This window comes from Myotis daubentonii, chromosome 1 (assembly GCF_963259705.1).
Source record: "Myotis daubentonii chromosome 1, mMyoDau2.1, whole genome shotgun sequence".
In the NCBI taxonomy this organism is placed as follows: domain Eukaryota; kingdom Metazoa; phylum Chordata; class Mammalia; order Chiroptera; family Vespertilionidae; genus Myotis; species Myotis daubentonii.
This window is the reverse complement of record NC_081840.1, coordinates 109,896,855-110,018,106: the sequence shown is the minus strand read 5'-3', so window position 1 is coordinate 110,018,106 and position 121,252 is coordinate 109,896,855. Positions and strand designations below refer to the sequence as shown.

Here is a 121,252-nt window from a genome sequence, read left to right as displayed (position 1 = left end):
AGAGCCCTCAGTGGCTGGGTTGGCAGAGGGGCCAGTCCACTCCACTATTCTGGGAATCAGACTGATAAAAACTCCAGGTTTCCAGCCAACCCCACTGGTCTCCATACAAGGATCTCTGACCAACCAAGGCCAGAGCTATATTTGGGCCACTCGTGGAGGAGTAGTTCTGGGTCGGGGAAAATACATCCATTTGATCCCCGGATAGCGAAACATCACCAACCCCACCCACCTAAAGCCCTGACAGAAGCAGAAGCTTGAGCGGTTAAGATTAACAGCTGGCAGACAGGCAAAGTAGTCAGATTGGTTCCACCTGCTTGCAACCAAGGCCTGTGGACACAGACACAGCAGAGGAGCGGTAGATCGCCAAAGACAGTGCCTGACAGTGGTTAGCACCTAAATACCTAACAGGGAGCCCAGAAATAACCCAAGCCATTATGCTCAATTAATATTTGACAAAGAAGGCAAGCACATACAATAGTCAAGACAGTCTCTTCAATAAATGGTGTTGGGAAAATTGGACAGATACATGCAAAAAACGAAACTAAATTACCAACTTACACCATACACAAAAATAAACTCAAAATGGATAAAAGACTTAAACGAAAGATGGGAAACCATAAATATCTTAGAAGGATCCATAGGCGGCAAAATATCAGACATATGTTGTAACAATATCTTTACCGATACAGCTCCTAGGACAGTGATGGCGAACCTATGACATGCGTGTCAGAGGTGACACGTGAACTCATTTTTTGGGGTTGATTTTTCTTTGTTAAATGGCATTTAAATATATAAAATAAATATCAAAAATATAAATCTTTGTTTTACTATGGTTGCAAATATCAAAAAATTTCTATATGTGACACGGCACCAGAGTTAAGTTAGGGTTTTTCAAAATGCCGACACGCTGAGCTCAAAAGGTTTGCCATCACTGTCCTAGGACAATGGAAACTAAGGAGAAAATAAACAAATGGGACTACATCAAAATAAAAAGCTTCTGCACAGCAAAGGAAACCATCAATAAAACAACAAAAAAGCCCTGCATGGGAGAACATATTTGTTAATGTTAATTCGATAAGGGTTTAATCTCCAAAATGTATAGGTAATTCATAAAACTTAACAAAAGGAAGATAAACAATCCATTCAAAAAATGGGCAAAGGACCTAAATAGACACTTTCAAAAGAGTACATACAGAAGGCCAAGAGACATATGAAAACATGCTCAAAGTCACTAATCATCTGAGAAATGCAAATCAAAATGACAATGAGATACCATCTCACACCTGTCAGAATGGCTATCATCAACAAATCAACAAACGACAAATGCTGGAGAGGATGTGGAGAAAAAGGAACCCTCCTTCACTGCTGGTGGGAATGCAGACTGATGCAGCCACTGTGGAAAATAGTATGGAGGTTCCTCAAAAAATTAAAAATGGAGCTCCCATTTGACCAGGTAATCCCACTTCTAGAAATATATCCCAAGAAATCAGAAACACCAATCAGAAAGAATATATGCACCTCTATGTTCATGGTAGTACAATTTACAATTGCTAAGGTTTGAAAACAGCCTAAGTGCCCATCAGCAGGTGAATGGATTAAAAAACTGTGGTACATCTACACAATGGAATACTATGCTGCTGTAAAAAAGAAGGAATTCTTACCATTTGCAGCAACATGGATGGACCTGGAGAGTATTATCCTAAGAAAAATAAGCCAGTTGAAGAAAGATAAATATGATATGATCTCATTCATTTGTGGAATATAATGAACAATATAAACTGATGAACAAAAATAGATCCAGGAACACAGAAGCATTGACAGACTGTCAATCCTCAAAGGGAAGACAGGGAAGGGTGGTGGGGGTGGGGGTAAGAGATCAACCAAAGGACTGTATCCATGCATATGAGTATGACCAATGGACACAGACAATAGGGGGTGGGGGCATGTGGTGGGGGATAAAAGTGTTCAGGGAGAGTTCAATGGGAGAAAAAGGAGACATATGTAAAACTTTCAACAATAAAGAATTCTTTAAAAAAGAAAAAAAGAAGATAATATCAAGGAAGTGAAGACCTGGCTTGTTAAACTCAGTGGTTAGAGCATCCACCTGCAGACCAAAGGGTCATGGGTTCAATTCCTGGTCAAGGGCATGTCCCTTAGTTACAGGTTCCCCAGCCCAGGTAGGGATGTGTGTGGGGGGCAGCCAATCGATGTTTCTCTCTATCTCTCTTTCCCTTCCTCTTTCCTCCTTTCCACTCTCTCTAGAAATCAATGGAAAAAATATCCTCGGGTGAGAATTAAAAAAAAAAGAAAGTCAAAAGACAACCCACAAAATGAGGAAAATATTTGCAAATTATATGTCTGATAAGGGAGTAGTATCCAGAATGTGCACGAGAGGTTCAAGACAGAAAGGTAAATGAGGTATATATGACTTCCTGAGCTAAGGAGTGAGGTCAGGAGCCCGAGGCTTCAGAGGGAAGGAAGGTCATATGCAGGACAATAAGAAGAGCAGACGTTCAATAATTAGATGTTTTCCATGTATTATAGATAGATCATTAAAAAGTATTTCTGGTGATAACTCTTATTATGGGCAAGGCCTCCATTTTAAATTCCTTAAGGGAGAGATAAGTTTCTTCTGAGCCTGCAGGGCCTTGCTTGCCTTCAGTTCAAAATAATTCATGTGCCAAATAGCCCAACTTGGAGAGGCACGTTCTGAACCCCTTCACCAATCAAAACCATAATCAGATAGCACTTGACACTCACAATTCAGTGTTACTATAATAAAAAAGGCACTAACAAATGTTGGTAAGGATGCAGAGAAATTGAAATCCTCATACATTGCTGGTAAAAATGTAAAATGTTGCTGCTGCATTTGAAAACTGCCTGACAGTTTCTCAAAGGTTAAACATAGTTACCATATGACTGAGAATTCCCCTAGATATATATTTAAGAGAATTGAAAATATATATAAACACAAAAACTAATACATAAATGTTGATAACAGTATTACTTACAATAGCCAAAAAAGTAGAAAAAAACACACAAATAATCATCAACTGATGAATGGATAAACAAAATGTGATATATGCATATAATAGAATTTTATTTAGCAATTAGAAGAATGAAATATTAATATAACTACAACATGGATGAACCTTGAAAACATTATGCTAAATGAGAAAAGCCAGTCACAGAGGACTGCATATTGTATGATTCCATTTATATGAATAGGGAAAACTATATAGAAAAAAAAGTGAAATAGTGAGTAGGAATAGGAGGAGTGTCATTGGAAGGATATAAGGAGTAATTACTAATAGATAGGGGTTTTTTTTGGGGGGGGGGGGCGGGGGAAGGGTTAATGAAATGTCCTAAAACTGATTGTGATGATAATTGCACAACTCTGTGAATATACTTCAAATCTTTGAACTATACATTTTAAATGGGTACATTTTATGGTGTGTGAATTATATCTCAATAAAGCTGTTATATATTTTAAAAAGACTTATTTTCATGGAGGAACATGTATACAAATGTTCACACTAGCTTTATTTGTAATAGCCCAAGCCTGAAAACTACCCAGATATCTTCCAAGAGCGAATGGTTAAACAAACTGTGGTCCATCCATACCATAGAACACTACTCAGCAATTAAAAGGAATGAACTATGGGTATGAGCCACAGCTTGGACTACTTTCCAGGGAATTATGCTGAATGGAAAAGCCATCCTTAAAAGGATACATCCTGCATTATTTCATTTATGGAAGAAGAGCACAGATGAGTGGTTGTCAGGGGTTAGGAACAGGAGGGGAAGGTGTGGCTATAAAGGGGTGACAGGAGGAATCTCATGGTGATGGTACACAGCCTCTTGATTGTTTTGCTGGTTACTCCAGAATGCCCATGTGACAGGTAGGGACACACACACACACACACACACACACACTCACACGAGTGCACACATAACTGTTGAAATCTGAATAAACTCTGTGGAGTGTGCCAATGTCAGTGTCTTTGTTTTGATACCGTGTTGTGGTTATATGAGATGTTGAAGGAACATGGCTGGGGAGGGGTACACGGGACTTCTCTGTGCATTTATTTGCAACTGCCTGTGAATCTATAATAAAAATAGAAAAGTTAAAATATGTGTTACTAGAATCCAACGCCTTCTAATCACTTGCCCTGGTACCACCCTGGTCTGTCACTCTCACCTCTTATCTGAATTATTGCAATGGCCTCTTAATGGGTCTCCATGCTTTTACATACAGTCTATTCTCAATAGAGCAGCTTTTAGGCAGTTCTTGTCATCTGTGGAAATAAAGACCAGCCAAATGAGAAAAGCAAAGGCTATTTATTCAGAGCTGGCTCCAGCAAGGGAGGCAGCCTTGTCACTTTATGTTGGCAGAGACTTCGAGGAGGCAGAGAAGTGGGAAAGCTTTTCAGTGGAAAAAACAAGGCTGGTGACCTGGAGACGCTGTCGCTGGGCTCATTAGAAGCAGGGCAAGCTTTGTGATTGGTTCGGGGGCATGTTTGGCTTTTTCTGGCTGGTTCTAAGTTGGAAACGGGGACAAAGGTTAGGGAAACTGTCAGTTCTGAATCAAATCCTGACCAGTTGGGAATGATTGTTACAAAAGTCACAGTTTAGCTTTCTGGATTGTCACCAGAGATAGCTGTCTGACTCCAACAGGCAGCTTCCTGGGCTGGTTATTGTATGAGAGGCTTGTTTCCTGGGCAAGTTGTTGCAGTTTGGGGTCAGAGTTCTACTTTTATACATGGTCTGGCCATTGGCCATTTGTGTATTCAGTCTCTCCCATTCCTCTGCTAGAACTCTCCAGTGGCGTCCCATCAATGGCTTACAGGGCCCTACATGAACTGGCCCCATCTTCACATACTACCATCATTTCCTCCCACTCTCCCCCCTCTCCACTCCAGCCACATTGGCCTCTTTGCTGTTCTAGAACATGCCAGGCTCTCTCCCAAGGTATTAATGGCCTTCTAACACACTGCACAATTTTCTTATTTTAATGCTTATTGTTTAAGTATACCAGTAACTCCCAACTAGAATGTAAATTCTTCAAGGATGGGAGTCTTGGTTGATTTGTTCACTACGACCCCAGCACCTAGAACATTGCCTTGTTTAGCCCAGTACAATTTTTGAATGAATAAATGAATGAATATGTATGTGTGTGTTCAGATAGAACATCTACTAAATTTTTATTAGATACTTGGAGTTTACTGGGCACTGTGCTAAGTGCTTTCATATATTATCCTATTTTTATTCTTCATAGCTCTACTATGGGTAGGTATTATCAGAGCCACTTATTTTCCAGATAAGATAATCCAAAGGGACACATTGCCCAGAGCCCTAGAGCTTCTCAGGGATTTACATAAATGTTTAAAATTGAAAAAATTCTGGCTCCAAAATACAAATACTTCAGAATAACCCAAGCTAATTAATGTTTGATCAGATATCTACAAAATGTCATCAGTTGTTAATTTATGCCACTAATTCTGGTCAACTTCTTTAATTATTAAATTAGTTTTCATAAAAATTTCATTATGTTTTGAAATAATTTTTAGATTGGAGTTTTTTAAAATTCTGCAAGTACTTAAAAATGCAAGTGAATGCTGGGGTGCTGAGAACTTACAGATAATTGTGCTGTAAATGAGTTACTTTTAGCCAAATAATTTCCAAGGCAAGCTTACCAAAAACATCATGTCATATCATTTTACAGTAATATGTTACATTTAATGTAGCAAGCCTGTGTGTTTTAATAATTGATTTGGGGAAGAACCTCCAAAAGTAATAGCATCATCCTAGGAAAGTCTTAAAATGTCCTTTGATATAATTAGCCCCATTTTACAGACTTAACTCCATGAGCTGAAGTTTCTGGGTCACACTAGTCAAACTTCCCCAACATCTTCTAGCTAAACCCTCCCACCATCCTCCTCCCCAATGCTTTCCCTAACCCCACGTCACCACCAAGTTCAGCCTGGGCCTGGGCACACATAGGTGTGTGTGTGTGTGTGTGTGTGTGTGTGTGTGTGTGTGTGTATGTGTTTGAGAGAGAGAGAGAGAGAGAGAGAGAGAGAGAGAGAGAGAGAGAGAGAGAATGTATATGGGAATGGTCAGGCAAGGTAACATTTCCAAGGCCTGGGCCTCAGGCTTCGTTCCTCTCTCCCCTTTCTCTCCACTGCCCCTACCCATCCTCCCAGATCCTTGAAAGCTACATCCGGAACGAGAAAACTAGCTATCCTCAAAATTGCCACAAGATGGTGCCACGAGCTCACAACCAGGCCTCTGTAGGTCCCCCTTCAGGGAGAAAAGATTCAGACCAGGAAGCTGAGGCGCCCCAGAGACCCTCCTCTAGTGACTTCAGCCCCTCCAGGGTGACCAACAGGGCTGTGTGCACCACTGAGGCAGACACAGCGGTTTGGCTCCTGCTCCCTCTCTCTGTCCCCGTCTCTCTGTTGTTTTGTCTGTCCATGTTCACCCTTCAGTCTCCTTCTGTCTCTTCCTATCCCCACCTCTCTTTCCCTGTCTCTCTCTCTCTCTACCTCATCTTCCTCAAAAAACCTTATACTCCCTTGTATTTAACAAGTTAATTTTAAGAACCAGTTGCTGATGTCTATTATATGGCAGACACTGCCAGGCTCTGGAAGGTCAATGAATGCAAGTTGGAGTCCTAGTCCAGGGAGCTAGCTCCCAGCAGAAGACTGTGATGGGCAAGGCCCTTTTATCTTCTGCCTCCTCCCTGTCTCTTTGCTTCCTCTCACTTTCCTCTCTCTCTCCTGGCTGAGTGGCAGAGACTCTAGAGCAGCCGTGGGCAAACTACGGCCCGTGGGCCAGATCTGGCCCGTTTGAAATGAATAAAACTAAAAAAAAAAAAAAAAAGACCGTACCCTTTTATGTAATGATGTTTAATTTGAATTTATATTAGTTCACACAAACACTCCATCCATGCTTTTGTTCCAGCCCTCCGGTCCAGTTTAAGAACCCATTGTGGCCCTCGAGTCAAAAAGTTTGCCCACCCCTGCTCTAGAGCAACAGGAATGGCGACTGTCTGCCCTAATCCCACCCCCATAGAGTGGAGCCAGGCTTGGCAGAGCAGCAGGAAGCCCCCGGATCTTGAGAACCTCTGGGAAGGTTGTCTCTGGGCCTGCAGGCCTGGGTCTTCCCACCTGTGAAATGAGATAGGTGGGTCAATCATTTGCTCCCTTCCAGCTTGGGACCCTGAGGTTCTCCAGAACTACCCCCACCCAGCCTTGGCTTTGCAGGCTCATCCCAGCTTCTTGCCAACATTGAAGCACTGGCCTCACTTAAAAACTCACTGTCCTGGCTGGTCAGCTGGGCTCCACTTGGCTTAGGATGGGAATCTAGAATCATTCACCAGAAAGAGACAGAAATGTTCTCCCAGCCTCTAATACACAAACTAATTTCCCAGAAGTCCCACCTCCTTATCACTCTCAGTTCATGGTTTTTGATTTAGAGGCCTCACTGAGGGGTTAACAGGGAGGCCTATGTGAGTGACCCAGTGACTAAAATTTTATTGTCAGCACTTCTTTCCCTTGACTGTTACAGTTAATTACCTTCCCAGAACCACCCACCCTGCCCCACTCTATGTGCTAGGGCAGTGATGTCGAACCTTTTGAGCTCAGCGTGTCAGCATTTTGAAAAACCCTAACTTAACTCTGGTGCCGTGTCACATATAGAAATTTTTTGATATTTGCAACCATAGTAAAACAAAGACTTATATTTTTGATATTTATTTTATATATTTAAATGCCACTTAACAAAGAAAAATCAACCAAAAAAATGATTTCTCGTGTCACCTCTGACACGCATGTCATAGGTTCGCCATCACTGTGCTAGGCTGTGTATGAGGGTGGGTGTATGTTTAGCCCATCCTTATTCCCTTCCTTCTTTCTGCTGTCTGTCTCTCTCTCTCTCTCTCTCTCTCTCTCTCTCTCTCTCCTCATTTAAATTCCAAATGGGTCAAAAATTTATTTGTAAAAAATAAAATTATAAGAATACTTGGAATTACTTTATGGATCTCAAAATGGTTTTTTACTTTATTCAAGATCTAAGAGCCATAAAAAAAGTACTTATTAACTCAAATACATTTTTTAAATTTCATGGGATAATATCATAAGCAAAGTCTAAATACAAACAACAAATTGGGTTTTAAGGCAGAACCTTACAACTCACATCAAAAACAGCTCATCTTGATTCAAAGAATTTAGGAGAACCAAGATGGCGGCATAGGTTAACGCCGGAGTTTGCTGCTTTGAACAACTACTTCAAAAGTGAAACCAAAAAACGGAAGGGACATCACCCAGAACCACAGGAATGCTGGCTGAGTGGAAGTCCTACAACTAGGAGGAAAGAGAAACGCATACGGACACTCAGAGGAGGCGCAGTGCTGAAGTCAAATTCTGAGGTGCGGAGTGCGAGGAGCAGGCTGGCGGCGGAGGGCGCGGTTGTTGTTTTCAATCGGGAGGGAGTCGCAGACTCTGAGCACCAGATCCGGGCGAGTCTTTAGGGACCCAGACTCAAACGGGAGAAGCGGGACTGTCTGGCTTTGGTCAGAGCGAGTGCAGCTTTCTCTCCGAGCTTTGCAGCGGGTGCTGGGACTCAGAGAGGCAGAGCCCCTTGGGAGAGGACTGAGAGCCGCCATAACTGCTCTCTCCGGCCCACCCTGTTGATCCTGTGCGACCCGCCCCGCCCAAGCCCTGCACAGAGGCATTTGCCGGATAGCCTCAGGCAAAGGCTAGATTAGCACCTCCCTAGAGGACAGAAGTTCTCTCACTGCTGACACAGCTGATTCTCATAGCCACTTGGCCTGGAGGTCAAACCCTCCCTGGAATTAGCTACAACAATCAAGATTTATCTATAAGACTGCGAACAAAGACCACTAGGGGGTGCACCAAGGAAGCATAACAAAATGCAGAGACAAAGAAACAGGACAAAATTGTCAATGGAAGAAATAGAGTTCAGAACCACACTTTTAAGGTCTCTCAAGAACTGTTTAGAAGCTGCCGATAAACTTAATGAGATCTACACGAAAACTAATAAGACCCTTGATCTTATATTGGGGAACCAACTAGAAATTAAGCACACACGGACTGAAATAACGAATATTATACAGACGCCCGACAGCAGACCAGAGGAGCGCAAGAATCAAGTCAATGATTTGAAATGCGAGGAAGCAAAAAACATCCAACCGGAAAAGCAAAATGAAAAAAGAATCCAAAAATGCGAGGACAGTGTAAGGAGCCTCTGGGACAGCTTCAAGCGTACCAACATCAGAATTATAGGGGTGCCAGAAGATGAGAGAGAGCAAGATATTGAAAACCTATTTGAAGAAATAATGACAGAAAACTTCCCCCACCTGGTGAAAGAAATGGACTTACAGGTCCAAGAAGCGCGGAGAACCCCAAACAAAAGGAATCCAAAGAGGACCACACCTAGACACATCATAATTAAAATGCCAAGAGCAAAAGATAAAGAGAGAATCTTAAAAACAGCAAGAGAAAGAAACTCAGTTACCTACAAGGGAATACCCATACGACTGTCAGCTGATTTCTCAACAGAAACTTTGCAGGCCAGAAGGGAGTGGCAAGAAATATTCAAAGTGATGAATACCAAGAACCTACAACCAAGATTACTTTATCCAGCAAAGCTATCATTCAGAATTGAAGGTCAGATAAAGAGCTTCACAGATAAGGAAAAGCTAAAGGAGTTCATCACCACCAAACCAGGATTATATGAAATGCTGAAAGGTATCCTTTAAGAAGAGGAAGAGGAAGAAAAAGGTAAAGATACAAATTATGAACAACAAATACGCATCTATCAACAAGTGAATCTAAGAATCAAGTGAATAAATAATCTGATGAACAGAATGAACTGTTGATTATAATAGAATCAGGGACATAGAAAGGGAATGGACTGACTATTCTTGGGGGGGCAAGGGGTGTGGGAGATGTGGGAAGAGACTGGACAAAAATCGTGCACCTATGGATGAGGACAGTGGGTGGGGAGTGAGGGCGGAGGGTGGGGCGGGAACTGGGAGGAGGGGAGTTATGGGGGGGAAAAAAAAGGAACAAATGTAATAATCTGAACAATAAAGATTTAATTAAAAAAAAAACAAAAAAACAAAAACAAACAAACAAACAAAAAAAAACAGCTCATCTTCTGTGTATTTAAAGAGCTCCCAGATATAAAAACAAAAATAGAACCAACCAATGCTAGAAGAATGGTTGAAGTCAATGAAATGACAGTTCATAGAAAAGGAAACACAATGACTCTTAAACATATTACAAATGTCCAACTTCGCTCAAAATAAGAGAAAGAATAATTGAAAGGTTGCAAGGTAATTCAATGAGGAAAAGATATCTTTTCAACAAAAAAGTGCTGGATAATTGGATATCTACATGGGGGGGGGACCTCTATCTTTTATCTCATACCATACACAAAAAGTAACTCAAAATTACCTAATAGCTGAATCTATAAACTTTTAGAAGAAAACATAGGAGAAAATCTTCAAGACCGTAGAATGAGCAAAGACTTCCAAGACAGGACATAAAACTTCTAACCATCAAAATATTATAGATTGAACTTCATCAAAATTAAAAACTGCTGTTTTTCAAGTTAAAGCATCAAGAACAAAGGCAAGCTGAGAGAAAATATTCCAAATATACACATCTGCTAAAAGACTTGTAGTCAGAGAGTATACTAAGAACTCTTAAAACTAGTACTCATACTATACCAATAAAATAATCCAACTTTTAAGTGGAAAAAATATCTGGACACTTCACAAGACATGTGCCCAATAAGCACACAGGAATGAGGCTCAAGGTTGGCACCACCACTGTGGAATTGGTTTGGCACTTTCTTGACCCAGAAATTCTCCTCCTAAGTATTTACTCAAATGAAACCATATGTCCATCAAATAACACACTATGTTGGCATGGCTATGAGAAAAACACACTCTCAATCACTGATGAGGAGAGTTTAAATTTAAATAAACTCCAAAGAGGGTGTTTGGGCATTTATCTTACCTAATAATCCTACCTAATAATAGACAAACATGTAAATTGACCATACTTCCACTATGCTCACCAGCCAATCAGGAGAGTATGCAAATTAACCCAACAAAGATGGCGGTTAATTTGCATACATAGGCGCAAAGTGGAGAGGAGTGAAGACTGAAGGAGACTGAAGGCTCTGGCCAGAGCGAAGGCCTGGGTCCCAGGTGCCGGAGGAAAACCCGTGCCGGCAGCCAGGTGAAGGGAAGGCCTACTGCATGAATCTCTTCATGCAACAGGCCTCTAGTTAAATTATAAATGCTTTGACCTAGCAATTTCCTGCCTAGGATTTTATGCTACTGATAAACACAGTTTAAGTGGCATATTTAAAAGTTATTACTGCAACATTGTTTGAAATAGCAAAACTCAAAACATAATCTAAATGCAAGATAGGTTAAATAGTGATACATTTATACAATGAAATCATATATAACTACAAAACCAGATGGGGACCATCTATTTGCTAATATGGGATAAACCTCAAGGTTTTACATCTTGTGTAAAAAAAAAACACAGAGGATACATATTTGGATTTTCTTATATATACATTTTAAAAAAAACTTCTGGAAGAATAACCAAGAAACTAATACAAGAGTGCCTGTTAGGAGGAAGATGTAGGAAACATGGATGGAGTCAGGAGTATGAAGGACAATTTCATGGTATGCCTTTTTAATCTTTTAAACCAGGGGTCCTCAAACTTTTTAAACAGGGGGCCAGTTCACTGTCCCTCAGACCGTTGGAGGGCCGGACCATAGTTAAAAAAAAAACTATGAACAAATTCCTATGCACACTGCACATATCTTAATTTGAAGTAAAAAAACAAAACTTCAAAAAAAAGGCTCTCCTAACTTCAAAAAAAAAAAAAAAATAGACCTCCTAACTTCAAAAAAAAAAAATAAACCCTAACTTGTTCTTACCTCGGTCCTCAGGCAGGAGCAGGCTCTGCACAGGCAAGCTCCTGACTCGTCCTATCACACCCAAGACTGAGAGGAGAAGTGGAGAGACAGAAGGAGGGGAGTTGGAGAGTGCGGCGCACATTCCACACATGCGCACTGCGGGCCAGGACGAGTCGGCTGCTAAGCAACAGGCAGCAGTGGCAAAAACACCCGGCGGGCCGGATAAATGTTTTCGGCTGGCCGCATGTGGCCCACGGGCTGTAGTTTGAGGACCCCTGTTTTAAACATTTTGATCCATGTGACTGTACTAGCTATTCAAAATTTAAATATTTAAAAAGTAACATCAAAATAATATATTATATATTAACATGTAAACACAGCATAGCTATTGTAATATATAGGCAGTGTCTGGTCCATCAGAGGGACAGTCTTGGCACACAGTAACAGTTATTGTTTTTATTCCCACTCATACTTCAGGTTCAAGTCCCCTAAGTCGGAGGTGCCCAGTTGCTTCTCCTGTCCATGCCCTCATAGGGGCTTTCCCTTCTGCCCAATGTTTTCCCCCACTTCTCCTCTCCTCACCCACGTAGCAGCAAGTCTCAGGCAACACCTCTTCAAGAACCCTTCTCTGATTGACATCTCCTCCCTCCCACACCCTGACCATTAGGAACCCCTCATTCTCCCGTGGGGACTGCAAGGTCTGCTCAGTCCTCTGAAAGTCAGGGACTCTGAACCGGACGGCTGGCCTCACCAGAGTAGCAAACAGTTCCAAGATGGGGGATACTGGCTGGCAGAGGGCTTGCTCCTCACCACACAGGCAACTGCAACTTTCAGTTTCCCCTAAACGTTATGTTGGTCCTCCCCCGCCCACAGCCTGAGGAGTTTCTGTTTCCTTTAAGTGTTCACAGGAAAGTGCCTGGGCTGCCCCTTGTAACACTTGGTGAGTCACCTGTAGCCATGGAGGGAACAGAGGCAGATCTCTCACACATGAAGCTCATGGTTCCACCAGGAGGGCAGGCACTTTTGCAAGGAACTGACTCAGACCGTGGGGAAGGGGCACAATGAGCACCCCAAAGTGAAGGGGAAGCCCAAGTGAGAGGGAGGAGGACAATGCCCCATTAGGCCTCAGAGAGGTGAGAGTGTGGCTGGCTGGGATGAGTGGTAAGGCTTTTGAATAGACAGCCTGGCCCTCTAGGGCAGGGCAGGGCTGCGCAGGGCCAGCAGGCTGAGGCTCTGGCCCTCGGGGGAGGGGCTCTGGAGCCTGGACCGGACCCGGCGAGTGTGCAGTCTGTGCCAGGAGGACATACAAGAGGAGGGACAAAGCCTGACGCCAAGGAAGCTGGAGAGGGTCCTGAGGGAGGCCTGGTGCCACAGGCTGTTCCTCGAGGGGAGGGCTCAGAGTTCTCTGGGGGTTTCCTCACAAGCCTCTTCAGGAAGTGAGAGTCATCTCTCTATCTTCCATTCTTTCTTTTCTTTTTCTTTCTTTCTTCTTCTTTTTCTTTTTAGATTCATTTCTGAGGAATGGAGAAGTCAAAGGGCCCCCGTTTGGGGCTGGAACACTGAAGCAGAAAGCCAGGCCACCCAAGTGTAACAGGAGGGGAAGCTGAGAGCAGCCCTGAAACCTCTCCTGAATGTGGTAACTCCACCCTGTTTTGGGACCAGCTCTGACACACACATACCCCCTCTTCCCTGGCACACGCATACCCCCTCTTTCCTGGCACACCTCCTGACTCCAAGAGGAACAGAGTGCCCACTCCTGCCCCAGGGCTTTGAGATCCCTCAGCAGAAAGGAGATCTGTGGGTGATTTAGAGCATCATGAGGGCTTGTGTCAGCCTTCAGGGCTCTGGTCCCTGGCTGCAGACACTAGGGACATCGGGGACCATCCATCCCCAAACCCCACTGCTCTCCAGTGCATGGCAAACACATTTGTTTGAGTTTTCGAACCTCTGCTAAGAACCACAGGAAGGGTAGGGCTCCCCTTCATGCTGCCCTAGGCCCCAGCCTGGCCCATCAGGCATGCAAGATAGAGCTGTTGGACAAGTCAGAGAGTCAGAGTCATGAGGTCTCACACCCTGGCCGGAGAAGCAGGACCCACTCTTTCTCACCTCACCCCACTGGCCTGGATCAGAATTGTAATCTGGAAGTTGGGACCTGCCTGATCCCCAGATCCCTCCAGCAGTGACCTCTCCTTGGTGGCCACCTCCTCCTCCATCCCCCAACCTCTCTGATCCCCCCCCCACCCTGCCCCAAACACACATACACACACACTCTGGAGCTGGGAGCCTGAGCCACATGCTTTGCTCCCTCATACTGGGACCAAATCAGCTGCTGCCAGGCTGTTTCTGTGGGCCCTGCCTCTCCAGTCAGCCAGCCAGCACCGCAGAGCAGGCCTGGCTCTCCTGTCATGGTGCTGTGTACCGATCTCAGGGTGGTTACTCAGCAGGGGATTGTGATGAGCAAAGGCTTGTCCAGAGAGCCACTGTAGGTCAGAAGGGCCCTGACTCAGCCTCGCCCTGCCGCCAGTGTCTCTCAGCCTCCATTCATTGGCAACTGACTGGGCCTGAACCTTCTCAGGGCCTCAGTAATCTGAGGTGTAGCACCCATGCCTCTTCCTCCAAGATGCCCTTCTGGCTTGGTGCCAGGCTTAGGCTGGGCTGTGGATGGTCAGCCAAGGCTGCTACCTCAGGGCCCTAAGAACAGCCTCCAGTTTCATGGCCATTGCTAGGTTGCCCTTCAGCTTGAGTAGGGGGATAGACATGCAATGGGGAAAAGACGATTAGCATGTCCCACTGGGTGGAGTAGAAAGTAGTGATTAAGCATTCAGGTTCTATTACCCTGGGTTCAAATCCTATTGGCTATGTAATTGCTCAGAGCCTCAGTTTCCAAACTGGGGAATGGGAATGATGATACAACCTAAATGATAGGCACACAGTGAGAAGTAGGTGAGCTAATGAGCAAAAAGTGCTCAGCACAAAGCCTGGCACACAGTAGGCCTACAGCATGTGCAGGGCTCTTGGTACAGGAAGCTTGGCTATGTGAGTTGTCCTGCTGATGAGCACAGGGGAGGGAGACAGAGGTCTGGATAATCTTCGTCTGCAAATGGTGTCTGAGCCCCTGATTGCTGTGGGTTCACTCTAAACTGCTGACAGGAGCAGGGGTCATCTAAAACAGGCCTGGGGCCCAGCCAGCAGGGCTCAGTGGATGAGTGTCTACCAGGAGTTCACGTTCGATTCCTGGTCAGGGCACATGCCTGGATTGTGGACTCAATCCCCAGAGTGGGGTGTGAAGGAGGCAGTGGATCAATGATTCTCTCTCATCATTGATGTTTCTATTTCTTTCTCCCTCTCTCTTCCTCTCTGAAATCAATAAAAATACACTTTTAAAAAAAGATAAAAATGGACCCGGGGTGGAGGGCAGGGGCTACAAGCAATCTTGGTGGCAAGGAGGGGGCAGGGAGGGCAGTTGCACCTATAGTTAGGTCCAGGGAGTAGATGCTCTGGGTGTCACTGGGAAGGACCACACTGAACTGGTAGCAGGCCCGAACTTGGCTGACCAGGTGGGGCTGCAGAGTAGTCAGCAGTCCCTCGGCCAGGCTGCTTCAAGCTGGGCCTAGCACCAACGTGAGGGGCAGGCAACTCAACTTTGCTCACCATCTCCAAGATGTCTGGTGGGGTAGTCCACAAGGTTGGGAAAGTGGCAGAGAGGGGAGGTCAATTTGCTGCCAAGGTCAGGATCACTGTGGCCTCCATACCTTCGCAATAGTTCCCTCTTACACCCACTTCAGGTCTGTGTTCAACTCACTACTCAGCTAAGAAGTCACTCTTAAGTTTTCATCCTTAACTCCCAAACCCTATTTCTAAGCTATTCCAGTCTGAATGTAAATCTCTTTTCTACCATGGCCTCCACGCACTTAGAGACACTTAGGCTCTTCCCACTGCCTTAGTTCTAGTCAGCTCCAGAATCGGAGTGGCCTGAAAAGACAGGCAGAGAATGGACTGCATAAAGGTGCTTGCTTAAGGGAACAAGTAGCAAAGCTCAGCCTGTGCTGGACACCAAGCTGAGTGCCCTGCTGAGCCCCCACCCTTTGCAGGAGGCTCCTTACCTGGCCCCGGGGGCAGGGTACCTCCTGCCAGTGAGTAAGCGCCCCTCCCCAGGAAATGGAGAGCCAGCTGCTGGAGGGGACTGTCCAGCTGGGCCCAGCCGGACTGTCCTGTGGTGGCCGTAGCACAGCCTCCACTGCCAGCTCCACGTGGTCCACCTCAAGCCCCTGGGCTCTCCAGTTGGAGGACAGTGTGGGGATAAATGGAACTCATTCAGCACACCGTCCTGGAGCACCTTCTTTAGGCAGGCTCACGAGACACCCCCTTGACAAGTTTCTGCTTGGGAACATGGGCACAGGACCATACAATCCAGCTGTGTGCTACTGGCAGTAAGCAGCCAGGAGAGGACCAGGGAGGACATGGGGCAGTGAATTATACAGGTGAAGGGCAGAATGTGCACAAGCTCAGACAGGAGAGGCTGGAACATTCTGGAATTGCGAATTCCCTTTAGTTAAACACTCAAGTGTGGGCTGGGAGGCTGGAGACAGCTGAGGGGATCAGAGGTAGCTGTTCCTGCTCACCTGGATTTATTCTGAGGCACAAGGAGCCCCAGAGAGGCATTTAGCAGGGCGTTGACAGAGCAGACTTGCTTGTTGGAAAGATTCCCTTGGCTGCCATGTGGACGCTGGGTTGGAGGGGGCTGAGGGTGAAGGCACAGAGACCAAAGTAGGATGTGGTTTCAAATTGCCAACAGAAATGATGTGGATCTGGTATCAGGCAGACAGGTGGCTGTGGAGCCAAAATATATCCAAGAAGGAGCACAATTCTGTAAACTATATGAAGCTACAGCAAGATACTAGATAAAGAGAACTACTGGGCTAGTCAGCTGCCCAGATGTGTGATGACAGAGAAAGCAGTGAGGAGGAGTCAGGTTTGTGGGAAGCCACGGCTTGCCAATACTGTCATGAGCGTGCACAAAGGAACGCAGGAGGCCGATGGACCTTGAGAGTTAGCAGGGCTGACGCTAGGCACCGACTGTTCGTGTTGAGATTGCGGTGGCTCGAAGCAATCTCCTGACCTGATAGCCTCCAGGTAAATGTTTACTGGACCTTACTGTTCTTCACTGATCTTTGAGACTGTCTGTCTGCTACTTGTTTGCCGTGCTTTACTGAGGGCAAGATGTGTATCTAAAACTGAATAAAAAGCAGACGGGACCCAGTCTCGGTGTGTCTCTTCAAGAAAGAGGGTCCACCTGCCCCCAATGCCTTCTAAATTCATGTTTTATTGTATAGCATTTTCATTTGTGTGTCACCCCTCCTTCAGATCCTGAACCTCGTCACAAAGGTCGCAGCAAGGTCTCTGGTGTGGATCATGAGTGTGGGTATTCGTCTAGAAGGGCACACAGCAGGCGACGCAGAATTGGGAGTAGGTAGGGGAGGGATGATAACTTTTTTTAATACATTAAGCTTTAATGTGTATGGCACAGCCAGCTGCCCAATAGGCAGTTGGATAAATGGGTCCAGGGTGCAGGAGAGAGTAGGACTAGCACAGAGTGGTGTAAATAGTGTCCAGAGGTAGCAAGGGCCCCAGGTAAATGAGCCTTTCCCAGGAGGTCATAGGAAAAAAACAAAACATTGACAGAAACCTGGAAACTGAAGGGCAGGAGTAACAAGGGTGACCAGGAAGAAAAAAGGAAGCTGGGGTGCAGAGTAATGGAAGCCCAGGGAAGCAGATGACTGATCTAGAGTAAAAGAAGGATGGGTGCACAGAGTCAACATCTGACACCGGGTGAAGCAGAAGAAGGACTGAAAAGTGCCCTCTGCATTAGCAAGTGGGAGTTCACTGTGATGACTGTCTTAGGAGCCTATGGGAAGCCAAGACTAAGAATGGGAGGAAAGGAAGGAAAGGAGAGAGAGGCAGAAAGGCAAGATCAATAACTACTAACAAAATCAAATCAGTAATAAAAATAAACAAAATAAAATAAAAAACTCCTAACAAACAAAAGTCCAGGACTGGATGGCTTCATAGGTGAATTTTACCAAACATTCAAAGAAGAATTAACGCCTCTCCTTCTCAAACTATGCCAAAAGAAGGTTCCCAAACTCATTTTATGAGGCCAGCATTACCCTAATACCAAAGCCAAAGACCGAACAAAAAAGTTATAGACCAATACCCTGATGAAAATAGAAATAGAAAATCCTTAATAAAATATTAACAAATCAAATTCAGCAATATATTAAAAAGATTGTATACCATGATCAAGTGGGATTTATTCCTGGGAACCAAAACTGGTTCAATATCTGCAAATCAATTAACATGATACACCACATAAATAAAATGAAGGATAAAAATCATATGATATTAATAAATGTAGAAAAAGTACATGACAACATCCATTTATGATAAAAGACCTCAGCAAAAGGGGAATCGAGGAAACATCTCAGTATAATAAAGGCCATATCTAACAAACTCACAGCTAACATCATACTCTTTAGGGAAAAGCTAAAAGCATTCTCTAATAAGACTATCACCACTTTTATTCAATACTAGAGGCCCAGTGCATGATATTCGTGTACTGGGGAGGAGGGGGTTCCCTCAGCCCAGCCTGCACCCTCTTGCAGTCTGAGACCTCTGTGGGGCAAGTGGGCCTAAGCCAGCAGTTGGACATCCCCCGAGGGGTCCTCAGTGCTATCACAGAGGCAGGAGAGGCTCCCGCCACTGCTGCTGCGCTCACCAGCTGTGAGCCTGGCTTCTGGCTGAGTGGTGCTCCCCCTGTGGGAGTGCACTGACCACCTGGGGGCAGCTTCTTTGTTGAGTATCTGCCCTCTGGTGGCCAGTGCACGTCATAGTGACTGGTCATTCTGCCGTTTGGTCGATTTGCATATTAGCCTTTTATTATATAGGACTAAGGGCCCAATACATGAATTTGTGCACCTTGAAAGAAACTGTGGGCTGCGAGGCTGCAGCAGACACAGGGGCGGGTCTCAGCCCACCTCCATGCCCCCACCTGGTCCCTCCCGCTGTGGCCCCCTGGTCCCCTGTCTGCCAGCAGCCCTGCTCCTGCCACCACCACTGACAGCATTGAGCAATCGGAGCCACCAGCAGGTGCAAGTGGCGGCTCTGGTGCTGGCAGTGGGTACGAGCAGGGCCTGTGCCCTCTGCAGGTGTGAGTGCCAGGTGGGACCGTGGCACGTGGGAGCAAAGAATTTTCAGTAACCACTAGAGGCTCACCCTAATGACAGTGACCCGCACCCTGCCTTGGTCTGGCGTCCCCACTCACCTGCTCCACCATTCCACCACGGTTGACACCTGCCATGTTCCGCGCTCTGCCGCCTGCTGCCAATACCCGCCATGTTCCGTGCGTGCCCCCTGGTGGTCAGCACACGTCATAACAACCGGTTGTGCAGTTGTTCGGCTGTTCTGCCGTTCGGTCAATTTGCATATTAGGGATATCTAGCTAGCTAGCTATCTATACATCTATATATATATATATATATATATATATATATATATATATATGGTATTGGAAGTCAACACAACAATCAGACAAGAAGGAAGGGAGGAAGGAAGGAAGGAAGGAAGGAAGGAAGGAAGGAAGGAAGGAAAGGAAGGAAGGGAGGGAGAGCATCCAAATTGGAAAGGAAGAAGTAAAACTGTCATTATTTGCAGATGATAAGATGTAACAAAAAACACAGGTTCCACCCAAAAGCCAAACTTGTGAGACAGGCCAAACTTGGTGCAAAAGGAAAGAGGTTTTATCCAGGTGCTAGAGAACCTGGGAGGGTGGTGGACTCCAGTCTCAAAGACCATCTCTTCCTGCTCAAGCCCAGAGTTCTTACAGGGATAGGGAGGGGAGGGCTTTTTTCTATCCAATTATCTTGCTAGCTTTCAGCACTAGGGCCCTGTTCATTCATCTTTCTAGCTTTTTGGCAGCTTGGTAATTTTCAGTAAGAACCTCCCCCAGAGCCACCATAGCCAATGGGGGAGATTCTTGGTGCTCCCTGACTGTCTATGTAGTGGGGAGAGTGCTGCAGGATCCACCACCAGGAAGCCTAGAGATGCTATAGCTCTCAGTCTGCCGGAAGCCGGTCCATCCTTGCTGCTTGACACAGTCGCTGCAGGAAAGAAACATCTGCACAGGATATGTTTCAAGGGACCTGGCGTATATAGCATACTGTTCTTAATATGTTTGCTCCCCTTAGCGCTGTGTGTTTTAACCAAGGTCACCTCTCCGAGAAAGGTTGTTTCCCCAGGTAGGGATTTTTCCCTGAAGTCAGGGAGGGGATAAAACTCCTTAACTAAGTGCCAGGCGGGTAGTTAATCACTTTAACTACAAACAATCACGCTTAAGCTACATAATCTTTACTCCCTGGAATGGAGATAAGAAACGCCCTAACCTTTGCAATAGCAATTGACAGGATTAAAATCAACTGGTATAAATACGGATGTAACAAGACAATAAACACCAGAACTTTGCTGGAGATCCAGACCAGAACTTAGCTGGAGATTCTGGCTAGAGATCCTGGCTAGGCTGCTGATCAACTGAACGCTGTCTCTGTGTCATTCCTTCTTCGCCGACTCCGTCCACACCTTTGGGGACCCCTGGACCTGCTGGGGTTGGACCCCAGCATCAGTCCACCTCCCTATCGGTTGGAGTCTACAGGGCACCCCTGGATTTCCATGGCAGTGTCCTTTACACAGCCCTGGCCTAGCCCGTCTCTCTGAAGTGGCCAGCCAGGCTCTGCTTGATGGCTGCCTACCATAACAATGGTACTACATAGGAAACCTATATAAGATTCCCCCTCCTCCCGCCCCCAAAAAAACCTATTAGAATAAGTGAATTCAGTAAAGTCGCAGGGTACAAAACTGATATTCAGGCATTGGTTACATTTTAATACACCAATAATAAACTATCAAAAAGAGAAATTAAGAAAATCCTAGCCTTAACTGGTTTAGCTTAGTGGATAGAGCATTGGCCTGTGGACTGAAGGGTTCCGGGTTCGATTCCAGCCAAGGACACATGCCTGAGTTGTGGGCTCAATCTCCAGTGGGGGGCATGCAGGAGGCAGCCTATAAGTGATTCTCTCTCGCCATTGATGTTCCTATCTCTCTCTTCCTCTCTGAAAATCAATAAAAATATATTTAAAAAAGAAAATCTCATTTACAATTGCATCAGAAAGAATAAAATACCTAGGAATAAATTTAACCAAGGAAGGTAAAAGACCTGTACTTGGAGTACTATGACATTGAAAAAAGAAACTGAATAAGATATAAATAAATGGAAGCATATACTGTGCTCATGGATAGGAAGAATTAACATGGTTAAAATGTCTATACTACCCCAAATAATCTAGAGATTAAATGCAATTCTTATCAAAATACCAAAGGCATGTTTCACATAATTAGAAGAAAACAAAAAGATAACCTATTGAATGGGAGAAGATAATTGCCAGTGATACATCCAATAAGGGGTTAATACCCAAAATACATAAGAAACTCATACATACAACTTGACACCAAACACACACACACACACACACACACACACACACACACACAAAACAATCCAATTAAAAAATGGGCAGAGGACCTGAATAGATAATTTCTCCAAAGAAGACACAAATATATGAAACGATGGTCAAAGTCACTAATAAAGAAATGCAAATTAAAACCACAATAAGATATCACCTGTCAAAATGGCTATTATCAATAAATCAACAAACAAGTTGATGAGGATGTTCAGAAAAGGGAACCCTGTGCACTGCTGCTGGGTATGCAGATTGGTGCACCTGTTACCTAACTCAAGGAGTTCACCACTTGGGGGGCATTGATTATCCTTAGTTTTATTTACTTACAGCAAGTAAAGGAGACAGGAGAGTCACATCCAAAGCTCTATCTCCCCGATTGGAGGCTTAGCCATTGATTATATATACTACTAGTGGCCTGGTACACGGATTCGTGCACATTGAAAGAAAATTAATTAGAAGAAATATTGTAATATCACTATTTACCCTTTGTCTATAATAGAAGTGTCAGAGATGAAAGAAAATTAGTAAAATGTACTAGTATATGAAAATAATGTATAAACTGATCAATAAATAAACAATAACAACATGATATAACAACAAAGGCATGATATAAAAACAAAAAATTATATTAAAATAAAAACAACAGTGATAAAAACAATGACTGGTAAATTGATTAAACTTATTCTAATATCTCCCTGTATACCACATTAAGAGTAAAAACACTTTCAGAGTGCTTGACTAATTTCCCTTGTGATGAAGTATTTACTAGTACAGCTTTAACTTAAACGTCACACGCTCTTTGAACTAGAGAGAAAGCAACATATAGCTGACCATGTCTGAAAATGTGTTCAGGTAGGAATACTCCTACGATGTCTAGAGTTTGTCCTTGTGATTTATTAATTCATTGCAAATGTTGGCATCATGGGAAACTATCTTTGGGAGGCCAGTGTCAGACAGGGACAAATCCTTGGAATCAGAACAACCTCTCTTTCCGCAGATCCTGTTAATACTTCAGCTTTCATTATGTTAGGTTGCAATCTTTTGATAATAAATCTAGTACCATTACAAAGACTGCATTTATTATTAATATTTCTCAGTAACATTATGATTGCACCTACTTTCAATTTTAATTTATGACATGGCATTCCTGAAGGAGTAATACTATTAAGAAATTCACTGGGGCCGAAACCGGTTTGGCTCAGTGGATAGAGCGTCGGCCTGCGGACTGAGGGGTCCCGGGTTCGATTCCGGTCAAGGGCATGTGCCTGGGTTGCGGGCATATCCCCAGTGGGAGATGTGCAGGAGGCAGCTGATCGATGTTTCTCTCTCATCGATGTTTCTAACTCTCTATCTCTCTCCCTTCCTCTCTGTAAAAAAATCAATAAAATATATTTAAAAAAAAAAAAAAAAGAAATTCACTGGGGAAATTTTCCTTTTCGGCATCATCAATTGAATCGATGGAATCATCACTCAAATAGGTGTGAAAATCTCCATCCAGTGTATCCAAAATTTCTTCATTTAATTTATGAACATGCTCATTTCTGGGACAAAGAATCCCGTGTTTAGATATGTTTTTAATAGTATCTATAGATTTACTAGTCCCCAAGGTAGCTTCAATAATAGATCCATTACAAATCATTTCAACAAAAACAGCCAAATTCACAATTGACAATGACAGATGGAAATATACTCATGCAATTGGCACCAGCGAGAGCTTTATATGTATCGCGCATGCGCGAGTCAACATTTATTTCTAAATTGCCAGTGTGTGTCATATGTACCGGCCAGTCGGTTGGTCAGTTGGACGGTCGGCCACTTAGCCTTTTATATAGATAGATTTGGTTAATTAAATGTTGATTTCTTGTTTGCAGTTGGCTACACTTAATACGGTAGGGTTCTTGTCAAGCACATTCTGTGTACAGCTGCTTCTGCAAAATATTGTGCTACATTTTAACACTTAGCAAGAACAGCATTTACTAAGAACACCCAGACCTTGAGACCCTTGTCCTATATAACATAGCCACTATGTAAAACAGTATGGAGATTCCTCAAAAAACTAAAAATAGAACTACTCTATAACCCAGCAATCCCAGTTCTGGGTGTCTGAAGAAATCCAACATACTAATTCAAACTGTTATATACATATCTATGTTCATCGCAGCATTATTTACAATAGCTATAGTATGGAAGTAACTTAAGTGTCCATTAATAGGCAAATAGACAATGAAGTGCTACATACATACTCATAGTCCCACCCATACCACTGGCTCTTCAAAGGTTGTCACACTCTTCATGCATAGGGTAGACTGATGCCTAAAGGGATCTGCTGCTTTGCTCAGTGTCCCGCGGGCAAAGGGAGGCCCAGGTGCCAGCCACTGAATTCTGCCCTGTGAAGAGCTGCCTACCAAGAGCTGGTTGCTGATCTTGAGCTTTTCCATCTGGATTGCCTGCAGAGGCCTCTTGAGCAGGGCCTTGGTCATGGCATTCTGGGCTATGGCTGTGTTCAGGTCCTTCACAGTCATCACTGACAATACTGGAGCCCTAAACTGGACATTGGCCCCCACAGACAGCACGCCCCATTCTTAGACTGGGGGCAGGGGACATGAAAGAAGAGACTTTCAAGGGGCTGAAGCTGCAGGGAGATCAGGCCCACTGAGACCACCCAGCTTGATCCACCTACCTGGTCACTAGAGCCTCATGGACAAAATGGTGTCCTCAAGTATATGGGGTTAGGTATTTGGAGCAAGAATGGGCTCCCAGCCTCTAGCCTCGATTTTCTGCTCTCCTCCCTACTCCCCTCCTCCTACCTCTGATGGCTCCTCATAGGCCAAGTTACTGGCACCCAGGATACACTCTGCACAGCCTCCATTCTCTCTGTCCAGGAGAGCCAAGAAGCCCCTCACCTTGCAGGGAGGGACACTGAAAGCTCGTGTCCTCAGATCCACCCTCTGAAAGAAGTCAATGAAGGCAGGAGGAAAACCATGCCAGGCTCTTGAGGGGTACGGATCCAGCCCAATAGAAACACGATCATCTGATCATAGGTGGGCACAGTCTGCTCACAATGGCAAAGGAAGGGTTGAGTGTGGTAAGCCCAGATTGGCATTGATGTCTGCCCAGGGCCCTCCCTCATCTCTCTCCCCCTTGCCCTGGGCAATGTCAGGTATCCTTAAACTGTGTTTACATGAGAAAACCAAGGCTCTGAGGGGTTAAGTGACTTGCTCAAAAATCACAGTCCCCAACTGAAATAGGCAAGATCTGAATGCAGCTCTGAATGACTCCAGAAGCCATGCTCTCCACTACCACACTGTATTAACTTGATCCTCAGAGAAACTTTTCTTTTCTGTGGTCTGAAGCTAGATGTGACTCAAACCAGAAAACTGTCTGTCCTTGAATTAGTTAGGATCAAATTCTGGGCTGCTCCACCAGCAACCCTAAGCAAAGGGCTTTGCCAACTTCAGGTGCTGGAGTCCTCAAAGTAAATATATCCACATTGAGAAATGAAGGCCCAGAGAGGCAAAGTGACTTGCCCAAGGTCACAGTATTTGTTCCAATGGCAGTTTTAGGACTTTCTAAGGACTTCCTTCCAGACTACACCAAACTCAAAGTCTTTCTAGAAAAGTTGGCCATGGCCTAGGGCTGCACAAAGAGCCAGGCCTGCTTGGCTTCCACTTCACTGTGGCTTTCAGGTGTGATCCTCAACTATAGTTCATCCCTTTCCCATCTGCAGATACGCCCTGTGGAAACAAGGCCTAAATTCCTTTCACTTGTTATCTCTGGGGCCAATTTTAGTGTTTTCCAGTTCCGATTTAGCCTAATCCAAAGGCAGGAAGGTTTGGCAAAGATATCAGTATGCACCTTAACACTATTGTCCAGAACCCAGGACTTGGGAGTTTGGTTCCTGTATGACTTTGGACAAATATGAGCCTCAGTTTCCTCAACTGAAAGATGTGTCCTGGCCCAGCCCATTTCACAGAAGTGATAATATACTTAAGGGAAGGAGACAGAGGACAAAAAGTTCATCCATCAATGCTCAGTATGACCCAACCACCCTGGGGCTCTCCAGGGCAAACCAGCCAGAAATGGGGAAGGTGACCAGCAGCAGCAAAAACCCCAGGAAACTGATGAGACTGTGGCAGAGGCAGGAAGACCAGGTGTGGGATACATCTGAGGCAAGAGCACAAAGGCAGTCAAGGAACACCAATTGGCTGGCCGGACAGCTGCAGGCACAGTGAACATGGTCAAGTGTACCTTTTGCCCACCTCCCTTCCTTCTCAGAGCTCTGTCTGCCTCCTTGCCTAATACTCCCATATCTTTGGATAGGTCCTAATTAAGGATTGTTCCCTCTTCCCACACATCAAAACTAATCTCTCCCAAGTCCAGCCTTCACAAGGCTTTCTCTGCTGGACAATGGTCATTGGATCGGAGAAGCAAAACCATGTGATGCCCTCCTTATTGGGCTGAGCAGGAATCAATCTTCTTGTCTAATTTATATTAACTTGGTACAGAGCCAGGAGTGGATGGAATCTGAAAACACAGGTTGGGTGGAACTGAATGCTGCTGGCATAACCCATCCCTCCTCTATCATAAGCCCCAAACGTGTGCTTTCAAGGAGTCCTTTTGCCTAAAGGGATAAGGCATTAACGGCTCACCAATCAATAAGAGCCATAGGTGAGGACTAAGATGTTCTTTCCTAGCTCACAATTCTTTACCCCCTAAGGGCCGTCAAATACATGCTTTAGTTGAAGAGCTTCAGGTGGGAGGTGGGGAGAGAGGAACTTGGAAATGAGGCTCACTTCATGGCCCCTGCAGAAAAGGAACCCTTGGATGGGGCAGCTGTCATTACAGGAAGGTTAGGGAGGGACCAAATCCTTCAGTGTTTGGTTGTCAGGCTGAGGAATGTGAGATCTGAAATGTGGGATTCAAGGCTTTGGAGCAAGACAGGGCCAGAGTTGACACACAGGCAGCTGAGGGCCTTTTTTGGCCTGTGTCCCTCCACCAGGAAACAGAGAGGTGCTCAAGCTCAGGGAATCTAGAGGTGCGAGGGGGCAGAGGGGATTCTGCCACTTCTTGGCAGCCAAGTGCCCTTGGCGAGCAGATGATCTTCTATGCCTAGACCTTGGTTTCTTTCTCGTCAAAATGGGAACTTGAAACCTCAGCCGAGGCCTAACGGGCTGAGCCAAGGAGGAGTGAGGTGTATGGGGCGGACGGAGGGAGGCTCCTTGGAAGATGAGAACTGAAGGCTGCAGCCCCGAAGCCCCAGAAGGGTGGATCGGCGCCAGCATCCCAGCGTCCGGTACAGGCCCCTCTCCACATAGGGTTTCCCCTCGCTCCCTCCTCTTTGGGAGCGACTACGCCAGACCAGCCGACTTCTGACAGGCACAGAGCTCGGGCCTGGGGATGCCGGCCGGGTCCCCCGGGTCCCTCTGCGCTGGACGGCCACTCACCAGCCCCCGGCCCCAGCCACCCCGCTCCCGGAACAAGCGGCCCTCTGGGAGCCCAGGAAGCCGAAGTCCGACTGCGGGAACGAGTCCACGTCCCCCAAGGGCAGCGCCGGGTACCCACACCTGAGGAGCAGGGTTCTAAACAGCCAGTGCCGGAAGTGATCTGCCGGCCTCCGCCCCGCCCCTCCCGGCTTCTCGGGAGTCGCACATCGCCACCTGCGCTAGGAGGACCGAACTGCGGACGCGGGGCAGGGAGGAAAGGTGGTCCTTGCCTCCTCCTGCTTGCTACCCCTCGGCTTTGGAAAAGGATCAGGAGGGACGTTGGCTTTGAAAGGGATTTTTCAGGAGCCGAATCTTATTCAGAATCAAGGAAATTGTACCATTCCCTCTCCAAACTCAAATACTGGGGTGTGTATGCCGGGAAGGGAGTGGAGGCTTATCTGGAATTAACGTTTCTCCAGGGCATAATCAGCAAATTACTCCACTTTGTGTACCCACAGCCCAACAGGCAGGATCTGGCACAGAGTGGATCTCAGTACTTATTTGTTGACTAGCTCACTGTGGTTAAAGTGGAGCGGGAGAGCCTGAACTTTGGCACAAGAACAGAAAAATTTCATGTGCGGACCTCAGGAAGGAGTTAGCACACAGTTATGATGGGGCAGACCCTCCAAAGCATCTAGCAGTGAGATTCTCAGTCCTTAGGTCCAGAAAGAGCATATCTCTTGATCCAGTTACCCAGAGGTAACTTGTCTCTTCATGGTTTGAGAAAACCCAAATGCAAATGGGGAGTTTATTCTGAGAAGCATTAACTTCTAATAGGGCATTGAGGCAAGCTGTCTTCCAAAATGAACAGAGATTAATAAAATTTTCCTTGTCACAGCCACATGCTAGTTGCCTCCTTATGCCCCTCAGCCCCTCGGCAATAGCCCAGTTCCAGGTCCCTTCTGCGGATAGCTGCTCACCATCTTCGGTTTTTCCTAGTTTGATGGCCTGATTCTAAAACCCTAGGGGCACTGATGGGGTTGGAAGGTAGGGCAGGCTCCTGAAGCCTCTCCCACTTCCCTTCCATACATGCCTTCAGACTATAAGCCTTTACAAGAGCAAAGCCCTGTCACCACCCCTCCTAGCCTGTTCCAAGATGGAACCGCATAGAATGGGTACACAGTGGTTGGGATGGTTTGACGTTTAGAGCCAAGGGTACTGGCTCAGGGAGGCTACCTGGAGCTGTACTTTCTCCCCTCACCAACTGGGGGTCTGGCACACTTCTCTGCTGGCCAAAAGCTAGCTTGCTCTGTCTCCTCACTCTTCATACCCTGTCACCAGCTTCCCCCATCCCCCACTGCCTAAAATTTACCAGCCTTTCCAACTGTGAGCCAAGGCATCATCCTGTTCTCCTCATCTGCACTCAGTGCCCTCCCAGTGTCTCTGACTCAAGTCCCCCCTGCATCCCACAGCCACTATCCTAGATCAGGCCACCTGCCCCTAGGTTGTCAGAGTGACTTTCCTACCATGCACAGTGAATCACATTGTTTCTAGGTCCCAAACTGACTCTACAGTTCACAAAACTGACCCATCTCCTTATCTATGATCTTGCCCCAGTCCTTCCTGGGCTGACACTGCTCATGGGTCCCCTCTTAAATCCTGTTTCAAACCTTCATGCCTTTGCAGGCACTATTCTCTCTGTTTAAAGTGTCTTCCCAATATTTGAGTCCCTGGTAAATTCCCACTGTTCCAAGTCCCAGCTGAGGAACCTCCTTTCCAGCCAGTCTCAGTGCTGTGTGAAAATCTTTTTGGAGCCTGTCCTTCCACTAGATCTGGGATTCTTCCAAAGCAAGGGCCACGTCACTCATCTCTATGCCCCAGGCTCCCAGCTGGGGGCTGGCACAAAGCTGTGCCATGTGAGCTGATGAATGGCCCAAAGCCCAGGGCGGGGCTGCCCCCCTCGTGTCAGCTCAGACACTTGGCTGTTACCCCAGGCCAGCTGTGCTCTACTGTCCTCCCTCTCCCTCCAACCCGCCATGGGCGTGTCTTCCAAACCCACAGTTTGGCCTCTCCGCTCCTAGAACCGCCCCCAGTTACTGTTTCACTTCCTTTCCAGTGACTCGCCCAGAACCGGCTCCTCCCCTTTCGGATAGCTCCGGAAATTCAGTGCTCTCGCGCGTGAGTCTCATCAAGCTTCTCCCGCCCCCAAGATCAAAACTGAGAATCGAAACTGCACTGGGTTCCATGCAGCCGGAGCCTGCGCCCGCCAGATCTTCGGGGACCCAACAGGACTCCGCACTGCCCGACGTGTCCACCATGCCTCCCCCGGAGTCTCCCTCCGAAAGCCAGCAGCCCAGCCCGGACCACAGCCCCGCAGAGGTACTACTGGGTTCGGGGAGATGGGGTTTAGGCTTCGTGAATTTGCTGTGATGGGAGGAGAGGTGAGAAGGGAGAGGGAACTTGGTCAAGTACACAGAAGGAAAAGACCAGACCCTCTTGGCTCGAGTAGGAGTAGAGGAGAGGAGAGATGAAAAAAGATCACCAGGAGGAGTTAAGGGAGCCTCTCTGGGCTGCTGTTCTCTACTGAATGAACAGCGGCACCTCGGACCGGACTCTCCTACCCGCGCTGGCGATATGCCTCTTTGCCCCCGCTCTGAGGAGGCCCCAGAGTAATAGCCCAATTGCCCGCGCCTGGAGCATGCCTCTTGCGGGTGGTGGAGTGTGTGTGTGTGTGTGTGTGTGTGTGTGTGTGTGTGTGGCGGCGGGGGGGGGGGGCGGGGGGGTATGGCGGAAAGCGCTCACATTGGGGAAAACAAAACCTAAGTACCAGTTCCCAATGGGAGAGGTGAATCAGTTAAGGCCTCGCAGCTCTTGTGGTTTCTTCTCCAGGAAGTTTTCTAGATACTTCTCCTGGAACACCTTGCCCGCCCAACCCCCTTTCCCAAGGCAGGTTTTCTACCTGGAAATTTTCCCTTAGTCTTCTCCTGAACAAACCCCCAGCCTCCCACCCCCAAAAGGAGCTTCTTAGATCACTTGCTCTATGTTCTTCCAGGCCCTTTTAAAAGCACAAATAACACCAGTTGTAGTAATTTGTATTATTTGCATAAGTACAACTAGGAATAATATTGCTTAATATTACTAGTTAACTCTTTGAGCATTTATCATGTGCTATGCACTGTATTAAGTACTTTTTTTGCATTTTTAAAAATCGTGGTAAAATATACACAAGATTTGCCATTTTAGCCTTTTCTAAGTATACTATTTAGTAGCATTAAGTACATTCACAATGTTGTGTAACCCTCAAGACCTATTTCCAGAACTTTTTCATCACCCAAACAAACTCTGTACCCTTTAACCAATAGCTCTTTATTCTCCCCTTCCTCCAGCCCCTGGTAATCTCTAATCTACTTTGTCTCCGAGAATTTGCCTGCTCTAGATATTTCATATAAGTGGAATCATACATTTGTCCTATGTCTGGCTTAGTTCACTTAGCATAATGTCCTTCCTTAAATGGGAAGGCTGAATAATATTTCGTTGTATGTACTCCATTTTGTTTATCCTTTAATGGACACTTGGGTTGTTTCCACCTTTGGCTGTTGGGAATAGTGTGCTCCTGAGAATGTGGGTAAATATGTATCTGTGGGGGTCAGTGGTTTCAGTTCTTTTGGATATAAATCTAGGAGTGGAATTGCCAAATCATGTGGTAGTTCCTCAAAAAGGTAGTTTACCTTTATGAGGAACCATCAAACTTTATAGAAGGTTGATACTTAATGTATCTCTTCTAAACTGAGTTCAGTGATAGTAGGGATAGAGGTATCCTATTTATCCTTGTATCTCAGGACCTGGTACTGTGTCTGATGGGAAGTAGATGCTCAATATATTGTGGAATTAGAGTGGGAAGGCCTGAGTAGATGGGAAATTGAAATACTGGTAAGCCTGGGTTTTCATCATCCAGTGACTGCCTGGAATGAAATATGAAGTCCCATTCCAGCCTCCAGCCATGGGGGCAGGTGACCTATGATGGTGGTGGGTGGTGACTTCTGGGACTTAAGGTCTCATCCCTCTCCTCTGGTCCCCCAGCAAACTACGGAGGAGGAGTTCCAGTTCCTGCGCTGCCAGGGCTGTCAGGCAGAAGCCAAGTGCCCTAAGCTGCTGCTTTGCCTGCACACACTGTGTTCAGGATGCCTGCAGGCCCCGGACATGCAGTGCCCTATCTGCCAGGCGTCCCTTCCTCCTGGCGCTGATGGACCCGTCCTCGATAACATCTTCTTTGAGAGTCTGCAGCGGCGCCTGTCAGTGTACCAGCAGATTGTGGATGCGCAGGCCGTTTGCACCCGCTGCAAAGAGCCGGCAGACTTCTGGTGTTTCGAGTGCGAGCAACTCCTCTGCGCCAGCTGCTTCGAGGCGCATCAGTGGTTCCTCAAGCACGAGGCCCGGCCCTTGGCGGAGCTCCGCGGCCAGGCGGTGTGCCAGTTTCTGGACGCCACGCGCAAGTCCAACAACATCTTCTGCGCCAACTCCAACCACCGCAACCCTACACTGACTAGGTGAGCCGGTGGGTGGGTGGCACATCCAAGAGCCAGGTAGCTGATGAATGGGGAGCAGGGATCTGGAGTCACAAAGCTGAGAATGTGGGACAAGGAGCTTCTTGTAACTCCAGGTGTGGTCCACAAGCAAGTAGCATCAGTAGCGATGATCATAATTTACCAATATGCTATGCTACGCTAGTGGATCGTAATAGTTTCCTCCTGTAGTAAATAATACTGCAGAATCATCTTCGCACCCTATTCCGTAATTCCTCTAGAATAAATTTTTAGAGATGCCATTGCTGGGTTAAGGGGCATGAAAATTTTACATTTTGATACATGCTACCAAACTGCCTTTTAGAAAGTGAAATTTTCCAGAAGCGCTGCCATGGGGTCTCTGTATAGCTGGATTCTAAGATGAGAGAGATGCAGGCAGTTTCTGTCTGAAAAGTCAAAACCTAACCACCGCACTATCTGGGAATGTATGTATGGAAAAAATCAATTCCAGTTATCATTATTTTCATTAAACAGCATAAGATTTCAATTATTTTTAAAAATAAATAATACTATTTATATGGTTCAAAAATTACAAACAAAACTGATGTAGAGAGTGCTAAGTCTCTGTTTCTCTTTATAATCTGCCTAATTCCCACCACTTCATCCTCCTCCCATCCAGGTAATCATGGTCACTAGTTTGAATGTTTCCAGAGTTTCTTTGTGAATATATACACAGAAGTTATATAGTCTTTTGAGATCTTATTTATACCCCTTTTGGCCAAAAGAGTAGCATACCTATGTGAACTTTGGGACACCCTCCCCCAATAAATTTCTTGTGTATTGTGTGCTTGTTCTTGGGGATGTAATTTTAAAGTGAAGAATAGGGGACCCTCTGAGAACTGCATTCCTGCTGAGCTGGCTGTGGCTCACTAGGAGGCTTACCACCTGCACTTCCCACTGCCTCTCTTCCCAACCCCTGCCCCCCCACCTCCCGCTCCCAGTTCCTCAACAGTGATATTATCATTTGAATTTGGATTTCTTTGCTTAGTTTTAAGGTTGAGGTTCAGCGGCTTTTCATATGTTTATTTACCATTTTTTTCTTCATTTGTGAGTTGCCTATTTGGGTCCTTTGCCTTTTTTTCCCCTTGGAGGAATTAATCTCTTTAATTGTAGGAGGCTGTTGTAGTGCAAACACAATACTTCACACAGCATAAGGTATTGGTGTTTAAGTTTTTAGTTTTATGTAGTCCAATCCATCAATCTCCCTTTATAGCAAGGATGGGGAACATTTTTCTGCCAAGGGCCATTTGGATATTTATAACATCATTCGAGGGCCATACAAAATTATCAACTTAAACATTAGCCTGCTATAGTTGGTCAAACATTTAATGAACTCACCCCTAATGCCTTGGCAGGGCCAGACCAAATGGTTTCACGGGCCTCATACAGCCCACCGGCTGGACATTCCCCAGCCCTGCTGTATATTTTCTAGCTTTGGCCATCCTAGGAAGGATTTTTTTCCCATATCAATGTTAAAAATATTTTCTTATATTCTATTTTAATATTTGTATGACTTTATTTTTATAATTAAAATTTTAATTCAAATGGTATTTATTTTTGTGTGTGGTATCTATAAGGTAGAAACCTTCACTTTTTTTCTCTCCAAATGAAAAGCCAGTTTTTCTCAATTTTCATTGAAAGATTTTAATAATCCACTCTTGCCCCGATTTGAAATGCCCTAAATAATCATGTACTAAATGCCCATTTAGTCATGAGTATGTTTGTAAATCTCTGTTCTGTGCCAGTGATCTCACTATTTCTATGCTAATCCATATGCTATATGGAACTCTGTGGCTTTGTGTTTGATAGGGCAAGTTCCCATTCTTCAAAAATAACTTGCTTTTCTTTTGCTCTTTCTTATGCAGTTTTACAACTTACATAGTCATTGGGATTTTGATTGAAATTGCAGTAAAAATGGGGTGAATTGCCCTCATCTCTAGTTATATCTTTTGGGTTTTATAGTTTATTCATATATGTCTTGAACTTTTTAAAATTATAGTTAAATTTTGAATATTTAATAATATTGAGAATAGAATGTTAATTACTTCTTTTTTTTTAAATATATTTTATTGATTTTTTACAGAGAGGAAGGGAGAGAGATAGAGAGTTAGAAACATTGATGAGAGAGAAACATCGATCAGCTGCCTCCTGCACATCTCCCACAGGGGATATGCCCGCAACCCAGGTACATGCCCTCGACCGGAATCGAACCTGGGACCCTTCAGTCCGCAAGCCGATGCTCTATCCACTGAGCCAAACCGGCTTCGGCAAGAATAGAATGTTAATTATTTCTAATTGGTTATCATTAGCATTCACTAATCCTCTCAACTTATGTATATTACTTATATCTAGCCAATTATATCGAACTCTTATTCTGGAAGTTTTTCAGTTTCTTTTAATTTTTCTAGGTAACAATCATATCATCTGAAAATAATAAAAAATTTTTCTTTCAGTATTTACACACATTACTTTGTGGCTTTGTTTCATTGGCCAGAACAGTATTGAATAATAATAGTATTTAGAAAAAGCAACTTTATCTTGTTCCTATCTTCATGAAAAGTTTTCTTATGTTTTCTTGTTTAGTATTGTGCTTATTATTGACTTTCTTAGGTAGCTTTTAAAAATCACATTGAGAGCCCTAGCTGGTTTGGCGCAGTGGATAGAGCATTGGACTGTGGACTGGAAGGTCAAGGGCACATGCTCAGGTTTTGGGCTTAATCCCCAGTGGGGGGTGAGCAGGAGGCAACCGATCAATGATAATCTCTCATCATTGATGTTTCTATGTCTCTCTCCCTTCCTCTCTGAAATCAATAAAAGTACATTAAAAAAATAAAAAATAAAAATCACATTGAGAAAGTTGCTTTTCCATTTCTTGTTTACTAAGAATTTTGTTTTATTTTTAACAAATAAAAATATTTGTTAAACACTCAGGAATGAGTGTTCTTTTGGACTCTATTAAGGTTGCCCTTCACCTTTTAGTATTATGAATTATATTAATAGGTTTCTTTATGTTGAGCCATTTTTTAATTCCCAGGAGGAAATCTCTATTTGGTCATAATATACTGTTATTATTTTAATTCATAACTAGTTTCCATTTATAATATTTTATTTAGGCTATTATCTATATTTATAGATGTGATCAATTTTTATGAATATGTATGATTTCTTTTTTAAGTTTTCTTTCAATGAATACTAATCTCTTTCAATGAATTTGTAAGCTTTCCTCTTATGAACATAATCCTATATAATAAAGAGCTAATATGCTAATTAGACTGAACAGCAGAATGACTGTCCGGACCGGATGATGTCGGGGCTGCAAGGGCCAGCTGAGGCAGCCAAGTTGTGAGGGCCAAGCTCCTTGCATGAATTTCGTGCATCGGGTCTCTAATAATATATATAAATTACTTAGCATAGTGCCTTGCACATATTTGCAATAAATGTTAAAATCTTACTATTTATATCCTTTCTCTGCTCTACAGTTTAAAGGATTTAAGCAATTGAGGCTTATAGAAGTTTCTTGAAAAACTATCTGAGACTGGTGCCTTTTTTGAAGAGTAGATTATTTTTCCATGGTATTGATCTACTTTGGATCTTGACAGATTTTCTGGAACATTTTCCAGTTCATCCTGAATTAGCTTTTAGCTTTCATAATTTAAAAATCTCCTTTATACCTGTAACTATATCTTCTTTCTTATTTTTAATATATATTTGTGGTTATTTCAGTGATCTTTTCAAAGTACTAGCTTTTGGTCATATATTCCTTATTAATGTTTTCTTTTCAAGTAGCTTGTAATGTTTGCTTTCTATATTTGATGTTAATTTCTATAGTCTGATCACTTAATATGTGAGAGTTCTATATCTTAGACTATATTGAGGTTTTCTTTGGGGCCTAGCATATTTTTTGAACTAGTATATTCCTAGGATTTTTTTAAAAATGTGTATTCTTTAGAGTACACACATATCTATCTATCTCTCTATATAAAATATGCATATATTTATGTTATATATATTCTTGTTACTCTTGTTTAAATTTTTAGCAAGCATATTACAACATATTTGTGTGTATGTATATACATTTATCAAGAGTAGAGTGCCACTATTCTTCCAGATAAGATAAAAGCTTTAGCCGAAACCGGTTTGGCTCAGTGGATAGAGTGTCGGCCTGCGGACTGAGGGGTCCCGGGTTCGATTCTGGTCAAGGGCATGTACCTGGGTTGTGGGCACATCCCCAGTGGGAGATGTGCGGGAGGCAGCTGATCGATGTTTCTCTCTCATCGATGTTTCTAACTCTCTATCTCTCTCCCTTCCTCTCTGTAAAAAATCAATAAAATATATTTTTTAAAAAAAAGATAAAAGCTTTAGCATATTTTTCTGAGTCTTTTTCTCCATTTTGTTTTCCTACACCCAGATTTAGTTAAAATAACATGAAATTTTAGTTCTATCTAGATTATTGCCAAATTTTTATGCCTCTTCTTGTCTAATCATCTTTTCTTAACAGTTATTAAGTGTCTTAGTCACATTATAACTTACTTGTTATCTATATTTTAGATTTTAATTTCTCTCATTGCTCACAATTTTTTCTACAGCATATCTTCCCCTTTCTTGAATTATTTAATGTGCTTAATTTCCCATTTGCCTGAACTATTTTGAGTAATTTTTTGTTTGTTTTTCAAAAAATTTACTTTCTGAGGCCTTAAGTGTCTTAACTTGAATGTTCTTTTGCTGTCACATAAAGGAAAGTTTTGTTAGGTATAAAAGTCTGGGGTCACCATCACAGTTCCTTCATCTTGGAATATATAAACATTGCTTTATAAATTTCTGGCTTCCAATGTTGCAGATGAGAAATTCAGTTATTGTCTGATATTTTTTCTTTGTGGTTAATCAGTTTTAGTTTCCTAAGGATTTCATATAATTATTTTCTTTTTTCTTGCAATGACTGATCAGGCTGTATTAGATATAGGTCTTTCCCCCCCCCAATGCTCCTCTATGATAGTGTTATCTGAAAAGTCAAGTCTTCATTTCAAAGATGTTGTCTTCTGCTTTTTTATATATTGATTTCCCTTCATTTGCTTATTTTTTTCTTTTTCAACTATTGCTATATGGATATTGGAACTCCAAATCCATTTCTTACATCTTTTATCCTTGTTTCATTAGTTCTTTTACTTCGCTTTTTTTCTTCCAGATTCGCAGAGTTCCTTGAATCAATTTTATAATTTACCAACTATTTTTTTAGGAGACCCCTTTCTACTATTTACTACCTATGATAAGTTTTGTTTTTCTTAGCAATCATGTAGGTTTTTTAATTGCTAAAAATGGTTCATGTTCTCAGTATGCTTTTCTTATCAGCCTGTTCTATGCAGTATATTCTTTAATCTCCCTAAAAAGTAAACCTAGGCCCTGGCCAGTGTGGGTCAGTGGTTGGGCCAGGGGTGGGCAAACTTTTTGACTCGAGGGCCACAATGGGTTCTTAAACTGGACCGGAGGGCCGGAACAAAAGCATGGATGGAGTGTTTGTGTGAACTAATATAAATTCAAAGTAAACATCATTACATAAAAGGATACGGTCTTTTTTTTTTTAGTTTTACTCATTTCAAACGGGCCGGATCTGGCCTGTGGTCCGTAGTTTGCCCACGGCTGGGTTAGACTGTCGGCCTACAGACCAAACTCAGGTTTGATTCCTGGTCAAGGGCTCATTCGTACCTGGGTGCAGGTTTGATCCCTGTCCCCGTTGGGCGTGGGTGAGAGGCAACCAACTGATGTGTTTCTCTCACATTAATGTTTCTCTCTCTTTCTCCCTCCTTCCCTACCTTTCACTCTCTCTAAAAATCAAGGAAAAATATCCTCAGGGGAGGATTTAAAAAAAAGAGAAGCAATTTTTAGATGTTTTATGTGTTTCTGTATTACCCTTTTTTAAGTGTGATCTGAGAATCAGTTTGCTCATTTTGGCTGCTGATTCTCTTTATAGGTCCTGTGGCTCCTTGTAGTCTGCTCACCTGTAAATGTTGATATCTAGATTGTATAGTTTTAATAACTGATGCTGGCAGCAGTTGTATAAACCACAGTTTCCACCTCCCACTCCTACAGTGAGGAGTGTGGTAGCATCCAAGTGGCCCCACTTCTAGTGTGGGGGGTCAGGGGTGGATTTCTCCCCAGGTACAATAGACAAGGCTGGTTCAGCCAGCAAGAGGACAGGATTCTGGACCTGTGAGCATGGCAGATGGCTAAAAAAATGTGACCCTATTGCTAAAAATCATACACAGTTCACACAGTTTCACAATTTACCAGTGGTACCTGAAAAAACTAAACTTGCTTTTTCTGCACAAAACCTAGGTCCTAGAAATAACCCACAACTTTCTCCAGGAATAAATCACTCTACCCTTGGACATTGAGCTGATTAGGATACATGTTAAAGAGCAGTACCAGAGTTGGTCTTAAAGTGGGGCTGTTGGCATTTGGTCACCATGTCTGTGGAATCCATTCTTTCAGCCCACCTTCCTACTGTGTGGCAGGCCCTCTGCTATGTAATCCTATGTAATAAAAGGCTAACGTGCAAATCGGCTGAATGGTGGAACGACCGGTCACTATGACGTGCACTGACCACCAGGGAGAAGACGCTTAACGCAGGAGCTGCCCCCTAGTGGTCAGTGTGCTCCCACAGGGGGAGTGCTGCTCAGCCAGAAGCCGGGCTCATGGCTGGCAAGTGCAGCAGCTGTGGCAGGAGCCTCTTCTGCCTCCCGGCATCACTAAGGATGTCCGACTGATGGCGTAGGCCTGCTTCCTGCCATCAATCGAACATCCCCCAAGGATTCCCATACTATGATAGACCACAGGCCGGGCTGAGGGACCCCCACCCCTGAGTGCACAAATTTCGTACACTGGGCCTCTGGTAGAAAAAATAAAATAGAAGACAAAGGGGCTAGACAAGAACATATTTTTACAAGAGCCTTCTCAACACATGTTTGCAAAACCATCTATAGTTGATAATACTGTAGCATATAATTGAAATTCACTAAGAGAGTAGAATTTAAATATTCTCACCAAAAAATAAAAAAGATACGTATGTGGGGTGATGGATGTATAAATTTACTAGATGGCAGGATTACTTTCACAATCTATACACATATAAACTCATTATCATGTACATTTTAAATATCTTACAGCTTTGTCAATTATCTATATACTAGGGGCCCGGTGCACGAAATTCGTGCACTGGGTGTGGGGGGGGGGGGGGAGTGTCCCTCAGCCCAGCCTGCCCCCTCTCACATACTGGGAGCCCTCAGGCATTGACCCCCATCACCCTCCAATCGCAGGATCGGCCCCTTGCCCAGGCCTGATGCCTCTGGCCTAGGCGTCTGGCCCGGGCAGCGGGGACCTGCAGTGGCAGCGGGGGGTGCTGCGATCGCACGGGCTCCGCCCCTGCCCCTGCAGGACGCCTCTGGCTGAGGCATCTGGCCCGGGCAGCGGGGACCCGCAGTTGCAGCAGCCCCGCGATCGTGGGCTCCGCTTTAGGCCCAGGCAAGGGACCCCTAGCTCCTGGGACTGCCAGCTTCGACCGTGCCCAGCTCCCATTGCTGGCTCCACCCCTAATTCCTGCTATCACTGGCCAGGGCGGAAAAGGCACCTGATTCTCCGATCATGGCTGGGGGGCAGGGCAAAGGCGGCCCCAGGGCCGCCTTTGCCCTGCTCCCCAGCTCTTAGCTCCCCCCTGGGTTTCCGATCACTGTCAGTGGCAGGGGGCTTCTTCCTGCTTTCCCTTTCGCCTCCCTGCATTGTGCCTACATATGCAAATTAACCGCCATCTTGTTGGCAGTTAACTGCCAATCTTAGTTGGCAGTTAACTGCCAATCTTAGTTGGCAGTTAATTTGCATATAGCCCTGATTAGCCAATGAAAAGGGTAGCTCGTACGCCAATTACCATTTTTCTCTTTTATTAATGTTGACTAGAGGCCTCGTGCACAAAAATTTGTGCACTCAGGGAGGAGGGGGGGAGTCCCTCAGCCCGGCCTGTGCCCTCTCGTAGTCTGGGACCGCTCGGGAGATAACGACCTGCTGGCTTAGGCCTGCTCCTGGGTGGCAGAGGGCAGGCCCAATCCCTAGGTGCAGCCCCTGGTCGGGCTCAGAGCAGGGCCGATTGGGGAGTTGGGGCGCCACCCCCTGTCATGCACAGAGCAGGGCGGATTGGGAGATTGCGATGCCACCCTCATTCACGCTCAGGGTAGGGCCGATTGGGGGGTTGGGCACCGCCCCCTGTCACACTCAAGGCAAGGTCGATGGGGAGGTTGCAGGGCCACCCTCTGTCACGCACAGAGCAGGGCCCATCAGGAGGTTGAGGAGCTCCCCCCTGTCACTCACAGAGTAGGGCCGATAGGGGAGTTGGGGGACCGCCCCCTGTCACACACAGAGCAGGGCCGATCAGGGGGTTGGGGTGCCGCCCTCTATCACCCACAGAGCAGGGCCGATCAGGGGGTTGGGGCACCACCCTCTATCACCCACAGAGCAGGGCCGATCAGGGGGTTGGGGTGCCGCCACTGTCACACTCAGAGCAGGGCCGATGGGGAGGTTATGGCTCTACCCCGTCACACACAGAGCAGGGCCCGTGGGGGGGTTGGGGGGGTGGTTGGGGTGCTGCACCATGTCACACACAGAGCAGGGCCAATCAGGGGGTTGGGGCGCCGCACCCTGTCACACACAGAGCCGCAGGGCGATCAGGGGGTTGGGGAGCTCCCCCGATCAGGCACAGAGCAGGGCTGATCAGGGGGTTGGGGCGCCTTCCCCTGTCACAAACAGAGCGGGGCGGATAGGGAGGTTGTGGCCCCGCCCCCTGTCACACACAGAGCCGCAGGGCGATCAGGGGGGTTGGGCGCTGCCCCCTGTCATGCTGATCCCGGTGCCGGGAGGCCTCTCGGCTCCACTGATCCCGGTGCTGGGAGGCATATTACCCTTTTACTATATAGGATAGAGACCTGGTGCACAGGTGGGGGCCGGCTGGTTTTCCCTGAAGGGTATCCTGGATCAGGGTGGGGGTCCCCACTGGGGTGCCTGGCCAGCCTGGGTGAGGGGATGATGGCTGTTTGCAGCTGGTCACACACCCTTCAGGGTGGGGGTCCCCACTGGGGTGCCTGGCCAGCCTGGGTGAGGGGCTGAGGGCTGTTTTCAGGCTGGCGGGTGACTGAAGCTCCCAACTGCTCCTTTTTTTCTTTTTATTCTGGGCCAGCTTTAGCTCTGGCTCCAGCTCTGAGGCCTCTGCTGCTGAAAGCAGGTATCTGGTTTGTTTGGGTTCCATAATCGAAACACTGTATCAACTCCAGCTTTGAGATCCCGGCGGGCTGAAAGCAGGTTTCTGGGGTTTTGTTTTGCTTCTATATTTGTTACAATGTTTCAAACTGCAAGCTCAGAGGCCGGTAAGGCAGGCAGGGAACGTTGGATTCCTCTGTTACTGAAGCAAGCAAGTCTCATGTTAGTTTCAGGCTGCCTGGCTGCCGGCCGCCATCTTGGCTGGCAGTTAATTTGCATATCTCGCTGATTAGCCAATGGGAAGTGTAGCGGACGTACGCTAATTACCATCTTTCTCTTTTATTAGATAGGATATAAAGAACCAGGGTCTGTAACGTTCAAAACGACCGAAGGCTCGACCGAATGCCAGGCTGCGCATGCTGCAGGCTCTGGTGGGCATGGACTGGCGAGCAGGATGAATTGCTGACCTCTCAGAGAAAAAGAGAGGCGGGGCTGATTAGCAGCCGAGCTTCTCTTTCTCCTCGAGAGGTCAGCAGTTCAGCCTGCTTGCCAGCAGCCTGGGGCAGCTACTGATCAGCCCCGCCTCTCTGATCAGGCCCAGAGATAGGCCTGGAGACGCTGACTGGCATAGAAACCAACCAATCAGAACAAACCTGGGTGAACTGCAAGGAGCCAGAGGCTGCCTAGGAGGCGGAGCTTTTGACGCTGACTGGCATAGAAATCGACCAATCAGAACCTAATCTGGGTGAACTGCAAAGGCAGAACCTAAGGTGGGAGCTGAGGAGGGGTTTTAAGGGCAACAGCTGTTTGGTGTAAGGTGTAAGAAAGCGGTTCAATTTTTTAATGACCAGTTTGGCAGTGTAGTGCATATGGCTGGCTATCAGTCCAGATATAGGGATTATGTGTTTTTGTCTGCCAAGAGCATCTCCTCCTGCTGAGAAAGGCTCCCCCTATCCTGTATAATCGATTTAAGCAATCCCATCCTGTATAATCGATCTATACTAATAATAGGGTAATATGCTAATTAGACTGGGTTGACCGGCCACCTTCCGGACATTTGACTTCCTTCCAGACAAAGCCATGGTGGTGGGGGCCGAGGCAGTTAGGGGTGATCAGGCCGGCAGGGGAGGGCATTTGGGGGCAAGCAGGCCGGCAGGGGAAAGCAGTTAGGGGTGAAATAAGGCCAGCAGGGGAGGGCAGTTGGGGGCGAGATCAGGCCTACAAGGGAGGGCAGCTGGGGGTGAGATCAGGCTGGCAAGGGAGGGCAGTTAGGAGCTATCAGGCAGGCAGGCAGAGGCAGTTTGGGGTGACCAGGCAGGCAAGCAGAGAGGTTAGGGACAATCAGGCAGGCAGGCAGAGGGGTTAGGGGTGATCAGTCAGGCAGGCAGGTGAGCAGTTAGGAGCCAGGGGTCCCAGATTGCAAGAGGGATGTCCAACTGCCGGTTTAGGCCCACAGGGATCGGGCCTAAACCAGCAGTCAGACATCTCCCAAGGGGTCCCCAATTGGAGAGGGTGCAGGCTGGGCAGAGGGAACCCCCCCCCACACATACACACACAAATTTCATGCACTGGGCCACTAGTAGGGTATAAATATGAATAGATACAGCTCTGGCCCTCCGTGAGGTCACAGTCTCCTGAAGGAACCAGGTCTGCTCTTAACGTTCTGGGCTGCAGGGTGCTATGAGGAAACCCACTAACCATTGTCAGTCATTCTGTGCTTTGATAATTCCCTTTATTATACTGCCCTTGAGTTTACAGTCTCCCTTGCCAGTATCCCTGTCTGGTGTGTGCTCAGTCAGTTTAAGGGCAGAAGAAAGAGGAAGGTAGGCACAAAGGCAAGTGATCTCAGAAAAGGCCACCTGTCCAGCCTAAATCTGCTGGGGAAGGCAGCCCCAAGAGGGTGTCAACATAGCCTGACATATAAGGAAGGAGAAAGGGCAGGGAGGTGGGAGGAGCAGGCCAAGGTAGCATGGAGACTGCTGCCTTTCAGGAACTGCAGGTAAAGGTGTGCACAAAACAATGTGCAGATGATGTTTTGTTGAGTTGTACACTTGAAACCTGTATGGTTTTGTAAACCAATGTTACCCCAATAAATTCAATTTTTAAAAAAAGAAAAGAAACAGCAAATAAGAGGTTGCTGAATTTAGACCTTCATAAGACTCTTACATTTATTGTTACCTCCTTTTTGTACAGTGCTCTTTATCCAAAGATAAACCATGTTATGAGTTGGGGCAGGAAAAGAAAAGTCTTTCATGAGATTTGTTTGAGACTCAAATTTAATAGGAGGAGGATGCAGAGTATTAGTAAAACACACAGTGCTTATAATATAGATACACAAATAAAAAGAATTCTTTAGATAAGGGGGGGAAAAGTGTGCATTTAAAGCAGGGGTTGAGGTCAGACAAGATGAGCTTGGAGGAATCAGGGCTCTATCCTATAATTTCCAGGACATAGAATGTTCTCAGCTTGCTCCGTTCTCATGCAATTTACTCTTGTTTTACCAGTGAATGACTTATAAAACAAAGTGTATATGCCACCCTATGGGACTCTGTTGGAAATCCACTGATGGGTGTGAATGCAGAGAGTGGAAAGATCAGGTCCTCTCTGTACTGTGCTACTGTGATTGAAATGGGTGAGTTGGGAACAGGGTGAGCAGATTTGCTTCTTTAGCTGATACTTATTTATATCTCACTTCATTCCATAAATAATTTGAGGAGATTTACCACCATGCTGTTGGATTTGTGTGCCCAACAGAAACTGAAGCAAAGAATCTGAACCAAGGAACAGTGAGCCCCATTAGGAGACGGAGGTCATGGTGCAGGTGGGAGTGAGATCTGCAAGAGTGAAGAGATGAAGGGGTGGGGAGAAGGCCAGGGCCTGTCTGACCTAGAGGTCAGGGTGACTTCCACCCTTTCCATCATGTGTGATAGGGATGCTGAGTACTCTTCCCACCCAAGAGTAATGTGGGTCTAGGATGCAGGTGGAGCTGAGACCATGTCTGGGTGTCATATCTCAAAGTTTGACCAGATTGGGTGGGGTGATTAATCCGGGGCCATCAGGTTTGTAGCCAGAAAGAGCTTTAATTACAGTTGAGTGGAGAAAGCAAAAGACTGATTAATAAAGTTTGGGAGGTATGATGAGATCATAAACTGAGAAAAAAGTCCCCAAGACCGGAAGTTGAAATCTTTGGCAGCAGGTTGGGGAGAGGCATGCTGGACAGGCCAGGGCAGAGGTGGATATACATCATGCAGTGACAAAGCTTGTGGCAAGGAACGGGCGGTCTGCTGGCTAAAGAGAAAATGGAAAAGACAGATCCTGATGGGTCTGCTTAGGGTCAGGGCTGGGGGGTGGGGGGAGCCAGGAGCCAAGGGTGCAAACTCTAAGGAGCACCCTTGCCTTCTGCATTCCAGGTGTCTGGCTGGCTTCTCATCCCTTCCCTGCCTGGTGCTCTCCTGGTACCCTCCGTGAAGTTATCAGTAAATTTGCATCTTATTGGTGTTTGGTGATCTCCCTGGGATTGAATGCAGGCCTAAAAAGAGCATCCATGGGCAGATAAAAGGCTGCTTCTGGGAGTTAGGACACTGTCAAATGACCCACTTTCAAGTTTTTCTGTGAATTCACCCAGGAGACTTGGTTTCAGAGCCAGGAACAGCTGCTTTTCCTTTCATGGGGTGGAGGTAGGGGAGATCGAAGGTAGATTTAGTTGAATAATATGTGAGTAAAAGGGATTCTCCCTCCCCCCACCCCCCATGTGCCCTTTTATGTTTTGGAGCAAGAAGCAAAAATTTAAAGTAACCTGCCCTGACTGGTTTGGCTCAGTGGATAGAACCTCGACCTGCAGACTGAAAGGTCCCAGGTTCGATTCCGGTCAAGGGCATGTATCTTGGTTTCGGGCACATCCCCAGTAGGGGGTGTGCAGGAGGCAGCTGATCCATGTTTCTCTCTCATTGGTGTTTCTAACTCTCTAGGCTCTCCCTTCCTCTCTGTAAAAAATCAATAAAAAAATATATTTTAAAGTAACCCAAGCCAAGATCTCTGCTTTCTCCATCTGTAAAGAGTAGGCTTTGCTGCTCAGGGATGGAGGCCATCGACATTTTACAAGAATTTTTTTAACAGTAAGACTGGAAGTAACAGGCTTTTGTCATTGATTTCTAACTCATAAGATTAAACTACCTGGAACCACATCCATCCATCTGTCCAGCCAGCCACTGAACAATCTTTTATTGAACTTTTATTTCATGCCCGACACTGTGATAACTGTTGCTGGGAGAATAAGAATCCCTGTCTTGGAAGTCTAGATCTATGGAGGGTTTCTGTCTACAGTAAGTTGTGGGTACACACAGCCCTGTGCTCTTGTGTACATATTGGAAGACACGGTCAGATAAAGTGCAGAGGCAGTTTTAAGGAGGGGAAAGTTATATTTAATTGGGAGGTTGAAAGAGTTGACATTTGAGCTGTACCTTGACCTTAAAGGTTTGTGTGTATTAGTTTCAACTAAAACAAATGTATAAATTAGTGGCATAATTTAGTTAGTGGCTTAAGCAAAAAATGAGTGAATGACTTAAGAAAGTGAATAGGTATAGAGCTGGCCTCTGGCCTAATCTTATTAGATATTGAAATTGTGTCACCAGGACCTATTTTCTTTGTTTTTTTTTCTTGTGACATGGATTTCCTCCAGCTCAGCTCCATCCTTCTTTGCTGCCAAATGATTGCAGCAGCTCCAAAGGTTACACAACCTCAGCCTCAAATCCAGTGTCAGAGAATAAGAATCTTTCCCCTCATGGGCTGAGAATGGGGAGTGCGGGGCTCCCTAAAGGTGAAGTCCAGTTCCGCATGGTACAAAAAGAAAGAGGAGTGTCCTTCATGTGTCAAATGTCCAGCAACCACCGCAAGTGAAAGCAAAGACGAGGAAAGATTCCAGGTGTGTGGAATGCAGTGGAGCAGAAACTAAAGGGCAGAACAGGTCTGCTGCCGGCCTCAAGTGAAGCTCCCCGACCCTTCGGTGCCTGGGCAGCCCCTTTCCAATAGGACGCTTCCCTTTTCCAACCTGGTCAGAGCATGGACTGTCTGGTTGGATTCAACCTCTTCTTAACACAATAGAGCACTGTCCTATCTTTTGAGATATTTTTCCTGTGCTGTTACCTTAAGTCCCACATTCTCCTGCCAGTAACATTTACTGGCATGTAAATTGTTTGCATCACATAAGATTTTTGAGGAAGAGAGAACTGTCATCCTTGTATAACTGAGGCAAGAGGTGAAAGCATTCATGGGCGCCAACCCGAACAGGAGGGCTTTCCCATGGCGGGGCTGCACAGGATGCCGGATCCCCTGTGCAGACGGTGCTCCTTTCCTGCTGCTGCTGGCCTCTGCATTCAGGCACTCATCAGCTAATAACAGGGCGGAGTTGCCAAAAGGGATTCTATAAGTCACTTGCTTAGAACTTAGAGTGTATTTCCCTTAGAATTAGATTATTAAGAGGAAGCACGCTATTCAAGCAGTATTAAAATTTAATTTTCCTTTACATTAATGAAAGGAAAAGGAACTGAAGTAAAATTGGACCTGCTAAGCTTCAAAGAATATTTCTTCATCCTAAAATATTTTCCTAAAAGATCTCTTTAAGATTAAGTAAAACAGCCCTGACCGGTTTGGCTCAATGGATAGAGCGTCAGCCTGCAGACTCAAGAGTGCCAGGTTTGATTCCGGTCAAGGGCATGTACCTTGGTTGTGGGCACATACCCAGTAGGGGGTGTGCAGGAGGCAGCTGATCATTGTTTCTCTCTCATCGATGTTTCTAACTCTCTATCCCTCTCCCTTTTCTCTCTGTAAAAAATCAATAAAATACATATTTTTAAAAAAGATTAAGTAAAACAATTATTAAGACATTAAGTGCTTTTAATGAAATGCTTCCATTTCAGACAGTAGTGACTGAGCCCCTGCTGTGAACGGTTGGGGCGGCCCCCTGCCATGATCCAGCCTTGGTTCCATGTCACAATTGTTCCAATGGACAGCACTGGTGCTTTTACTTTGACATCACTTTTCATGGGTTTTTTTAATTTTGATTCAGCTCTTGTTTGGATGCATGTTGTCAATCAGCAGTTTTTCTTCCCAGAAGGACGTCTGTGTTCTGAATTCCTAGTCTCTTGGTGTTGAGGATGTCTGTTGGTGGCTCTTAGACTTGAATGACATCTTGCCCAAGTCTAATACTATCCCTGCATCACACTTTTTCTTTTAGAACTTTGTAGACTTGGCTGCATTTTCTTCCACCATCACCTGTTCATGAGGACCAATATATTTGCTTTTTCAGTCTTAATGCCTAGAGATCTTTTTCATTCTTGAAGTTTATTAATTTAACCAACCTGTCTTGGTGTTGAGCATTTTGTATCAAATTATTCTGGAATCTGGCATGCTCCTTCAATCTAATAATTCTGTTTGTTTCAGTGAAGTTTTCTTACATCTCCTCTCTCTTCCTCCTTATTTTCCTCTTTTTGCTCTATGACCATTAGTATTACAATTTTTAATTTATTATTTTAAGTTTTTTTCAGATTACTAATCTGAACAGTATTACTATAATTTGGGGGAACTTACTTAATGACTATTGAATGAGTAATGAAGAGCAAAACCACAGTATACATTCAGAGCTACATAAAATCATTGTACACACATTTTTATAAGGTACTTGAGAATATCAAAATTGTTTGTGTCACATAAAATTCACTACCTGTTTCTATGTCACCAGATTCTATTAACATTTAATTATTAACTTTAGTCATTTAATTTTCTAACAAATTCCTGCTTTGGCATATTTTATAACTTGGATTTATCCTGCCAAAGCTGTTAGAGTTGGTGGGGTATTTCAAGATTGGCATGACTAAAGAGAAGAACTGCCTGTTTATACCATGTTACTTAACTCATATTGTATGAAATTATTGTTACCTTAATTATTAAGTACCATTTTTCTTATTTGTGGTTTTAATTAAGTGATTGTTTTAGCTATTTCTATTTCTTGCCATTTCATTTCCTGAAATTAGATCAAGTTTAAATAGCTTGATAATCACTGTACTTATCTATGTGATAAACTTTGTCTTACTGTCTTGTAACATTTACTGGCATGTAAATTCATGTTGCATTAATATTCACTAATATAATTGTAGTGCATTATTACAAAACTCAATAAATTTCCCCAAGTGACCTAACTGTTCCCAAAAGTGAATCTCCTTTATGAACATATAACTTATATGATGCTTTAAAAATGTCTTGCACTTGATACTCTTCCAACTGTACTTCTGAGGTGCATCGTTGCCATCTCCTTAGCATATGACAATAATCACATTTTAGAAATATCGTCTTGGTGGCACTGGGAAGGGTTGATTAGAGAGACCAGAGGCAGTGCGGCCTATTAGGGAACAGTGCCCAAGGAGATAATCCCTATTGGGGCAAGAACAAAGGCAGTAGCAATGGGAACTCATTTAGAACCAGGATTCTGCCTTAGTGACCTTTATATCCTATCCCAACACCTGCACATACTAGTAGTTGGTACTCAGTAAATGAAGATGGAATCAACAAGGCAATGATGAGTACTTGCTGAAGCAACAGAGGACAGGGAGGAATCTGGAATTCCCCCTGGTCTCTGGCTTGAGTGACCTTTGAGTCGTAGATAGTGCCACTCACTGCCATAAAGAGGGCAGGAGGGGCAGGGGTACCACACAGCAGTGCATCTGCTACCTACTGAATGAGTTATGTGGCCTAACAGAACATTGTATGCCATGGATATACTAGCCCTATGTCTTGGGAGCAGGGACCCACATAGAAAGAGTAGGGAAGAAAAAGCACAAATTTTCTTGTCCTCATTCATACATGTGGAGCCAGCATAAGACAATAGTGTGAAACAGATGAGGTTTCTTCCATTCACCTTTCCTTGCTGCTTCTCTTAACTAGTATCTTTAGTATCTTCCTCTCAGAGCCCCCAGATTCTCCCATCTCAGTCACCTTCTTCTCAACCAATGAATAGTTGGAAGAGGCAGGGCCATAGGAATAATGCTTTCACTCTCTACAGGTATCCCAGGCTCTATAATTACCTACCTCCTCTCCTGGCTTCAGGAGTCTTATTTCCTCCACGGTGTCACCAGGGCATAGCAGGAAACCAGTCTGATTAAATGCATTCCATACAACGGTGTAAATGACTGATGGGTCCCTTTAACTGCCCTCTAGCTAATTATTTGAGTTTCCAAAGGAGGCTGCTCCTTTTGCTACTTCTCCAAAGTGAAAGCTCCCAGTCCACTCTTGTGAGGGGGCACATAGAGGTGGTGAAGTGGGGAGTTTTTCAGTTGCTGTTCAGGCAAAGCCCTGAAGTCGTACTCTGGGCTGGCTGTCCTCCATTAATCCTATTTTTGTAGGGCTTTTGCTTCCTGTGTTTCTGAGATACCCTATTTCCTAGAACAACAGAAGTAGCCTCCTGCTCTGGTCCCAGCAGGAGGTGCGGCTGGACTGGGGTGGCTTGTCCATCCTGGGAAGGGGACAGCCCAGGGACCCCACTTAGTGGTGACGTTTCCTTACTGTCTGAGGTTGAGCGGTTCACCCACCAACAGTGGGGCTACCCATGTGTATATGTGTAGTTAATGCCCCCTCCTTTTTAATGGCTCCAGAATGACCCATGTGTACCTGGCACCATGCTGGTCACCTCACATACACCAGCCTATCTTTGTCCTTGCAACAAGTCTATGAGAGAGGCATCTTTTTTTTCCCCAAATATATTTTATTGATTTTTTACAGAGAGGAAGGGAGAGGGATAGAGAGCTAGAAACATTAATGAGAGAGAAACATCGATCAGCTGCCTCCTGCACACCCCCTACTGGGGATGTGCCTGCAACCAAGGTACATGCCCTTGACCAGAATTGAATCTGAGACCCTTCATTCTGCAGGCTGACGCTCTATCCACTGAGCCAAGCCGGTTAGGGCGAGAGAGGCATCTTTATCCTCATTTTATGGATGGGCAACTTAAGACTCAGAGACAGTAATATACTCAGAGTAGGCTTCTTAGCTAGGAATTGAAAGAGCTCAAATTCAGGAGTCTATCCTCCACCAGAACTCAAACCCTTTATGCTTTCAGGTGGTCTCTGGCATGACAGTCAGAGGCAGCTTTAGGATGGGAAGACAGGAAACATGTTGGGGTTTCATGTAAAATATTAACAATGTAGTCAATTCACTGTACAGCCATAAAGGGGTAAGTGAAACAGTACATCTCAGGGAAGAGGAGAAAGCTTTGTGGTAATTCCTAGAGTGGATATTCTTCAAGGGTTCCCCATTGACTCCTATTTAAAATCCAAATTCCTTTGCCTGAAATTAATTTTGGAAACTTTTGGAAAATCTAAATAGGTGAAAAGATAAAGAGGTAACTCTTATCAATATACACCTTTTATTTTCCTTACTGCTATCTCTGTAATCATCTAAAACAAAATAAATAACTCTTATGTCCCTTAACTTGCTTTTCTTACTATAGGATGCCATGAATATCTTTCCAAAAAATATACAGTTTTGAGTTCTTAGATAGTTGCATCTGTTGACTGTATGACTTCTTCCATTCTTTTATGGTTATAAGGTCTTTACTATTATGAGAATAGTCAACTATAGTATATCTATGGAAGCATCTTCACATTTAATTCTGTGAGTCATCAGAATTAATGTATCATGGAGTGTGTATAAAGCAAAGCTCTAACTTGATCCCCACCCCCCACCCCCCACCATACCAACCATTTCCCCCTGATTCCAATTGTTGAAAACCCCTTTAATACCCATTAGTTTGGCATACTTTCTTCATTGTATAAACTATTCTTGTAGATGTCAGAGCCTATTTCAGGGCTATCTGGTCTGTTCTGCTGATCTTTCTCTTGAATTTAATAATGCAAGTTCTAGAATGTGTTATAGAACTAGTTCCACACTTTTAATAATGAAAGTTCTATAATGTGTTATCTAGCAGAGAAAATTCCCCTTCCTTACACTGATTTTTCAGAAATTTCTTACCTGTTTGATCCATTTATTCCATCATGCGAAATTTAGAATCAGTTGGTTAAGTTTCAAAATATCATTTGTAAACTTTTGCTAAAATCTCCCAGACAAGCTGCAGCTGGAGACAGCATGCCCCAAACCTGTCAATAAAAGGCCCAAGACCTGACACTAGCATCAGCCTGCCTTGCTTCACAGCTGGGCCTCCAAGCCCAATCCAAGTAGCAAATAACAGCTGTCCGTAGATCTTTCTATAGCTCCTGCCAGGTGGCCCAAGCAGTGGCTGACTTTGCACCTCCCTGGAGGTCCTAAAGCCAGTGCACCCAGTGTACAGCCTCAGACCATAGCAGATTACAACTCTACACATCCACAAGCGACACACACAAGAAGCAGACTCAGTGAGCACCAAAGCCCCACTGAAGCAAGTCCTGCTCCATAGGGGTGTTTTCTGCACAGCATCTCCCCCACTATAGTTGCAGCTGGTCCCCATAGCCAATTGGCTTAGAAGTCAACTCCTCCCAGTTACACCAACAGCAATCAAGGTTCAACTACAAGACTATGCACACAGCCCACACAGGGGCGCACCTAGAGTGCCCAACTCAGGTGATTGGGGAGGCTGAGCCACTAGGCCAGCTGTGGGCAAACTATGGCCCGCGGGCCGGAACCGGCCCGTTTGAAATGAATAAAACTAAAAAAAAAAAAAAAGACCGTACCCTTTTATGTAATGATGTTTACTTTGAATTTATATTAGTTCACACATACACTCCATCCATGCTTTTGTTCCGGCCCTCCGGTCCAGTTTAAGAACCCATTGTGGCCCTCGAGTCAAAAAGTTTGCCCCTCCCTGCACTAGGCCCTACAGGACACATACTACATTCTACCAATCGCAGGAGCCATAGCACCTCTACCTAGTACATAAAAACAAACACAGGGAAACAGCCAAAATGCAGAGACAAAGAAACATATCAAAAATGAAAGAAATGGAAGCAAACAAACTACTGGATACAGCGTTCAAAACCATGGTTATAAGGATCTTCATGAGACTTTCAAGGATCTTAGTGAGAATGTCAAAGACATGGAAAAGGACCAGTCAGAAATTAATACAGTAACTGAAATAAAGAATAATTTACAGGGATTCAATAATAGAGTAGAGAATTCTGAGAATCAAATCAACGATTTGGAATATGAGGGAGCAAAAAATACCAATCAGAAGAGCAAAAAGAATCCAAAAATATGAAGATGGTGTAAGTAGCTTCTGGGACAACTTCAAGTGTACCAACAATTTGCTTTAGGGGGGTGCCAGAGGAAGAAGAAAGGGAGAAAGATATTGAAAACCCATTTGAGGAAATAATGACAGAAAAATTCCCCTACCTGGTGAAAGAAATAGACTTACAAGTCCAGGAAGTGCAGAGAACGCCAAACAAGAGGAATCCAAGGAGGCCCACACCAAGAGACATCAGAATTAAAATGCCAAGAGCAAAAGACAAAGAGATAATCTTAAAAGCATCAAGAGAAAAGCAGTTAGTTACCTGCAGGGGAGCGCCCATATGACTGTCAGCTGAGTTCTCAACAGAAACTTTGCAGGCCAGAAGGGAGTGGCAAGAAATATTCAAAGTGATAAATAGCAAGGAACTACAACCAAGAGAATCAAGCCCTGACACTTTACCTTCTTGGGTGACTTTGGAAGGCTGAGAGCCAGCAACGCTGAGGACCAGTGCCTGATTGGATTCAGGCAGACTATCAGGCTTTCTGTTGTCAGTTCTAGGACAAGTTAATCTCAGTAATTGAGGCCAAAATGGCCCCGGCTAAGAGCCTTTCTCCTGGCCTTAGGTGGGCTAATGTATTATCATTGCCGGTTAGAGTAACAATATTTCTGGGAAAGTAAATAACAATATTTTTCCTGGTAATATATGAAGCAGTGTTGCAATGGTTAAGAGCATGGACTCTGAGCCAGACTGCTTGTGTTTTTATATTAGTTTGCTATTGCTGCTGTAACAAATTACCACAAACTTATGGGCTTAAAACAATACAAGTTTATTATTGTGTAGATCTGGAGATTAGAAGTCTGAATTGGGTCTCATTGAGATGAAATCAAGATGTCAGCAGAGTTGTCTTCCTTCTAAAGCAGGGGTGGGGAACATCTGGTCCATGGACTGTATGGGGCCCTCGAAATCATTTGGTCTGGCCCTGCCAAGGCATTAGGGGTGAGTTTAATGTTTGACCACCTGTAGCAGGCTAATTTTTAAGCTGACAATTTTGTATGGCCCAAGAATGATGTTATAAATATCCAAATGGCTCTTGGCAGAAAAAAGGTTCCCCACCCCTGTTCTAGAGGCTGCCTGCATTCCTTGACTCATGACCCACGCCCTTACATCTTCAAAGCCAGCAGGATAGTCTCACTTTGACCTCTGCTTCTATGATCACTTCTCCCTTCTTTCACTCTCTTGCCTCTTCCCTTTCCTTTATCAGGCCTCTGTGATCACATTGGGACCATCCTGATAATCCAGGATGATCTCCCCATCTTACGATTCTAAATGTAATCACACTTGCAAAGCCCTTTAGCCATGTAAGCTACCATATTCACAGGTTCTGGGAATTGGTACACAGATGCGGGCCATTATTCTGCCTACCACAGTTTGCATCTTACCACTTACTAATTGTGTGACCTTGGACAAGTTGTTTTTTTTTCCTCTTGTTCAGCTTCCACATTTTTAAAATGGGCATAATAGTTTTTACCCCATAGGATTTTGGGAGGATTAAATGAGTTAATATTTTATCATTTATGATTGTGTCTGACATATGGTAAATGCTATATAATTATCTGCTAGCTGAAATCTATTAAAAAAATAAAAATATACACATTCTTTGATCTAGCAATACTTTTTTTGGTCATCTCCATCCTAATGGAGGCTACATAAAGTATTGTCCATATTAGCCAAAAAGAAAAAGAAAGAGGAAAAGAAAAAAATGCATAAACAGGAAGTCATTGTTATGTCTGTTAACAGGAGAATGACTGAATCAGTTGTAGTCCATCTGGAATATAATGAGCTATTAAAGAAAATACATTAGCTCTATACTTAAAAAACCCAGAACAATATCCTGAATGAAAGTTATATTAGAGGAGGAAGTTATGCATGATCTCATTTTTTAGAGCACAAGTATCAACCCCCCAAAATTGCTGTATTTATTAGAGCCAACTTTTAAACCTCTGAATGTCTAATTTTCTTCATCTGTGAAATGAGGATAACAATCATTCTCCCCTAACTGGCTAGATCTAGCAAGGATGAAGTGGGATGAAATGTATCAAGTCCTTAGAATCCTGCAAGCAGCTGCATAGTCTGGATATTTGTGTTAAGTGGTTTGTTTAAATGGAGAGAGGTGTGAAAGGATGTACCCAGGATGGTTACCTGGTTACCTCAGACGTGGGGAAAGGAAATTCAGAAGTGGTGGGAAGAGATGATTGATGTTTTAAAAATGTCTTTGCATTGTTTCATGGATGGACACTACTAGCCACCGTTACTTTAGTAACTTCCATATTCTGATGTTTTATTGGTAGTTTGGATACTACCACCATAACAACAAACACTGAATTGGGGAAAGCACAAACCTGGAAACATACCATGATTCAAAATTTGTCATATTTTTGAGAGGAATGAATAAAAAAGGGGGGGAGGGGTGGGGAAGCAGGAGAGCCCTAAATCAGGCCTGCCTTTTATGTCCGCAGCATCTACTGCCGAGGCTGCTCCAAGCCGCTGTGCTGCTCTTGTGCGCTCCTGGACAGCGGTCACAGTGACCTCAAGTGCGACATCACCGCAGAGATCCAACAGCGGCAGGAGGAGCTGGACACCATGACGCAGGCATTGCAGGAGCAGGACAGCGCCTTCGGCATGGCGCAGGCGCAGATGCGGTCAGCTGTTAGCCAGCTGGGAAGCGTGCGCACCAACCTGGAGGAGCTTATCCGCGCACGTGTACGCCAGCTAGTAGCCCATGTGCTGGCGCAGGAAAACGAGCTGCTGGAGGCAGTGAACGCGCGGTATCAGAGCGAGTACAAGAAGATCGCGGGCCAGTTGGGCCAACTGGACGCTGTGCTGCAGCGCATCCGCACGGGCAGCGTGCTGGTGCAGAGGATGAAGCGCTATGCCTCGGACCAGGAGGTGCTGGACATGCATGGCTTCCTGCGAGAGGCGCTCCGCCGCCTGCGCCAAGAGGAGCCCCAGAGACTGCAAGCCGCTGTGCGCACTGATGGCTTCGAAGAATTCAAGGAGCGCCTGCAGGACCTCGTCTCTTGCATCACCAAGGGGACAGGTAAGCTGGCCTGTTTACCATTTAGAGCTTGTGCCTTGCTGCTCCCCGAGGGAGGCGGGGCAGGAAAGATCATTTCCTGTGACAGAAAGGGAAACGGGCTTTTTTATTGTCTCTTGGGTTTGACCACATCGTAGGTTCCAGGACACAGGATAAGGTGGAAAGGAGCCCCTGACCTGGGGCTGCAGCCGCTCAGAGGGGTCATGTTTTACTAATGTACAAGACCCTGTGAATTAGCTGTGATCTTGGGACCCTTGGGTAAGTTAAGAAACTACGATGCTGAGAACTAGACCCAATATCATTTTAGCCCCAGAGGGACCGACCACTCCGGGAGATTCTCTTAAGCCGCCTGTGTTCAGCAACAGAGAAGTCAATTGGGATATGAGGTCACGCAGATGTGTATTGGGAAAACCCCCTGGGGTGACTGGGTGCTTACCCCAAAGAACACTATGGCTCAGTGGAGATTATTTGCCACCAGAATGGCCTGCCATCTGGACCAGCTGCCACTTTGTGGGCCCTGCCTGGTATTGGGTACTTGGGAGGTGGAAAAGAGCAGACCAGTTCCTCACCTCAAGTTGTCCAATCCAACTGGGAGACAAAATGGGGGCATATCACATAGCTGGAGAAAGAGACAGGGCTTGGCTCTGCAGTCCAAATTCAGGTCTTATAGCAGCTGTAAAGAGCTGGATACTGCAGGGGACTTTCAAGAAGCTTTCAAGGGGTGGGATGTGCGAGGGGGCCTCCAGGGTGAGGAGGCTTTAATGGCTTTTTGAGCAAATCTCTGGGGTGGAATCTGAGCTCTGGACAGCTGGTATGAAAAAGGGGAAGGCAGCTAAGAATCTGAAGGCCCCAAGGCAGGTGTCAGTGAGAAAGGGCTCACTCCTTCCTGCCATTGGAGCTGATGGATATGGGCTCACAAAAGTAAAGTCTAGAGTGGGCACGGACTTGTGCCTTCTCCGTCAATGCAGTGAATGTTACCCCGTATACAGGAAATGACCCCACAGACGTTTAGACAGCTTGCCTTGGGGGTTGTAACTGGGCAGTGACAAAGAAAGGAGTTACATATTTTAATCCAAAGCATGAGAGATTTAGATTAGATTTAATAAAACCCAGGCTTCAGGTCAGAAGAGTGTCATGGAGAAGACAGCAAGCAATAGCACCTTTAGCATCGTTCACATATTGCTTTGGTGTTGGCCTAGACATGGAGAGAGGTGTACTTGTTTGGGGCCAAAAGCAAGTGCTCACTGATGCTAATGCCACCCCTTTCTCCCTTCTGGCTGGGTTCATGCCCATTGCAGTCAGGGAGCTTTCCTTCCAACTCTTAGCCCCTCCATGGAGTGCTCCAGTGTTGTGAGAGGCCCTGGAGAATGGGTATCCAAGAAAAGCAATAGGCACCTTCCCCCCTTCCCTCTTTTACTCTCCCAGGCCAGGAGCCCTCTCACCAGGAGTGTCCCTAGCCTGCTTTGACCTTCTCTGTATTCTGCAGATGCAGCTCTACCCAGGAGAGCCAGCCCAGAGGCGACCAGCACTCCCAGGGAGCCTTCTGACGTTGATCTGGTGAGATGGGTTTGAGGTCTGGCAGGGAGGCGGTACAGTCCAGAAGGTCAGGCAGGTTGAGAGTTCCCCTATGTCAGAAAGGAAACCGAGTTTTGTCCCTGTATCTGCAGGTGATAGAGTAAGGAAGATAACCTGGAAAATGAACAGCAAGTGGCTGGGCTGGAGTTTTCAGTAGGAGAGAGGATTGGTGGCTTTCTCTGGGTTCCTAAATGCCACAGTAGCTCTTGATGGGACATGAGCTCTCGATGGGTTCAGGAGCAGTTAAACCTTAGGAGTGGACAGAAGACAAAGGAGGTGACCACTGATGGGCACTCCTGATGACCTCTCCCTTCCCTGCACCCCTTCCTGGATATTTGAGTCTTTTCAGCAGATGGACCTTTCCCTCTTCTTCCCCCACACATGGTTCTTGGAAAGAAATGGAGAATGAGGCCATCCAGCAGCCTGGGGTCGATTGGTATGATTTCAGGGTCAGCATATATCCAAGAACCATAGTTTCTCAAGAGTTGGAAGCTAACGATCCCTCCTCTAATGTTTGCGTTCCCTTTGCAGTGCCCCTGACCTGTCACCGTTCAGCTTTCATGCACACACCCTTAAGGACAGGAAGCTCACTCATTTTTGAAGGCTGTCACTCCCATCTCTGGACTGCTCTGACTTAGAGTGTTTCCCTGGGTAAAAATGCAATGGCACCCCTCTGACTTGCCCTCTTGGGTGCTTGCATGCATGGCACTCTCCACCAGGATCAGTTTCCTCGGTTCCTTCCCGAACCAGGTATCTGGTCTCCTCCCCATCCTGCTTATCCAAGTTTGCATGTGCCTGCCTGTCCAGAACTGATCAGACATCCATGAAAAGCAGGTCTTCTGGTGTGGGTGGTCAGGGTGGCAAGCCTGCCTGGATTTGCTTTACTATAGCATGGCCCATAGGAGAGGGAGAATGGTGAAGGCTAAGGCAATCGGGAAAGGCTTCCTGGAGGAGGCAGGACTTTTAGATATGAGTATTTTACAGCTAAGAGAGAGCATAGAGTCTAAACCCCCCCCCCCCCTTTACAGAAGATGAAGCTAATATCCAGAGAGAGGGTGTGGCTTAACCAGAGGCCTGGGGCGGGACTAGAAGCCAACTCCTGCCTTGGGTATCACATCCCTATATACTGTACATAGCTCCAAAAGTGACCAAAGGGGAAAAAAAAAAGACATTTTAATTGTTGGATAGGAAATATAATCATATGGTCAGAAATAAAAACAGAGAGAGAAATGTCTCACTCCCATCTTTTCCCCCCATCTGTCAGTTCTTATGCTCACATACCTATCTTTTTTTAACATTACATTTCCTTCCAGAATTTCTTTATGTAATTATAAGTAAAAACAATTATAGATATTTGCTTTTTCTGTTCTCTTTTTGCACACAGGTAGCATAGTACCATGTATACATAGCATTGTGCCCCAGGCTTTTTCACCCCATCAAATATTCCTTCCTGGTGCCTTTTTGCACTTACATGGTGGACCACTGACTATAGCATGCTTTATTCAGCCAGTTCTCTGTTGATGTATATTTAGGTTGTTTTGTATTACATACAGTGCTAGGATAATGTCCCCAAAGAAAGCATATGAATAATAGTGGAAAGTGCCCTGGGCCCACAGATCTCAGCTGTCTTCCAGGTGCCAGTTGCTAGTTGATGAACAGCAAGAAAGCCCATACTGTCCGTGTAAGGTCTAGGCATTTTGCCGTGTCTTTATCTTGAGGTGACTTCTCACTACCCACTACTAAGTAGTTTGAACTTGGAGCATGAGAAGAATGCTCTTTTTTGCAGAGCCTCTTGTGGTCTTTAAGTAATAGGCTAGAGGAGAGGGTAGGTAGGCAGGTGGAGCTGGGAGAAAGGAAGGGAGTAACACTGTGAGTGCAAAAGACGAGTGAGGCAGCTCCAATGAGGCAGGCAGGTCTGGTTTGTTCCAGGAGAGTCATGCCCATCATCCAGGAGGAAGGCAACTCCTAGATCCACGTCCCTGTCTGGGCCTCTGGTGCCAACACTCATCCCTCCTGAAACTGTTGGTTAACTTTTATTACAACGGTATGCCTAGGCAGAGATGACACAACATGCCCACAGGTGTAACTAGGACTTCTGGGGGAGTGGGGTAGCTCGGGCATCCCCTCTTTTGTTTCTCATAGACTTTTTTTGCATTGATGTTACAATACTTTAATGGAAAAAATAAAAAATTTTAAAGCTATGAAACAATTATAAATCAGTCATCATATTTTTTTTCTTACTGAGCCTCATGTGTCCCCTGCTTCGTTAATATTGGGGGTGGGTGTCAGGGAGGGTAGAATGGAGGCAAAGGGGAACAAACCCTGCCTTTGAGGAGTTCACGGCCCATAGGGAAAGGTCTTTTACTGACCAGCAGCCTGTAGAGCCAGACATGAAAGGTAGAGCAGGATCTTTTCAACTTAAAAAAGAAAGTTTTTTAATGGTGACAAAATACATGTAACATAAAATTTACCTATAAGTGGATTGGTGGATTATATGTTAATGTTATTTTTAATTTGTTGAGGAACTGCCCTGCAATTTTCCATAGTGGCTGTACCATTCATTCTACATTTCTACCAAAAATTGGGGTTCCAATTTTTCCACTTTCTCACCCATACTTATTTTTAATGTCCCCATTGATATTTTAGAGAAAGAGGGAGGGAGAGAGAAAACATCTATGGGAGAGAGAAACATCGATCAGTTGCCTCCTGCATGCACCCCACAACCCAAGCATGTGCCCAGGGATGGAGCCTGCAACCCAGGCAAGTTCCCTGACTGGGAATTGAACCAGCCTTCTTTCAGTGCATAGGACGATGCTCAACCAACAGAGTCACACTGGCCAGGGCTACTTTTTTTTTTTTTTAATATATAATAGATGGTTTAAACTTTTTGGCCCCCACCCATTGTAAAAAATATATTTTTACATCTAGCCTACACTCTGTAGAGTAGACATACACACATACCTTTAGTTAAAACAGAAGTTTTGCAAAACAAATGACACTTATACATGGGATTACTATATTTCCTGTTCTATGTAATATAAAAAATGCGGGTCATGACCCACTCGATTGCTTTCATGATCTACTAATGGGTCACAGTAAATATAGTTTGAAAAACACTGGCGTAGAGCACTCACTATAGACTGTGCACTTCCCTGGAGTCAGAGATTGTCCATTCTCTGCCCTTCCCCCACACAGACTTCATTCTCTGATCCCAAGACAACTCTCCTCCCTTTTTGTAAATATGTTGTGCAAAAGAAGCCCAGGATTGCCATAACCGGTTTGGTTCAGTGGATAGAGCGTCGGCCTGCGGACTGAAAGGTCCCAGGTTCGATTCTGGTCAAGGGCATGTACCTTGGTTGCGGGCACATCCCCAGTGGGAGGTGTGCAGGAGGCGGCTGATCGATGTTTCTTTCTCATTGATGTTTCTGGCTCTCTATCTCTCTCCCTCCCTCTCTGTAAAAAGAAGAAAAAAAAGAAACCCAGGAATGGGGGAAGAAAGAAGGAAGTCAATCATTATAGCAGACAGCGGAGGAGCCCACAGCCCACATCAGAGCACTGATGATACCAAAAAGAGCACTGCCTGGCTCCGGTCCGGTACCCGGCACGTGGCCCCCTTGTACTGGGCCTTCCCTGTCTACCCCAGCCTGGGTTTGGCCAGATCATCGCTGGTGTCCTCTGAGAGTAGGCCTGGCCACATCTTTCCCCACACAAGAGGGGCAAAGCTTGTCCCAACTAGGAAAGTATCCCGGGCCTTGTAGTCTCACAGTTGGTCACCTGGCTTTTCCAATGCAGCTCTACTTGATGAAGGGCCCCTCTGCTGCGATGGAATGCCTTGCTTTCACCCTGTGGACAGACTGCGTGCTCCTGACTGATGATCATCACATAGAATTAGAAGCACCAGTGGTCAGGAGTGTGGGCCTCTCCTTTCAAAGGAGCACTTCCCACATCACTCACTCATTTTTACAAGCCGTTCAGCGTCACACAGTAGGGAAGGGTGGCAGGGGATGTAAAGGACACAGAGACTGAGGAAAAGCAAGTTGCGCGGCACTGGAAGGGAACTTCCATTTCACAGCGCTGTTCAAACCCTATTAGGTCTGTGACCGTAGGAAATAATTTCCTCTCTCTTGTGCTTCAGTTTCCTTCTCTGTAGATTTGTGATAATCATAGTGTGGTACTTACCTCTTGTTTTAAAACTATATTTTTATTGTGGTAAAATTCACGTAAGGAAACTATTTTATTTTTTTAATCTTTATTATTGAAAATATTACATATGTCCCGTTTTTTCCCCCACTGGCCCCCTAGAAAACTATTTTAACCATTTTAAAGTATAAAATTCAGTTACATTTAGTACAGTCACAATCTTTTTCTGTTAATCCTCACCTGAGGATATTTTCCTATTGATTTTCAGAGAGCGTGGAAGAGAGTGAGGGAGGGAGAGAGAGAGAAAAAACAACAACACATCAACATGAGAGAGACACATCAATTGGTTGCCTCCTCGACCAGGGTCGGGGATTGACCTGCAACCCAGGTACATGCCCCCGACTGGGAATTGAACCCCCAACCCTTTGGTAGTGGGCTGATACTCTAACCACGGAGCCACCAGCCAGGGCTACACTCACAATCTTGTACAACCATCCCAACTATCTAGTTCCAGAATATTTCCATTGCCTAAAAAGGAAACCCTGAAGCCATGAAGCAGTCACTCCCCATTGTGCCCACCCCCACCCCCTGGCAACAACCACGTTGCTTTCTACATGTATACATTTAGCTATTCTGGATATTTCACATAAATGGAAATATACAATATGTATCCTTCTGTGGCTGGCTTCTTTTCACTCAGCATAATGTGTTCAAGGTTCATTCATGTGTGTGTATCAGAATGTTATTCCTTTTTATGGCTGAGTAACACTCCACTGTATGGGTGCGCCACATTTTATTGGCAGACATTTTGGGTTATCGTGAATAGTGTTTCTGTGAACATTCATATGCAAGTTTTTGTTGAAACATGTGTTTCCTGTTCCTTTGGATACATACATAGGAGTAAATTTGTTGAATCATGAAAATTCTGTCAGACTCTCTGAGGAGCTGCCTCTACTTCCTTTAGGGATGGGTACATGAAGTACCTGCACTGAGCCTGGCACAGAGCGGTAATAAAAACACTGCCATCACCATCAGGTACTAAGTGCCAGGTGCTCTTTCTAGCATTTTACTTAGTAATGTACTTCATCCACACTGCCTGGGGGGTAGAGAGCATGATTATTCCCATTTATAGAGAGGGCCTGAGGCCCCAGGAGTTTTAAGTGATTTGTCCAAGATGCGTTAGTGGCTATTCTGACACAGGCAGAGTTAAAGCCCCTCGGGCAGAGTGAAGGCCACAGGGAGGCCAGTTTCAGCTCAGTAGAAGGGTGTCCTTCCTATTACAACTTGGCTGCTGTAGAGGAACTGGCTCCTGCAGCAGTGAGCATTTTGTTCCTGGAGCTGTGGAGGCTAGATGTCGAGCAAGCCTGGAGGAGTTGTTGAGCAGTGATTCCTGGATGCCAGCACCTCAGGGTCATGCGGTACAGACATGGAGGGTGTGGGGAAGACTCCTGGTCCCTAAGGCTTCTAGGCTTTGGACTGAACAGCCTGTACCTATGGCTGAGTGAGGCCTTGGGAATTGGGCTGACCCTAGGCCTAGGTTCCCAGCCCTTATCCTGCTGCATAGTCATTTCTGATTCTCCTTTTCTGACTTTGCAGCCAGCAGGGGCACAGATAGCTCAGGTGCAGGCCCTGGGGCTGGCTGAGGCTCAACCTGTGGCTGTGGTACAGTCGGTGCCTGGGACACATCCTGTGCCAATGTACGCCTACTCCATCAAAGACCCCTCCTGTAGAGAGGTAAGTTTTCTGCAGTCCTGCCTCCCCTCCTGAGAGCCCAGATCCCAGCAAGCAGTAGGACGTGGAGTTGAGTGAGAACCCAGACCTTAGTCAGCACCTGCTCTATGCCCTTCCTTTCCCTCCGCTGCCCTGTCAGGAAGTTCCCTCTACACTAAGCGTATGAGCCACTCCCAGGGCAGGCAGAGGCCGGTGGATAGTAGGCAGGGCCAGTGTGCATGGCAACCTGGGAGGACTTTCTGTGTGGAGAGGCAGAGAGGAAGGCCCCAGCCCCCAGCCACCCAGGCCTAGGTCTCTGCCCACCACCTTAGGGCCCCTGGAGACTCCTGACCCGGCACTGTGACTTCCCACTGCACAGGAGGTCTCCAACACAGCCACGCCACAGAAGAGGAGGAAGTCCTGCCAGACCGAGTGCCGCAGGAAGGTTATCAAGATGGAGTCCGAGGAAGAGAAGGAGGCCAGGTTGTCCCTGAGCTCCCCCGAGCAGCCCAGGCCCAGCACCTCCAAGGCAGTCTCACCACTGCCCGTGGAGGGGTGCCAGAGCCCTGAGAGCCACACCGCAGGAAATGAGGAACTCACCAACCATGAGACTGGCGACCCTGGGGAGGCAGGTAGGGAGGTCAGGGACAGCAGAGGCTGAGGCCTGCATGCTGTTTTCCAGGGGCTGGGTGGGGCCCCTCTTCTGCATCCTGACCCACCCAGGGAGCCCAAAGCCAACAGCATTCCCTGTGTCCTGCCCTCAGCTGCTACCAGACGGGGCAAGGAGAGCCCACAGTTTGCCTGGGGGGTGAGAGTGCATGTGGTTTATTTCACCATGTGCTTCGCTGGGATTCCAGCATGGGGAGCACCAGGAGCTGAAGGTCACAGTTCCGTAGCTCCTTCCCCCAACACACTCGTGCAGAACCTAGCACCGTGCCTCTGCACAGCCTGGGTCTCCCCATGAAATGTTTGTTTGGTGGGTGTCTAGCACATTCCCAGAGAGGACTTGAGTAAAGGCCATGGACCCATCTGGTCCCAAATTTTTCTGCAAAGGCTACCGCCTGAGGGCCCTCATTTGTCCTAGATATCTTTCAGGGACACTGCCAAATAGGAAGTCCTTTGGCAAGACTAGAGGTCAACCCTTAATTCTGGAATGTTCAAGACAGTCCAGCCTTGTTCTCGTTCTAGGTCTTAGCCCGGGCCCTGACCCTGTTCACACACCCAGCTCTAACTGATATTCCTTGCTCACAAATGCTATTGGTAAATCAAAAGGTTTTAACTAGATATAGGCTATTTTTTAACTGAACATTCTCACAGGTGTGAGAATTGGAATACACCAATGAGCTTCTTTAGGATTCCAAAAGGTTCTAACCCAGGTGGTGCTTGTCAGGCCTCCACAGGGAGCAGATGCTGCTCTCAGGGTCAGCAGCTGAACCAGGTATTCACAGACAGGGCCCAGCAGGCAGTCGTGGAAAGCCACTGTGAATAAACAGATCCCATAGGCACACACGGCGAATGTTGGCATCCCCTCTTGCAGGCCACACATCACCCACCCAGTCCACTGGCCAGCGAAGGTCCCCACGGGAGAACGGGGTGGGGTGGGTAGGAGCGGGCGTTCCCAGCAGGGCCTGACGCTGCCTCCTCTGCCTTGTTTCAGAGGAGCGCGTTGTGGTGATCAGCAGCTCCGAGGACTCAGATGCTGAAAACTCGGTGAGTGGCCCAGAAGTTTGGCCCGGGATTCCTGCCTCCCCCCATTCCAGGGGACACAACCACAGCAGGTGACTCTCAGACCTGAGCTGTCCTGAGGATAATCTTCAAAGGCCTGTGGGCCTGGACCACTCCAGCCCTCCCTCCAGATGAGGGGCCTTCAGTAACCATATATTCTCTTCTTAACTGCTGATAGAGTGCTTCCTTCCAGAGCTGTCTCTTTTCTGGACTAGGCATTGCCTTTGTTGGGAGCTTCCTTATGTATTTCTGTCCCCTCCTCAACAAGGAGGGTGGACACAACTGAGGGCCAATTTGAGGGATTGTAAGGGCACAGGGCAGCACCACGTAGGGCTCACACAAGCAAATTTCACTCCAGGTAAGAAAGAACTTCTTTAAAGCCATCCAGTAATGGGACAGTGGCTTGTGGGTTGTGACCCTTCTGTCCCTGAGGTTTGTTAATGGGCAGTCCCCTGTCTAGGGGAAAAGAGGATCTGAACAGAGTGAAAGGTTGGACTGGGTGGCCCCTGAGTCCCTTCCAGCCCTCAATCTGAGGTTCTGTATTGGAAAGTGCTTGGAGCCCATGGAGACCGCTGCGACATACTCCCGGCCAACCCGCCCCCTGCTGAGAGCACTAAGAGCATCCCACACCTGCCGGGCCTCCCGTCCGCCCCGAGGTACATGCCGCTTCCTGGCTTGGCCTCCCCACAATCCCACCACGCAAGTCATCCCCGATGCCACATCTCCCAGCCAGCCTGCCGGGCACCAGGAGCATGCTGCCATCCACCGTGGGATCAGCCACCTGTCTCGCAGGATACAAAGAGCCATCCGCCTTCGTCACATCCACTTGCCACTCAAACCGTATTGTGCCCCCCGATGGACTTGTCCTTCCCCGCTGGTCCAAGCCACTACCCTTGCCAATACAGAGCCTCCCAACCATCCTGCCAACCTCCAGGAGTGTCTTGCTTGCCTCCAAAAGCCAGCCATCAACCAACCCCGACTGGTGCAACGGGCAGGGCGGTCTCTTGGCCACTCCCTCCGGGGGTCCTCCCATTTAGCTCAGTGGCTCAACAGCTTCTTTGCTCTTCCTCCCTCTGTTGCTCCCCAGATTGATGCCTCTTTCAGAGGAGGCAGGGCAGGAGGCCAATCACCCCAGACTCTTGGGGCAGGAATCTCTCCCCAAGATTCTGACAGGACCCCTGTAGAGAATCCCCAAATCCAGGAAGTCCCTCCAAATGCAGCCCCATCACTCCTCTCCTCAGAGAGGCCCCCCACCAGCCCAGGTCCCCCTCAGACAAGCCTCTGAGAGCCCCAGTTGCCTCCCTCTACAACTGCTGGCCACCAATCTCTTATAACCTTATGGCCAACACCCACGCCCTGCTCTGCCCCCTCCTCCATCCCTCTGCCCAGCCTAGCTCACACACCTAAAGGCCCTACAAGCAGTAGGCATTCATACGTCTTGGTCAAAGAGTGAACCGAGGAAGGAATGGTTGCATAGACTCTGGGCAAGGAGACTTTAGTCCTTGTTAGTTGAGAGGGCATGACAGATTCAGGCCACCACTCCTCACATGTCTGGGCTTCTGCTCAAGAAAAGAAAGCTTCTTGCGGCCTTTGTACCTCCCACTGTCCCTTCCCCCTACCCCAGGCCTTTCCACTGGGCTTCTGTCAGTATCTAAGACCATGAGGGCAGGGACTGTGTCAATCCTAGGACCTGGCAGATGTGGCTGCTCAATAAATGTTTGTTGAAAGATCACCCTTGCAAACCCTTCCTCCGTGACCAACAGATTCCCTACTGGACTTAGCTTTTGTCACTTCCCTGCCCTGAAACGTGGTTTCCTGTGGGGTTACTCTGCCCCTCTTTCCGCCACATCAGAGGTAGGAGGTGGGGTCAAGGCCCTGTGTCTCCTGGGCTGTTTCTGTCCCACCATCTGATCAGACTGCCTGTGCCTTTGAGGTTCCAGGTCTTAAGGTGAACCCCACTTCCCGCTTTCCCCACATACGGAAGACTCTGGCACCTGCCTTCTAAGGTTCCTCTCCCTTCCTCTTGGGGGACTACAGCATCCTCTACCCCAGCCTCTCTGCTCCTTGACCTCTCAGGGGTCTTCACTGCAAGGCCACCCCTGGAACCTCACCATCACTGAACTGTCCATCTCTAAACTGGCCCACTCAAGATTGACCATAGCCTCTGTCCCTTGAGCTTCCCATCGGTAACTTCCAGTACCTCCACTCCCTCCCACCCAGCTCCTCCTGGCCTCCAGTTAGGCCTGCCTTTCACAAACAGCCCTGGTGAGATTCAGTAGGTTGCCTCTGCACTGCTACCCAGAGCCGAATTCTGTTGGAGAAAATCAACGGAAGGAAAACCACAAAGGATAGTCAGTTGAAGGCATTCTCCAACCCTCCACCTCAGTTCACTGAACCTCCACAGCCTGAGATCTGGGCCCTCATCCCCAACATCACTCTCGGCAGGTGACCCTCTGCCCTAGGAAGACAACAGGAACCTTCAGATGGCAAGGGAGCCGTTGACATCTTGCTCTCCGGTATCCAACCACAGATTGACCTGATCCCATCACATTCCTCCCCCTGTCCCATTAGGGTGGAGGGACATCCTCTGTCCTGGCCCCAGCACCCCTGCCTCCTTGGGAGCCTACCCCATCTGCCTGTCCTCATCTCCACCTTCAAATGCTTCCACTTCTTAAGAGCCATAACTAAACATGCTGAAGGAAGTCTTCCCATCTCAGAACCTCTTTCCTTACCTCCCTGGGTGTCCCTTGCTCACCGCGTTTCCCTATTCTCCCTCATTGTGCTAGTGGACCCTGCCCCCAAGTCCAATGGCCACCTCCAGTTGTTAATCTTGACCAGCATTGGAGCCTCCTGAGAGGCTGCTCCCCTTGGTTCGGGAGGGCCCCCTCCGCTCCCTCCTGCAGCCTGGCTGCTGCTCCTCTCCTTCAAGGTCTCTGTTCCTTTAAGTGTTCCGGCTTTGGTTTGGGGCCTTCTTCCCTTTTGGTCTCTATACGTTCCTATAATCTGAGCCAGGCCTGTGTCTTCACTTATAGCCAGAGGCTGTTGAGACCAGCACAGCCAGAGATTCTCCTACAGCTGTACTCAGATGTCCCAGAGAGACCTCAAACTCATCTCTTGCTCTGCTTGGTGAATTACGCCATCTGCCCAGTTACACAAGCTGAGTCCTCGGAGCTGCCCAGGACCCCACCCCCACTCCCCGACACACACACACACACACACACACACACACACACACACACACACACACACACCACACACCCTTTCTATTCCTCACAGCCAATCCATTTTGAGTCTTTTCTTTCCATGTTCTGAAATCTGGGCACTTTTTTCCATCCCATAATCTTGATAAGATTAAAACAAAATTGAGTCTGGGTGGAAGTAGAAGCCTGGGAAGAGATGATAGAGAAAAGGACTAGATGCCACAGGTCTCCCCAGACTTCCTGAGAGTCAAACAGAGGAGCTGATTCCAGCTGTTTGGGTGGTGGGGTATCAGGCTAATCTTCAGCTGTGGGCAAGGAGCCAGGTGGTGCCTGAGGGCATTGCAGGTGATGAAGAATTAGCTGCTCACCTCGGAGACTAGCTCTGGAGGCATGGAGAGAGCCGGAGGACCAATGGCTTTTGTGTAGGTATTCATCAGACACAGTTTTAAAATTAACCACTACAGAAGTCCCAAACCTTTTGAAGAAATTTTAAAAGAAAACAAATGAGGTCCTCCTGGGTCATTTCTTACCCACCTTCCATGCCCCTTCCAAACCCCTGGTGCTCCTAGAGCAGTGGTTCTCAACCTTCCTAATGCTGTGACCCTTTAATACAGTTCCTCATGTTGTGGTGACTCCCAATTTCATTGTTACAAATTGAACATAATTAAAGCATAGTGATTAATCACAAAAACAATATGTGATTATATATGTGTTTTCTGATGGACTTAGGCGACCCCTGTGAAAGGGTCGTTCGACCCCCAAAGGGGTCGCGACCCACAGGTTGAGAACCGCTGTCCTAGAGTATTTGAAGCAGCTTGGAGAGAGGGAGCAGGCTGACATTCCCTGGGTGCTCTGGACTCCTGCATTCCCATGCCCTTTCCTCTCCATGGCCTTTCTCACCTTCCAGTGACAGTTGTGGAATACAGACCTGCTAATATGCCACACCTTCCCAGTGTAACAGGGTGTGTAAGCACCCCCCGCCCCATTTCCTTGGGCTGTAGGTGTGTCAGTTGCCGCAATGTAGACCTGTCTGGAGGCTCTGGTGCAGGCCTGCTGGCTCGGGGAGAGACTGAGCGAATGGGAAGACTGCTCTGAAAGTGGCCTCGCCCCTTCCGATGAGGCAGTAGTTGGGTAGAGGGGCGAGGCCCAGGCTTGGTGGTGGACATCTGGGGTCAGCAGTGCCTCTGCCATGGGCCCTGTGTTAGGACCCAAAGCAGAAAAAAAAATGGGTGTTCTCACTACCCTGTGACAGATGATTGGCCCCAGGGCCTGGCATCAGGAAGACTAAGTGGAAGCGGTAGGGGGCCTATCGAGGAGGAGGGGCTGTGTCAGAAGTGGCAGTGGAAGGGAGGCCTGTGCGGAGCAGCTGATCCAGGGGAGGGACAGTGATGCTGGTGAGTGTGTATCAGAAAAATAGGTGCTCCTCTGGGAAGATGTGAGCCGTGTCCCCCGAGGGACAGCAGCAGCCGGCAGAGGGGTTGGAGCGGTGGGCATGGGGGCCACAGGTGAGCTAACGAGGTGGGCCCATTCACAGATACAGGTGAAGTCTCTCTGGGGCCTTCCAGACTTTTCAAGAAAGATCTGGGGTTTTGTGTCTGCAAAAACTAGCAGTGCATGTCTTGCCAAACTGATCCCTACTGTTGCTTAAGCTTGGCTGCTGAGAAAGTCCCTCGGGAGCTGGGGACTCTTGATAAGCAATAATGTCAGGTACGAGGCAGATATCTTCGGCTACTAGATGCTGAATCTCAAAGGGTTTGGCTCCTATCTGGCTGATGACCAAACATGGACAATCCTTCTCAACCCTGCCTGACACTTGATCACTTGGGGTTTTACCAATGACCGATTCCTAGGTCCCATCCACAGAGACCCTAATTGAATTGGTCTGGGATGGAGCCTGGGCATCAAGAGTCTGTTAAGCTGCTAATGCAGAGCCAAAGGAGAGAACCCTGGAGGAGTTGGGGGATTCAGTTGTCAGAGAAGTGCTGCTAAGATGTGTGTGTATCAGTATTGAATGGAGGTGACACATACCTCCTGGGATACTACCCAGAAGGGGAGAAGAGAACTGGATCAAGGAAACACAGTCCATTAGCCAAGTATAATAAAAAAAATAAATTCCTGTATTTCTTTGCATCTTTCAAAGGGATCCAACTCATAACACATAGCAGCATTTTTTAAATTCCTCTTCTTCTCTCAGCTGTCATCTCCCACTCCCTAGGTCCTCAAAGTGTTTTCCCCACTGCTCACTTTCTAGTCCTCACGCAGGCACTCTCACCTGTCCCCACTTCATTTCTGCCCCCATTCCTTTCCCAGCCAAGAAACCTCAGCTTTTACCAAGGAAAGGCCCTTTCCTGGCTTCTTGGGTTCTGTTTTCACGCACTGTCCCTCTCTGCTCCCCCACCCACTCAATTATGCTGATTGTGGAATAGGTTGAGGTGTGTGGGGTGGGACATGAGGGTGTTCCTTAGTGAGCAGGGGTAGAAAGGTGTTTTGTGTCTGGGCCTCTATATGCCAATTGCCCTTTAAAAAGTCTTTTTTAAATGTGCCGGTACTTCCCAGGGTGGGGGAATTGAGTTTACAGATGGCCGGAGTTCAGTGGAAGGGGTTCCCATGAGACCAGCCCCACAGAAAAGCCATACTTTATGAAGTCCCCAAGGGCAAGAGGCACGTGGGAGCAGGAGGAGTTGGGGCTGGGAGATCCAGCTTTCCTCCATTGACAAGCTCAGCAGAAGGGAGCCGGTGCCCTTTCATTAGGGAAGCCTGCAGGGTCTTCTGTAAATTCAGACAGGACAGTCCCATGACTGTAAAAGAAAGTGACCCAGGACAATGGCAAGCTCTAAAAATGAGGTTCTGATGGCCATCATAAGTGACCCTCCTATAAAGATGGGGGAGCAGGCCCAAAGATGCAGTGTGCTGCTCTCCAGGGAGCTTAGCTGGAAGAAATATCCTAAAGAAATATTCTGGCTCTAAGGCCTAAAGAGACACCACAGAAGGAAGGAGGCAGGTGGAAGCCCTCAGGGCCACTGCATGTTTGGAGCCAAAAGAAGGCAGAAGAGAAAGCCTAGTGTATCATGTCAGTGGGTGGCAGAGAGGATTCAGCCAAGGGAATGGATCTTCAGATATGAGTAAGAGAGCTGAGGCCAAGGCGAGGACATAGCAAGGGGAGTTCAGCTCTCCACCAGCTATCAACTTCAAGGAAGATTCTGTAGAAGACTCCTTACATGGGAGGGAGGAGGCCAGGACATGAGACAAGAGTCAGAACCAGTGGTGTAAAACTAGGGGCCCAGTGCACGAATTCGTGAACCTTAAAAGGAACTGTCGGCTGCGAGGCACAGGGATGGTTCTCGGCCCCCACTCCATGCCCCCACCCAGCCCCTCCTGCTACGGCCCCTGGTCCCCTGTCTGCTGGCAGCTTCGCTCCCGCCACCACCATTCCCATGTGCTGACGGCACTGGCCCCACTCACACCTGCTGATGGTGTGGAGTGACTGGGGCCGGCTCCAGCAGAGGGTAGGAGTGGGGCTGGGGCTGGCTGTGGGTGCGAGCGGGACCGTGGGCGGCAGCAGGTGTGAGAGGTGGCTGCCGGCTCCAGTCACCCCTCAGGAGCAGAGGGAGGTGGAGAAGCCCTGAGGGGTAATGGGGGCCGGAAGGCACTGCTTGCACCCGCTGACAGTGCCAAATGATCAGGGCCAGTGCTGGGCACTGGTAGTGGGTGCGAGTGGAGGCTCTGGCACCAGCAGCAGCTGTGAGTGGGGCTGGCGCCAGCAGCAGGTGCAAGCACTGGGTGGGACCGTGACACACAGGGGCAAAGAATTTTCAGTAACCACCAGAGGCTCGCCCCCATGATAGTGACTAGTGCCCCGCCTTGGTCCGGTGCCCCCACTTACCTGCTCCACCATCCCACTGTGGCCAATGCCCTCATGTTCCATGCTCTGCCGCCTGCTGCCGACGCCCGCCATGTTCCACACGCACCCGCCGGTGGTCAGCGCTCATCATAGTGACCGGTTGTTCGGTTGTTCCACTGTTCGGTCTATTTGCATATTAGGGTTTTATATATATAGATTAGCCTTGGACATGTGGCAGATTCAAGATACCAATATGCAAGGCATTTGACAAAGTCTCTTATTAGGACCTTCTGTCTAAAGTCCAGGGACTCAGGCTTCTCTAAGTAAAACCAGCTCTGGATGGATTTCTATTGAATATTTCTATCACTGACTGGGAGGAAGTTGGTGATGAGCGTGGGGTAGAGCTATGAAACGCAAATAAAAGTAAAAATTAGCCACTCCTAGGAATATCCAGCACATGTTAGCTGTGGTTAACAATGACTTAGCTTTTGGTTGAATTTTTATTCATTAAATGTTTCACCTGGAGAGTAGAAGCGCCTAGGACAGTGGTTCTCAACCTTGGCTGCACATTAGAATCACCTGGGAATCTTTTTAAAATCCTGATTTCTGGGCCCCATCCTCCGGAAATTCTGTTTCTTTGTTATGGGGTGAGGCCACAACATTAGTAACAAAGAAACAGAATTTCCAGAGGATGAGGCCCAGAAATCAGGATTTTAAAAAGATGCCCAGGTGATTCTAATGTGCAGCCAAGATTGAGAACCACTGGCCTAGGAGAATGTGCTAATTATTTTCCATGGACATTAGTCAGAGCCAGGGTTCATATAGGCCTCAGATAGTCGCAAGTGAAGCCAACTCCATCAGCCAGCCAGAGGCAGTCCATAGAAGGAAAGACCAAGGCCTGCTCTGACCTGTGTCCCAGCAGTTCCCGCAGCCAGCCCTGGACGCTTGCCATGCCCTTCCCTCCGGGTCTCTGGCTGATGTCGATAGGTGGCATTCACAGGGGGTTCTGAGCAGGCCACCAAAGACAACATCTGGGTTTGGCAGCTGTGCAGATAACGAGCAATTAACTCTACATCATGAGAGAACACTTCTCCCTCTGTAGCCCCAGCCCCTTGGAAGCTGGAGGCCTTCCCCTTCACCGGAGACCTTCCAAATTTTTCTTGCCCCTTCCAACCTGTGCTCACCCCAGACGAGCCTCAGGCTTCCCTAAGCCGCCAGCTCCTGGTTGCTGTCTGGCAGCCTCTAGGCTCTGAGCTTTATCCCTCCACTGCTCTCAGTGCTGGGCTCTGTGTGTCTACCTAGGTGTGTGTCCTAGAAGCTAAGCCAGGGGTCCTCGAACTTTTTAAACAGGGGGACGGTTCACTGTCCCTCAGACCGTTGGAGGGCCAGACTATAGTTTAAAAAAAAACTATGAACAAATTCCTATGCACACTGCACATATCTTATTTTGAAGTAAAAAACAAAACAAAAACGGGAACAAATACAATATTTGTATTTGCATGTGGCCCGCGGGGCCGTAGTTTGAGGACCCCTGAGCTAAGCAGTCCTCCTCCTCCCCTTTGCATAGGACACTGATACCTCAAACGGCTTTTGGAACAAGAAAAGCCAGGCTCCTGGCCCCTTCCAGAGAGACATCTGGGGTTCAAGATAAGACTCTTTCCTCCTGTCCCCAGTTTGTGTTTCTTCTGAGTCTGCTCAGAGATTAACTGAGAAGCAGGCACCTTGAGCTGTACCCACATAATACTGGCCCTGCTCCCAAGCCTCCACACCCCCACACACACTTGTGTTAATATAGGTTCACAAATTCACATCTCCCCATGCATACCCAGATGTACGCACACTTGCCCACATGATCTCATCCTCTTATCCCTCCTCATTAGTGCATGTGCACTGGCTAAAACACAGCCTGCACAAGTGTATTGTGTACACACCTAGACACACACCTTCCCTTCCACAATAACATGCCCTTGGTCATGTGCATGCAGATGCCCAGGCCCTGCCAACTTGCTCATGTTCGCACACGTGTGACTATACACACCTGCTTACCAGCACATGCTCCCATGACCAATATGCTCCATCTCACCCTCTGGACCCCTGACCTGTTGGTTTTTCTGTATTGCAGTCCTTCCGAGAGCTGGATGACAGCAGCAGCGAGTCCAGTGACCTTCAGCTGGAGGGCACCAACTCCCTCAGGGTCCTGGATGAGAGCCTCACAGACCTCCAATCAGAAGTCAGGCCCCTGGTTTTCTTTGACCTCAAGATTGACAATGAAAGTGGGTTCTCTAATGACCATTCCCACCCCTTTCTAACTTAGTCTCTAAATCCCCAAGATAAGTACAAACAGAACCATCTGCAGGGTCCAGGAGAGCCCTGAGCTCTGGCCAATGACCACAGCCAGAGAGGGGAGAGCGAGTGCGCACTGCATCTCCCCTGGGACTCCCAGTGCCTGCTCCGTTGTTTGAATGAGGACAGCTGCCTTGACCAGTGCCTGAAAGTGTGAGGCAAGCGCCTCCAGGAGCTCACCTATGAGGAGTGCTTCTCTTCCTTGGAGAGCCTTGGGAAGACACCTCTAAACAGAACCCAGTGTTTGTAGAAAATCACTGCTATGAGACCAGCAATTCAAGCCAGGCATTGGGCTGTGATTGCACATTTCTAGGTATAAGACCCATTCCACAGTGGGCTGCAGAGGGAGGCCAACAGAGCTGAAGTCACAGAGAGATATGACCTCTCCCAGAAGCCCCTCAACTCCTGTAATATTTGCTGAGGCCCTGCCTTATGGCACAGTCTCAGCCTGGGGCTAGCCCAGCCAGCCAGAAGCAGCAGGTGTTCCCACAGGACAGGGAAGTCACTCACAGACCTCACAAGAGGCTCTGGGCCACACTCTGAGTGCAGTAGATTGGGCAGGTGTGTTGTATGTCTCAGAGCTCCAACTGGCTGGGAGCCTTAGCTAAGTGATTGGTGGAACTGGAGGCAAGGGTAGGAAGTGGAGGGCAGGGTAGAAACTGTGAAAGGTCTCAAGGGTAGTGGGGTGAAGCTGACAGAAGAGAGACAGGAGCGGCCTGGATCTAAAGGGTTTGGTGAACTTGGAGGCAGGTGGCAGGGGAGCGGGGAACTGGACTTCCAGCCAGTGAGCAAGGCATTTGAGGGCAGCAGACCTCCTCCCAGCCTCTGCCTGCCTGAAGGCTGCTCTCTGTCCACTTCCCTCATATCTGCAGTGTGCAGTCAGCAGCTTCCCCTTGGGTTCCCCCAGGGGTTCTCCCAGCCTCTGCCTGCCTCAATCTGACCTCAAGATTGACAATGAAAGTGGGCTCTCTAATGACCATTAGAGAAGACTTGAATCTTCAGAGCTTGGGGCATAGTTGCAAATGTTTGAAGGCTGATGCTTGGTTCCTGACAGCAGACCCCAAGGTGGGGTCTCTGGATAGTGGGTCAGCAGCCCTGGAGTTCCCCCAATCCCTCCCAGTGCCTCCCATGTCCCTAGGACCTCATCCTGCCCTTCTCTCCTGCCCAGCCCAGAAGATTAGGCAGCTGGCAGCCGTGAACCAGGAGAGCAAATTCCGAGTGCTCATCCAGCCAGAGGCCTTAAGCATCCACTCCAAGGCGGTCTCCCTGGAGGTGGGGCTGCAGCACTTCCTCTGCTTCCTGAGCTCCATGTGCCGTCCCATCCTGGCCTGCTATAAGCTGTGGGGGCCCAGCCTCCCCAATTTCTTCCGGGCCCTGGAAGACATGAACAAGCTTTGCGAGTTCCAGGAGGCCATCTCCGGCTTCCTGGCCACTCTGCCCCTCATCCAGGAGCGAGTGCCCCAGGCCAGCAGCTTCAAACTCAAGAGTTTGGCCAAGACCTACCTGGCAAGAAACATGAGCGAACACAGTGCCCTGGCGGCTGTGCTGACCATGCGTGACCTGTGCCGCCTCCTTGAAGTCTCCCCGGGACCCCAGCTGGCCCAGCACATATACTCCTTCAGCAGCCTGCAGTGCTTCGGATCCCTGCAGCCCCTGGTGCAGGCAGCCGTCCTGCCCCGGGCCGAGGCCCGCCTCCTGGCCCTCCACAACGTGAGCTTCACGGAGCTGTTGACTGCACACTGTCAAGACCCACAGGGGGGCTTGAAGAAGTACAGCCGGTATCTACAGGCCACCTCATCGCCCCCTGCACGGCCTGCTCTCAACTTTCAAGCTATGAGTACCTACTTCAAAAGCCTGTTGGAGGGGCCAGCCTTGGCAGTGGGAGAAGGCATCTCTACCCCTCTTGCTAGCCACAGCTTGGCCCAAAGGGCTCCCCAGCACAGCTGAGATGAGGGAATGACTGGCTTGGAATCTCTGGGGACAGAGAGGGATGTTGTCCCTCAGCCAGGCCCTGCCCATCACAGCATCCCCAGAACCTGGTCCCTAATACTCAGCTGACATTTGGTCCAGAATTAGGTCTTGTTCTCTGGGACCAAACTCCCCTTCTCTAAAAATCCCACAGAGAAGGTTCCAAGGCCAAGCAGCCACCCCCTGGAGCTACCAGATCCCTGATGCACCAGTGAGTTAACTCACCAGGCCATTGGCCCCTCCCTTGCAGGAGCCAGAACCAGGGAGGTCCTGGGTGAAGAAAGCAGGGCCTCGGCTAAGTGGCCTCCAGCTTGCCCCACCCACCCAGCTTGCCACTTTCTGTTCCTGCAGCTCCTCCCTGACTCCCAGCCACTGCCCAAGGGACCTGCCAACAGCTCCCATGGACACCACCTGCAACACCAGTGGCCCCACAGGTACTCAAAGTGCCTTTCAAACTAAACTGCCCCTCATGAGCTTGGGTTCTCCCAGCCTCAGCCTGCCTGAAGGCCAGCCCTCTGTCCACTTCCCGCGTATCTGCAGAGACAGAAGCTGCTGTGCCATGCCTGTCCCCACTTCCCTCCACACTTGCTTCCTTCCTCTTGGCCACAGAAACACTCCCCTTAGTCCAGGCTTTGCCCTTTGGTCCTCAGGCTACTGACCCCTCTCAGCATGGCCCTTGGCCATGTCTGCACTGCCCGCCTCAGCCTTGCCAAGGAATGTTCTCTGACCCGGCGCTGCTCTCTGTGTAGTTCAGAGGCCCACACCTGCTTTCCCCTGATCGCCTCTGCCCCAGACCTCTGGAATAGGACTGGACTCTGGGGTGGCACCCAGCAAGCTGTTTAGTGTAGCAGGCTGTCCAGGTGGTGCTGATGCCGGCTGAGTTCCAGGACCATTGCTGTGTAGACTGCACTTCGAAGGAGAAGCAGTGTGGAGCAGCAGAGAAAGTCCTGACCTAGGATAAGGCCTCTTCCTGAGGCCCCTTGTCCCCACCCGTAAAATGCCTGGTTGGTCTGGATGGTCCGAGTGCCATTCAACCCTTCCATTCTGGGATTTTAAGAATGGGCAGCATGCCACTAGGCAGCAGACAGATGGCTTCATTCTTGAACCCTAGCCCCCAAGCCTAAGCTAAGGTTCCCGGCCTGCGGGCACAGCAGAGGTCAGCAGCAGACACTAGCAGGTCAGAGCCATCCTTCTGACTGGCAGAACCAGTGTCCCCTCCCCTTCCCATCCCTGTTCCTCGATTTTTGCTACTGGGATGCAGCCCAGACCCCAGCTTCTATGGGCTCAGCTTTCACAAAGGTGGAGTCTGTGTGCACACACCTCAGCCCCTGTCTTGTGGTTGCCCTGAAAACCCATTAAGGGATTACATAGAAACTTGCTACAACAGCGAGAGCACTGGTCCTACCAGTGAACTCTGATGCATTTAAAATAGGGTTCCAATTGAAAGTAGGTGCTGCCTCTGAAGCTTGGCAGAAACAGACTGATGGGAAGAGGGGAGGAGGGGCCTGGGGCCCTGGGTGGGCTGTGATGCCATCGTCTTGGCAGCCACAAGGCAGCCTAGGCCTGGACTGAGCAGTGCTCAACTATCCTAGTGCAAGCCCGGCCCCACAATGCCTGCTACCTTCAGATGCATTTCATCACAGCTTTTATAATAAAGTCTGATCTGCCCTCTCCACTTTCACAGCCTTTAATAAAGACTTGAATCTTCAAAGCCTCATGCTGCCCACCCTGAAGTCACTGAACAGCATCCTGCCTGGTGAAGGGGGTGCTTCCAGGCCTCAGGGAACTCTTCTTTGTAGGGACCTTTCAGGACTTAGCAGAGCAGAAGGCCCCATGTTGCTCACTGCTAAGGGCCTCACAGATGTGAACCCCCTATTCCAAGTGGGGAAACGAGCATGGACCTGCCCAGGATTATCCCCAAAGGGGAGAGCCGTGTGGGGGGAATGAAGTGCCAGCTTCAAGGATTACTCCTAGAGGAAGTCAGGAGCCAGACACCAAGGTCTGTTGGAACCTCACCTCAGCCCTCTGGTGGGTAATCTTGTCCCCTGTCTGTGTCAGAGCCATAGGTGGTAAAACCCTTGGCAGGTAGGGGAGGCCCAGGATATTAGCAGTGTGTGACCAATGCGTTGCTGTCTTGGGTGTCAGATTAGTACCTGCAGGGATTACCGTGGCACAGGCAATGTAGGTAGTAGCTCTCCCCTGGCCTGGGTGAGCAGCCAAGTAATGAGATTTGGTCACTGTCACCACCCTTAACCCCATCTCCCTGTCCCAGGTACCCAGATTCCAGTCCTGAAGTTTTTAGTCTCCAAGAGCAAGCACAAACATGCACCCGTGCTTCATTTTTGAATTCTATGTCTGGTCTATCCATGTCAGCTAGCCGTGAGTCTGCTGGGCTAGAGGTTAGAACACCGAGTTTCAATCCTATGACTGGTCTGGTACGTCAGGCGCTGACTCTGTAAAATGGGGTAGAGGTCATTTTCACCTAATAGGATGTTTGTGAATCAGTGAGAAAATGTTTGTGAAAACAGCTCTTTAATATGTGAAGAATCACCAAATGTAAGATCTTATTTTACAGGCAACTTAGATGACAGTGTTATTACTGTGTAAGTTAGAAAAAGAAACAGATATTAGAGCTCAGCAAGAAAAAGTACATGGGCTTGTCTCCAGAGGGATGAAGAACAAGATCTGGGACAGAGAGTTGTCTGTCAGAACCTGGGTCTGAGGGAGCTATGAAGGTGAGCAGGGGAATCCACCTTGAAGTGGCTAAACAGTAGCTGTCTCTGTGTCCCCAGTACACCCAGATGGGAGAATTCAGCCACATAGACCTGGAGCTGAAAGCAGACATCCTGTGACAGCTCAGCACTGCTCCAGTGCCTCCTCCTGAGACCCAAGGGCTCACTCACATCCAAGAAAGGTCACTTAAAAATTTGCCTTAACTCCAGCCTTACACTCTTACCTGCATAACACCTAGCTGCTACCTGATGCCGGGCCCTGTTGTGCTCCCGCCCTACCCCTCCCCTCATCCAGCACTGGCCTGCCTCACTCCCATTCTTTTTTTTTTTTTTTTTTTTTCATATATCATTGATTTTTTTTTACAGAGAGGGATAGAGAGTTAGAAACATCAATGAAAGAGACACATCCTGCACACTCCCTACTGGGGATGTGCCCGCAACCAAGGTACATGCCCTTGACCAGAATCAAACCTGGGACCTTTGAATCTGCAGGCCGACGCTCCATCCACTGAGCCAAACCGCTCAGGGCCTCACTTCCATTCTTATTCCTACCCTAGCCTCACTCTGACCCCTAGTCCCAAGCCTGACAATACTCCATACCTCAGAGGTCATCCTGCACCGTAAACCTCCCAGCAGATCCAGCCCCTGCCCTGCTCCTGCCTCCTCTGACTTCAGACTTGTCTCTACCCCACCCCAAGTGCCCCAGCGCCTACACCTAGAACAAGAGGATCCTTTCTCGCCTTTCTTTTTTTTTTTAATTTATCATTATTGTTGAAAGTATTATAGATGTCCCCACCTTTTTCCCCATTGACCCTCTTCACCCCACACATACCTCTCCCACACTATTGTCTGTGTATCATAACTTCCCTGGATAATAGCTCCCCACCCACTCCCTTACCTCTGAAACTCGTCAGCCTGTTCCATTGTTCTATGTCTCTGGATCTATTTTGTTCATCAGTTTATTTTGCTCATTAGAATCCACATATGAGTGAGATCATGTGATACTTGTATCTCTGACTGGCTTATTTCACTTAGCATGATACTCTCCAGGTCCCTCCATGCTGTCTCAAAGGGTAAGAGATACTTCTTTTTTTACAGCTGCATAGGATTCCATAGTGTAAATGTACCACAGCTTTTTTATCCACTCGTCTACTAATGGGCACTTGGGCTATTAACAAATCTTAGCTATTGTAAATTGTGCTACTATGAACATAGAGGTGCATATATTCTTTCCGATTGGTGTTTCTGGTTTCTTAGGATATATTCCCAGAAATGGGATCACTGGGTCAAATGGGAGTTCCATTTTTAATTTTTTGAGGAAACTCCATACTGTTTTGACAGTGGCTGCACCAGTCTGCATTCCTACCAGCAGTGCACAAGTGTTCCCTTTTCTCCACATCCTTGTTGATTGTTGATGATAACCATTCTGATAGGTGTGAAGTGATACCTCATTGTCGTTTTAATTTGCATCCCTCACGTGATCAGTAACTCTGAGCATTTTTCATATGTCTCTTGTCCTTTTGTATGTCCACTTTGGAGAAGTGTCTATTTAGGTCCTTTGCCCATTCTTAAATTGGATTGTTTGTCTTCCTTTTGTTAAGTTATATGAGTTCCTTATATATTTTGAAAATTAACCCCTTATCAGATGTATCATTGGCAAATATGTTTTCATTCAGTGGGCTCTCTTTTTATTTTGTTGATGGTTTCTTTTGCTGTACAGAAGCTTTTTATTTTGACGTAGTCCATTTATTTCTTCTCTGGTTTCCTTTGCCTTAGGAGATGTATTGGTAAACATATTGTTATGAGAGGTGTCTGAGATTTTTAAAAAAATATATTTTCATTGATTTCAGAAAGGAAGGGAGAGAGAAAAAGAGATAGAAACATCAATGATGAGAGATAATCACTGATTGGCTGCCTCCTGCACGCCTCCTGGGGATTGAGCCTGCAACCGGGTATGTGCCCTGACCACGTATTGAACTCCTGGTTCACAGATCAGTGCTCAAACACTGAGCCACACTAGCTGGGCAGATGTCTGTGATATTGCACCTTATGGTTTCTTCTAAGATTTTTATGGTTTCACAACTAAGATTTAAGTCTTTTATCCATTTTTACTTTATTCTTTTGTATGGTGTAAGTTAGTGGTCTAGTTTCTTTCTCTTTTTTTGTATGTACCTGTTCAATTTTCCCAATATCATTTATTGAAGAGACTATCTTTACTCCATTGTATGCTCTTGCCTCCCTTTTCAAATATTAATTGAGCATAATGGCTTGGGTCAATTTCTTGGTTCTCTGTACAATTCCAGTGATCTATATGTCTGTTCTTGTGCCAGTACTAGGTTGTTTTGAGTACAGTGGTTTTGTAGTATATAACTTGATATCTGGTATTGTGATTCCTCCAACTTTGTCTCTTTTTTTTTTATCAAGATTGCTACAGCTCTTTGGATCTTTTTTGGTTCCATATAAATTTTTGGAGTGTTTATTCTAGATCCATGAAATATGCCTTTAGTAGTATTTTAGTAGGGATAGCATTGAATCTATAGATTGCTTTGAATAGTATGGACGTTTTAATGATGTTTATTCCTCTAATCCATGAACATGATATAGTCTTCCACTTGTTTATATCTTCCTCTATCTCTTTTGTCAACGTCCTGTAGTTTTCCAAGTACAGGTCTTTTACCTCCTTGGTTAAGTTTATTCCTAAGCATCTTAATTTTTTTGTTGCAGTGGTAAAGGGGTTTTGTTTGGGGTTTTGGGGGGGGGGTTATTTAGTTTCTCTTTTTGAGAGTTAGTTATTGGTGTATAAAAATGCCATCTATTTCTGGGTGTTAATTTAGTATCCTGCTATGTTGCCTTATTCATTTATTAAATCCAGTAGTTTTTTGGTGGAGTCTTTAGGGTTTTCTATGTATATCATGTCATCTGCGAATAATGACAGTTTTACTTCTTCCTTTCCAATTTGGATGCCTTTTATTTCTTCTTCTTGTCTGATCATTATGGCTAGGACTTCCAGTGCTATGTTGAGTAAGAGTGGTGAAAGTGGATGTCCTGTCTTGTGCCTGTTCTTAGGGAAAATGGTTTTAGAATTTGCCCATTGAGTATGATGTTGGCTGTAGGTTTGTCATATATGGCCTTTATTATGTTGAGGTATGATCCCTCTATTGCCACTTTGCTGAGAGTTTTTATCAAAAAAAGAGTGTTGGATTTTGCTGAATATTTTTTCTGTATCAATTGACATGACCGTGTGATTTTTGTCTTCCAATCTGTTTATATGATGTATTACAGTTATTGCTTTGGAAATATTGTACCAGCCTTGCATCCCCAGAATAAATCCCATTTGGTCATGGTATATGATCTTTTTAATGTGTTTCTGGATCCAATTTGCTAGAATTTTGTTGAGGATTTTAGCATCTATGTTCATCAGGGATATTGGCCTGTAACTCTCTTTCTTTGTAATGTCTTATTTGGAATTAGGCTAATGCTAGCCTTGTAAAAAGAGCTTGAAAATGTTCTTTCCTCTTGAATTTTTTTTTGAATAGTTTGAGGAGGATAGGTGTTAAGTCTTCTTTGAATGTTTGGTAAAATTCCCCTGTGAAGGCATCCAAACCAGGGCTTTTTTTTACTGGGAGTTTTTTGATAAATGCTTCAATTTCTTCAGTAGTTATCAGCCTATTTAGGCTTTCTTATTCTTCCTGGTTGATTGTATTTTTCTAGGAATATGTCTGTTTTGTCCAGGTTGTCAAGTCTGTTGGAATATAGTTGTTCACAGTATTTTTTTATGATCCTTTATATTTCTGTGGGGTAAGTTGTTACTTCACCTCTTTCATTTCTCATTTTGTTTATTTGAGTCCTCTCTGTTTCTTCATGAGTCTGTCTAAAGGTTCATTAATCTTGTTTATCTTTTCAAAGAAACATCTCTTGGTTTTATTGGTCTTTGTGTTTTCTTTTTAGTCTCTATGTTATTTATTTCTGCTCTGGTCTTTATTATGTCATTCCTTCTACTTACTCTGGGCTTTTTCTTGTTGTTCTGGTTAAGTTGTAGGATTAGATTGTTTATTTCAGCTTTTTCTCATTTCTAGAGGTAGGCCTGTAATACTATTAACTTCCCTCTCAGGACTGCTTTCACTGTGTCCCATAGATTTGGCATTGTTGTGTGTTCATTTTCCTTTGTTTCCAGGAATTTTTTTATTTCTTCCTTGATCTCTTTAGTAACCCATTCATTGTTTAATAACATGCTATTTATCCTCCATGTGTTTAAATGTTTTTGAGTGTTTTTACTGTGGTTGATTGCTAATTTCATTCCACTGTGATCTGAGAAGATGCTTGATACGATTTCAATCTTCTTGAACTTGTAGAGAGTTAGTTTGTATCCTAACATGTTATCTATCTTTGAAAATGTCCCATGTGGACTTGAGAAGAATGTATATCTATAGCTATCAACTAATTCCATCTAATCTATTTTGTTGTTTAAAGTCATTGTTTCCTTGCTGATTTTTTGTCTAGAAGATCTCTCCAGTGATGTCAGTGAGGTGTGAAAGTCCCTTATTGTGACTGTATTACTGTCGATCTCTCCCTTAAAATCCTGCAGAAGTTTTTTTTTATTATATATTTGGATGCTCCTGTATTGGGTGCATATATGTTTACCAGAGTTATATCCTTTGGTTGTATCAATCCCTTTAGTATTATGAAGCGACCTCCATTGTCTCCTGTTTTGGCCTTCACTTTGAAGTCTATTTTGTCAGATATGAGTACTGCCACCCCAACTTTTTTTTTCATTTCCATTTTTCTGGAAAATTTTTTGCCGTACTTTCACTATCATTCTGTGTGAGTGTGTTGTTCTGAGGTGTGTCTCTTGTAGACAGCATATATATGGGTCATGTTTTCTTATTAATTCAGCTACCCTATATCTTTAGATTGGCACATTTAAGCCATTTACATTTAAGGATATTATTGATAGGTACTTATTTGTTGCCATTCTTTGTCTTTATGCCTCTGTTCTTCTCTTTCTCTCTATTTCTTCTTCTTTCAACAGTCCTTTTAGCATTTCTTGCAGTGCTTGGTGTTTTGGTGTGGGGGGGGGGGGGGCAGGGGTATTTTTGTGTTTTTTTGTCTGTGAAGCTTTTTATTTCACCTTCGATAGCCTTGCTGGATAGAGTAGTCTTGGGTTCAGTCCCTTGGTTTTCATTACTTTATATACTTCATGCCACTTCCTTCTGGCCTGAAGTATTTCTATTGAGAAATCAGCTGACAGTCTAATGGGAACTTCCTTCTAGGTAACTTTCTGTCTCTCTCTTGCAGCCTTTCAGATTCTTTCTTTATCTTTAATGTTTGACAATTTAATTATTATGTGTCCAGGTGTGGGTCTTGGGTTCATCTTGATTGGGACTCTCTGTGTTTCCTAAACTTGAGTGTCTTTTCCTTCACCAGGATTAGGGAAATTTTCTGCCATTATTTCTTCAAACAAGTTCTCTATTCCTTTCTCAGATTCTTCTTCTGCCGCCTGTATGATGTGAATGTTATTACATTTCATGTTGTCCCAAAGCTCCCTTAGACTCTCCTCCTGCTATTTAATTTTTTTTTTCACATTTGCTGCTCTGAATGGGTGTTTTTTCTATCTTGTCTTCTAATTCGCTGAATCAGTCCTCAGCTTCTTCTAGTCTACTGTTGAATACTTCCAGGGTGTTCTTTATTTCAGCTATGTCAGTTCTCATTTCCAATTGAGAACTTCTTATTTATTTTTTCAACTCTCTTTTCATGTTGGTGTAGCTCTCATTATATTAGTCCCTTATAATGCTCATTAAGTTTCACTGAGTTTTTTGAGCACCTTTATTACCATTATTTTGAATTCTTTGTCTGACAAATTGCTTGCCTCCATTTCATTTAGTTCCTTTTCTAGCAATTCATCCTTTTTCATTTGTGGGTTGTTTCTTAGTCTCCCCATTTTTGCTATCCTTTTGTATTTGTTTTTATGTATTAGATCAAACTGATATGCCTCCCAGACTTTGTGGGTTGCTCTTATGTATTAGGGGTTTTGTGGGACCTAGTGGTGTAGTCTCTTAGATCTGAGCTGGGTGCTCTAGGAGAGCCCCTTGCTTGAGTTATTAGAGTCCTCCTGTTGTAGTTGGGTCTTGAATGTTATTGTCCTGTTCATGTATGAAATCTCCTCTCAGTCTGGTGGACTATGTGGCTCACCCCAGAACTGACCACAAGCTATTGTGGAGGTGCTGACTAAACAGAACAAAATACAATAGCAAAACACAAAACAAAAGAAACAAAACAAAAATATGCACAAGATCCCTACAGCACCAACGAAAACAACCACCAGAGAAGAGAGAATTAGGAAAGGAAAAGCAGAGCAGGAATGACAGAAGAAAAGAAAAAAAGAACAAATAAGGAAAACAAAACAAACAAAAAAGGGGGAGGGGAGAAAAAGGAATATGTAGGTGCAGAGCTGAAATAAAATAAGAATACTGGGTTAGGGGAATAAGGAGAGGAAAGCAGTTTAAAGTAAAGGAGGAAGAAAAGAAAAGAAGAAAAAAAGAAAGGAAAATAGAGGAGAAAGCAAATAAACCCAACATAAGAAAAGGAAAAAAGATGAGAAACCAGGTGGAAAAGAAAAGAAAGAAAACATTTTGAGTAGGAAAAGGGAAGAGGAAAGTTACATATATGAGCAGAACAATAGAGTCTAGAATAATAACAAGTCAATAAAGAAGATAAGTAAAAAAGATACATTTTTTAAAAAGTAAAAAAGAGAAAGAAAAAAGGGGAAGAAAAAGAAAAAATGAAGAAGAAAGTGAAGTGGCATTCCTTTCAGCAGAGTTTAGTGCCCCATGGGAGCTTCCTTTGGATCCTGCTCCTCTGACGACTGGCTGACTGCTCTGTCTGCTAATTCTGGGCTTCCTGTGAGGTACGTGGGTGCTAACCACTGTCAGAAACTGTCATCATTTGGCTTTCAGCGATCTTCAGTTTGTGTCTTTCTCCACAGGACTTGGCTGCATGTAGGAGAGGGAAAGCTCCCCTGTAAAGCAGCTTTGTTAGCAGCATGGGGTCCAGGGCTGGGTCAGCAAACTTCTCCAGGTTCTCCGGGATCCACCTCTGCCTGCCTTTGCCTGCTGGCAGCTGTCAATCTTAATCACTCAAAAGTCTGTTTCTGAAAGGTCTTTAGGTGGAACTGGGAGTCTAGATATCTGGGTCTCCTGTGATGGGGAGGTACTGTTCAGATTTCAGGGAATATAGTATGTGTGTGTTCCTGTTCCAGAGCTCCTCTGCAAGTTGACCAAAATATTAGTTTGCCCTGGGCTGGGTGGAGATCCTCGTATGCAGTCAGTGGGGTCAGCTGGAAACCTGGAGTTTCTATCAGCTCTCCTGTGAGGGAAAAGTACCAGTCAGGATTCTGGAATAGTGGGGTGTACAGCCCCTCCCCCAATCCAATCACAGGTGCTCCCTGAGACTATTCAACCCATAGGCTTGGCCTCTGCTTTTGTTTCCTCTGAAAAGGTAAAAATGCAAGGTGTGGTCGGCAGGGCTCCTGAAGGTGGGGCAGGCTGTAGATTGTAGAGTGGGTTTTTTCTTTTCCTGCCCTGCTGGCTACTGGGAGCAGCTAGTTCCTCTCAGGAAAAATGGCCGTTTAGGTTTGACCACATGCATTTCTGGCTGCTGCTTTTCCATGTCTCCCTGCAATACTTCCCACCCTAGCCTCTCCTTAGGCCCTTCGTCCACACTGCCCTCCCTGCATCAAAGCCTCAGGTGAGTGAGTAGCTGCAAATAAAAACTCCTATGCTCTGGGTTTAAAAAAAAAAAAGAAAGAAAATGAAACAGGCTTTCTCTCCCACGAGCTCCGGCCGGCCAGCTCCAGACTCTGGCAGCCAGCAGCTCTGCTGCCTTTTGCACTGGATGTTTCACTGGTGACCTGTCTCGGCTCTGGTTCTGAGCTTGGGTTCTAGGCCTCTATCTTCTGAAGGAACAGACCCTCCTATAGCCAAGAGCTTCCTCCTCACTCTCGGGCTGCCACCCCTGGAAGTGGGTCAGCTCCTCTTACAACCTCACCCTTCCTTCCAGTCTCCAGGTGTTTTCTGTCCTTCCTTGATATAAGTCTCCTCCTCAGTTGGACCTCAGCTGGTAATTCTGGGTGTATGTTCCCTGCTTTAGTTTTATTTCAGGTGTTAACGTAAAAACCATTGAAACCTGTAAATAATCTCTGTGAGTTTATTTGAGCCAAACTGTCGACATATGCCGGGAAGCAGAACCTCAATGAATTGAGATAATGCTCCAGAGAATGGCAGGTTACATTTGTATTTATACATTGCAGTCAAAGGAGGGACGTAGGTGGATTACATGAAATCCATTGGTGATAGACTAGAGAGGCAGGAGAAAGCAAAGGTGGGGCGGGGGGGGGGGGAACCCCTGGGATTGGATAAAAAGTAAAATGATGGACACATACTTAGATGGGTGCAGGAACAATTAACATGATAACAATGAAGGAATTTGTGGTATCTGTCCTGGTGCCCAGCACATTAGGTTGTGCCCCAAGGAGTCCGGAAAAAGCGAAGTTACAAGTTACCCAGACATTTCAAGGGTATGTTATTATAGATGCAAAAAGACAGGCTCAGTTAAGGTAAAGGTTGACCTTGTCAGTGTAGATACCAGCCTAGGATGTAACTACCCACTGTAACTGCTTTTAGTTAAAGTTTAATTTCAGACCATACTTTGTGGTTACTTTAGGTCTTTGAGTCTGCAAGACTGCTATGCAGGCCTTCCCTGAGCCTGTCAGGTTAGCATGTGGCTCCTTGCATCCACACCAGTCTGGCCCTGGGAGAAGGTGAAAGAAAGGTCTGCCTATTTGGCGCCATGATCTCCTCTCTCACATTCTTAACTCACAATTAAGGGAACCCCACAACTAGTAACACCAAATCAGAGAGAGTACACTGTGGACCCCACTCAGAAGGGAGTGAAACTTGAAAAATCAGAGACCGAAAATCAGGACTACAGGCTTTATTAGAGGAGAAGCACCTGCAGGGCTGTCTCACAAGGGGAGAACAGCAGCACGTGCAGGGGTGAGCACGCCTTTTGAGGGGCGGAATGGGAAGGGGTGGTGGGCTTAGTGTACTCGGCGCACACTGATTGGTGGCTTACTGTATGGTCCATATAGGACAAGGGCTTAGGGTATTTGGCAGGTGTGGATTGGTGGTCCAATGTATAGTCCATATAAGGTACATAGTTAATCACTCAGGTATTTCCGGGCTGCAGGTTACGTCACACTCTGCCCACCAGTTGGGGGAAGGGGGGATCTATCATTCCAGGCTTTTGGTAATAGTAAAAAAATTGAGAGTCCGGGAAAGCTCAGGGGGCAAGGGTCCGTCTTCCATAGCTACTTCCTGCTGAGAGGGGGCGTCGTCACGGGCATCTACCCGGGGTCTCAAAGATTCCGGTGACATAGGTGTCTCTAGGTTCTGAATTCAAGGTCAGATAGATCTCTCCCACCTTCTGGTTGGTGTACACCTACATTCTGTTCTGCAAAAAACTAGTGAAACAGCACATGAGACAGGGGCCAAAGAGCAAAATTAAAAGAATAAATACCAGTGGGCCTAATAGTGGGAGGAGCCATGGAGTAAGTGAGCCAAAGATGGCATACCCCCCTTCTAGCTGGTTACCTTGTCTTTGGTCAATCCTGTCCCAGAGGGATTTAATGTGATCTTTGACAATTCCTGATTCATTTACAAAGTAGCAGCATTCTTCCCCAAGAAAGACACAGGTACCCGCTTTTTCTGCTGTCAAGAGATCTAAAGCACGCCGGTTCTGTAGGGCTACCGCTGCTAAGGAGTCTACCTGCCTTTGAAGAGATTCAAGGGAATTGCTAATGATGAAGATATCCTCTGAAAATTCAGCATTTTGTGGTAGAAATGAACAGAGGAGGAAATGCCTCCTACACCTGTCCCTACTGCAGTGAGGACTCCTGTACCCACTAAGAGGGGAACAAGGGCTGCCCTTTTGTGGTGAGACCTGAGAAGACCAAGGGAGGATTCGAGTTCTCCCTCTGTTCTGATAGAAAGATTGGGGGTTAGGAAGACATAAAGGCAGAGCGAGTGTGACAGGTCCTGGGGAACACAGGTGTAGGCTGTAGTCCCACAGAGGAGAAAAATACCCGGTGGAGGGCAGGCTAAGGGAGGGGGTAAATTTATAGATTTTGCACAGTAGTAAGGTGTAGGAGTAGTTGAGGTAGTGGTTTGAGAGGTATTTGTTAAACAGGTAGTGTTTTCCGTATTGAAGAGAGAGATGTTGTATAGGATGCGTTGAGGTCTGGTATAGGTAAGAGTAAAGTTAGTGGTCCAATAGGTTGGGATTGGAGTGGCTATGATGAGGGTTCGAGCCAGTGACAGACAAATCCAACAGAATGTAGAGAAGGAGGGATTGATGTTAGAGAGTAGATGGAAAGTTGTGTTGATGAGGGTGGGCAAAGGAGTAGGTCCGGGGTTTGCAGGGCAAGAGAGAATGTCCTTTAGTGAGGGAGGGATAGGTCAGGGATTAATATAGATTTTGATAAAGACAATTATAGTAGAATCGATGACTCCCTCATCATCCCAAGTCTGTTTCACCTGAAAAGACCAAAAACCTTCATTGTTGCATTCATTGTTAGCTGCCTGTAGGAGGATTATGGTGAGGAGACGAGACATATAAAAGGAATTTGAAAACCTGAGCTTCTTGAGTGAAAAATTGGAGGGTCCCTTGCCAGGTAAGATCTACTATCCATGAGTGTAAGTCTTCTGGGGAAGCAGATCGTGGTCGCTACCAGGACCAGTCCTCCAGGATGTACTGCAGGGAATAGTAGAATTTAGCCTGTAAGGAATGATGGGTCATCAGGTCCTGGATGGTGCTGCTGAGTCTTCTTCGGGGATGGTGGGAGGCATTTGGTGAGCCTGAGAGAGGTAGATATTGCAGTGAAAGTGGGAGGGAATGTTAGAATGGGCTGTTATTCCAGGAAATAGAGAAAGGGAAGGGAAGGAGCAGTGGAAGATGAGCCTGGAGAAAAGGCAGGGGGAGGAAGGAGTAGGCCCCGCAGCCTGCTCCCAGGCCTCTAGCTGCTTGGATTTTAAAACTGCTGCATTTTTCTAGAGATAATGATCTCACTTTCTGATAATAGCCAGACTGTTAAGTAAGCCTGTGCAGTCAAGCAAGTTATTCTTTGGGAAGGGTGGAGTTGGGGAGGGGGACAGGGTGAGAAGATGCTGAGGTCAGAGCAATTTTCAGAGCATTAAAGGGGTGAGAATGTTGGCCTTGGGATCTGAAGGCTCAGTGAGGGGGTCCCTTCACCATGTCCTGTCATAGAGGAGCTGTGCAAGACTACAGTTGTGAACCCAGAGGCGAGAGTACCCAGTGAGCCTGAGAATGGAGAACATTTCTTGTTCAGAGAAGGGGACAGTCACAGAGGAGATAAGGAGATGAGGCATTTACAGTCCCAGGAATGGCGCAGCCTTGTGGGGTGAGAGAGTAAAACTTGGGTAGGTGACTGTGGTTTGGGACAACTGGGCTTTATGAGGGGATGCATGGTAGCCCTGGCTGAGCACCGAGGTAGAATGAGAAAAGAGCGAATGGGGAATTTAGTAAGATGCAGTGTAGAGGTGAGGTGGCTAATGGCTGTGAGACTAATCCGTCAACCCCCATAATAGAGACTGAGGAGTGGACAAGGGTCCCAGCGAATTTGGAGAGGGCAGAATAAGTGGCCCCAGTGTCAATGAAAAAGGAGATCAGCTTACCAGTCGCCACAGTCATTACCCGAGGCTCTGTCCTGGTGATGTAAGTCTGTGGGGCCCTGGCAGGGCCTGGGCAGCTTCTTCAGTGGCCAGTCCCAGGAGGTCTGGGAGCCCCAGACCGGATCCAGAGGGCAGCCATGCTGGACTGGCTGAGGCCTGGACCGGAGGGCCAGACTACAGTCTGATTTCCAGTGGCCTTTCCCTTCCACACCTTGGGCAGGGCCCAGGCAGGGGTCTTGGGTTTGAGCAGGACTTGGCCCAGTGTCTCCTTGCTGCATTTGAAGCATGGGCCCGGAGGAGGCTTAGCCCCTGACTTACCTGCGGTTGGAGGACCAGCACTGCATTTGGGGTTTGAAAGCGGTGGCTAGGAGCTGGAAGGCCTCCTCTGGGCCTCAGCCTTGGCCTGATCTCACCTTTGTTTTTGGATTTGGGTCTCCTCATCTCTATTATTAAAGACCTTAAAGGTCAGGTTAACAAGGTCTCTTTGAGGGGTTTGTGGAAGTTTGTGGCATATGTCGGGGAAGTAAAGGTGGTCAGGTCAGTGGAAAAAGACCTGAGATGCCTCTCAATCTGTGAGGCTGAACACAGAGAATGGGGCACGGACTCAGACTGTGCCCTCAGTTCCTGCTGCCTTCCTCGGGGGTAGAATGGATGCGGGAATAGAAGAGGCTGTTGAGGAAGGCAGTCTTTGGGTGGCCTGAGAATGAGTGTTAGAAAGGCTGTTTTGGAGGTCACGTTCTCAGGACTTGGGCTCTCAGGGACTGGGGGAAAGGCGGCTGCTGCTTAGGAGGGTCTGAAGAGAAAGAGCCGAGATGTTTTTTGATTTGAGAAAGATCAGAGAGTGAAAAGGGAATGGCTACCTGGATAATACCCTCTCCCCTGCAACCTTGTGCAAAGGGAACTGGCCAGCCACCTGTGAATTTGATTGCTGTCAGTCATGGGGGCAGAGCAGTTAGAATTCTCAGAGGGTAGAGCGTGGGGTGTGGGTTCCACGGCAGGGTTGTAAGGGGGGCGGCGGGAGCAGGAGAGGTGGAGATGAATGATCAGCTGGGTCCAAAGAGTCAGAAGACAGAAGAAAGGAGCTGAGGATCAGTTTGAGAGGCAAAGAGGACTTTGCGAGGAGGATCTGATGAGTGGAACATGAGAAGTAAAGCGAGGGGGGGGAGTGGAGGGAAAATAAAACCTGTTCGTAGGGATTTCGAAAGCTTTCCCTGTCCAGTGGCAAAAATTATCTAGGTCTTGGAGGATACTGGAATCAAAAGTGCTGTTTTCAGGCCACTGAGAGCCATTGTCGAGTTTATATTGTGGCCAGGCAGTGTTACAGAAAAAAAACAAGCTTCTTTGGTTTGACTTAGCCAGAAAGGCCAAGGGTTGAGAGATTGGCGAGGAGACACCCTAAGGGTGTGTTTCGAGGGGGTTTGAACTGAGAGGTCCCCATGACCCAAGGGAAGGGCGATCGGAAGTTGGGGAAGGAACAAGGAGCGTCCTCCTGTTCCCTCAGCCACCCTGAGAGAGAGAGAGACGAGAAAAGATTCCAAGGTCGTCACCCCCAGACCTTTCCTGTGAAGTAGAAGAGAAAGGCCAGGTGCCTGGGCTTTCATAGAACGTAGAACGTGTAGCCGAGTAGACGGGAAACTCTGTAGACCCTAATGCCCCTCCAGGTCACAGGGAGTGAGAAAAAAAAGAGAGAGAGTGTTGGGAAAGTCCCTGAAGCCTACCGGTGGAAGGGAAGCGACGAGATCCCCACGTGTCCTGGTGCGGCAGGGTTCAAGAGGTGCCCGGAGCGGGCCAATCAACTCAGAACCATACCACCGAGCAGAGCCAGAGCAGGAGCCAGAGTAGGAGTCAGAAGCTTGGGCCTAGGTTCAAGGATCGTCCACGCTCCCCTTCACCTCTCCCGGGTTTCGACACCAAAAATGAAAAATCAGACAGAGGCCGAAAACCAGGACTACAGGCTTTATTAGAGGAGAAGGACCTGCCGGGCTGTCTCGCAAAGGGAGAACAGCAGCACGTGCAGGGTGGGCACGCCTTTTGAGGGGCGGAATGGGAAGGGGTGGGGGGCTTAGTGTACTCGGCGCACACTGATTGGTGGCTTACTGTATGTCCATATAGGACAAGGGCTTAGGGTATTTGGCAGGTGTGGATTGGTGGTCCAATGTATAGTCCATATAAGGTACCTGGTTAGTCACTGAGGTATTTCCGGGCTGCAGGTTACGTCATACTCTGCCCACCAGTTGGGGGAAGGGAGGATCTACCAGAACTGAGCTAGAGCTTTTCCCAAACTCCGCCAGCAGAGGGTGCAGCAGCCCCACCGGGCCTGGTGTGGAGGCCGCTGCTCTCCTGGGTGGGAACTAGTGGTGCATGGGCTTTACAGTGCCACTCATACTTCCAGTGGCACAGGAGGCCATTAGGTGGATGGTGCTTGGAGAAACATTTTTAAAATGTTAATCATTTCTGGAATATACTTGCTCAGAATGACTCTACAGTGAGATTCTTCGAAGGTCTAATTTAAGGACAAATATTAAGTAGCTACAAAATCAGAAGGAACCAAAGGTATAGTAAAACTTGTGACTAGGAGTGAGTGACTTAATTTTGGAAAACCCTGGGTTACCATTGAAATTAGAATGAGGATTATGGTTTGGAGGGGTGGGGAGTGAGAAGGAGGGGAGTCTGCGGGCTCAGAAGAGGGCTAGGGGCAGGCAGAAATGAGGCCTGGGCCTGGGAAGATTGGGTGTGGGGGGTGGGGAGTAGGCAGGGGGTCTTTCCAAAGGTTCTTCCCCCACCCCCCCAAAAAGACTGAGGATTATGGATGAGAATTAGAGCAAAGGTGAAGGCCAGGTTAGAATTGGGGTAAGGATGGGGTAGGTTAGGAGTTGGAGTGAGGCCTAAAGTTAGGATTTGGGGCTATAATAAATTTAGGGTCATTATTGGATGATTAAGGTTAGGAATGAAGTTAGGAAGTTAATTAGGAATGGAGTTAGGGTCACTTTTGGGGCCACAGGTATTTGTCACTTTAGCAGCTGTAGACAGATGGGCAGGAGCTTCTGAGGAAGACCCCCTAATATGCCACCCCAAGGGCAGTGCCCGGTCCAGCAGCCTCTTCTAGAAGCACCCAGCAGGGGTTCTGCCTGACTCACTGCAGGGGGCGGGGGGCGCAAATGTCCAGTGAGAGCCTCTAGAAAAACCAGGTGACTAATGCTCCCAGATAACACGACTGAAAGGTAATTATGTGCCTGACACGAGGTGTTTTCTCATTTAGCACAGGTGACCTCGTTCAGTTTCCCCCAAACCCTGTGCGCTTACATTCTCAGCCTCACGTTACAGATGAACATAGGGTGGAAGGTTATGCACCTTGTTCAAGGTCATTAAGCTTGTATGTGCCAGAGTTGGGCTTTGCCCCCCAGGGAGCCTGTGTCTAGACGAGCCATCTGGGGCCCACACTGCCGGGTGCATCGCTGTGTGTCAGGGGAGTCAGTTTTCTGCTCTCTCCTTCCTGTGCCCTCCGGTCTGCTGGTCTCATAAGATGCAAAATCCAGACCCCAGAAAGCTCACACACCATCCTGCCAGTACCAGCACTTAAACTTACCTTAATTCTATTTTTTTCTTTTAGACTAGTGCTTCTCAAATCTTTTTTCTCCATTTTTGCTCCCATAAGTAGACTTTTTTCGATATTTTTTTCCCTAGTCATGACTCCCTGCAATGAAATTTTAATACCAAATGAACAAAATAAACTGATGAATAAAATAGAATCAGAAGCATGGAAACATGGAACAGACTGATGAATCTCAGAGGGAAGGGGTGAGGTGGGTGTGGGAAGAGATTAACCAAAGATCTTATATGCATCTATGCATTACCTATGGACACAGATAAGAGGGTAGTGAAGGCCTGGGGCGGGGCAGGAACTGAGAGGAGGGGGGTAATGGGGGGGAGGGGGCACTCTCAGCAATCAAGATCAAGATTTTTAAAAATAAAAATAAAATATAGAAAATAATTTTAATACCATAAATATACTATATACTACAGATTCTTTTAGGATTTTTTATATGCAAGATCATGTCACCTGCAAATAAAGAACATTTGACTTCTTCCTTACACAGACGTACTGTATATCTGTTCATATACTCTCGTCCTTCGGAGGGTCAGAAACCACTGGAATATCTAAGATTGTTAGTGGCCCCCTGAATCAGTTTTTATTCTCTGTGGCATAACATTGCTCCTGTTGAGAATGCATGATTTCGGGGAAGGCCATATCCCCAGTAACGACGCAAGTCAGAAGTGTCTGCTGGGACCAACCCCTCCATTTGGCTCAGTTCATAGAAGGGGAGGAGGGGGGAGGCAGGCTGCAGGGAGGTGGGAGGGAACATGGGCGAAGTTCTCTGAGGACACGCTTCCCTGGAGTGGCCTTGGTCCTAGACCAGTGATGGTGAACCTTTTGAGCTCGGCGTATCAGCATTTTGAAAAACCCTAACTTAACTCTGGTGCCGTGTCACATATAGAAATTTTTTAATATTTGCAACCATAGTAAAACAAAGACTTATATTTTTGATATTTATTTTATATGTTTAAATGCCATTTAACAAAGAAAAATCAACCAAAAAAATGAGTTTGCGTGTCACCTCTGACACGCGTGTCATAAGTTCGCCATCACTGTCCTAGACTGAGGTGGGTGGCAGGTGGTGGAACATGAGGCTGGGGGAGGGAAGGAGGAGGACAGCACCATCATTTACTTTTGTGTCCGAATTCAGGTGTGAGCTCCAGACTCTTTGGACTTGAGTCAAGAGATGCCTGTGGTGACTCTATTGAGAGAAGGGCTTAGAATTTTAACTGACTCCCTGCCTAAAAACAAACAAACAAAAACAAACAAACAAAAAAACACAGAAAATTTGGAAGTCTCTACCCTCCCTCACAAAATGCATTTGCTAACAAACGAGGGGGGAAATTTCTTCATTCTTGGCTCAAGGAACTTCCTTCAACTCAGCCCAGAGGAATTCTTTGAAGACTGAACTATGCTAAAGTCAGTTTATAAATATAAATATCCCAAACTTGATAGCCAAGCAGATTGCAAAAGCTAACCACAGATATTTTCCTCAAAGCTAGCCAGCTAAACAAGTGTGATAGGAGTTATTGTGAAATTCAGTGTCACTTGTCTGATTGTCTAAAACTGTGTTTGTTGCCCAGACTGAGTGCAGAGTGTCTGCGGGCAGAATTTACCAAAGGGCTGACTCTCTCCTGGAGGTCTACAGCCATAAAGCCTTGGCTGACACCAGTGTGGACCACGCCCTTACAGTATACCTGACCAACCAAGGGAAAAGTGTCCAAGTGGTGCCCTTTTTCATGTCTGCTTGGGAGCGGGGAAGGGTGCCATGTGGTAGCTCCAATGCCAGCTCTGCTGTGTGACCTTGGATAAACTGTTTAGCCTCTGTGGTCTTATATGCAAAACTGGGGATGATAATACATACTTTGAAAATTGTGAGGATCTAAGACCTGGAAACATCCTATGTGCCCATCAGAAGATGAGTAGATAAAAAAGCTGTGGTACATTTATACCATGGAATACTATGCAGCAGTAAAAAAGAAGTCTCTCTTACCCTTTGAGACCGCATGCAGGAACCTGAAGAGTATTGTGCTAAGTGAAATAAGTCAGTCAGAGAAAGTATCACATGATTGCACTCATATGTAGAATTTCATCAACAAAATGAACTGATGAACAAAATAGGTCCAGAGACATAGAAGCATAGAGCAGACTGTGGAACCTCAGAGGGAAGGTGGGGGAGGGTAGGTGGATGGGAAGAGATCAAAGAACTTGAATGCATATATGCATAATCCATGGACACAGACAATAAGGTGATGAAGGCCTGAGGCAGGCAGTGGGGGCGGGCTAGAAGGGGTCAGTGGGGGAAAAGGGGACATATGTAATACTTTCAACAATAAAAATTTAATTTAAAAAAGAAAATTGTGAGGATTAAATGAAAAAACACATAAAGCACTAAACTTTGTGAACTGGCTATGGTCAGTGAAACATAACTTTACTTCCAACGCCTTAGAGAGAAGGCATTGTGCTGACCCTCCCCCATCTCCTTCCCTCCCACCCCACTGCTCCCCTCCACTCCCCACCTCTCCCTCTTCTTTCTTCCCTTCTCTCCCTCTCCTCTTTCTCTTGGTTCTGGTTCATTTAGGATCCCGGTGACTCTGTTCCCAACTACTTCTCCTGGTACCTCTGTTCCCGTCTCTCTAAGCCTCCTCTACCCTGATGGGATCACCCTGCAGGCTGGAAGGATTTACAGCACGCCCTCCCTCAGCCCCCACCTGGCTCACCAGACACAGCATCTGCAGGAAGGTCACTTTCTTTCAGTGCCGGCAGAGGCAGAGACGTGGGTTGGACAGAGGAGGTCCTGGCAGAAGTAAATAAATACATCAAGTTTCCAGCTGGGTCTGGAGATAAGGGCTCAGGAGAGGAGGCTGAAGCACTCACAGGCGCTGCATGGGCTCACCCTCCCTGGACCCTCCACACTGGCTTTCCCAGTAAAACCTATTTGGGGCCCTTCAGATAGGTTGCAGAGAGCTATGCCTGGGGGCTGTCCCTCCTGGGAGGTCACTGCATGAAGAGAACCTTCCGAATTTTGGAAGGGGTAAGAACAGATCTAAGGAGTGAAAATATGACAAATCCAAACTACTGCCCTAGGTGGGTGGGGAGGGACATTTAGCCCCAGAGCACAGGAGGTGAAACAGGTCCGGAAAAGAGACACCTTTCCAGAGTCTCCCAGAAAGTCAGTGGAAAAGCAGGTACAACCCCCTGACCTCTGATCTCCTGCTCCAGACTCCCTCACACTGAATTGTACCCGGTTGTTCCCAAGACCTGGCCATTACCAGTGGCCTTGCCTGGGTGTCGCATTAGAGGCACCTACCTCTGCAACATGCCACCTCAGGAAGCGTTCTCCTTCCTCCAGATTTCTGCCCCAACCAGCTGCCTGGCTGGCGGTTCTCTCTGTGGGGCCTGGCTGGGGGCCAACATGCTATTACTAGAGCTGCTGCAATTGAGGCACAACTTCAGTCTCTCAGGGAGTACAGGGGGCTAATACAGACCTGAAGTGGACCACCTGTCCCATCCAGAAAAAAACCATCAGAGAGGCCTCATTGGAGAGTCTCAGGGGCCTTTAAACCAAGGTCAGTGATGGCCACCACGATTGGCCTGTCTTGGACCAGAGAAGCTGCGCACGGGGGACATTTTACAGTCCTACCTACTTGTGACCTCCATCTTGGCTTCAGTTTCTCCAATAAAGTGAAGGAGTAGGGATAGAGAACCTCCAGGCTCCAAGCTCTGACGCTCTGTGACTCTGGACAGCTCCCTATTCACTACAGTGGGTGCAGGATGTCTTTCCAGGTAGGTCACCTACTGAAGCAGATGGAGCCTGTCCTGGGGATGCTAGCCTTCCAGAAGCCCCAAGGTTCACACAAAGGAGGCCTGAACATGCTGAGGTGCAGGAGCCTGTAATGTCTCTTACAGCAGAGTTGCCGTCTGCCTGGTTCATAGCTGCACCCATGCCTGGCAACATGGGGAGACTCAATCACTACTTGTGCAATGAATGACGCAGCTGACCCATTTCTGCATGCCCATCCCTTGGCTTCTGTGTGCTTTGCTTCTGACAACTCACACCTGCAACTTTCTTTCCAGTCCTGCCCTTGGGCTACTGGAGCTCATTGCCTACAGGCACAGAGAGGGAAATGCCTGGAAGTTTCCCTCCCCAGGGCACTCCCTGGTCAGTGTCTGATTGCTGTGAGTTCACTGAAGCCACTACCTTGCCTAAATCAGGACAAACTTTGAGGTGTGATTTCCCCACAGAGCATCCTGGGACACGACAGGCAGAGAACTCCTGAACTTGTCCGTTGCCTTGGATGAGTCTCAGAATCTGTGTTTATTGTGTCCCCTGATGGCACCAGGCAACAGAGAATTGAGGTGGCAGAGCAGAAAGTCTATCTTCCTTCTGCATTGGGAGCTCCTGGCAGACTTGACCATCCTTCCTGGGCCCATATACCTACTCAGTAATCAGATTTTATCTCTGATGATGTTCCCCTTCTATCCCCACCTGCTGAATCCTGCTATATGAAGGGCCTTCAGGAAGTGTTTTGTAGCAGGAGGACCCCCACCCCACCCATCCCATAGTTTTAGGGGGAGGGTTAGCTCCTGGGCCCAGGTGTGCTGATGACCTCACTAGATGAGGCGGATGAAGTATGATGGGATGGAAAACAAGGAAACTGCCCAGGGGATAAAGACATCCTCCTGCAGGAAGCCCAGGTGGAGGCCTCCAGAAGCCCCAACTCATCCTCAAATTGGCTTCTCCTAAAGCCGAAGCGCCCAAGGACCAGGGTGTCAGGGAACAGCACTGAAAGGGAAAGGCCCTCAGAGCACATCCAACCCATTCTTAGGAGCTGCCGAAGACCACACAGGGAGTGTGTGGAGCCGGCAGCCTTGTGCTGCCTCCCCACTTGTTATAGACCAGGGAGACATTCTCCCTTCTGTCTTCCATCTGGACAGTAAAGTGCTTGGGCCAGGTAACATCTTCAGGATGTGAAGTCAGGTAGGAACGAACATCTTTGAGCTCATAAATGTCTCCTGTTCATAAATACTCAACTGAAGACTGAAGCTTTTTTTTTTTTTAAAAATATATTTTATTGATTTTTTTACAGAGAGGAAGGGAGAGAGATAGAGAGTTAGAAACATCGATGAGAGAGAAACATCGATCAGCTGCCTCCTGCACATCTCCTACTGGGGATATGCCCGCAACCCAGGTACATGCCCTTGACCGGAATCGAACCTGGGACCTTTCAGTCCGCAGGCCGACGCTCTATCCACTGAGCCAAACCGGTTTCGGCTGAAGACTGAAGCTTTTATTGTTCTGAATATAGCTTTGGATCCCAGCATGGGCATTTCCAAGAACACATTTTTACCCTTTCAAGAATTCTGTGAAAGCAGAGAATCCTCTAGTTTGTATGTATGTCTATCCAAGAGAGTCCTCTGATCCTGCTCACACACTGTGGACATAGACTGGTCTATCTCCAGATAAGGAGGTGTCTAATATGGTTCATTATAATTATGGCCAGTCTCATTTAAATTCATTTTGACACAATATTAGATTACTCTAATCATGCAATTTCCCAACACTTCTTTTTAAAGGGGATTTCTTACTTATAGTGACTATTAAAATTGACTACTCAACATCCATTTCAGGACTAGATGATCATTACTCTAAACCAATAAATTCATCCCTTCTGCCAGTGACTGACTGGCTCAGAGATGGAGAGGCCTAAGTCAATGTGTTGATACGACCTAAGAAGAGGCTATGGCTTCTGGAACGAATCCAGTCTCTCTATCCACCAGTCTGTAACCAATAAGCATGTGACCCAGCTGCCGCTGAGCCCTCCAATGGCACCAAAGAACACAGTCTCAGGTTGCAAACCCTGTTAAGGGTGGCAGAGGAGAGACACAGAGAATCTGGGCCTGCTGATATCATTCGGTCTACCAGCCTTGCTTCTCGCTGTTTAAGATGGGAATTTTGTTTGCTGCAGACAAAGCATCTGAAATGATTCCCTGCCCTCCCTTCCCTTCACCCTTCTATAGAGGGGACTCCCCTCTGGAGAGAGAGCCAGTGGGCGCCTGCACTGGGAAGAACAGCTAAGCCTGTTGCCCCTCACAGGCAGGAGTGCTGCCTTTCCAGGCAGGGGTTCCTCATCTCAGTGAGATAATTACACCTACAGGAGATGCCACTAGAAGAGCTGTCGTTAATTGTTATGGCAATAACGGGCCTTGCCAGCATGTTAAGCTAATTTCTTGAACGCACTAGGAGGAAGGTCATAGACTGGATCCAGATTATTAATAATGTCAAGCTTCATTTGAACAATTCAGGAAATTCCTCCCAGTTGCCTCCAGCAAACTGCCACAGGTTGTTACTTTCCTCTGAATCAACAGTCTTCCCATATGCAGATGTGGATTTCCTCCCCTAGAAAATAATTAAAATCACATAACCCAATAAATACTTAAACAGATTGTGGTTTTAATTAAAAACCTTCCACCAAGCCTCTCTTCACATATAGGGGCACTGGAGACAGCCACAGCATCAGAATCTAGTTTGAAGTATCTCAGACTAGAAACCTTTATAAATCTTAATAGTAATTTCTGATTGCTATCTATAGCATGGTGGGGGGAGAGGGTTGGGGAGTGAAGAGAGACATTTGAGGGCAGGGCCAAGGTCCTTCCCCTGTGGGGGAGTCAGGACAGAAGCATGTGGAGGCATCTGCAGCAGAACATCTCATCCTATCTGGACTCAACTCTGCAAGGCAATAATGATGGCAAATTATAACTATTGTTGAAAAAATAATAGCTCAGCCCAGCCGGTGTGGCTCACTGGTTGAGCATCGACCTATACACCAGGAGGTCATGGTTCTATTCCTGGTCAGGGCACATGCCTGGTTTGGGGGCTCAATCTCCAGTGTGGAGTGTGCAGAAGGCAACTGATCAATGATTCTCTCTCCTCATTAATATATATATCCCTCCCTTCCTCTCTGAAATCAACAAAAATATATTTTAAAAAAGGAAAAGGAAAAAAGTAATAGCTCATTTCTGAGCACTCTCTGAGTGCTAGGTACTAGGAGCTTTGCATGCATGGACTCATTTATTCTCCATAGCAACCCAATAACATTGTTATTCTTATGTACACCCTTTTTTCCCTAAGGCACAGAGAGGTTAAGTAACTTGGTCAAGGTCACGCAGCTAGTAGGTGGAGTCTGATGATAGAACTTTTCCTCCTCATCAGTATGTAAAGTGTATATAAGGGAAAGATGAAATGGAAGGTAGGAGGGAGGTTATAAACAGAGGCTGGCTTCCCAAAGGAGTGGGCTTTCCACTGGAAGTTAGAAAAAGAAAGCAGCTTTTGAAAGGGAACACTGTGAATGTGTGTGGGGGGGGGACAGGACTACAGAAGCTGAAAGGTGGGAAGCACTGAGTGGAGATTCTGGTTATAGGGCAGCTGTGGGGAGGATCTTCTGAGCAGGCTGCCATGCTGGGCATATTTGATGCCCTCCTGGCTCTTTTAGACACATCCATTAAACCACCCATATGCTGCATTAAATGCAAGGCATGTACAATTCTGCGTGCAATGGTTGCAGCTGAACCTTAATCAAATATCCATTACTTCCAACTGCAGGTTTCTTTTCCTCTCTTAGAGCCCAAAGACTTTATTTTTCAGATCTCAGACATTTTATAGTCCCCGACAAAGTCATGAGACTTAGGGACAGTCTTCAAGGGCTTCAAACAGGGCTCAGAGAGAAAGAGCTCACGCAAGGGGGAGGCTGGGGAAGGCACAGGAAGGTTCTGTCCCAGGAGGACTAAGTGCATTGATTTGTGCCAGAGGCTATGCGTTCACGGGGTGTTCCGACGGTGCCTATATTGTGTCTGGGCCCTGGAAACAGTAGGGTGCACAGCGGAGGCTGTGCTGTTAGTCAGGTAAGGAGGCTGCAGATTCCTGGGACGAACTTTTGCTGGATGGACATGAGACAGAAAGCTTTGGTGCCTTAGTTAAGAATCCCCCACTTCGGAGCATTGCCCCGCGAAGGGCCGCGTAGGCCTTGGCGCGGGGGTTTCAGCAGAAGCCCTTCTGGACCGGCTCCCCACCCCCCCACCCCCCCACCCCCCCCATCTCCCCACCCCCCCCCATCTCCCCCCCCCACCTCCGCCTCCACCTCCCCCGTCCCGTCCTCGGCACCCGGCAATCAGTGTCCAGCAGGGGGCGGGCGCGAACCAGGCCTCGGTCAGACACCTTAATTGAAGTGAGCCAGAGAAGCCCATGCCAGGATCTACTGGATTTCGACCCACGCCCTTGGGACGGTCAGGGTCCGCAACGTCGAAGTTAGAGATAGTTCTGCAAAAAACTGCCCGGAGCTCCAGCTGTCGGCTCTGGGTCTGTCTAGGATCCATACTCCAACTTCGCCAAAAATCCTCAGCCCGGATTCTACAGATTCTGCATTTGGGGGACCCCGCGCTGAGTCCTTGAAACCTTATCTCTTTCTTCTCCTCACACCTACTTCCACCCACCTGATTAGGGGCCTGTTTCTTTAACGATCAAAGACGTGGGCAGCGGTGGGGGGGGGTATCTTAGTTCCGATTCTCCAGCCCCTCCGTAACTGTACCATTAACATTGTAGTCATTAGACTGCTACTGCGCGCCTGGCGGCGCTAGACGACCAGCGCTCAATCTTCTAGCTGAGCTCGGAGGCTGAACCCGGAGTCGTGGCTCCTACCCCAGTTATTGGCGGACCTTGCCAGGAGCAACTCGGGCTTCAGGCTGCCGGGTCAGGCACTGGGCTCTCCGTCGTCGATGGCTGGGGTAAGGGTTGTCTATCCCGAGGGCACGCTCAGGGAACAAAAGCGCTCGCTGGAGAATGGGCGGGAACCACAGGAGCCCGTGGGAGCCCGCGCCCTCTCTGGGTGGCCACTGCGCCCCTAGCCGCGGTCCTGGCGCCTGGAGCCCTACCTCCTGCTGAATTCGCCCGGCTTCTGCAGCCCCGGCAGGAAAGCAAGGGAAAGGTTTTTTCTTGGCCCGCGGGTCCCGAAGGTTCCGGGTCGCTGGCGGGACGAGTCCCTGCGGTCCAGGGAAACACTCTGCGGAGAGTAAGCGAAACCATTCTCACTTCCACTCCCCAGCCTCTGTCTTACAGTCCCTCAACCCTTCCAAGATGTCCCCTGCTCTCCCGCCTCTGCGTCCACCTCCTCGCAAAAAGAACTAGGAGAGAGGAGAAAACTGCGTGGGGGGGTCCACAAGCCAGGCGTGTACACGCGGAGCCTGGATCCCTACCTCCGCGCCAGGCGCCCCGCCCCCACCCAGGAAAGGCTCCAGAACTCGCCATCCCGACCTGACTCTCCATTTTCGAAGCTGGGCTCTGCCTCCCCCAGACCCCTCTTCCCGGGCCAAGGGTTTTTGAATCGCCTCTTCAGGGCTCCCAAGACGCAGACAACACTCCTAGGGAGACCCCCTTACTCCGCAGACAAAGAGACTTTGCCCAGGTCCGCCGGCTGCGCCACTCCCCAACCCAGCCAGGCCCAAACCGCAGGGGCGCACTTCCGAACTATGGACCCTTCCCCACATCCCACCACTGGCTCGAGGGGCTCTCACCCCTTCAACACCCCCCTCTGGGTCGGCTGTGGGGACTACAGTAGTAGGAGGAATGAAGTTCTGGCTCTGAGTCTGGGCTGAGCGAAAGCGCTGGTCCCAGCCCGCTTGGCCTCCTGTAGCGGCTGTAGGAGGTGGAGAAAGGGAGGAACGCGGAGTGTGGGTGCGCCAGTGGGTCCATATTTAATTTACAAAGGATCCTCGGATCCCGGATCCGGTGATCTCTTTAGATGCAGCACTCACCGCTCGGCTCTCTCCCCCACTTCCTAGCTCATTAAAATGCCCCATATTTAAATCTGAAAATTGAGCTTCTCAGAGGGCCCTAACACCCACCGCCAGAGACCACCCGCCCCCCAGCCCGGGGTGAGGACTGGGGGCCGAGGACGACCCGAAAGCTCAGTGTCCACGAAAGGACTGGGGAGCTCGAGAGCTTTGTGTGTGTCCGGGAGCCTGTACCCATTTTCTAATTCGGGCCAGCAACGCTGTCTCCAGGGTCGTAGTGGGCAGTGCAGGGGGGCAAGAATCAATTTTTAGCCAAATTCCTGTTACCTCCGCGCCTCTGCTTCCTGGTCGCTAAAATAAATGTCGGGGTTTAGCCAGAGACAACGAGTGAGAGTCGGAAACAGCGAGTATTGTATGTCGAGGCTGGCTGTTGTGTGAGACACTGGAAGGTGGAGAGCGGTACAGACTGTGGAAACCCTGGGTGGGGTTGGCGGAGTGTTTGCTAGTGAGGCTGTGAAGAAGATATCAAGATACCGGTATTCCCAGTCCACTGTGCTCAAGAAGAGCAGACGTTTTGTAGCCATCCCTTTTGGTGCTGCTGCCCCACGCACCCTTCGCCTCTAGCTGTCAAGACCTGAGGGTGAGGCGTTGGATGCGCTCAGGCAAGCTTCCTGGGAGCGGAGTCTGACACCCACGCGCCCCGTCTGGCCCCTCTTGGCGGCGCGCACAAGCCTGAGAGCTGGGCAGTGGGTTTCAGCGCTAGTGTAGCCACAAAAGACCAAACGTAGGGTCGGCTTGAAAGGCTGGGCAGGGTAGGCTGTGGACTGCGGGGGTGGGCGGGGGGGGGATGTGGGGAGGAGGCTTTGCTTCCCCAGTACGCACTGCAGGGCCAGGCGTTCGAGTAGCCGGGTTGGACGGGCGGGGCCGGGGAGGGGCGGGGCTGGGGACGGGGGAGAGAGACCTAGGCTTGAATCGCCCAGATCCTAGCAAAAATGGTAGGGAGGGTGAGATGCTCTGCTAACACTATCAATTATGCATCGTGTTGAATGTGGCTTCAGGGAGGAGGCGGCTAGCGGGGGTGGGGATGGTGGTGGGGTATGGGAAGGAAGGGTACACGCAAGCCCGGCCCATCCCACTCGAGGTCTGTCTGCCTCCCTACCTACATTTGCAAAAAGAGTTTAAATGCAGAACACGACCCTCTTTCGTTGTGCTCCTTGCCTTCCCCCAAATTCCTCCAGGATGGTTTGTCTCACGTATTGCGGGGTGTGTAAGCGGCTCGGATTCAATTAGCGGCGAAGCTCACGGGCCCTGGCGGCCCCGCTGTTCGGGTGAGTACGCATGAATGTGTGTGTGTGCGAGATGGGGAAATGGTGAGTGTCTTGGGTGAAGGTGTGTGCCTTTGAAAATGTGTGTGGCCGTAGTGAGAGCTCAACACATCGACGCGATTACTACATGATAGATAATTATAACACGAGGGAATGAGGGTCTGTGCTAATGTGTGTGGGGGGGGGAGGGCGATGTGATAAGGACTAGCGGTAATGTCTGCAGATGTGTAAGTGTGGGGGGGGACATGATGGGGTGCGGTGGACTGGAAAGGGCCCAGCCGAGGGCTGTGGGTGTGGGGGCCAAAAGTGTCTCTGCCAGGGAAGAGCCTCTGTGGCGTTAACAAACGTAGAGAATGCTGGAGGTGGGAGAGGCTGTGCGCGTCCCCACCAAGCCGGGAGCGCGCAGAAGGACTCTTCAATCTGCAGCCAGGGAGAGGTGGAGGGAACGGACACGAACTGAAAAACTGAGGTGGGGCTGCAGGGCCAGGGGAGACCCCAAACTTACCCGTCCCTCTTCCGTCTTCCCCACAGTCGCAGCAACAGATGCGGGAAGCGCCCTTGGGCTGTCGTCTCTGAGAAGTCAAGTCTGGAGAAGGGGTTGAAGCCCCAGGCAGTGCTTGGGGAGACAACAAATGGCGGGTAAGCCTCAGACTGCCCCACAACCTCCCTCCAGGTGGGGGTAGACCCGGCCTAACTTGCTGTACCCAGTGAGACAAGGGAGAGAGGGGGAGGAGCTTTCCCCTGGGAGCAAAGGTGGAGTGAGGGGCAAGGGTTCCCAAAGACAGGGCGTCTCTGCAAACCTGCCTGGAGCCCTAGGCAGGAATGGCGGTCTGTGTGTAAGTGCATGTGTGTGGCTGAGGATAAGAAGGTTTTATTGGAGAGGGGGCTCTGGGGCATTCTAGAGCTGCAGAAAAGGAGCAGAATCTTGAACCTTCTCCTACTTAGCTAGTGTCCTGGGTGAAGGTGTGTGCCTTTGAAAATGTGTGTGACCAAAAATGTGTGTGGCAGTCCCCAGGACCCATGGGCTAGGGACCCCTCTGCTCCCTTGGAGCTGCCTGGGCTCGGCTGTAGGGGCACAGGAGGGTTAGTAATGTTCCTACAATGCTCCTGATCCATGCATACAGGAGGACCTCCTTCCTCAGATGGAAGGCTGACTGGGCACCCCCAGTTCTCCCCTGACGGAGCAACCCAGAGCAGGCAGCTTAGGTCAGGCAGCTTAGGTCGCAGCAGCTGAGGGGCCTGCCAGCAGGCTTCCTTACAAGTTCTCCACATTGCTGATCCACTGGGATTTTGGTCTCAGTGGAGGGTTGTATGCAAGCGCCGGTGCACCCTTGTGTCCCTGTGTGGGGGTAGGTTTGCATGAGGGCTTGTGTCCGTGTGTCCTATTTAATTCCTACAATGAATAGGAAAGCGTTTTTGCACCGTTGCGGAGAACGCTATACAAATGCTAGGTTGGGCTGAGAGAACAATGAGGTCTCAAGTGTATATTGTGTTAATGTCTGAGTGCCTCTGTTTACAGTGTGTCTACAAAATGTGTTGTGTACCTCTAAATCCCTGCAGAAGTTGGTGGTTTGATGGTAGTGCCCCAGCGTGTTTGTATTGTGGTTCGCCTGTATGGGCGTGTGTGCAAGTGCTGTACATGGGACAAAGAGTACGAGGGAGGACACCGGTCACAGACAAAAATACCCTTTCTGTGTATCCCTTTCAGGGGATTAAACAAAAGCTTCGAAATTCAGTGCAGAGCCCAAGGCGACCAGCCGAGCCTGTACAGAGGGACTAGGGTTAGGGGTAGACAGAGAAAATAGAGCCAGGTAGAAGGCCGCTGGAAAAGGAAGTCGGGGCTCCGAGAGGGAGCAAGCATTGAATCCTGAGGCTTTTATTGAGCTCCACCCATGCCCAAGAAACGCCCCTGGGCATAAAGGAGTTTGGGGGGCGGGGAGCTACTCTAGGCTGCTTCTGTGAGGCAGAGCTTGATAGGAGAAGGGAGCTGGGGCTCAGGAGTCACCTTCTCCCCTCTTCCCCCGCTTCCACCTGCAGGATCCGCAGTGTTGCCCTTTGGAGCAGTATGGCTAGTGTGGGCGCTGCTAGGAGTGGCGGGAGCGTGCCCGGAGCCGTGCGCTTGCGTGGACAAATACTCGCACCAGTTCGCTGACTGCGCCTACAAGGAGCTTCACGAGGTGCCTGAAGGATTGCCGGCCAACGTGACCACGCTTAGTCTGTCGGCCAACAAGATCACCGTGCTTCGGCGCGGTGCCTTTGCCAACGTCACGCAGGTCACGTCGCTGTGGCTGGCGCACAATGAGGTGCGCACTGTGGAGCCGGGCGCGCTGGCCGTGCTCAGCCAGCTCAAGAACCTCGACCTGAGCCACAACCTTATATCCAGCTTTCCCTGGAGCGACCTGCGTAACCTGAGCGCGCTGCAGCTGCTCAAAATGAACCATAACCGCTTGGGCTCGCTTCCTCGGGACGCACTCGGTGCGCTGCCTGACTTGCGCTCCCTGCGCATCAACAACAACCGGCTGCGTACGCTGGCTCCGGGCACCTTCGACGCGTTAAGCGCACTGTCACATCTGCAGCTCTATCACAACCCTTTCCATTGCGGTTGCAGCCTTGTGTGGCTGCAGGCCTGGGCCGAGAGCACTCGAGTCTCGCTACCTGAGATTGATTCCATTGCGTGCGCCACGCCAACCGCGCTGCAGGGCGTTCCTGTGCACCGATTGCCCGTCCTGTCCTGTGCACCACCCAGTGTGCGTCTGAGTGCCGACCAGCCTATCGAGGCGTCCGGCAGCCCCTTGCGTGCTGGCATGGCTCTCATGCTACACTGCGTCGCCGAAGGACACCCCACGCCCCGCCTGCAATGGCAACTTCAGATCCCGGGTGGCACCGTAGTCTTAGAGCCGCCGGTCACGAGCTGGGAGGACTACGGGGTCGGGGACCGGGTAGAAGACGGGGAGGAGGGAGGAGATGGGGAGGGGCCAATGCAGACGGAGGCTCCAACTCCGTCTCCGGCACCAGCTTGGCCCGCGCCTCCAGCAACCCCACGCTTCCTGGCACTCACAAACGGCTCCCTGTTGGTGCCCCTCCTGAGTGCCAAGGAGGCAGGCATCTACACATGCCGTGCCCACAACGAGCTGGGCGCCAACTCCACGTCGGTACGCGTGGTGGTGTCGGCAGCTGGGCCCCCAAAGCACGCTCCTAGCGCCGGTGGGGACCCGGATGTGCAGGCCCCAACCTCTGAGCGCAAGGCCACAGCTAAAGGCCGGGGCAACAGCGTCCTACCCTCCAAGCCCGAGGGCAAAATCAAAGGCCAAGGCCCAGCCCGGGGTAGCATCCTTGGGGAGACTGAGGCGGGGCCGGAGGAGGAGGCAAGGGAGGGAGAGGAGGTGGAAGACCAGGTCTCTGCGGACCCGGTGGTGGAGCAGCGCTGTGGCCACGGGGACCCCTCACGGTACGTGTCCAATCACGCGTTCAACCAGAGCGCCGACCTTAAGCCGCACGTCTTTGAGCTGGGTGTCATCGCGCTGGACGTGGCGGAGCGCGAGGCTCGGGTGCAGCTGACGCCGCTGGCGGCGCGCTGGGGCCCTAGGCCTGGTGGGGATGCGGGAGTTGGGCGGCTTGGGCAGCGACCCCTGCGCCGGCTCTATCTGTGCCCGGCGGGGGGCGGTGCAGCAGTTCAGTGGTCTCAGGTGGAGGAGGGCGTCAACGCCTACTGGTTCCGCGGCCTGCGGCCTGGCACCAACTACTCCGTGTGCCTGGCGCAGGCAGGCGAGGCCTGCCACGTGCAAGTGGTGTTCGCTACCAAGAAGGAGTTGCCCTCCCTGCTGGTTATCGTGGTGGTAAGCGTGTTCCTTCTGGTGTTGGCCACTGTGCCCTTGCTGGGCGCCGCCTGCTGCCATCTGCTGGCCAAACACCCAGGGAAGCCCTATCGTCTGATCCTGCGGCCGCAGGTTCCCGACCCCATGGAGAAGCGCATCGCCGCCGACTTTGACCCGCGTGTCTCCTACCTTGAGTCCGAGAAAAGCTACCCACCAGGCGGCGAAGCAGGCTGTGAGGAGCCAGAGGAGGCTCCCGGGGAGGGCCTTGACGAAGAGGCGGAGGAGGGGGACTCGGGTGGGGACTTGCAGAGGGAGGAGAGCCTGGCCGCCTGCTCGCTGGTGGAGTCCCAGTCCAAGGCCAACCAAGAGGAGTTCGAGGTGGGCTCCGAGTACAGTGACCGGCTGCCCCTGGGTGCCGAGGCGGTCAACATTGCCCAGGAGATTAACGGCAACTACAGGCAGACGGCGGGCTGAACTCCTGCCCGCCCTGCCCTCCCAACACACACACACACACACACACACACACACACACACACACACACTCTTCCTCTGCCCTTTCACCACCACCACCACCCCAATCTTACTCCCCACCCACCCACGATCGTCATTGACCTTGCGGGCTGAATTCCCTCTGGCAAGCACAGTTTTCTGCTCCTCTCTCCTCGTATAAGACACCATCGCTGACCGTGAGGCGAAATCCAGGTCTCTCCACTCCTGCGCCACTATCTTGGAAATCTGCCCCGCAGCACGCCCACTGTGAGCCGTGCAGCCAGAGTAAATGGAAGAAGGCGCTGGAAACAACTGAAAGTTAACACTATGGCGCCAGGTTTGGCCCGGTGCTCCCAACGGACGTCCCTAGTGTGGAGCGCCCTGAGGTTCCACCTCACCCCTACCCTGCCCTTTCCGGGGTGCATATCCTAGAAGCCAGGGTTCGGTGACAACTCCCTAGTTTTTAGTTTCAAAGCCCCCTTGCGACTGGGAACGAAACCCTTCTGCTCCCCCGCACCCCTCTGCTTCTGACCAGCTGGAGCCGAGCCTGGTGCCTGGGGCGCCTTTCGGCTTCGCGTTCGGATTTTCATATTCTGATTGTTTTCAAAGACAGCAACACTCCGGTCCGGTGCTAACACTTTTCCCAGCCTCTGGGAAATTGTCTGTGTGTGTGTGTGTGTGTGTGTCTGCGTGTGTGTGCGCGCGAGCGCGCGTGCGTGCGTGCTGTGGGGCGAGGGACCGTTTCTCCCCACCCCCGCGCCCTCTCACCTAACTTAAAGCGCCTCGGAACCGCGAGCCTGTTTTCCACCGAGGGTACGGGCTTGGTCCCGAGCCAATTTCGTTGTGGATGAGTTGGGTTTTCCAGAGATCAGTGCACTGGACAACTTCGCTTCCGCTGGTGCTCGGGGCCCAGACTCAGCTCAAGAAGCGCAGGGCCCATAGGAAGTAACTGGCCTCCCGGGCCTGGTCCCCCGTGAGGGCGTCCGCCCCGGTTCCCGCAAAGCCTGGGGTGACCCGCAGCAGGACCCTCGGTCCTCCCCGCCCCGCCCCCCCTCCACGACTATAGTATTTGCCTGGCGCGTAGTCCTAGAAGAGCGCGCTCCGTAGAAGTCTGTGTCCTGTAAAGTGTGACCGTGCAGTGTAGGGGGCGGGCGGGCAGGCAGGTGGGCAGGGAGGGAGGGAGGGAAGGAGAGGAGAGGAGAGGGCAGAAGCGTTGCGGCGACTCTAGCTGGGCTCCTTTTTAGTTCTTGAAGGAAAGAGTGGGGTAGGGGTGGGGGTTTCGGGCGTCCGGACCAGCCGGGTCCGCGAAATGTAGCACAAGTGCGGCCCAGGGCGGAGTACCCCCGGGGCGCGCCCTTTTCTAGAGGCGTGTCTGTGTGTACACAGTCAATAAAACAATCGATTTGAACTGGGCTCGGTGACTCTTTGTCAGCGGACCGAGGGAGGAAGCCTGGGGGAGGGTGCCCGAGGAAACCGCAGAGGGAAGGCGCCCGGAGGCCCCTCCCGTTGGGATCCTTTGTGAAATCGCGTGTTTGTTTGTCCCGCGATTTTGTCAGTGTTTACAGCCGGCGCCTGCTCCCTGTGCCTCCAGTGTGTGGGGGACGGGGGAGCTGGGGGAAGGCGGAGTGAGTGAGATGGGCTCGCAAGGACGGGGGTGGGGGTGGGGGGGGTGTCTCTGCAGATTGAACATAAGAAAGTCTGGGGCAGCGGTTCTCAACCTGTGGGTCGCGGCCCCTTTGGCGGTCGAACGACCCTTTCACAGGGGTCGCCTAAGACCATCCTGCATATCAGATATTTACATTACGATTCATAACAGTAGCAACATTACAGTTATGAAGTAGCAACGAAAATAATTTTATGGTTGGGTCACAACATGAGGAACTGTATTTAAAGGGCCAGAAGGTTGAGAACCACTGCCTGGGGTGTGTGCGTAGATGTGTGTCTGCACAATTCTCCTTGGGTTGATCCTGTCACTGTCATGGGGTGTGGCTGTGTGTGTGTGTGTGTGTGAGAGAGAGAGAGAGAGAGAGAGAGAGAGAGAGAGAGAGAACTGCCTAGTTTCTGTCTCAACACTAGCCTCTTAAAGTCTCTGAAAAGCCAGTGGAGAGATTCACAGGAAAGACTTCTGTGGCTTGCACAAAAGAAGTCACAAATAACTAGCTACAGAGCAGGCAAATGATAGAGAGCAGAGAAGGGGCAACCTGGCAAGTTGATTCCACAGAACAAGTTGGTACCTTTAGCCCAGGAGCCTAGTGCCTGTGCAGGAGTGTTGGGGGGGAGGGGAGGGGAGTGCTTAGTGAATGGTTCATGGACAACTGTAAGGGTGTGCGAGGCTGCCAGGTGGGCTAAGGTGGAATCAGGTTGAAAGCACACTGATTTAATAGACTCTGAAACGGGGCTTCTTGGGTGGGGCACAGGAGAGACAGAGGGGTCCACAGTGGGTGCTGTGCTCTGGATCAAGATCAGCCTAAAGTGCTGTGGTTTGACTGGCTGTGTGTTTCAGCTAAATCTCCCTGTAGGACAGGGAGTGGCCAGGAACAGAGATGGAAGAGGAAAAGAATAGAAATGAGGGGAGCAAATGAAGCTTCCATCCTACTCCCTCTGTGGGTGCTAGGTCTTCCTAATAGGACCAGGCCAGGCTGGGGACCAGGCCCAGGTCCAGACACCCAGCAGCTATCCAAGCCTGCGTCCTGGCAGAGGTGGTGACTGACACTCCCTAGGACTGGGCCCAGATCCCCTGCGCCGACCAGCAAAGCTTTCCTAGGGGAAAATTCCCTTCTGAGAGCCACAGCCCAAGCCTTGCCTCTGGAGCCTACCCCCTGTCAGGGACACAGCTCAGGAATATAATCTTTTAGGAAAGGACTGGTTTATTCCATCTGAAAATGCTGCCTTTGAGCTGGGACAGGGACTGGCCCAGTTCATATGATTGGTTTAGGAATCCACCCACACGATTTTATTTGGGCACAAGCCCCGGGTGCTTATTGTTTTGGTCCCACCCAATCGTCTGTCCAAGGGAATGGGGGGAGGGAAGAAGGGATCCTTCCTGCCCCCCCTAGGATTCTGAGTACCCCCCAGGGAAATGTGCAGAGATGCTGAGGGGCCTGTCACTTCTTTGTTTTGGGCCAAGCTTCCTAAGGATGAACACACACTGCTCATCGAGGCCTCATGCTCCCTGAGCAAGGTCAGGCCCAAAGGCTTTGCCCAGAAGACAGGAATGGGTGGGTGCCATGACCCTCCACTGACTGCCCATTGAGATACCCGTCCTCTCAGAACTCTCCCATTTCTGTCTCAACGTTTGGCACAAAATGGTCCCCAGCCTCTGGCCTTCCTTCTTGTCTCCTTTTAAATTGTATTCTTTCATTTCCTTCCCCTCTCTCTTCTTTGGTCTCTTTTTCTTTCTGCCTCTCCTTTTTTCCTCCCTCAAGAATTTCATAAAATCCAAGGGTTGAAATGATGAGGAAAATAAGACGGGGGGGGGGGGGGGAGGTTAGCAGCCTGACTCTGTACCTAGTTAATCAGTGTCCCCAGTGCACATTCTGGTTAGCCTATGGTCGAGTCGCTGCCCCTTCCTTAATTGTCTGGTCTTGCAAGACCTATTTACCTAAATACTCACATTTTACAGGGCCATAAACCATGAACCATACACAACCCCCAGAGGGGGTTATCAGCGCTGGTGCCAGGCCAGGCCTTTAGGTCCCCCATGCCAACACACGGGGCTTTTTGCAAAGTCCTCGAAAGATCTGGAAGTCTGATCCTTACTTGGGGAACAAAGAGGCCAAAGAGTATAAAGAGAAAGCTTCCTCCATATTGGTTTGCTCAGGATTTGGAAACAGGCTTCCCTGAGTCATGGTACTAGTACATCTGGAAATAAATGGTTTTTTCCCTGTATCTCCAAGTAGTCCTATGTGTATATTTTCCAGTCATCTGGTAAATTCTGTAACAGAAAGGGACCCTGAACACTTGCTAATCTATTTACCCACTTGGGGTTCATTCTTTTTCTACATTATCCCCCTTAGGCTGTTGTACTCACAGAGTTGGGAGCTCACTGTTCATGCCCTCCCTTCAAGGAGCCAGTTGTTGAGCAGTGTAACGTGTGTCTCTTCCTCAAGTAACCCCTAAGCCTGACTCTGTCACTGGCATGTGCTCTGTGAGAACCTGCAGAGGTTTGGAGGTGTAATCCCCACCTCCATCCCTCATTCCAGAGCTCCCAAGCTTTTCATTCACAGACATTTTTTGAGCATCTAGTGCATCAGGTGCTGTGCTGGCTTAGCTTTCTCCAATGTGTTTTGTCAGAAAACTGATTTGGATGCAACATGGGAATGGAGTCTAATGGGTTGAAGAGTATGTGTGTGTATATGGGGGGAGGGGGTAATTGGAAAATAGAGAATGCAATAAGACAGCAACAGCCTTGGAACTCAGAGCAATTTATCAGGGGCAGTCATTCTCTGAGCTGTAGAAACCAGATACCCTGCCTAGGAAGTGGCCTTGAATCATATTGGAAACCTGCCTGCAGAAAGGTGACTTGAAAGGAGTGCCTCCCACTCCAGTGTCTCCTAAAAGATCAGCAGGAATAAAGACCATCCAAGATCATTTGAGAACGCCCATTAATATAAAAGGACAAAGGGAGGTACTGCTTCACTGAGGAAGAAGCAGCTGTGTGGGGTCCTCTGCTTCCTAATCTGGTGCCTGGAATGCAACTCTCCTCCCATGACCTCCGAATAACAACCACAGCTAAAGCTAACATCTCTAAGGTTACTTGAATGAGTAAGTGTTTGGACTGTTACTCCCTCGTGGTGATGGTAACCTCAGTCTGAGGGCCATGCATTTCGGCAGGTAAAGGAAAGGAGGTGACTGCCTCACCTCAGACTTAACATCAGAGCCTCAGTTATGAGGCTCTCCACAGGGGAAGGGGGACCTGTAGTCTGCACAACCAGAGGCACCATCAGCAGAGAAAAAACCACGACTGCATGAACCCTGAGCAAGCGAAACTGGAGGGCCTTTCCCTTTCAGAAATGAGGTGTGTTCTTCACTGAAAAAGCCAAGTTCAGGCACAGGGATCTAGGCCTCATGTAGAGGCCATAAGTTGCCAAGTCTGACCTAACAAATAGTACCTTTACCTTGTAAATCTCCAGCATAAAGATATCTGACAAGAGCAATTCTGCGGGAAAACTGGGGATGGAGCAAGCAGAGCCATTTCAGCTGTACTATGCCAATTAACTGCATTTGCAACACACCCATCCACACCAATATGTTCAATGACAAGATTTTGCATTAGGACTTAATAGAAATAACATTATATTGAAAATGAAAGGTCTGCTGTGACTGGCATATAAAAAAGATTGAATAATGCTGGGAGTCTTGTCCAGCATCCCAGCTAGAAGGGTTCAGGTATCTGGAGAAGGGGCTGCAGTAAATTATTAGAGTCTAGAGACGAAACATAATTTTGGAACGCATTTTGGGGAGCCAGAGGAGACTTAGCTAAAGAAACCAAGTCCTCCTGTCTCTCTGGAATCCTTGCTTTTTATTAATACAGCGGTTCTCAACCTGTGGGTCGCAACCCCTTTGGGGGTGGAACGACCCTTTCACAGGGGTCGCCTAAGACCATCAGAAAACACATATATAATTACATATTGTTTTGTGATTAATCACTATGCTTTAATTATGTTCAATTTGTAACAATGAAATTGGGAGTCACCACAACATGAGGAACTGTATTAAAGGGTTGAGGCATTAGGAAGGTTGAGAACCACTGACAATTAATAAACACAAACTGTCCTAAAGCAAGGTTGAGATACATATCAAAGGCAAGGTTTAGTATACAGAATCCATTGTCAGATTGGGGGAACTGCCTATGGCTGTTCAGGTGCTTGGTCCAGGGGTGGGGAAACCACAATGGGTTCTTAAACTGGACCGGAGGGCCGGAACAAAAGCATGGATGGAGTGTTTGTGCGAACTAATATAAATTCAAAGTAAACATCATTACATAAAAGGGTACGGTCTTCTTTTTTTTTTAGTTTTATTCATTTCAAACAGGCTTGAGGTCCGCAGGCCAGGCCGTAGTTTGCCCACGGCTGGTTTGGCCAGTAGGAGGCAATAACATGTAGATTAAAATGCCCTCAGATGTCTGGCAGCAAACAATCATCTATGCCAGTGGCCGGCAAACCGAGGCTCCCGAGCCACATGCGACTCTTTGGCCCCTCGAGTGTGGCTCTTCCACAAAATACCACATGTGGGCACGCACGTACAGTGCGATTGAAACTTCGTGGCCCATGCGCAGAAGTCAGTTTTTGGCCTGGGCGAGTCTATTTTGAAGAAGTGGCATTAGAAGTGGGGGGTGTTGGTTGATCCGGGACAGGAGATGCAGTGCAGGCAGGCCGCGGGATACGCCTCACGGGGGAGGTACATTGTTTTGAGGTATGTTCGCTGAGATTGACCCCTTCCAACTCTCCCATCCACACTCGTCTATCTGAAACAAGTATACAAGAGGAGTGTGGATGGGAGAGTTGGGAAGGGTCGACCTCAGCGAATGTACCTCAATCAGATTGAGGTTGTTTTTAGCAAAGGCTAGTTTAAGAGTACCCTAATTAAGTTAATAACAATGAACCTACCTATATAGTTTAAGTTTAAAAAATTTGGCTCTCAAAAGAATTTGGCTCTGTTGACTAATGAGTTTGCCGACCACTGATCTATGGAAATCTTTAGGTGTGGGGAAATGCCCTTAGTCATTTCCAGCAGGTAATCCTCAAGGTTCCATCAACATTTTGATGAGACTTCTTGCATTTATGACATGCTGGAATTAGCTTCTGGCAGAATAATACAATGTCTTGCATTTAGTTCAAAATATGGCCAGTAATACTAGAGAGACTTGATATAGATTTTTTTTTTTAAGTCATCCAAACACCCATGATGGGTAGAAAATAAAACCAACTTTGTTGGGTTAAATTAGTTGGAAAGACTTTGTGTCATCCTTTGGTTGAATTGTGCTAATTGTGTGTGCTTTGGACATATGAATGTAAGCTTAATAATTAAGTTTAAGTCCACATGGAATAAGGAGAATAAAAGTGAATATATATATATATATATATATATATATATATATATATATATATACTGAGTGGCCAGATTATTATGACCACCTGATGTTTGTAAGCAAATTAGCTATAATTTTGCGCTGAAGTTGCTTGAGGGCCAGACCATTATAAATAGGGGAGCAGGTTGTTTACCATGACAGTAGAAGTGATTTTTTTCTGAAGATATGGGTAAACTACGCGATTTAACAGCCTTTGAACGTGGTATATATATTATTATATGAGTGGCCAGATTATTATGACCACCTGATGTTTGTAGGCAAATTAGCCATACACTGCATCGTATGGTATATGGAAGCTGAAGGCCTGTTTGAACACATTTTCTGTCTGCAGTTACCAAGATAAAATGTCTCCAATTTGCACAGAAACACAAGGATTGGACAGTCGAGCTTTGGAAAAAAGTCATGTGGTCCGATGAATCACGTTTCCAGTTGCATCATGCAGATGGCAGAGTGAGATTTTGGCGGAAACAGCAAGAAAGCATGCACCCCACATGCATGAGTACAACCCTTCAAGCCTGTGGGGGCAGTGTTATGGTTTGGGGCATGTTTTCCTGGCATGATTTGGGCCCTTTAATTCTTGTGGAACAACGTCTGAATAGCACAACATACCTAAGTATCATTGCTGATCAAGTTCATCCTATCATGTTGATGGCGTATCCCAATGGAGATGGCTTCTTCCAACAAGACAATGCGCCATGCCACAGTGCTCATATTGTGCAGGAGTGCTTTCAAGAACATGAGGGAGACTTTACCTTGTTTAGGTGGCCCCCACAATCACCAGATCTCAATTCAACTGAGCATTTGTGGGACGAAGTTAAAAGAGCCATCAGGCAGTTGGTTCCACAACCATCAAATCTCACAGAACTGGACAGTGCTATTCATCAGGCATGGTGTCAGATTCCTCACATCACCTTTCAACATCTTGTGGAGTCAATGCCAAGAAGAATCGCCGCAGTATTGAAGGCAAAAGGTGGCCCAATGAAGTACTGATGGGGTGGTCATAATAATCTGGCCACTCACGTTCAAATATATCCCATGTTCAAAGGCTGTTAAATCGCGTTGTTTACCCATATCTTCAGAAAAAAAATCACTTCTACTGTTGTGGTAAACAACCTGCTTCCCTATTTATAATGGGCTGGCCCTCTAGCAACTTCAGCGCGAAATTATAGCTAATTTACCTACAAACGTCAGGTGGTCATAATAATCTGGCCACTCATTATGTGTGTGTGTGTGTGTGTGTGTGTGTGTGTGTGTGTGTGTGTGTGTATATATATATATATATATATATATATATATATATATATATAAAACTAGAGGCCCAGTGCATGAAATTTATGCACCGGGGAGGGTGTCCCTCAGCCCAGCCTGCACCCTCTCCAATCTGGGACCCTTCAGGGGATGTCTGACTGTCGGTTTAGGCCAGATCCCACAGGAATCGGGCCTAAACCGGCAGTTGGACATCCCTCTCACAATCCTGGACCGCTGGCTCCCAACTGCTCGCCTGCCTGCCTGATTGCCCCTAAGTGCTTCTGCCTGCCAGCCTGATCACCCCCTAACCACTCCCTCACCAGCCTGATCGACGCTTAACTGCTCCTCTGCCAGCCCAGTTGCCCCCAACTGCCCTCCCTCCCCTGCAGGCCTGGTCCCCCTCCAATTGCCCTCCCTCCCCTGCAGGCCTGGTCACCCCCAACTGACCTCCCTGATGGCCTGGTCACCCCTAATGCCCCCCCCCAGCCTGATCACCCCTCACTGCCTCTGCGTGCCGGCCTGATAGCCCCTAACTGCTCCCCCTGCTTGCCTGGTCGCCCCCAACTGCCTCCTCCCTGCCAGCCTGGTCACTCCTAACTGCCCCCCCCCCTGCTGACCTGATCACCCCTGATGGCCCCTCCGCCAGCCTGGTCACCCCATGCAGCCTGCTTGTTCAGTCATTTGGTCATCCCTCACTAACCCCCCTGCCAGCCCGGTTGTAGGCAGCCATCTTGTGAGGGTTACTTTGCATATTACCTCTTTATTATATAGGATATATTTGTTAATCCTCATACAAGAATATATATATATTTTTATTTTTAGAGAGAATGGGAGGGAGGGAGGGAGAGAGAGAGAGGGAGAGAGAAGGAGAGAGAGAGATGTGAGAGAAATACATCAATGGGCTGCCTCCTGCACCACCCCAACTGGGGCAGGGATCAAACCTGCAACCCAGGGGGCCAGCTCTCTAACCACTGAGCAACACCAGCCAGTGCTCAATATATTTTTTTAAATGAGATGTTTGATCAGTTTCTTGGAGATACTCCCCTGAAGTTCTCTATCTTTCTGTTCCCACCTGGCTGGCTATTCACTAGCTCTGATACATTATTGCCAACCTGGCACTTCTATGTATCATCATCCTGCAAATTACCTTTGCCCTGTCCCATGTTGAACCTACTGTTTCCTGGATTTCTGTCTTTCTGCTTCTTGCTTTATCCCCTATTCTTTTTTTTTTTTTAATCTTCTCCTGAGGATATGTTTTTCATTGATTTTTAGAGGAAGTGACAGGGAGGGAGGAGGTGGGCAGAGAGAGAGAAACATCCAAGTGAGAGAGACACAATGATTGGTTGCCTCCCTAATGTGCCCCTACCGAGACCAGGGAACCTGCAACTGAGGTTTGATCCCTTGCCCAGGAATCAAACCTGAGATGCTTGGGTTCATTGGCCAATTATCTAACCACTGAGCATACCGGCCAGGGCGCTTTATCCCCTCTTTTTTGGTTTACAAGACAGTGACCCAGCCACCCAGTCAGGTATCCTCTCTTTTTGATGGAGCATATTCTCTAGAGAAGCAGGAGAGGATCTTGGTTTTGTAGGGCCTAAAATGTAGTAATTGTCCAAATTACAAGTGATAGCACACACTTACTTAGAATGAGAAAAGAAATCACAACAAATTGCAATGTTTAAAATGTTACAGATACCATAAACATCACAAATCCAGGAGATCAGTCTATCATTAAACTGTGACACAACTCTATAATAATTTCCTCCTGAAAGTTTAGTTGTATCTTTGATGATTTCTGTATTAGTTGAGATTCAATCAGAAGCACATCCCACCAGAAGGAAAATTTTCTGTCTATCTATCTATCTATCTATCTATCTATCCATCTATCTGTCATCTATGGATTTGTTACAGGGCTTTGCTCTTACACATGGTGGAAACTGGTTAAGCATGCTTTATAAGGCTGTTGACTTGACATCTGCAGCTGGAGCTTGAAGTCAAGAGGACAGGCGGGGTGGAAAGGAAGATGAATGTAAAATGGGGGAGAGGAAGGACCAGCTGGAACACAAAAGCCTGAGCTGAGACCCACACGGACAGATTGGAACTGTCTCCACCCCTGATGATGTGGATGCCCTGCAGGAAAACTGGTGCCCTACCTCGTACAGCTAAGGACACATACCTGCTCAGGAGTTAGAGAAGCTGAAGGAGGATCCTGGGGAGGTGGAGCAATTGCAGGCCCTGCTGCTGCCCCACACTGAGGAGGTGAGCCAGCAGGAGGCAGCACCATGTGTAAGCTATAAAATGGCTGCTGCTTCCCCCCTGCCCTGAAGATCTCCCTCGAAAACATCTCTTGAGCCCTGGCCAGTTTGCTAAATCCTTAGTGTCGGCCCTCAGAGTGAAGGATCTCGGGTTCGATTTTGATCAAGGGCACGTACCTAGGCGGTAGGCTTGATCCCCAGCCCCAGTCAGGGTGTATGTGGGAGGAAACTAATTGATGTATCTCTCTTACATCGATGTTTCTCTCTCTCTGTCTCTCCTCCTCCCTTCCACTCTTTCTAAAAATCAATGGAAAAAATATCCTTGGGTGAGGATTAACAAAGACAACAGCAATGACAACAAAAAACGTCTCTTGTGGTCACCATAAATAGACACATAAGAAAGAGAATTCTGGGAAACACAGGAGCCAAATTAATACATTAGCAAGCCACTAGAGCTTCTTTTTAATGGTAATGATTTGGTAACATTTTATATTTTTCATTGAGAGAATACAAAGGTAATTCAGTCTTTACTTTAGCATGTTTAATCAAAATTACTTTTCTATCATTTCCAGTCAAGATTCATAAAACATGGGACTTCACACAAGTAGACTTGGCATTTGATACTATTACAATTTTGTGTCCCACAGATGCAGGGATCCTGCTAAATTCTATTTCATGTGATTCCCACTTAAAGAGAGAAAAATAATTTGTTGGACAGAGAAAAAAACGGCAGCCAAACTGGAAATAAAACTCAAGTGGGGAACATACACCTGGAATTACCAGCTGAGATCCAACTGAAGAGGAGACTTATATCAAGGAAGGACAGAAAACACCTGGAGACAGGTAGGAAGGGTGAGGTCAAGTGAGGAGCTGACCCAGCTTCCAGGGGTGGAGGCCAAGAGTGAGGAGGGATCACTAAGGGAGGGTCTGCTCCTTCAGAAGATAGTGGCCTGAGGCCTAGAACCCAGGCTGGGCTCCACAGCCTAGAGCACCAGAGCCGAGACGAGACCGGCAGCCCATGTAACTTCCAGCCATGAAAGGTGGCCGGCCGCCACAGAGTCTGGAACTGGTATACCACAGCAGGTCAGAGAGAAAGCCAAGTTTTGTTTCTTTGTTTTTCTTTAAACCCAAAACACAGGAGTTTTCATTTTCAGCTACTCACCTGAGGCTTTGGTGCAGGGAGGAGATGTGGACTTGAGGTGCCTAAGGAGAGGCTGGGGTGGGAAGCATTGTAGAGAGATGTGGAAAAGCAGCCACCAGGAGTATTTGGTCATAGGCCCCCAAACCTAAATGGCCATTTTTCTTGAGAGGAACTAGCCACTCCCAGTAGCCCCAGGGCAGGAAAAGGAAAAAAAAAATTCCCTAAGTGATACAGCCTGTTCCATCTTCAGGAGCCCTGCCTGCCACACCCTTCATTTTGACGTTTTCAGAAGAAACAAAAGCAGAGGCAAAGCCTATGGGTTTGAACAGTCTCAGGAGTGCCAGTGACTGGATTGGGGGAGGGGCCGTCTATCCCACTATCCTGGGAACCAGACTGGTACTTCCCTGCACGCACAGAAGAGTTGATAAAAACTTCAGGTTTCAAGC

General features: G+C 47.6%; 3 protein-coding genes and 1 long non-coding RNA gene across 18 annotated transcripts; 2 read left to right on the top strand and 2 right to left on the bottom strand.

Annotated features, from left to right (window-relative positions):
* Nucleotides 1-14,652: 14,652 nt before the first annotated feature.
* Nucleotides 14,653-27,742, bottom strand: STOML1 (stomatin like 1). The gene is given in 13 exon segments (XM_059691772.1): nt 14,653-14,712; nt 15,400-15,565; nt 15,567-15,639; nt 16,057-16,167; nt 16,170-16,249; nt 16,597-16,715; nt 23,793-24,130; nt 24,440-24,508; nt 24,511-24,595; nt 25,592-25,707; nt 26,988-27,031; nt 27,033-27,122; nt 27,720-27,742. Coding segments are annotated over 13 exon segments (1,374 nt in total).
* Nucleotides 27,743-29,083: 1,341 nt separating this feature from the next.
* Nucleotides 29,084-95,827, top strand: PML (PML nuclear body scaffold). 14 transcript variants are annotated; one of them, XR_009447666.1, is made up of 9 exons: nt 29,084-29,345; nt 31,047-31,513; nt 54,507-55,087; nt 56,571-56,641; nt 62,396-62,533; nt 62,889-63,141; nt 64,167-64,219; nt 73,398-74,578; nt 74,787-74,926. XR_009447666.1 is itself a non-coding variant. In XM_059657347.1 (9 exons), the coding sequence occupies exons 1-9, from the start codon at nt 29,211-29,213 to the stop codon at nt 75,563-75,565; spliced, it is 2,628 nt and encodes an 875-aa protein (XP_059513330.1). In that variant the 5' UTR covers nt 29,084-29,210; the 3' UTR covers nt 75,566-77,297. The 14 variants fall into 14 exon arrangements, 13 of the variants coding, with proteins under 13 accessions (XP_059513330.1, XP_059513370.1, XP_059513355.1 ...); XM_059657347.1 differs by having other exon boundaries at nt 73,398-73,548; nt 74,787-77,297; XM_059657387.1 differs by having other exon boundaries at nt 73,398-73,548; nt 74,792-74,935.
* On the bottom strand, nt 85,551-110,112 carry LOC132212198 (uncharacterized). Of its 2 annotated transcripts, XR_009447680.1 has the most exons (5): nt 109,841-110,112; nt 105,274-105,384; nt 102,586-102,713; nt 93,645-93,756; nt 85,551-85,677 (listed from the first exon to the last, which is right to left on the bottom strand). It is a non-coding gene; the product is annotated as an uncharacterized LOC132212198 (long non-coding RNA). The 2 variants fall into 2 exon arrangements; XR_009447681.1 differs by lacking the exon at nt 102,586-102,713.
* Nucleotides 105,300-109,087, top strand: ISLR2 (immunoglobulin superfamily containing leucine rich repeat 2). The gene is made up of 2 exons (XM_059657471.1): nt 105,300-105,407; nt 106,806-109,087. Exons 1-2 carry the CDS (start codon nt 105,401-105,403, stop codon nt 109,055-109,057), a joined length of 2,259 nt encoding a protein of 752 aa, XP_059513454.1. The 5' UTR covers nt 105,300-105,400; the 3' UTR covers nt 109,058-109,087.
* Nucleotides 110,113-121,252: the final 11,140 nt, after the last annotated feature.

Coding starts and splice junctions, on each gene's coding strand:
- PML (XM_059657347.1), top strand. CDS start 29,211: ATGCAGCCGGAGCCTGCGCCCGCCAGATCTTCGGGGACCCAACAGGAC. Junction 29,346..31,046: donor CGGACCACAGCCCCGCAGAG/GTACTACTGGGT, acceptor CTGGTCCCCCAG/CAAACTACGGAGGAGGAGTT. Junction 73,549..74,786: donor CCTCAAGATTGACAATGAAA/GTGGGTTCTCTA, acceptor TCTCCTGCCCAG/CCCAGAAGATTAGGCAGCTG.